The 144,179-nt window shown below is 43.2% G+C and overlaps 1 protein-coding gene and 1 pseudogene across 2 annotated transcripts; one reads left to right on the top strand and one right to left on the bottom strand.

The window, feature by feature from the left end:
* Nucleotides 1–8,216: 8,216 nt before the first annotated feature.
* LOC148019920 (Beta-ketoacyl synthase) lies at nt 8,217–120,217 on the bottom strand. 2 transcript variants are annotated; one of them, XM_087700130.1, is made up of 14 exons: nt 119,899–120,217; nt 69,348–69,577; nt 37,868–37,975; nt 37,715–37,786; nt 37,265–37,354; nt 37,017–37,168; nt 35,526–35,606; nt 35,397–35,430; nt 35,204–35,270; nt 34,783–34,859; nt 9,912–9,972; nt 9,751–9,833; nt 9,587–9,658; nt 8,217–8,448 (listed from the first exon to the last, which is right to left on the bottom strand). In XM_087700130.1, the coding sequence occupies exons 1-14, from the start codon at nt 120,023–120,025 to the stop codon at nt 8,287–8,289; spliced, it is 1,416 nt and encodes a 471-aa protein (XP_087556256.1). In that variant the 5' UTR covers nt 120,026–120,217; the 3' UTR covers nt 8,217–8,286. The 2 variants fall into 2 exon arrangements, with proteins under 2 accessions (XP_087556256.1, XP_087556258.1); XM_087700132.1 differs by having other exon boundaries at nt 37,265–37,351; nt 119,899–120,216.
* On the top strand, nt 61,931–62,613 carry LOC148019921 (uncharacterized; annotated as a pseudogene).
* Nucleotides 120,218–144,179: the final 23,962 nt, after the last annotated feature.

Consider the following 144,179-nt stretch of genomic DNA (forward strand, 5'->3'; position numbering starts at 1 on the left):
CTCTTCTTCTCAATTGCAAGAAAGGTTTATAAAAATCAACCCAAATTTTTCTATTTCCTCTAAAATCAATCTCAAACTCTACTAATATCCACCTAGCTTTTTCACTCCCTTTCCCATTTGTGTAGAACCTTTGTCAAGTTTACTCTAAACAATGGCTTGTAAGTGATATCCTAAATGAATTTAGAAGTGGGTTTTGATATGGTCATTTGAGAAAGCCATACTAATCAAAAAAATTCCAAATCATACCGAAGCTCAACAAGTGCATCCAACTCAAATGGCCGGCATGGAAGCTTGCAAAGATAAGCAACTATGTTTGTAAACAAGTTTGGGTCTTCAAGTCAGCTTGCCACATGAAGTCCTTTCAGCAGGACTTTATTCAATAAAGAACATTGCTCTAGTTTAGAGGAATATAATACACTATGAGCAATGGGAAATGTACAAAGTGAAATTCTACTACAATGAGTTGGATCATGCTACAAGGACTTTATGGTGTGTCACTATTCTACATTGGTCATCAATCAACTACTGCAAGTGGTAGCAATCTATGGGTGATGCATGCCATGTAATGATGCGCATCATGTATGCCATATACAGCATGGATGAAGAGGTGGCAAACCTGGAAAAAGTATAGCGACACGGTAGACACAATAATAGAATTTAGAGTTCCCTAAGAATATCAAAGACTTCATTACAAAAAGTCATGACAAAACCATCGAAGGCATCTCAAAGAACTGTGTTGCTAAAATATATTTAGAGATGGGTTGTTGCAACCCATATACCATTGCATAGTATTGCATACATGTTAGATCCTCAATATTGGAGCCTAGATTTGTGGAGCAATATTAAGATAGTGACAAATTTTCACATTATAAGCAACAAGTTCTATACAAACGATGAGACAACACAAAAAATGTGACGATGAGATTTCTAGATTCAAGCTAAGAGAAGGATCGTTTTCTAATAACTTTTTACAAGAGATGGCCAAGGAGCAACCGACATGGAAGTGTTAGACCATGACATACTTATCTACATTTGAAACTCCTCACACTGCATGTACTACTACAATGTGCTATCAACTCTAACTATGTGTGAAATTAAAGCATATATAACTATATGCATAACATTGTTCAAAATAAATTATTGGCAAATAGGAACGTGAAGGTGTGCATGTATTGCAATGATAAAATCTTACAACAATCTTTGATTAGATCGAGCATTTTGAGAATAAGAGTCACACCATTGCAACGAACATTGAGATTCATATGAACCTAGAGATAGTGAACGTAAACATTGAAGAGCATCTTGCCTACCAGATGACTCGATCCCAAGCAACATTCATCGAGATGTAACAACATGATGAAACAATGGATTAGCTTTGAAGCTTTGCCACTCTTTTGGTCTTGATGTCAAACTTTAAATATTACAAGTGATTGATCCATACATATTTAAAATTGTTTACATCAATAAGTTTACAATGTCATACTTAAATTGCACAATGAAAGAAATAGTTATTATTTCTACAATTGATAAATTTTGAAAGCTTCTCATATGCAAAGAATAAAAAGTCATATTACTTGTGATTCAATATTTATATGAATAAGATTATATGTAGGTTTTAATCAAACAAGTTGTGGATAGCACCAACGGTACTCTTAGTCGCCCTCTTGTACAAGAACTAGACATTCTAAATATCTTGTACAAGGCTTTGAGAAAAAGAGTGTTGTAGTTGGGACACTTATTGTTGAGAATGATTTACAGAACTAGACAAGCAAGGAGCATGTAATATGATAAAAAGTATGAGCTTGTTTTCATGTCAAATGGCTTGAAGTAGCCCATGCACATATTGCTCAACCACGTGGGGGCATCTATATTATGCATGATGACATGGGATGAAGAATGGCACTCCTGAGATGATCCCATAATAATGCCCTCTAAAAAGCACCCTCCGTGACATGGTGCTAAACATGTTTAGTAGTCTGTGTGAGTGTCTCAAATTTCTCCTCAATACAAGCATGCACTTATGGCAATGTTTAGGATTACAAGACTTGTTGAAAATCCACCTTCCTTTGGGGATGAGCTTGTTTTTCAAGGCATCTTCTCTTACATAAAATCCGACATTATGCCTTGCAATGCCAACTACAAATCATCTCATAATTGTCACACTTTTGTATCCATATATCCTCACTGAAATGGTCCATGATCTCCCTTGATAAGATCAGTCCATCAACTAACCCATCACGAAGTGCATGTATAATATATTCATGAAGTACAAGGGTTATCTATGTTGTAAGAAGGCTTGCCAAGAATTTCGAGAGTTATGTGCTCAATGTTCTCTCTAATACCATCATGGAGATATTGCTCTCTTTCCATCACACCTTCTTTATCTCATATTCAAGCATGGCACACTGTTTTGACCATAAAAGCAATCACCAACTTCTTGATCTCCTTCCACCGTATATAAGCTAGATTATCCCATTGTGAGAGTCAATGGCGAGTGTATTGAACCTCCCATCTAGTGTGACTACCAAACTTTTCAAGCACTGGTAGACCTTCCAAGCATTCTCATTATAAGCTCTCTCTTTATTATTATCATCCTCATTTCTCCCTCCTCAGTGATCTTTACTCTCTACCATGTAGAGTGATTAAGAGATAGAGATATTGTGTCACGGTTTTCCAACAAGGCAAGAAGATACCTAATGACTATAAGTAGCTACATCCACAACACAATGAGAGAAGATAGCACAATGAGAGACAAGTCCACAACACAAGAGACAAGTTAGCACAATGAGAGAAAAGTTCATAGAGATAAAAAACTTACAAACTTTCAATGAATTTGTAATTTCTCTCATTTGAGCATGCCACCTCTCTCCACTTTGTATTCGAGAGCACTAGCTTCTTCTTCAATATAGAGAATGTTGCTAACTCCCTCATATCTTCAAGCATCTTGAATGCATTTTCAAGTCGAGTAGCAAAAATGTAAGTTTTTCTTAAGATCCCATAGCACATCAATGACTAAGTGTGAAAGCCTTCACTTCTACAGCATGATACACATGGCTACACATGCTTGATTGCAAAAGTTAAAAATGACAATGTTCTTGTTGATAAGGCATCTAATTTTATATACTACATGTTATAACCTCTATCAAAGCAAATACAAAGTGTTGTGGTAACGTTGGACACCATCTTCACACAAATCACAAACTCTCTACAATAAAGGCAAATAAGCATATAAGCATGGTGATACATTGACTTTAAAAACGAGAGAGAGAGAGAGAGAGAGAGAGAGAGAGAGAGAGAGAGAGAGAGAGAGAGAGAGAGAGAGAGAGAGAGAGAGAGCCATATTTCTATTTTCAATTACTATTCACAATCATAATTTACAATAAAAAAAAACACAAAAAACAAATTTTTGTAAACTTCAATTAAAAAACACATAATTATCTCTTGTTAAAGCTCACAACCACGATTCACAATCAAGAAACAAACATATATGATGATAAATTATTATAATTTTCAATGAAAATGTGCGATTGCACAATATAACAGATGTTGGATATATAAAATAAATTGCATTAAGTCATGACACATTGAGTTTAAAAACACGATTAAGAGATTGGGAGCGAGAGAAATATACACATTGAAAAAAAAATGAATAATGGATTATGATGTTGAATATTGGAAATTCATGAGATCGTCCTCATTAATGAAGACTATTCAAGTAGTTGCATATTGGACCTTATCTCCGCATAGATGAAGACGATTCAAGTAGTTGCATATTGACAATTCATGAGTCCATCTTTATCTCCTCATTGATGAAGTATTTAAGTAGTTACAAATAGAAAACACTATACAAGAACATTGTACCTTTTTCTTCTATCTCTTCTCCCTTAAAAAGGTGCTTTTGTCAAGGCAATTTCTAGATGCTAATTGAAATCACAAGTTTCAAGGAAAATTTGCTAGCCTCATAAATATAAATGGCTTACCTAGAGGACTCTCTTTACACACTCTATAAGATGGATCTCATCATAGCTTATGTTGCATGCAATAGTTCATCAATGTATGAATCTTTACAACTTAAACCAAATTGATAGAGGCATTTGTTAGAGCAACCAAAGGCAACAAAGCTTAGAGATCTAAATATGCACTCAAGTCGTAGGAAGCATAGGGAGTTGAACTAGCATGAGACACAATATACTAGACACCAACAACCATGCATGGTTTGATTTAGCTCTATTTTTTTAACAACAATACATGTCTCTCCTCTAGCAAGGCTTCTTCACCAACTATCCAATCACTTCTCATCATCAACACTCACTACAAAGACCCACCTTCGACATGAGTGCCATAAGACTTAAACTCATCTAGGAGAAATAATGTTAACTGCAAAGCACATTTCTCCATAAATTTTTGAAACAAAATTTTGAAACTATTCTACTAGTTATCTTCAATATTTTATATTAATAATTGGGAGCCATACAAATTATACCCAATTTTGATTAGTACCATAAAGTTAAAGTGTGCACCAATTAATTCTCACATTAGAAGTAAGACTTAGGTATATACAAGTATGGAAAGATCAATCATATAGCCATGAAATTGGATTAGTTGCCTAAGAAAAAAGTGAAAATTTCAATCCTAAAAAGTTCCATATAAAGAATGAAAAAAAAATAACTCAAACGAAGCCTCATAGGTAGAAGATGACCACACAAGATACACATGACTACCAACCTTCCTCTCAAATCTTGGATGTGGTGGAAGGCCAAAGGAGATGCAAATCCAAGGGTGGCAGAAGAGTGCCAATGCCAATGAAGTCCATCGATGAAGAAAGCCAACCAAGGAGCAAGACCCCCTCTCCAAATAAAAATCTAATCAAGCAAAAGGCCACCAAAGGGCAATGGAAACGGAGAGACCTCCAAAGGATCACTCCTAAAACTCGAACCAAAGATGGGTGGCCCAAGCCTCTAACCCAGCTATGAGACGATAGCGAGAAACTATCGAGGGCACCGTAAGTTGCGTAGAAACAATGGAGACCAAGGGCCAAGCAACAAGGGGATGATGAAGAAAAGAGGTTGCCGCATAAAACAAAGGCCCATAGTAGACTGAAAATCCTAAATAAATTCCTCACGATCCCAGAAATCCCCCTCCGAAATACAAAGGGCCAAGAAAACCACAATCGCATCACCAATATCGTCCTCCTCTGAAAGGGATGAGAGTTACGAGGATGGGATGGAACCTGTAGGATAAATGGTGCACAATCGAGCATAGGTGTGCCAATAGAAAGCTACCTCAGAGAGCCCTACACAATGGAAGGGGGATGGAGCATAGATAGCCCCCTCTCCTACCAACCTATCACAAAAGTGGCTCCTGTAGAAGAATCCTCAACAAAGACAGCCGAAGAAACACAGGTCCCGAGTCAAGGAACGCCATAAATTGAGAGAAGAGGAAAGCCCAAGTTCATAACATATAAAGCCTCAGACATAGAGCTCGATGGACGAATAAATAATAGAGGTAAGGTACCAACACCACTAATAGGCACCGAAGAGATATCACCAACAGTGACGATACGCTCTAACGAACAAAGATCCAGCAACAAATCACCTCGGGGAGTCATACGACTCGATGATCACTATCAAGGAGCCAAAGCTACTCAAAAGACTAAACAATCGAAGAAGGCTCTTCCACCTAATAAATGTGTAGAAACATGGACTCTATGGTAAGGGCGGGTGACGAAATAGAGGTAGACAAAGGCTCCGATGTAGATCTACACTTCACTCCGAGATGAAGGAGAGAGTATCTCCTCCAACACTTCTCGGGGTGTGAGGTCTTTCCACAATGAGGACATGTGGGATATCCTCTACGCTTCCCCACAAAATCTATATTAGATTCAAAAGATGACTCCAACTTCTTCCTCTTCCCTTTCTTCTACTTGGCATGTCATGTACCTGAAGATAAAGCTGCATAAGCATGGCCATGTGCACGAGCTCCACAAGAATCGACCTCACTGTGACATGCATCCCGCTCAAGCACCAATGGGGCTAGCTCCTTCCAAGTGAGTCTCTCGACTACGAGAGATGAAAAGACTGGTGTAGAACACAACATATGTCGATGACAAAATATGTGAGAGAAGTATCACAACTAGGTCCTTCAAAGAAATGTCTGTACCAAGGGGTGCAAGTTCATCCCGAAGCTCCTCCATCCTGTGGATGTGATCCCTCATTGTGAGGGAATCTACAACAGAAAGCTATCATAGCTTCAACTCAAGAGATAATCAATGCCCAAATATTTGGATTCGGAAGAGAGATGTCAATCTCCTCCAAACCTCTGCAATGGTGCAAATACATCTAACATGCACGAGCACAAAATCTATACAACTCAAAAAGAGAGGAGCGGACTATGACATTCAACTAATCCCAAAAAGCTGTGGAGTCCATGGTTACACCATGAGAATCCCCAATAGGTCAAAGTATAGGGACAGTAACAAAATCCCAAAGGTCATAGTTGTCGAGGATGCACTCCATGCGGCACAACCATAGAGGGTAGTTCGTCCCATCCAACTTGTTGGATGCAAGTAGAGAGGGTAGGACTAGCACCTACACAAGAGATGTCATCAATGCCAATCGAGGACTAGAAGCCCCAAAAGAATATAGTGGGAAAGAGGGATAGGGTGGTGGTTGGTCCGAATCATCCCGAACCACACAATCCCCCAAAGCATACACATTGGCCATAGATGTCCTTCAATAAAGTACCTGCAAGAAAACAAAGAAGATGTTGCCATTATGAAAAATGACCAATAAGAGGTGTCCTCGGGGGTAATCGGAGTCTGTTGAGCCGTGGTACAAAAGAAGACTGACTTAGGCAAGGTATAGCAGGGAGTATCCAATGTCGAAGGGAACACACAATGCCAGCCAAAAAGAGGGAGAAGTAAATGCAGAGGAAAACAGATCTTCAGCCTGTAATTGCAGCCACTGGTAAAGGACCAAGAATGCTCAAAAAGGGTGAGCCTGCAATAAACGCAAATCTTCCCTGCTGCTTGCCTGAAAAAGAGGCCACCTAGGTCTCAATGGTCACCCATGTCAGTAGCATGCTGCCCAGGTTTGTATGATGCTGCCCAAGTCTGTATCTGCCGCCCAGGTCAGCTGAAGGTCACAGCACAGAAAACAGGGCTTTTGATTGATACGCAGCCTCCCCTGGACAACACGCAGCAGGAGAAGGGCTGACATTAGCCCTGAAGCAAAAATGAAGAGGCAGATGAGCTGCCTGCATGAAAAGGCAGGTAATGAAAGGGTGTGTTCCTGCAGAAATTGTGCCGTCCAGTCCAGCAGACCCAAAACAGAGCAGACAGAGGGTGTTTCTTCCAAAACACAAGCCTGAATGAGCAGTAAACAGGCCGCCCAGCCTAGTAGAAGCTGCCCAGGTGCATAACACAGCCTGTTATGGGCTGAAAACAGGCCGCCCTGCACAGATTGATGCCAAAAGCAAGGTCTACAACGTGTGTGGATGGTGCCCAACTGGGATTTTTGCGGACAGCATGCTCCTCTTCGAGATCTCTGGCTTCCACGTGAGGCTTTGATACCATGTGAGAGTGCACAATGGATAGACTCTAGAGGAATGTGAACAAGGAGAGGAGGAGACAAATAGAGAATGCAAGTGAGAGAAGGAACAATGTGACTGCCATGGCTGAAGGTACAAGGCTGCAATGGTCAGCCCCAACATGCAGCTTTACCCAGTAGTGTGGGTGCCAGACGGTAGCAAGGGGATGAGAGAATGAGAAGGGTTAGCTGATCACGAAGGATCAATGATGGATAATGAGAGTGGGGGGGCTGGCTGATCATGAATGAAGAGGGCTAGGTGATCACAAAGGATCAAAGATGGATAATGAGAGTGGGAGGGCAGGCCGCCTATATACAAACAAACTAGGGCTACAATTGGTAATAAAGTGGCCACAAGACAACCAAAAGTGCCAAAAAGAAATGCACTAATATGCCCTCCATGCAAAGTGCCTAAAACACATAAAATGATAGACGAATAAAATGACTGAGCTCCTAATGTCCTCATCTGACTCAAACTAAGGCTCACAGGTAGGAGATGACCACACAAGACTACTAACAACAGCTTCAAAGGTATGCAAAAGTTTAGGACTCTAATTGCTTCAAATAAGAGTGTGAGCATCACAAACAAACACACACACACACACACACATAGAGAGAGAAGTGGTCGTATTAAGTCTTAGCATCTTCTAAGAGACCTTAAACATGCATAGGACAAGATGACAAAGTATTGTAACTTGACTTAAAGTGCAGTAAATACAAGTGATGCATTAGTACCCCCAAAACCAAATGAGTTCGTCAATACTGCATATACAGGCCTTTCTGTTGCTCTGGTCAATGGTGTGAACTCCCTTTCAAAGACCGGATCCGGGCTTTCCACATTTAAAGTTGGAGGAATAACACCCTGGATGGACAGTCACATTAGATGGCAAATCAAGAACTTCCACTTTTTAAGCATTATACATTTTACCACAGCACAAGTTGCTTAAAATGCAGTTTCCAGCCTCTTTAAATTACATCTCTATGAACTTAAACCAAGATTTTTGCACCCCTTGTGGGTGTCTATGTGCTGTATCTCACTTTTTGAAGAAAGAATTTTAAAAAGTAATTTTCCCAAAGCTTCATAAAAACAGTATCCCTGACTTTAACTCTTAAAGGTATAGTTGAATGCCAATGGCAATTCCTTAAGATGCTAGTTGCTATGCAAAAGCATGTACCAACCCATTGTTAATGATAGGAAAGAGGCTCCAATCAACCCTGATGTGAATCAGTAGGGATTAAGTATGCCACCACTCTAGGAGGGCTGGAGTATCTCCTATAAATGGCCTGTGTGCAACTGTGGGCTTCCAATGACTGTATCACCTAAGGCTCTGTCATATGGTTGTAATTTTCTGAACATTGGAATTCATATGCAAGAAATGGATGCATGCCCACAGTACTTGAAGTATATCACCTACGGCTCTGTCATATGGTTGTAATTTTCTGGATGTTGGAATTCATATGCAAGAAGTGGATCCATGATTCCTGAAGGGTTCAGAATTGAACCATTCAGGATGCTCAGACTACTACCAGGGTCTTGGGAAGAACTAGGCAGTTCTAGAACTCATTCCAATCATACAGTTTGGCATGTACATAGAGCTAGATGTGCAGCGTCCTACAGATGGGGCCCTTGCACCCAATCCATTTGTGTTATCTGGCAAACCATTGGCATGGCTACATGGACCAACATATGGGGACCATAAAAAGAGACACAGTTTACCAAAAATTCAATAAGGGACAGGACATGTTTACTTCTTAATGCCAACATCTAGACCACAATGGAATCATCACACCCTGTATTTAGTGTGGACTACTAACAAATTTGACTTACGTTAAAGGAATTCTTTCCAATTTAAGGGCTTTCTCCTTCTATGTCCAGCCACTGTCTGTATGATTGTGAATTCGCTCTCTTAACTGGGAGTCTCTTATTTAGAACACGGGAATGTAGTAAAATCAATATTTGCTACATTGCCAATATAGAAAGCACAGAACATTATTCTTACATGATGAACAGTTAGCACTGAAAAGATAGCCTCAACAGCTCCCGCTGCTCCCAGTAAATGACCTGTTGCGCCCTGGTTTCCCAAACATAAAGAATTGAAAGGCAGGAAAAGAAATATTCTTAAGGTTGTAGCTGCTAAGTTATTTCTTTAAAGAGAAATTGTACCTTAGTCGATGATAAAAGCAAGTTTCCAGAGAGTGCATGCTCAGCAAATAATGCTTTTATTGCTCTACCTTCCACAGCATCCCCTAAAGATATCATTGGGTTTGAGCTTTGACCAGCACAATGAGAAGTGAAAAAAGTTTAGAATTGTAACTTAGTTATACCCAGGGGTGTGGATGTTGCATGTGCATTGACATAGTCCACTTGTTCTGGCCTCAACCCTGCCTGCAAAAAGAAACAGCAAAAATTAGACATCTAAAGGAAAGAAACATAATTACAAAAGGTGCAACAACCAGGCAGTCACGGCACTAACTCCCCTCCCCAAACTCAGCTTTATATGAATTGAGTTAGCAAAATAGTCATTCCCTTGAAGTCCCAAGAGCAAGGACTTGAAGCCTAAAAAATTTGTAAGGACCCACCCCTTAGCAGTTTCTTCTCTTGCCAATTGTGAATACCCACCAATTCTATGATCACAAGGAGTTTTGTGACAAGATCCTTGATGTGTAAGGATAGCTTTTAGACAGCATTCAGCCAGTGGATCAATCGTTTGCTATGACTTAGCCCTGGAAGGCAACAGTCACTGAACCAACTTGTTCTCCTCCAGCACCATGACCGACATTTGCAACGCCATTGACTGTAGCAAATAAACAATGGCTCCATCCACACTAAGGCTAGCTGTAGTGAACCAAGAGGCTGTTTCTCTGCCACTATCAACTGTCTTTAGGGATTTAGGGGCTTCTCTTTTTTTCATAATGAGTGTTTATATTATATCATATCAAATCACAAAAGAATTACAATCCGGCGCCTTCACATGTTATCCTCATAAACACGGTACCAGCACAGTAGACTATGTTCTTGCCCCACCGACGTTGGTATCTTACATCTAGGACCTCTCACTATCCCCACGCCTTCTCGGAGTTGCAGTGGATCATGCCTACCTATCATTCACCATCGACCTCCAATTCACTGACACGCAGACCCATCATGCAGCTCACTGACACCCGAGATACCTCTTTTCCAGAGAGACAAAGGATACCTATGAGGCGGAGATCCTTAGATTGTTACATGATCCAGACCCCGACATTCCATTACAGGAGCTGACTCAGCAATTCAGTGAGACCCTTACACATCGCTGCAGATGTAGCCTTCCCACACTCATGACCCACACAAAGAGCCTCCACCGGGGGGACACCTCGGAACAGCTGGTATGATGAAGAGTGCCGAGAGACCAGAGCATGGTTACAGAGAGAGATAGCACTGGGGTCCACTACCCACAAACAGGCACAGATACTCTTTAGACACCTCACACAATGGAAGAAGAGAACATTCTTGGCCAAGCTAGAGCGAGACCTATATTAGTTATTCTTGAGCTAGGACTCTAGAGAGGCTTCGAGGCTTTTTAGAGAGCATTGCCCGACCACACCTATTACGTCCACCGCTATATGGGAAGAGTATGCAACTAGTCTCTATATTGTGGAGGGTCAGTCACCTCTTCCTGACCCACTTGAGCCTTGTCCAGAGACCACCACTTTCTTTACAGAAAGTAGGATCCGAGAGGCCATTGACAGACTTAGCAGAGGAAAGGCACAAGATCATGATGGACTAGTAGCCGAGCACTTGATCCATACTAGAGATTTGGTGGCAGGATTCCTAGCTTACATGTTTAACAGAGCCATGTGTGAAGGCCTACCAGAAAACTGGAGCACGAACACTATTGTGCCTATCCTCAAGTCAGGGGACCCTACTCTACCCAGTAACTATTGGACTATCATGGTTGGGCATACATTGGCTAAGTTATATGCTTCCATCCTTGAGCATGAGTTAAGCAGGTGGGCAGAGATGTGGGGTCTTAGAGCACAGGGACAGGCTGGCTTTAGGAGAGGCTTCTCCACATTGGATCACATCCTCACACTCAGGGCGATCATTGAGGAGGGAAGGACCCATGGCCGACAGACCTAGTGCTGCTTTGTGGACTTCCACAAAGCCTTTGACACAGTACCGAGAGACAGGCTGATACATAGATTGCATGCCATGGGAGTACCGAAAGAGCTCAGTTGGGGTATTTTGGCACTATATGAGAGAGTTGTGGGCAGATGCACAGATGTCGGCCTAGTTTGAGCTGCATGGCTTTAGCATGGACAAGTTACCCCCCTTCCAGTACTCCCTTGATGCACCATCTCTTGATCTGGGTAGGTTAGAGATTCGCAAGATCATCATAATGGATCTTACCCAGTTGGATATCAGACGAACATGGTTGAAGCCAGGGCAAGAGCTAGGGACAAAGATGGCTTTCTACCGCGAGCATTTCCTTCATACTACAGATGATGGATTTATTGCTCGCCCGAGATACATGGATACCCACCTTTCCCATGGGATCAGATGTACTATTGGCCAGTTGCGCACCTCCTCACATCAGCTAGAGATTGAGACTGGCACATATAGATCATCCCATCAGAGGAGCGCGTATGCCAGATATGCCAGTTAGAGCCAAAGACAGAGGAGCACTAATAAATCACACAGAAAGGACAGTAGGAGTAGAGTAAACAATAGCCAACCAGGGAGCAGTAATATCTGGAAGAACCAAGTCAGTTGACATCATAGAAGAGATTTGCCATAACACTAAACCACGCACAGGGGCCACATGCCCATGGATGCCCAATGCTGAATCAAAAATAAAGGCATTCCGAGTACCCCATATATGCCACAGGGCTGTCCATCTAAGGAAATGAAAAAGGCAAGAATAATCTAAATGCAAAGAAGACATAGAGGACATATTTCCCATAATCCATGAATGGGCTGGTATGTGGTGCTAAGTCGCCGAGAATCACACTTGGGAAATGAAACTCCAGATCTGTCGAGCAACAAGGCAAGAGACAAAGAGGTGAAACAATGTCTCATCACATGTAGTGCAGAAAACACGACCTACAGAGATCTTTCGAGCATGGAGCACATCTCCCGTTGGAAGACCCCCAATAAGTAGCCTCCACATGAACACTTTACCCTGATACGGAACCTTAGACTTCCAAAGCTGGATAAATCTTTCTCACCGCTTCTTTTTGCTATCCTGAAGATGCCATTATTTATTAACTTTCCCAGTGACCCATCTCTTGGCTTCCACCATCTGATAATATATCTAATTAGCTGACCTTTTCTCAAAATCATCAAGAAGCACAAACATCCAGCCACGCCATGGATACAATGGCTGTAATGCAGGCAAAGGAGAGAACCTCAAAAGACTGTCCCGTATGGATGACCAAATGTCACTATATGCACGGGGCACCCTAAAGTACTCGCAAATACGCCTGAAAGAATAAATAAGGGACTGCCCAAGAATAACACCGTCAAGGACTGTCTTCAACCCCAACCAAGCCATCCGATTAAACTTGTCTCATTGCAAATCTTTATGCGGCCAATCCAACAACCTTGAAGAAGCTTGCGCAAATTTTTTTCCTTACGAATATCAAGAGGGCGTTAAACTGCAAACCATAGCATCTCTGCCAGGATGCAATCAAATGAGAAAGGAGAAAAAACTGGGAAACCTTAATAGGCCTCGTGGAATTAAGCACATGCCACCAGGAAGCATGAATAACTGTGCTACTATGAGAAATGCATGTCTTTTCTATGAAGAATTTGACAATATCTAACCAAGGATGACTCTATATACATAGAGCCTGCAAAAGGGATAGCCTCCTCAAAGCGGTCATATGCAAATTAGCATCCAACAAAGCTGCACCCCCCATTCTTTTCGGAGTAGTCACATGCTGCCAATAAATCCATACCTCACCCAAACGATTGCCTTTCTTTTTCCACATCATGAATTTGATAGGCTAAACCAATTTCAAAAGGGACTTCTTAGTCCAAGGAAGCAATGGCAAAAAAAACGAAATCATATTGATCATAATGCATTGAGCAACTTTTAGTCTGACAAGTAGAGGCCAGCTCTGAGATTTCCAATACATGAACCTATCATGAATCCACGAGGCCATCCAATCTAGCAAGGCACGGGGGGCTACCTCCACACCAATAGGATATCCCAAGTGTCTAGTTATATTGCCGCTTGGGATCGCAATTCCATTCCAGCCCAAGGCCTACAGATCATTCTCCTTATAGGAGAGAAGGGTAGATTTCTAAGTATTAATATGAAGCCCCAATGCCAAAGCAAAAAGATTCCACCCCACCATTGCCCGATTAACATTAGTGTGATCAACCTTGAGGAACATAAAAGAATCATCTGCCAAAGATTGACCCACAAGCTGGGCACCGTAGGAAAGAGATATGCCAACTATCTCACTTTGAGCTGCCAACTTATCCAATAATGAGAGCATCGGGTGAGTTACCAAAGCAAACAACAAAGGGCTGAGAGGACAGCCTTGCCGAAGAGACCGAGATAAGGCAATTTTCTCTGTAATCCCTCCATTAAGAGTAATACGAACGACAGCACCCTCACTAATGATATCAACCAAAGAAATCATACGGGGAGCAAAACCCATTGTAGACATTAATTACTGCAAAAAAGACCAGCTAGCATGATCAAATGCCTTCTCAATATCGAGCTGAAGCATAACAACCTGCTGGCCAGAAGCTTTGACATAGTCAATTGCCAGTTGAACATTCAAAATGTTATGCATTATATTCTGACCTTTAATGAAACCGTATTGATGTGGATGAACTAGGTGCGGAAATACTTTCTCCAATCTGTTGGCAATAATTTTGGAAAAGATTTTATATAAAGATCCCATGATAGAAATGGGTCTCCATTGTTTCAAAGAGGTTGGAGAGGGAACCTTGGGCAACAACCTAATGACAGTAGTCTTCCAATCTGAAGGCATCATACCAGAATTCCACACTTGCTGGCATAGGCAAGTTAATGCGTCCTTAAGCAATTCCACATGGGCTGAAAACAGCTCATTAGGAAGCCCATCCCAGCCAGGACTTTTCCTTCTCGAGGCAAGTGGGACAGCACTTCTTCCACTTCATCTTTTGAAATATCAGCCTCCATTTAGTTCACCCATTCTGGTTTGACTTGATTACTAACCAGGTCACAAATATATCTTCGAGTAGAGAACATCGGAAAGAATCTCTTGGGGACCCAACAAGGACCTATAAAAGTCTACACTCATCCGAATGATGGAGGCAGGATCAGTCACCATAACACCTTGCCCATCCTTTAAGCGCACAATATTTTCCCGGGCATATTCTGATGCAGATGAGCAAAAATTTGATGAGTTTGACAGTTATTATCGTGTAAAGCTTTGGCTCTGGCCAGCAATTTGTATTTTGCATATTCCTCTTCCTGAAGAGATCGAACCCTACCTTTCAACCATTCAATGAATGTGAGCAAGTCATCATTGGAATGAGATTGGAATCCCCAGACTGACACACAGACAAGGAATGGGCCAATAAAGATTGGGCATGCTACAATTCAGCTCGAAAAGAGGAAGCATGCTGAATACCATATTTTCGGGATAACACTCACGCATTATCCCTAAAAACCGCCCATGCTTCCATCCCTCCAAATAGGACCCTCGAGCTAAAAGAAGCTATCAGTTGCTAAACACCATCCAAAAACTGGTTTTGCTGCAGGAAATATTGATTAAAGCAAAGAGGCAGACGAGCAAGGAGAGCCTTAAATGCATGAACAAGTCTGTGGCTCATTTCCAAGACCAAAGGATAATGATCTAACAAAACATGCTATCTTTCCACCCACATATCAATGACTGCAGGAAGAAAAGAATCACTCTAGCAAATGCAAGGACCACATGTCCTGTTTCAAAGACACCGCTACAAGAGCATCCCAAGGCTGTCTCTCAGGACCATCCATAACTGAATGCAGAGAAGTCGCCTGATCCCCAAATACACATGCATTAAAATCACCCATGACAAAGCCTTGACGGGCCATGGCAATGCAATGCAGGTCATCCCAAAGCTGACGGCGTTCCCTTGCAGTAGGAGCATACACGCCTACAAGCCACAAAACCTCTCCCTCATAAATTATTTCTAGAATCACAAACTGTCCCCAAGGATCCTGAGAAACCAACAATGGTTGCAAGGAGGATTTGACGGCCAACATAACTCCCGATTTAAGCAGAGCTTCAACACTAAAAAAGACCGCATAATCCTTGTATACATAAGAAGATCCAGCCAAACCATGCTTTTTCTACTCCACAACACAAAAAACATCTCAATTTCCAGCTAACACAACTTTCCACAACCGATATTTCTTGTTGCCCGAAGAAATACCTTTCACATTCCACAAAGCAATTTTCATGATCAATATCACAAATGAGAAAAACTACTGAACCACCGCTTTCCTCTTCCCTTTTACATCAATAGCCTTGGCATCTTGGAATCTCTCCATTTCACTTCGGATAACATCTACAAGATTTGCCCTCTGCAAACCTGCAATCGAAGCACGAGAAGGAAACTGCAGTTGCTGGGAACGGAAAACATCCGGAGGAGGCACAAGCCTCCCACATGCATCGAAGCGCAAAGCAGAACAATAAGTCCTTTTATCTTCCACTGCCGAATCATGCGAAGATTGAGGTTTCATATAAAACCCCCTATCTCTGCATTGAAAGGTCTGAGTGATTGGGGGCGGTGGCCGAGCAAGAATCCTATCTAGCATTACAATGAACCATAGTGATCCAAGAATCCTCCTGAGGAGACAAATTCCGCACAACCGCAAGCGAAGCATGCTCCCCACTAATGTGGGAAACATCCTTCTTACCTTCATCACGACCATGTTGGAAGAGCTGCTCTGGATCAGCTACTGGCTGCTGAATCATCTGATGAGGGTGGTGGTCTTGCATTTCCATGTCTGGATCCATAGGGCGCTGCACTACCTCCGTATTTTTGTCGCATTCCGAAATGAAATGGCCCAACTAGTCACATCTGAAACAATGTCTTGCAAAAGTATCCCATTTCAACACATACACCAACGTTTGTAACCCTGGGATCTCAAAACGAAATTTTGTCAAGTGAGGTTTCCCTGTATCCCAAAGCATACATGCCCTATTTCTATTGCGGGAAGCCAGCCGAGGTTCCACCAAAAACTCCCCAAGGGTTCTCAAAACCAAAGGGAGGAGTCTCCAGAGATGTGCAGGAAAATCGACCACCTCTACCCAAATTGGGCATGCCTGTCTCAGCACCTCCTAAAGCTCAGCCATGGGCCTCCAAGGGACCACACGAACTAGCTACCCATCCACAAACAAAGGAATGCATTGCATAATAAGAGCCTATACTTCCACCTCAAAGAACCCCTTCGGACCATCATAAATCTCTTCAACCAGGGGGACCTGCATGCGCCCTGAAGCATCATCTGAGCACTATTCAAAATTGACAAGCATGGACTGCAGCCAAGAACGAATTCTAGAGATCAAAGGAGTCCTTCCAGTAAAATAGAATATGAATGCCCTCTCATGGAAAGCAGCAATCTGCTATAAGACCAGGTCGGTTCCCATGACTACAACTACTTGACCCCCATCCGGTAATGAGTTAGCTTTACCCTAATTAACATGGACATAATCCGACATAAGATGATTGGCAGTGGCTAGAATGAACTGAAGATACCCATCACGCTGTGAGCACAAAACATGCACCTCTCGCTGAGGCCGGCTGAGGCCAAATTGGGGGGCCTAAAACCAGTTCTTCAACCGACATCCTATGACGTTTGCCCATCTCATCACCGTCCAGCAATGACCCGAGTTCTTCAGCCAACGAATCACCATCCGAGTCTGCCAAGTCTTTGTCATTCCCTTGCCCAATCTATTGATCAAGAAAGGCTATATTGATACCATTAGATTCCTGCAGATTTTCCATAGCAGAACCAGATGCCAATCACAAATGCCTTTCTGAACCCTAACTAGAGAAGTCCAAGCTGAGCTAGGACTACCTCCTTCTGGCACTGCGTGGAAACTGTCTGCGTAGGTGCAGAAACAGTGGACAGTCTATAGCTGTCTTTTAGTCTAGCGCTGACTGGAAACCACAGTTTGATTCAAGGGAGGGGAATGCTTACGATCGTCGAATTCGATGAAACGCCCCCTGGTGATGATGATCTCCCGACTGATCAGGAGTAAGCCATCAGTACCACACGAGATCGTGAGGGCAGAATTGGGAGCACCACCTATAGTGGCAAAGGCCCTATCCCAGACGACGGTGACTTTCCTACATAGGCTTTGGAACCTACCGCGACACAAGTACTCCTGTCTCGCACTAGAATCATCCAAACAACTTGCATCGCAAGGGGACACTAAATGCTGGTATGCCCATACTCAGGCCTAGCTACAGTTGCATGGGCTATACATGGACCACCTCCCGCCCCTACAATATAGTCTGACTCCCCCCACCTGCCGAGAGGAGCTGAACCGCGTCATCAAGGCGGATATTATTCAACTACACATAGCCAGGACATGGGTGTTATAGGCCGAGGATCTGGGGAAGAAGATGGCCTTCTACCGAGAGCACCTCCTACACCTCACACCTGACGGCTTCATTATACGCCCGAGATACATGGATGTATACTTGTCCCATTAGGTCTGAAGTGCCATCGGGCAACTCCGTACGTCATCACACCAGCTATGGATCGAGACACGCAGATACGGAGCGGACTCTCTCCCCCCAAAGGACAAGATCTGCCAACTCTATCAACTAGAGCCAGAGACAGAAGAACATAGATACCCAATGTACTATGAGATCAGAGGCCACTTCCATTGTCTCTTCAAGGAGGGATTTGGGCCACTCTCCCAAACACTAGACTTCCCCAACCAGAAATGCCTTGGGCTGACATAGAGACCACCTTCTACAGGTCTAGGACCAAACAGTGGGGAACACACAACAATGCACCCTCCAAGATTTCTACAGACCCTCGGCCACCCCCTCTACAACAAGGACTGTTGTCAACCGACCAACGGCCCCACCCCGAGGAGTCACCTTGGATAGAGCTACAGAGAGAGGCAGAGCTCGCTGCCCACACCCAACAGGCCCACACCCCTGCAGGAGACATCACCTACAAATATAGTGGATACTCCAACGCCATTGGGGAGCCATACCCTACCGCTTCAGCCTCTCCATGCTAGACAGGCCCATGCAGGACATCTTAAGATGACCACACTCCATGAGCAATTCCACACTGCACTTGAAGTGCATCTAGATTGTATCGAGTCTATATACCATTTTGTACCTACTCATCTAGTTCACAATAACACTAGATAGTAGCTTTACTGGGACTTGGAAAACTTCCCACACATTTTGTATGTAACCTTTTGGTCTCATAGGCCAACTTCACTCTCATACACACAAAGGAACTTTGAGATCTCAAGGAGACCAATTAGGATAGTAGTGGGTCATGCCATCTTGACCCTTACAATCTCTTGCAGGCACATGAGAGACACAATACCATATCTTCCCAAGCACCCTAGATACCACTTTGCAAAAGGGGACTTCAAATATATACAGTAGCTCTTTGCATGATAGATTACAAATCCTAGATTTGAGCAGATTGCTAGAGGAATGAATGAAGGATTTGGTAGAGACCTTACATATTTCAACTATGTACACATTCCCACACACCTTGCCCCCATGCAATGCAACCCCTCAAAATGATTGGATGATGATGAGTGCACGGACACTCGCACAGGCCTACAAAAAGAGATTGCTTTGGGCATTTTGACACATTGCCAAGTAAGGATGCTCTTAAGATGCCTTGTGCGGAAGAAGTAAGACTACTTGGCAAAAGTTGAGATAGAGATACTAATTATTTTTGGGACGGGATACCAAAAGAGCATGGAGTATGTTTTATGAGAGATAACCCCCCGTACATATTACATCTCTTGATGCTTGGTCCCATTATGGGAGATAATTGTACAGTGTACTGAGACAAACACCCATGTAGCCTCCAAAAGTGCATAGGCCAACACAATGCTTCTTCTTCAATAGTAAGATAGCCAGAGAGGCGATCGACATACAACAAAATGGGAGAGCATATCTAGTGTTAAAGCACTTTTTACATGCATGTGACATAGTGGCAGCCATATTGGCATATATGTCCAATAGAGCAATAAGTGAGGGGTTCCCTAGAATCTGGTAAACCATACTATGGTCCTACTCTTTAATTAAAAAGCAGCGACCCTTTGGTTCCCAGTAACTACATGACCATCACGATCAGCCACACACCAGTCAAGATATACAGATCTCTATTGGAGCATGCTCTCAATGCATGCGTGACGATGCAAGTAGGAGAGCATAGGGGCAGGCCGGTTTTAGACATGGATACACCACATTGGTTGGACCATACCCTCACACTCAAGGAAATGATTATGGAGGGCCAAGCTCGAGATAGGAGGATTTTTTGTTGCTTTGTGGATTTTTGTAAGGCATTTGACACAATACCTCAAGCACGTTTCATGCAAAGATGGCAAGAGATTGGAGTGCAAAGGATATGCGGCGGAGCATCATTATACAAGAGAATGACATGACATATACACACACCTAGAGGGGTGTCTAAGAGGATTGACAACACCATAGAAGTAAACCAAGGATGCCCACTTTCACCCATAGTATTTGGACTATACATAGACAAGGTACCTAACTACATCGATAAGAGAGGTGGAGTTGGAGCTAGCCTAGCTAGAGTGTTAATATCGACATTATTATATGTTGATGATATTGCACGCATTTCAAGCTCAACAGAGGGCTTGCAGTGTCAGATAGATGCACTACATGCCTTTTGTAGTTATAGAGATCTCACAGTGAATCTTGGAAAAACCAAGGTCCTAGTGTTCAACACTTCGGCACTATGGTTGACTATATCTATATATCTATTCACATTCTGTGGAGATGCAGTGGAGCATGTGAGACAGTATGTATTTTTGGAAGTCACATTCTCACGCCCAATATTTTCACTGAGGGGAGCTGAGGGCCGGTTGGCAAGAGGCTATGTAGCAGTAGGGGCCCCTGAGAGTCAGATTCAGGGACCTTGCACCAAACTATGGTTGTTTGAAACTCTAGTCATGCTTGCTCTTCTATATGGAGCTGAGGTTTGGATTGCAGCCTATACCACAGACGACCCACTGATTAGATTGGCCCAAAGAGAGACAATTATGATGGCTCAGATGTCACATAAGGGCCATTGACAATGATAATATCACACATGATCAAGAGTAAGCCCTCCACCCCACACCCTATCATCATCTTACTGCAGTGACTTTCTTATATAGATTATGGGAGCTCTCACACCCAAGATATCTAGCATTGACCTCCTCCAAATAGCCAGTAGCGACGGGTGAGAGGAAATGTTGGGGTACTCATAGATGGCCACTTGGATGAGCTTACATGGGCAGCTGGCTCCTATCTTTTGACTATAGCATGGATTGTCCTATACATCCTCTCAACCAATTTGAGTTGGATTCCGTCATTAGGGCTGACATTCTCAAAGTTGATACTAGGAGGACCTAGATCTAGCCGCCTCTCTACGACCAAAGATGGGGTTTTACCGCGGCCACCTCCCACATCTCTCTAAGGATGGATTTATTGTCTAACCACAATGTATGGACATGCACTTCTCCCATGGTTTGCAAACTGCTATTGGTCAGATGTGCACCTCCTCCCAATGGCCGAGGATAGAGATAGGTAGATGGACAGATATTCCAACAAAGGATAGAATATATTAGCTTTGTAGCCGACAGCCCGGATGACGGAGCACTGCATATACAAATGTGTGGTCTACTATGACATATGGGGAGGGTATCATTGCCTCTTCTGTGCGAGCTTTGGACCTCTCCATTGATCAATCCATTCTTGGAGGGAGGGAAGCTGATGAAAGCCTGTCAATAATTTTATTTGTATATTTTGATAGTAAATATCTGAAAAGGCTTTTTGTTGATTTTGGGCCGGGGGCCGTTTGAGGGGGGGGGGGGGGGGGGGGGGGAGGGGTGGTGGTGGTGGTGGTGGTGGTGGTGGTGGGGCAGGAAGATACAAGGCTGATGGAATACCATCAGGACCAAATGCTTGTATTGTCTTCTATATTTGATCATTCTATGAAAATTGAGACTTTTATGAAGTGTTAAGTTGATAATAGTGTTCATTTAAGGGTACTACAAGCCATGTTGCACCCTGCTTGCAACAAAAATAAAGATGAGCAGCCCTGTTGTATCCATAGATGAGTTGAGGGTATGATTTTTATAGGTTGATTCAAGTAACATAAGCATGCCCTCTAGGGTAAGGATTTCAAGCTGTGAGTGATAAGCATATTGCTGAAAATATATAAGCATTGTTTTTGTATTTCCACGATAAACTCTCATATTGAGCTGGCTAGTTATAATATGCAAGGCACATGTAAGGATCTATGTCAGAATGTAAAAAAAACCAAAATTTAGTTTCTTGCACACTGTCGAGAATACACTAGAAATTTCTGACGGGAACGTACACCTCATGGTGTCAAATCATCAATCCTCTCAAAATCCCCACGAGAGAACGCTCAACCCCGTCACGTCGCGCAAGCTACCCCACCCGCTCCATCTGATCGTTGCATCCTGCCGGATCAGCGCCATCGCTAGCGCCACCCCCCCCCCCCCTTGCCATCGCCAAGACCATCGCCACCCCCCCCCCCCTCGTCAGCGCCTGCGCCCCATCCCCCTCGCCTTCGCCAGCTCCCTGCGCCACCGCCTGCGTCTTCCGCACCGCCTGCGCCCACCCTGCCCCCTCCGCCTACGCCCACCTGCCACCACCACCCCACCCCCCCCGGCACCTGTCCCGCCCGTCCCAGCCCCGTTGTTTCTCCCCTGGCCGCCGCCCCCGCCCCCGCCCCCGCCTATCTTTTCCTCCCTCCAAAACCCCCCCGCCCCCGCATGCTATCCTGCCTGGAGGCCTGGCCCTTTGTCAAACTATCACACCACCGCCATCGAAAACAAAAATCCCCGCCCCCCCCCCCCATCTCCTGTTGCTCCCTCCCCCTGCAGCAATTCCCCCTCCAGTAGCACAGCAGCGTGATAAGTAGGTTCTCCCAGAAGGAACGCGCAATGAAAACCTATGGTCAGACGCCGGCGCACTCAACGAGTGCCCCCCAGTAAAACACCTTGCACGTAGTCCTCTTTGAGGAGCAGCTCTTAGCCGTCCGAGATAAGGAGCTGGAGCTAATGGAAACAGCGATTTATCGTTAGGTAGTAGGACATTCCCCAGCCAGGGCCCAGCTTCGAGACTGGCTTCACTCCGCGCTGCGCATCGGCACAGCGCAGATCATGGAGGCGGTCTTATTGGGCCAAGGGATCTTCATGGTCCGGCTCAGCTCGACAGACGCAGCTCGCGAGCTACTCACCAGTTCACCATATGCATCCACGAAGGGGGTCATATACATGGTCCCTTGGTATAGTGGCTTTACTGTGGAGGCATTTGCACTCCACAACAGGTTTCTTCGGCACACACCCGGTCACCCTTCTTTTCCCCGGCCTGGCGACTGAGTATCGCTAGTTGGTGGAAGACTTTGGACGGCTCTTCGGCACTGTCCTTCCTGCACCTTTCGCGGATGCAGTGACAGCACAGCAGGAGTCCCAAAGGTACGGGTGGCAGTGAAAGAGGTCAAGAATATCCCACAGTTCCTAGAGATTGAGACAGGCGGGCACTCCTTTAGGCAGCAAGTCATTGTGACTGGGCAAGTAGGGCAGTGCCTGCGCTGCCATGACTTTGGGCATCAAGCAACAGTTTGTACGCGTTTCGGAGCCAAGGTGGCTCCGCCCACACGTCCGCAGGTGGACGCTGACAGTTTCACACGGGTCTAGAGACGACAAAGAGGGAGACGGCAAGGAGGGGCGAAGCCAGCTCCTCAAACCTAGCCTCGTCAGCAGGGTGTTGGCGAGCGAGCGACCCCCTCTCGGCAGAACACTCCACAGCCCCCCCCTATCCGTCCCACCCGATAGGACCGCAACCCCCCACATTCTCCACCCGTGCCACAAACTGTCTCGCCTAAGTTCCCACAGCCAGCCCCCCCCCCCCACATCCCATGTCCCCCTCCCCCCACATCCGCCATGCATCTCCATCCATCCCTTGATCCCTCGATCCTCTTCCCCCCCATCACCCCCCCTACCGAGCACCCCCCCTGATTCGCACCCAGGTCAGGTGAACCCCCCCAGACCCACCCCCCCTCCTCCCACAGGAGGTGATGAGCCACACACACCTACCCCCTCCGCGCACCAGAAGTTTTCCCCCTCCCACACAGCCACCAGCTCATCCACCCCTGCCACTCACTACACTTTCCCGAGACAGGCACAGCTGTTGCCACAAGAGTTCTTCCACAGTGGCCCATGGTCCTACCTGCGAGTTGCAGAGCGCGGAGAGTTCCCACTACCTCTAGAGGTGGGGATCTTCATGGTTCGTAAGTCAAGGAGGGGCAAGGTCCACCTACTAGCACCACCAGATGGACCAAACTACACCTTTTTCTTCAGTCCTCTTACTCAGAGGAGTGGACGACTACATAGATTGAGGAGTTGAAGAGTCAGGTGGCGGATCACATCTCCCAGTGGATGGGAGATGAAGGATTAGCACTGTTTGCACAACAGTGGCCAGATTGCATGATGGACATTAACTAGTGGGCTGGTGCCGAGGTCCCACACTTGAGCATTATCTTTCGAGCCCCTCCACAGTGGAGAGCTCCGAGGGACGTAATCAAGTGGCCCCCGGCACAAGCGGCCTGTTTCTACCACTGTACAGAGTCGCAATTTTCAGCATGGCTGATAGATACATTGATAATACCACCTGGAGCATCTATCACCCCTATGGTCCAGCCAAGGGCCACCATGGGGGACTGGAGTTCACCATCTAGACCGGCGGCAAAGCGCACTTGCATGCCTCGCAGTCTCTCCTCCTCATCAACAGCATCCACACTGAACAGATGCATGTTTGGTCAGTCACAGGTTTCCCCATGAGCTTACATCTTGCATCCTGGAATGTGAACAGTCTCCACTACAGTGGGGCATGTGGTTCCAGGAAGTTGATTGTTCGGTAGGAGTTGCAGCCTGCCCTTGCTAGACGAATCGACATCTTCCTTCTGCAGGAGCACAAGCTCACCCTCACCCAGGCTCAGCGGGTTGGGGAGGTACTTTTGGGCAGCTCGCACACTTACTGGGAGCACACCATAGGTGTCCACCGCAGGAATGGAGGCATATGCACCTCTATTGGCCCGAGTCTCACCACTTGTGTACGAGACCACGGGACAATAGTGGCAGGAAGGGTCCTATGGATCAGACTGGATATTGGGGACTCATGTATTGGAGTCCTCAATGTCTATGCCCCTATGGAGGTTAGGGCACGCAGCAAGTTCTGGGTGGAGATTGCAGCTGGACTCCCAGAGGTGGACTCCTGGATTGTTGGAGGAGACTTCAACAACCTGGAGGCTTTGGAGGACCAGCAGGGCAGAGGAAGAAACTACCAGGGCATGGCTGAGGAGGAGCAGGAGGCATGGCTTGCAGTCGGAGCACGTGATGCTTGGAAAGACCCTGCCTTCCACAAGAGGGAGAGGTCGTTAGACTTCTCCTGGGGATACAGGCGGCTAGGTGGAGTCCTGCTAGAGCGGTTGGACAAGTGTTATGTGGGAGAGTGGGGAGGCTCTCGTGGAGGCCAAACTGAGCAGTTGGCAGGCACCACGTTATCCGATCATTGCCCGGTTCTCCTAACACTTGACCCCCCAGCATCCGCCCTAGATACACGATCCTATCGGATCCTTGACTCGATCTATAGGAGGGAGGAGGTGACGAGACAGATAGAGCAGATTTGGACCAGAGAGTGGGACAGGAGGGACCGGATAGGACAGGAGGGACCAGATAGCAGAGGAGGTTGCAGAGGTCCTAGCCGAGTCAAGCAGAATTTGCCAAGAGGCAGCCATACAGGCCAGGCAGTAGTGTTGGGAGGAGAGAGCACTCAGGCAGGACCTTACAGCCACGCAGAGATTATTGCAGGAGGCACCAGGGGATCCCACCCTCCGCGCACAAGAGGTGCGCGCACGTGCAGCCATTGCTGGCCTAAGGACAGGCGCTCGGAGCTCTCTTTCCGCACCTCAGCAGCCTTTTGGGCGCGGAAGGGGGACATGATGTGCAGGGAGTTCTTCCAAGTGTACCAGCCCCGCATCGCGGGAAAGCAGATACGCAACCTTCGGGATCAATATGGGAGGACCCGTTCTAGCCCAGATGAGGTGATGGAGATTGCCATCGACTATTACACGTGCCTTTTCCAGCAGGAGACAGCTTCAGCTAGAGGACAGAGATGTAGACAGCAGGTATGGGATCACATCCCGTCCCTCGTCACAGAGGAGATGGGACACTCTCTCCTAGCCCCCTTCACAGAGAAGGAACTAGAGGAGGCTTTCCATACACAGGATGGGCAGAAATGCCCGGGGAGGATGGCCTCTCTAAGGCCTTCTTCACTACCTACTAGGAAGTGGTGAAGGACTCCCTACTGAGGGCTTTCCATACACAGGGTGGGCAGAAATGCCCGGGGAGGATGACCTCTCTAAGGCCTTCTTCACTACCTACTAGGAAGTGGTGAAGGACTCCCTACTGAGCGCTTTCCAGGAGATCTTCACCTTAGGACAGATGCCAAGGAATCTCTCGGCAGGCCTTATCAGTCTTCTCCCCAAAGAGGGAGACCGGTTGGAGCTCTCCCAGTGGAGACCGATCACCTTATTGTCAGTAGCCTATAAGGCACTGGCAAAGATGATTGGTAGGCGATTACGCCCCGTGCTTCAAGATATCATTCATGACACACAAACAGGCTTTGTCCAGGATAGGAGCATCCTAGACAGTGTATTTACCTTCTTTGAGGTGACAGAGTAGGCTCAGCACAGTGGGCAAAGACTGGCAGTACCACTCTTGGATTTCAAGAAAGCTTATGACAAGGTGGACTGGGATTTCCTAGAGGGCACCATGGTGAAGTTGGGATTCCCCCACGCTTGGATTCGTGGGGTCTCTGGCCTGTACAAATCGGCCACCAGCAGGGTTCTCATAGGCAGAAGGCGAGGGGAGGAGTTTCGGCTGGAGAGATCAGTTAGACAGGGCTGCCCACTGGCCCCATACCTGTTCCTACTCTTAGGAGAGGCGATGTCTCACTTCCTCAGGTCATGTGTGAGCGGATTACGCGGCCTTTGACTTCCAGTGAGAGAGGAGATTGAGTTGTTAGACTCAGAGTACGCAGATGACACAGGCCTCTACGTAGAGGACGATGAGTTGATGCTGGAGAGGATGAGGCTGGCTCTTGACGTGTTCTGCGTTGCAGCGGGAGTAAAAATCAACTCGCGAAAGTCGGTTGGTTTCCTCACAGACCCGGACTCTAGCACAGAGTGGGGCGTCCACCTGGGATTTAGATGGGTGAGCAGAGGGCAGATCATCCGATACCTAGGGTTCCAGGTGGGACTCGACATCACTCCTGCCCAACAATTTCTTCTTGTCCTTGATTCTATTCGGAAGAAACTGACCTATTGGAGCATGGTTCGCCTCTCACTAGTTGGTTGAGCCTTGGTGGTTAACCAGGTCCTCCTAGCGACGGCCTGGTACATCGCCTCGTGTCGGTGCTTCTCCTCATCGTGCATAGTGCATCTTCACCGCCTAGTGCGGAATTTCCTTTGGTCTAGGTCTGATGGCTCCAGGGATTCCAGGGCCAAGGTGGCATGGGCGACCATCATACGACATAGGTCAGAGGGAGGGCTTGGGATCATAGACCCAGAGTATCAGAGTATGGCCCTCTTGGGAAAGCTAGTTGTCCGCGGTCTCACACTAGGCGGGCAGACCTGGAAGGTCTTATTGTAGGAGGGCCTTCAGGATTGCAAACCGAGGCTTGGCGGTGAGTGGAGGCCATCCCTGAGATGGATCTTCACGTCAGCCCAGATCACCTTTCCTCCACAGCCTACTCCGCGTGTGGCAGGGCCTCCATAAAGCCCTAATCCAAAGCCCCCCAGGTTGCCAGGACGAAATAGACCGTCAGCCGGTGATCTGGAGCCTCCAGGTCAAAGATCGAGAAGGGGAACACATAGGTGAGCGCCCCCACATACAATGGGCTGGGTGGGAGGCTGGCCCGGCTCGTACCATCAAGACATGGCGGGAGGTGTACAGGATGGCGGACGAGGAGGTGTTGCAGCGAGTATCAAGCTGCGAGAGAGAGGAGTTGAGGAGAAGAGAGATAGACGCAGCAATACCTCCAGAATGGCTTGCTCCCCCAATACGAGAGCGATAGAGCCCGGGGAGGCATGGGCAGCTAGGTTTTCACCAGCACGCATCCCCCTTCAGATGGCAGGTAGAGTGGGTGGCGCCCCGTAGGGGACTTTCTTCACCATTCAGGAGGGGGGACGTCTGGCCCTTGACAGAGGGCAGCAAGATGAGGGGATTGCCACCCTTTTGTGGAGGAGGATTCGGGTGGTGGGTCTTCAGGAGAAGACATGGCCACTAGACCCCTATGTTTTTTGGCAAGTGCTCAAGGAGTGGCGCCTTTGGATCTGGGAGGGCAGACCACTTGATGAGCTGGAGTGGGATCCAGAAGAGTGGCTATGGCCGGCCTCTGCGGTCGCCAAAAAGACACCCAGGTTCCTAGAGTACACTGCCAAGATTGGCAAACATGTACTGACGTAGGAGGATATGGACTGGGCGCTATCACGTAGCAGGCACTGGGCAGAGCACAGCATCACGGAGCCCTTTCGACGGACCTTCTGGCGCCACCTATGGGATAGCTGGAGGCCGAGGAGGGTGTCGTACTTCTTATGGCTCGTGGCACATGGAGGTTTGGCGCTGGGAAGTTGGCTTGCCCAGATGCAGAAGGAGGAAGGCTGTAAGCGCTGCACCCAGCAGCCTTTGGAAACCCCAAAGCACTGCCTTTGGTCATGTGAGGAGGCCCAACTCGGGTGGAGAGGAGCATGCCGTATCCTTCGACGTATAGCACCCAGCCTTGGGTGTATCTCATGGGGAGCTTTTTGTTGGCAAGTAGTCAGCCAAGGCCGTCACCTTTTGTATGAGATCGGGATGCAGGACAGGATATTCATGATCGAGGCAAGGTCGTGCGCAGTGGTCGGTCTGGAGGCTCTACCCATCCGCTAGGTAATGGAGCCCACAGCAGACCGCTCAGAGGTATGGGAGATCATAGGGAGTCTTACTGGATGGCATATATGGAAGGCATGGTGCCAGGAGGCTTTCAGCGCAGAGAGAGACTTTCAGCACATGCGACCTTAGCAGAGCTCTGGACCTCCATCATCCACTCCCTCCACGGCTGATGGGATTAGGTGCAGGGCGGGTCCAGGGCTCGACAGGAGCTCCGTGGTCACTTCATGCGTACTTGGGGCGGCCAGGGTCTGCTCTTTGTGATGCAGGCAGGCAGCCCCATTTGGCAATATAAACACCCCCCCCCCCCCCCCCCCATGGCTTCTTGCCCCCATCCCTCCTAGACCGCCCTGAGAGGCTTGTATCATGATGTATTGGTGACTTTGCATCAGCTCCAGCTAGTCTGTTGAGCATGAGCACTCTGTTGTAATCAGTTTTTTTTTTAGTAATATAATCAGCCACATTTCACTTGCAAAAAAAAAAACATCAATCCTCTCCCATTCATTAAGGGTTCATCTGATGTTAAGAATTTTGAAACATTCACAAAAAAGCTTGAGCTGCAAATGAGCATGCATTAAAGGAGTCGAACTATAGTGCTGGTTTTGAACTCCAATAAATTGTAGTGGTGGAGCTCTAGATCTAGGAATGCCTTTGATATTGCATGCCATCATCCTTCAATGAGCTGTATAAGCTGAATCTTCTCTACTTACACTTTTTAGGACCAAGTTTCTGTTATTTCCTTGTGTGGTTGTACAGCTAAGGAAAGCCTTTATTAGTTCTATGCCATCTCAAGAATGTGGCTTGCATAGTGGCAGGACTATCTAGCTAATCACACGAGTGTAGACACAAGGTTAGTCACATAAGCTGGGGTTTTACTTTGAGTCTAGGTGCTCACTACCTCAATTTAGACTTTGATTATGATGTTCTCACCATGTCCATGGTAGGCAAGAGAGATGATGAGGCCTTGTTAGTGTTTGTGTGTGCCTTGATAACCTTATTCAATGGGACGTGTGTAACCAAAGATGTATCAAAGACCTCTTTAGCTTGCTTTAAACTCATAGGTGTGAAGTAACGAGGGAAGCTTAAGTCCTATACCATCTGGTGGCTATGTCCAAGCCACAACAATCCAATGGTTCCAAGGCAGTCATCATGAGGCGATTCACCTTAGTCTACAAGTGGTGGGCATAGTCCCTTGGGATGGGGGATTGGGATAGGGATAGGGGCAATGATAGGGGATGGCCAAGAATTGCTGTTCCCTATGATTATTAAGTGACATGAATGGGGACAGGGATGAAAAAAGGTGCCGCTTCTGATGTTCCTAAGCCCCAAACGTAGCCTTCCATGTGATGCATGGTAATGGAATTTCATGCTTTAAAACTCAAAAGTTGAATCAACCTAAGTTGACCCTAGAATAGAAGGTAAGGCATATTGAGAGTTTCTATGTCCAAGAAGAATGATATTAGTACCAAAAAGACTGTTTGTGCTATTATTGCTATTGGTGGTCATGGGAAAGTGCAATGTCTCTAGCATGCGGCATAAAAAACATACTAGTTTGAGGTGAAAGCTTTAAATACCCATCCAATAGTCTCTGAAGCTAAGTAGGAGAGGGTGTAGGAGGGTATCTGAGGTGTTTCATTCATAGTTAAGGGAACTAGGAAATGGAAACGGGCATAGAAACGCAAATGCAAACAATAAGAACAATGTTTGAGACGTGGTAAATGATGGCTCTGATCATACTCCAGTATGGGCCCATAGTTGTGGACTAGGACATTGAGATCATTGTGCTTGGAAAGCGCAATGGCTCCATCTAGTGTGATACCATGGTGTGGGGTAGATACAGTTTGGTGGGATAAAATTTGTGTCTGTTGAATTTGTAGTGACTGTAGAGTTTGATCTATGGAAGAAATTACTCATTGCTCTCTACCTGGGTCCCTCTAGGCAACCTAGTCTCTTGTCTCATAGTAGTGTTGTGTGGTGCCTTTGGAGCTCGAGGAGGAAAATCCCTAGACATCTTTGGTCCTTATATTCCATGACAGCTCTTTCCCTCTAGCTCCATCCTGTCACATTCCTGTCCAATACCTGTTGAATGCCTTGGGTCAGCAGTTCCAAGGCAAGTAAAGAAAAACGTCACAAGAATGAAGAAGCTTACCTTCGCAAGATCCTTCAGTCTGATTGTCCTGTTGATGAACTTTGTGACACAAAGAATCCCACCAAATATGTATAGCAGTAGAAAAATAATACCAGGGAGTTGGAATTGGCTAGGAGCAGCAGTTGAGCAAAATCGATGATCTTTACAACAGAAATAAAAAGAGATCACTCAACTTCTCAGCACTTCATGCCCATTGCTCTATCTCTTGGCCTTTGAACCATATGTACAAAGAGATGAGCTTCCTCACTACATAGCCATAAGAAAAGGCCATCAAAAGAGTTGAGGACAAAGGAAATTAGCATCAAAAAGGTTTTCTTTGGGGTCTGCTACAGGAATAGAAACACTAATCTCAGATTCCCTTCCTTCTACTTGTACTTAAAAGTTAGCCTTCAGCTCCTTCAACTGAGACATTATCTGTAATGAGAATTTCATGCCACAGCAAAAGTCCACTGTAGCATTGTTGGTTGCTCATACAACATGCCATGTCTAAACTAGATTGACATAACAGGTCCACCTGCCAAAAAGAAAAAATTGGCATAAGAAACGATACTATGATAGGTTTGGCACATGCATTGCTGCATTGGAGAAGCATGCCACCACATGACAAAGCATTGTCAATTTAGTAAATTGTATTTCATAGACTCTTCATGCGGCACTAAATTCTCTTCCTATCCCAAGTCTTTCTAGGAAATAGAAACAAGGCCTCAAATGAAGGCTAACTTCAGGTACAATAGGAAGGAAGCAGCTCAAATGGCCTAAAAAGATGGTTTCATTTTCTCTTCATGTCTACAGTTCATAGTTGGTGAAGCCAGTCTTCCTTGCGGAGAAGGGTGGTAAATCCTTGATTTACAAGTAATTACAGCAAGCAGTAGATAAATCAATAATTAAAATTCAGTATTTTACCGAGCAAATGAGACAAGCCGACACATATTGACCCCAAAATGTGGCACCCCTTGCAACAATTATCAAGGCACAATCTCTACCAATTCTGGAACCATTGACCATCCACATCAACTAGCAACCCTATTCCTTAAGTTGTCCCTTGAATTTGATAGCTTAAGGAGCCAAATTGAGTCTCTAGCAGTTGCATGCAACCCAATCTTGTTGTAGGCAGTCAAATCTCTTCAAATCTACGGAGAGTCCTCTGATTTACAGCAACAGTCCTTCATCCTAAGATGGCCATAAACCCTAATTCTCCCTGTTTGGACACGAGTAGTCAGCAATTTCAATGGTGAAACACCTCAGGTCCACTATAGAGACTTCAATTGGCTTGGAAGAGAGAGGAAAATAGTAGAGAAGAAAGAGTTTTATAGTTTTTATCGTAGGGTTATCAATTTCTAACTTAATGCTCTTTGGATACTTAAGTTATGCGCATGTAGCATGCACATGTGAGATTAAGTTGGGATACTTGAGTTATGCACATGTAGCCTGCACATGTGACATTAAGTTGAATGTTAGACACAGTAACAAATAACCCTAGCTTGAACGATTGGGAACTTTGGCAGAAGTGTGAACAGATGCCAGTGGAGTGCTTGGTGACAGCTCTTGGTCAAGGACTCCGAATAGCCCCTTGAAATGACTTTTGGTGTCATGGGGGTTAGGGCTTTACAATGAATGTGCACATGATTTAAGAAAAAATTAGGCTTTGCATGGTTGTTCTAAAATGTGCCAAATATATGAGCCATGCATCAAGGATTGTTGTTGCAAAATGGAAGATTAACAACAGATTTGAAGAGATTTGGTCATCTACAGCAAGGCTGACCTGTATGCAACTTTTAAGGACACAATTTGGCTCCCCAAGCGTTGAGAAACAAGGGGCAAATTAAGGATAACTGATGCTGTTCGTCATTTTACGCTTGAAGTTAACGCTGGTCACTGTTTTAGGGCTGAAAATCAGAGAATTCCCTCTCCTGTTTTTTCTCTCTCCTCTATGAATATGCATGTGCAATTTGGAGAGAGAATTCAAGATTTGAGCCTCAAGTTTGGACCTGATGTGTTGCTAATTGGGAATTGCTAATCCCAAGTCTGAAGCCAACAAGGCTTAGGGTATGCATGGCTGCATTAGAGTGCATATATCCATACCTCAGTATTCTATGAAAGTTGTGGTGCAAATTTAAATAGTGCACAATATACTCCGTGAGTTTTTTGGAGGTCAACAGCAAGGCTGATTTGCATGCAACTAGAGTAGATTCAATTTGGGCTTCCCTAGTTATGGAATAAAGGGGCAAATTGGATTTAAAGATTAAAGGTGAAAGAGAATAGCAAGATATTCTGAATTTTGTAAGAGATTAACTCAATCAATAGAGGAAGTGGAGACTTGAAGGGGGTGTATCTCTTGAGTTTGTGGTAGGATCTTCCATCTTTCTGGGGATCCAATCATTCTCTTCATTGTATATATGATCTTAGAATAATAATGTGAAAAGAAATACTGCAAAGGGTGCCAATGCTTTTGGGCCAAATCAGGTGTCAATTTGTCTCAATTTCTTGAGGGCATTCTAGCCCAAAGCAGTGAACTGTTGAATTTTGAAGTTATCTTTTATTTTATGAATTTGTTGCTAGCTGTAACCAGTGCTAAATCAGGGTTCCACCACCCTTCTATAAGAAGAAAGGCTGGCTGCAGTTTCAGCCTCAAAACAAAGAGCTGCGAGCCCCTGGAGATGCCTGAAATCAAGTTGCCTGCTTCCCAGGACGCCTGCTGTCCCAGGTGATTCAGCTTCTGTCCAAACATTCAGATCTGCTGTCGCCTGCTGTAAATTAGGATTTTCCTGCTGTCTAATGCTCCAGATTCACCATCAGAACAGGTTGCCTGCTGCCCACAGTGGTTCAGCAGCTGTCTCTGACCCAGAAAGGCCTCTCCCCAGCCTTGCATGGCTCTAAACATGGTTGCATGCCAAGTGGCAAACCTCCAGATGCAAACCCAGCCTCTAGACTAAATTTGGTCACTACCCAGCCCCAATTTTAAATTCCTGAGCTGTATGAACCTGACAATGTTGAAACTTCCATGTGTCTTAGTTCACGCATTAAATGTTTTAATTCTCTAACCCCCGTAGCACAAAAAGTCATTCCCAAAGGCATTATCAATGTCTTGACCAAGACCTCTCACCAAGCATCTGTCCACAACTTTTGCCAATGTCTCCCACTGCCCAAGCAAGGGTTTTCCTATCACAATGACACATTCAACTTAATCTCAAATGTGCACCACACATGTGCACAACTTAATTATTCCAAGAGCATTAAGTTAAAAAGTCACGATCCCATGACAGTTAGTTTTACGTAGATCCTTATGCATACAACCCATAGGTTTGGTTACTAAAAAATCTGTTTTTTGCCCATCACTTATGGAAAAAGGTCTATTGAAAATGATGTTTTGTCCAAAGAAAATAAAATTCTATAAATAACCTCACAGGAAATCCGCTAAGTTAAAATAGGTCTAGAGTGAATGATTATAACCTTGATTGGGTTATCACACACAAATTTCTTTTGCCTGGTCCATCAAAGGGTTTTAAGTTGATGTTCCACCTCCCACATTGCGTTTATATATTCAAGTTATTGTATATCGACTAAATCCTCTCATATTAACAAGATTTAGCATAACTGCTCACAAACTCTAGGTCAGTGATTTTTATTGCCGTACACTCGCAATAGTAGAAGCTTGGGATATGATGTTTTTCTTTCTTAAGCCCAACAACCATTCTAGCAAGTTTACATGATCCTCTTTAGTTGACAACTTTGCACATCTTCAGACTTAGTAACATAAAGAGCACAGCACAAAAGTTGACCATTCAACTTTACGCCACTTTTGGACCAGACCTGAAACTGACAAACCTGTTTTAGAGCTCGCTGCATAGCCAATAGGGCTCCCTGACCATCCTCAGCAGGCTGGGTAATATGATATGCATCACCTGAACAGAATTATGTATTTGGACATGAAATCATTGACCATATTAGCTTTATCAATGTTATCAGGTCACCACCTTCGTAGAGCACTTAATAGGATAACATATTCGACACTGCTGGAGAACTCTTGTTTACATGGTATCAATGATATATCTAGTACCATTTAAATATGCACCTAGGAATTGTGTCTTTCTCATTCATTCAGCATGAATCCTTTTACTAAAGATTTAGATTCCAAGAAGTTCAGTAAGTGTGAGTTTGCTGCTGGAGTCATCTGCAAGCAGGATGCTTGCATTAACATGCAACTGCCATGTCATTGTGCTTTAATCAGCACCTATCCAGAACTTACCTGACATGCCATAGCCTCTCACTTCAGCATACACTTTTGCGCCACGTTTTTTTGCATGTTCCAACTCCTGATTGAGACAGCAGATATTACATTTTTCATGGCAAAGATTCAACAAAGATGCTGATCTCAACTTTCCAGCAAAATAATAATGATGACAAATTCAGGATTGAGACTAATTAGCATATAAACCCACCTCTAAAACCATTATGCCTGCACCCTCACCTATGCTGAAAAAGGAGCAAAACTATTGAAATTATGAGAACTTCAGAAACAAAACACGTCTTTTATTTCAGGATCAGAATAAAGAGAGTTTTACACGTACACAAATCCATCACGCTGAGAGTCAAATGGCCTTGAAGCATGTTCTGGATCATCGTTAAATCTTGTGCTTAATGCTTTAGCCCTGCATGTATAAAGCCACCTTAACATGAAGAGATCCACAAAGAAGATTATAGCAAATGTATCCTACAATCAGTCCAATCCCTGTTGTGATGTCAAAACAAGAAGCACCACATTTTGGAAACAGATTTATTAAGTGGATTGATAGCTAATAATCGGCATTTAAGGAGTAAACTGATCTGTTGGGACAAAAATAAAAACAGAATACGATGGATCTTTTTTATTGCATTGAAAATTCAAAAAGATTTAATAACTGAGCTTGTCTACAGCATGAAGAGGCAATTGACCAAGCTCTTAATAGTCAACTAAAAGGGAATGATTTTACAAAGCATTTTTTAATCCAAGAAAACCTTAGCACCAGACTGCAACATGGGACCCCCACTTAGAAAGCATACAATTGTTTTGCTTGCATGCAAAGGAGACCGTAAGTCCCAATCCCTGTTGTGATGTCAAAACAAGAAGCATTGCATTTTGGAAACAGATTTATTAAGTGGGTTGATAGCTAATAATTGGCATTTAAGGAGCAAACTGATCTGTTGGGACAAAAATAAAAACAGAATGTGATGGGTCTTTTTTATTGCATTGAAAATTCAAAAAGATTTCAGTAACTGAGCTTGTCTACAGCATGAAGAGGCAATTAACCCAGCCCTTAATAGTCGACTAAAAGGGAATGATTTTACAAAGCATTTTTAAGTCCAAGAAAACCTTAGCACCAGACTGCAACATGGGAACCCACCTAGAAAGCATACAATTGTTTTGCTTGCATGCAAAGGAGACCATAAGTCCCAATCCCTGTTGCAATGTCAAAACAAGAAGCACCGCATTTTGGAAACAGATTTATTAAGTGGATTGATAGCTAATAATTGGCATTTAAGGAGTAAACTGATCTGTTGGGACAAAAACAAAAGCAGAATGCAATGGATCTTTTTTATTGCATTGAAAATTTAAAAAGATTTCAATAACTGAGCTTGTCTACAGCATGAAGAGGCAATTAACCCAGCCCTTAATAGTCGACTAAAAGGGAATGATTTTACAAAGCATTTTTAAATCCAAGAAAACCTTAGCACCAGACTGCAACATAGGACCCCCACCTAGAAAGCATACAAATGTCTTTTGAAGCTCCAGCCTAAATGACATCACAGAATTAGCAATAAGAAGAACCGGCAACACCCCGAGGGCGATCATGTAAGAAAAATGCCAGTTACTAAATCCTATCTAAATTTGCATTAAGGCCAACATATACACACCTGGCAATAACGAGGAGACAACGCAGAAAAGAGAAGCAGAAATTAAGAGAAGAAATAACTGTGTAAAAACCCAGACTGAGATCCATCTACTTGTTCATTTGAAGATCATGTTTCTCAAGCATCTTGAGAGATGAAAGGCATTCAAGAAGAGAAGATGGGAGTTATACCGTGCAAATCCTGCAATTGAAAGGGCATCAATGCTGCACTCTGTTCCCCCAGCAACCATGACATCTGCATCACCAAAACTAACCATTCGGTAGGCATCCCCTATTGAATGTGCACCAGTTGCACAGGCAGTTACTACCGCATGATTTGGACCCTGTTGAAACCAACAAACATCACCCTCCAGAGTTCAAATGTGGATCTTGGCATTGCAGGCTTGAGAAACAAAAATATGATTCATAACTCGACTGACCTGAAATCCATACTTCATACTCACATGTCCAGCTGCCATGTTGATTAAAATGCGGGGAACAAAAAAGGGGCTTAGACGTCTCATACGCTGCTTTTGGAGAAAATGAAAAGCATCAAATTTCCTAATTGCTTAACTTTGAAATTGTCACAAAAATAGCAGAAATTTTGTTTGTTTTGCATCTAGAATTGTAAACAAGACAAGTACTTTTATGATATATGCATCGACAGTTGTTCAACATCTATATAATTGTGGCACGCACATATCTTTTGCATCTTTAAATAAAGATTGTGTTTTTCTTGCATCTATAGCTGTACATTTGTTTTCAGATTGAACATATTGCAAACTAACTGAATTGATTTATATGTAAGTTTATAGAAGAACCATCTTCTGTGTCTATAATGGATATTGTCAATTTACATCTATAATGACAAATAAGACTTAGTTTTGGACCTGCTGCAAAATAAGGCCTGAGGCTTCCATTATTTCATTTATGCAGCCTATTCCACCTCCAATCGACACTCCCTGTGGTTAAGAACAGGCAAATGCTGAAGATTAGAAATGTATAGAAAACATTTCGACCATAGATAAATAAAGCTTGCATACTGTATTTTCAAGTTCTTGTGAGTCTTGAGGAGGCCAGTTTGCATCTTCAAGAGCTTCATTAGCAGCACATAAGGCATATGTTATGAATGGTGCGAGGGATTTGGAATCCTGATTTTGTTACACAATATCACAAGAAGACAATAAATTGCCAATCAGTAAACTTACAAAGCAGTCTCAAACATGACCTACAGTGCACCATGCAACATAAAGGCTTGTTATATATCAGAAACCTTCCCAAAGAAACTACAAAATTTTGTAGAATCATAAAAGAAGTCAGTTTAGTGCCAACAGAATACCTTTGAAACATAGTAACTTCAGAGCATATCATGCATCACAACTTTATATCCTGGTACATTAATGGAAGTGGCATAGCATGGTTTTAAGACAATCTTTCCCAAAAGAAACGACAATATAGACAACTCAATTCAGACTTGTTGAATCATCAAAAACAAACGGCCAAGAGAACTCCTACAAAACATTGTAAATTAGGAACATATCATGCAAGACAACTTAGTACAAAGGCATAGGTCAAAACCAGAACGTATGACACAACTCACATTCCCCATCTTTAAAAAAACTATTAAGAGTAGTGCCAATAGCTTTAAATCCTAGCCTCGTAACATATAAATGAATAAATGAAACAAGACAACATTACATGGCCAATCAGATTTTCTCTCCTCACAAACCTCCTAAGACACTTTTACAGTTGTATGTTATAGCTACTAGAAGGCTCGTGACACCAACTCCAATACTGCTCATGGTTACCTTCTTTTTTTCCCTCTTAGGGGATTGCGAGGGGCTTTGCATGCCTATGGATCCGTACCTGGGAAGTTCTACCTTGCTAGAAGCAAACCCTCTTAGGGGATTGCAAGGGGCTTTGCATGCCTATGGATCCCTTTCAAGGGGTGGGTTGTGCTTTGTGAGGCCCTCTTGAACCTAGACATGTTTAGGGCTTGCTAGTGGTCCTTGCTTTTGCACTAATTCGAGAGACCTCAAAAGTTCATTCGAGACACCTACAAAACAAACAGCACTCAAGAGATATATTAAAAATGTACTTTCTGGTTATTTTTCCCACTTTTCATAATATTACTCAAGACAAGTCACAATATCTTTAAAAAGAAGCACAGGCTGTTGTTGTGCAGGAAGTTCTACCTTGCTACAAGCAAACCCTCTTAGGACCTTCTTGAGAGAATTGGGAGGGGTTTTGCATGTCTATGGATCCCTTTCAAGGGGTGGGTGTGCTTTGTGAGGCCCTCTTGAACCTAGACATGTTTAGGGCTTGCTAGTGATCCTTGCTTATGCACTAATTCGAGAGACCTCAAAAGTTCATTCGAGACACCTACAAAACAAACGGCACTTAAGAGATATATTAAAAATGTACTTTCTGGTTATTTTGCCCACTTTTCATAATGTTACTCAAGAAAGTCACAATATCTTTAAAAACAACATTTAAACTATGAGCCATGATTGTAATTCACACTGCTAACATTCATTGTTCAAAGAACATTGAAATTATGACCATAAATGAAAAACAAGCATGTACCGTGAAGATCAAGAGTCAAGACTGAAGACTGAAGTAAATGGCATTATACGACACATACAACTCGCATGTCATATATGATATATAGGTTGTACTATATGAAAAAAATGGTTATGATCTGAAAAACAAAGCTAAATGATACACTATAGAAGCTAAAGCCTACACTGTTGATTTTGTAGTAGAAGGCTCAAGGCTCACGGGCATCTCAGATATGTCAAGACTCAAGACTGAGGACTCAAACTGAGTGATCACATCATTGCTCAGAGGAAAAATGTACTGCAGCTACTTTGGAAATGTTGGCTGCATGATCATGAGTGTCAATGGGCGATCCTCCATTTGAACATCATTTTGATCATCCTCCTCTTCTTGCATCTTCCATCTCTTCCAAAGGATCAACCTTTGCAGTTACACTTGTACATAACATACAAAGACAAAGAAAAGGTTGTTGGTCCTCACCATGCCAAGGTGGTTCCACTTCTTGGAGGGGATGTGAGAAGAAGTACTCCACAATTGCTCCACACAAGAGGAACTAAAAACCTGGCTAAGAATACAAATTTGTCAACGGCTAAAACTTGGACCATCAAAACCAAAGTTTTCCCACCACAAAGCAGCTCCAACCTTGTAATGATCTTCAATGCTTCATGTGCATCAAAACATCCATATGAGCCACGAACGGGATCAATAAGTAAAAAGCTGGTCTTTGATTTTGCATCCAGCATTTCTATCAAGCACTAGATGATCCAAAACAAGTCTCCAAGATGCACCCACATCTGTGTCACACCCTTGACCCAAGCCTTGGAATATGGGATCTCAAACATAAGCTGCAGCATGCAATGGAGTCGAGACAGCTATACAAGTTTCCCCTCGTCACATACAAATTATGAATCTCCTCTTATGCATCAGATCAAGCACCCAATCCTCTAGCTTCTCTATCACTCTATTCATATAACAATACATGACCACATTGCATTCACAAGCCTCAACGAATGCACTTGCATCTATGTGTCACACACAGTTACATGGAATAGGAAATGGGGACAGGGAATGGAAATGGCTATGAATTGCCATTTCCTATGACTATATAGTCACATAGAGTAGGCATGGGAATGGAAAATGGGGACAAGGAAAAAGAATGGGGACCCAAAAATGGTTGTTCCCTATAACTATGATTTTGCATCCAAGGCGTCTCTGCTATCCATCTTTTCCATGCATTGCATCGCTATGTTGAGGGTCACTATGCTTATCCCCCTACATTTACTTTGTACACAATCCCCATACACTTGTACACTATAGGTGGCAACCGCCCATCACTGTCACTTTATTCTTTATTCTTTCTATGACATAGAATAAGGGAAGGCAGGTCACATATTGTGACTGTTGGAGTTCCCACACACCGTCTTGCTCTCTCTTACTTGAACTTCTATAGCTCTTGCATCCTCTTACTTCCACTAGTGCTCTCACTCTTGCTCCACCTTTCAACAAGTATTAGAGCAGGAATTCCACGAGCTTCACTGACATGTACTTCAACTCAAGAAGAGAGCTTCATTATCAGCTTTCATAGCAGCCACTCATTGAGGTATGCATTACTTCCAATATCACAATTTCATATTGTATGGCTCATTGCTTGAACAACCTACTAAAGGATATTGGTAACTTGTCATGGATTGCACCTGTCATAGAGCAAGGAGCTCAAATGGGTAGCTTTGTTTTGAATCACCAATTTCTTCGCCATCACTTCTCTTTGTGGTCGAAGAATACACTTTTAAAATACTATGATACCAGATTTGCATTTAACTTCTTGATGCTAGGCAGGTTAAGAGAATGCAGTGGTGCCTTGAGGCAGTTCTTTCTTAGTGATGAGTTTACCTCATCAACATTGGCAGATACTCCTACAGGTATCTTATGCTTGGAGAAAGCAAATAACTCCACTTTTTGGGATGATGTAAAGCATATAGATGCTATGGTATCACCTATTGTACATTTATTGAGGGTTATGGATGCTATGAAACCTTGCATTGACAAGGTATATGAGGCTATGGATAGGCTGAATGAAAAGTTGCAAGAGTTGGCACCAAATGATGAGGCATATGAGGAGATAGGCCATTTAGTTGTGACAAGGTGGAACTCCTATAGCTCACCCATGCATGCAGCTGCATTTGTTGTGGATCCTGAGTTCTAGGGCAAGGGTCAGGAGAATGACATTGAGGTTATGGATGCATGGAGACTTATATTGTCTCGTCTAGTGCTGCCTAATCATGGACTAGACGAAAGATCAGAGATCAGCTTTCATGTTATAGGACCTTTCGGGGTTCTTTTGCTTGTGGGGATGCACAAGAGGATCACTGTAAGATTGGGGCAGCTTTGTGGTGGGAGGACTATGGTTCGGATGGTCCTGAGTTGCAGCAACTAGCCAACCGTATTTTGAGTCAGTCAGTTAGCTCCTCTTGTTTGGAGCAATTGTGGAGTACATATGCTCACATTGCTTCAAAGAAGAGGAACCGTCTTGTTGTGGAGAGGGCAAACGATCTAGTATTCGTTAGTGCTAATTTGAGAATGTTATGTAACAGTATGACAACAAAGCCCGATCCATTCACAGACTGGGAGATGCAACAAGAAGAGGAGACACATGCTAATGTTGAGGGAGATGCAGCAATACATGATACACATGATGATGAGGCTGGCAGTTCAAGAGTAGCTAGAGCAGCCTCAGATCATAATCATGATCTTTGATTTAGTTTACTTATCATGAGTCTCATGATACATGACGCATTTACATTGTATATGATATTATGATCATTGATAACAGTGTGACACTTGGGCTGTTGACAGTTGTGCCATGCCGAACTTGGGTCATGGAACCATCTTCAAGCCTTCAAGCTTTCAAATGACAATGCGGGAACGTAAGATAAGTTAGTTCACTACACCTCAAAGCTAGTTGTCCGTTCTTACTTTCTTGGTTTGGAGAGAAGGATACTTTGTAAGTTAGAGCAAAGTGTTGAGAGACAAGGTGAGAGATTGTTGATAGACATACAAGAAATACATGGAGCAAATACATGTTGTTGCATTGTGATGGAAGCAAAGACTCTAAAGGTTGAAGCAATCCGATACCTTGTCTGAAAAGTACTAGTGAGCACACAAACACTCAACCATAGCTTTGTGAGATGGACTAATGAATCTCTCAATCATGTGTGCGTGTGCATAGAGTAAGAGAGAGAGGGAGGGAGAGAGGGGGAGGGAGGGAGGGAGGACATGGCTTGCATTATAAATATCAATTTTACGTGTCATTTTTTTGGCTAGGACCATGTCAAGATGTAATTTTATCATTTCCTTGGTATCAATTTTCTAATGAGTAGTTTTAGAATGATGCATGATATCTTAAAGTTAAAACTTAAAATGATTTGTCCTTGTGGATTATATACCTTGGTTTTAAGTTTGAACACTCCAGAGTCCACATGGATTATGAGTGAAATATTAATTTTTTTTCATGGATTTTAATTTTTTAAATGTTGTTCCCGTTCCCACGTCCCCGGTCCCTAGGTTTGGCGTTCCCGTCCCCGTCCCCGTCCCCATCCCCATTCCCCATTCCTATTCCCCGTTTCATGTTTCTATGGCAACTATCCTCCTATTATACTTATATGTACGATTATACTTGGTCACTTTTTTCATGTTTTCTCCATGCTTGAGCACATTCACCTTAAGTGAAAGGTTGTTAGGGATTAAAGGCCACTTGTGCCTAACTGCCTACATTTACTTTGTACACTACCCGCACACTTATATACTGCAGGTGGCAACCACCCATCACTGTCACTTTATTCTTTATTCCTTCTATGACAATAGAATAAGCAAAGACAAGTCACACATTGTGACTGTTCGAGCTCCCACATACCATCTTTCTCTCCTTTGCTTGAATCTCCATAGCTTTTGCATCCTTTTGCTTTTGCTTGTGCTCTCATTGTTACTCCACCTTTCATGCTCTAGGTGGAGTCAAAGCTCGCGTAAGTAAACTAATCATTAATAAACAATAGGTGTAGAAGTCAAAGCTGATATAAGTGAACTAATCGTTAATAAACAATTGCCTCAATGCACCACTCATTCCTTCAATCAACCCAATTTCAAAAGGTTGTATACAAATATAGTGTCAAAGTATTTCAGCAACACTTCTTTGAATTATTGAAAAACATAGGTCTAAGGAATGGGTGATTCAAAATAAATGTTATGGTTTGAGCTGCATGCTCAATAATAGGCTCAATCCATGATAATTTGCCAATGTCTTGTAGCAAAATTACCCAAGCAATGTGCCAAGCAATACAAGACAGGAATGTGAGGAATCGACCCTAGTTCACTGTGAAGGAGGAAAGCATAGGTGCATCTACAGCAATTCATCACAAAGAAGCTAAGCAAGATTGAGATAAGGGGAAGATTTTTTCATCAAAACACATAGATTATTAATTTTTTACCTACAATTTACTTCACAAGTCAAACTTATCCTCTTTTTTGTTTGCAAGACAAGACATTTGTGACCAGCATGATTAGCATTGCAAGCAAACTTTCACAATTTAGCTGACTTGTGATTTTTAACCGAGCAACTTAAGGGATTATGTCATTTGAATTACGACACTTACATGATCACTATGGTTTATGTGACTTAGTAAGTTTTGGAGGTGATGTATTGGTTTCTTCCACATCCATTTGGCCCAATTTGTCCTCTTTTGCCTCCATTTCTTTTGTTTTTGGTCCCGTATGCCAAGGAGACTTTGTTTACAGCAAGGTGCTTGCCTAGGTTGCAATAGAACTACAACAACTAGGTTGCAACAACTAAAACTCTGGCAACCGATTCATAGCCATTGTAGCCATTATTGTGGTCCTAATTTCAAAGGCTCTACAAATTGAGCCCATAATAGTCTTTGAGGCTATATCTAGTTTTAAGCCTGTTGTGTTTCTTTATTGAAGAGGAGATGCTTGCTTCCTTTCACAAACAATACATCATGCAACATGCACATTGTGGAACATTTGATATGTCTATCTCTTCACTTTTTTTGAGACTCTATGGCCTAAGTTCATTTATTCCAAACCCATTGATCTTATAATTAGTGATGAGATTATTTCTATAGGGAATATCACCTTCATGTGCACCTACAAATGAAAATATGGATTTCTCCTATGGATCCCTTCGATTCCTTTTTTGTTTTTGTTCAAATGTCTATGGTCACTCACAGTCCTAAAGTTGATGTTATTGCTTCATGTTCCTTGGTTGTTTCTATTCAATAGGCTCCACCAATTCCTTTATTTGGCAAGACTATTCCGTGGTGAGCTTCCATCATCCATGACACTTTTTTGTCTGAGAATGGTGATATTAAGCTTTCTTCATTTTCTATGGTTCCTCTTATTAGTGAAATGTTGCGTCAACTAATTTCACTTACTCATAGGATATTATTGAGGAGTTTCTTGGCCCTCTTAAGGAGGATACTTATCTAATGTTTGATGATTATTTGGAGGATTCATCCATCCCAAGTTTTTTTTTCAGAGGGGGGATCATATGTTCAAATGGCATTTCCTTTCTACATGATCCTTTTCAAGAGCTTGTAGAATAATCATATCTTGTTAAGCATCGAAGACTCGATGTCGTTTCAAAGGAGGACACTTTCGTCTCACAAGGAGACACTCAAACTTGAGAGGGTGTCATTTTTGTCCCAAAGGGGTGGGGAAATATGCTAGAGTTTGCACTAAGAAAAGACAAAACATGCAAATACAACTAAAACACTAACCCAAACAAAGATGCAAATGCAAAAAGGAAAGAATTAAGATAAAACCAAATGAATAATATATGCAAATAAATGAATGTATATGCACAATGCTAAAAGGCTGAGCAGCCCAACAATTGATGACTCATGGAAACCAGGCTGAGGGAGGTGTAGGAGAGTATTGTCCACTAAAGGTGAAACTTGAGGGCATCAACTACCAATCAAAGCAGAGAAAGGTACAGAAGACTCAAAAACGCAGCAGCTGGCAGCTGGTTTGATGACGTGGCAGTCAGGGTGTCCTAATTTGGAGCCTCCAGCTCCAAGACTCAACCAACCATTGGACAATGGAGTGTTGAAACTGTAAAATTGTAGCTTGTTTGACTGATGGTGAGAGGCAAAGGGATGGTTAGACCCAACAAATCAAAATACGAACAAGCTATCTCAACCACCCATAGGAGTTGATGAAGAAGGAAGCTATGGGGAATATATGGCAATGAAGGAAAGTAAGAAATCTGCAATGGAAGCCGCCACAACTATGGTGGATCCAAAATTGACCACTCTTTAACTGAAAAGAAATAAATGTGCACAAGTGCATGTTTATAAGAACAAAATGCCAATGCATAGGGTTATACAAAGGGCAAGACATCATGCTCATGCAAAATGCTATGCAATGGTTCCACTTGGACAATGCCCTTGTAGGGGAATTTGTTCATTTGCCCAAGCGCCCTTTTACAATCATGATATTACTTAAATACCACTATAGGAACTTGCGAATCTTGATGATAACGAATGATGATAGAATAATATAAGAAGCAATCTGTAATCAAAATCCTATTACCACCACAAGAATAAGGCTGCCCCCTTTCAAAGTGGAATGGAAAGCCCGAGGGAATCCCCCTCTCCCCATCAATCTAACGTAGAAAGGGAGGGGATACCCACGTTGACCCATGGTAGAAGATACTGAAGAATCGGCTGGCTTGATCAAGATAACTGTAAAGTTATTTGATGATGGAATAAACCCTATGCGGATGGTACCTAGCTCAACTTGCTCTTTGGTGAAGCAGTAATGCACGTCAACATGCCTCGTTGACTGATATGGAGTTACCAACTAGTGTGATAGCACTCTAGTTGTCGCAGAAAACAACCATTGGTGTCGCACATGGAAAATGAAGTGTCGTTAGTAAGCTCCTCAAGTACACCACCTTTGGGGTGCCCTACCCAAAAAGTAGATATAGCTCCTATGGGAACACTGATGTCAAGTTCTCTTGGCCATCCGGAATTAGTATAATTCTGCAAATCCAAACAATAACTATAAATGAGACAATAAGAAAAGATGCACCAAAAATATCTCAACCTACACAAAAAAGCAATCCAATGTGGCCTTTTAGGTGCATTGAAATACTGACTAAGCAAAGACACTGAGTAAGCTAAGTTTGGCCTACTGTGAATCAACAAAGTAATTTTCCTACAACAGATCTACATGTGTACTCACCAAAGGGCTGACCATGGGAGTCCTTACTGCTCTTGACAGTGCGATCTAAAGGCATGGCCACAAGCCATGTATGATCAATGCAAAACCGTTCAACTACTTGAACTGCATACTTCTACTGAGAGATAAAAATGGAACCCCCAACTCTAAAGATCTCCATCCCTAAAAAATAGGACATCTAACTAACATTAGTCATCTCAAAGGTCAAACTACGCTAGGTCTCAATATCTACAATGATAGCAGAATTTGAGCCTGTAATGAGTAAATCATCAACATACAGTGACATATAGTCAACTCCTTTCAAGTAGATTGTGTAAATAAATTTTGGTCATAAGAAGTAGAATGGAATCCATGAGTCCAAAGGAACTCATCCATCCTATGGAACCATCATTGTGGTGCTTGCTTCAGCCCATAAAGAGCTTTCTGCAAACAAACAACCTTATCTTTGCCGTCCATAAGAGAAAATCTAGGAGGTTGCTCCACATAGACTTCCTTCTCCAAATAACCGCTCAGAAAGGCACCTTTGATGTCCATCTAATAGATCAACCAACCCTGATGAGGAGCTACTGCAACTAATAGGCGGAATGATGCCAACCGTGTTGTGGATGCAAAGGTCTCATCATAATCTATGCCATGCTTCTGTCAAAAACCTTGCACTACAAGGGGCCTTACATTTATCTGAAGTTCCTTTAGCTTTTGTTTTGGTCCTAAAGATCCACTTAGTCCCAATGACCTTCTTGCGGCCTAGACGATCCAACAAAATCCAAGTTCCATTCTAATCAATGCCCTCAAGCATCTTTTCCATGGCCTCACACCACTGGGGGATGCTTTAGGGCCTCCTGCCAACTCTTCGGTTCAAAATGGGCTACATAATCTACTAAGACAAAACTTTGGCAATGGATGCAAGCTAAACATATCTTCACAATCCCTCTAGGATCGAATCTAGTGGAAGGATCCCCAAATCCCACATAGTGTGCTAGTACTAGCAAGGTAATGGGTCCTTAGGGAAGGCTTGGGTGTTGAAGTCTCTGCAGGTGGGTCAGGAGAGCAGATAGTACACTGAGCATAAATGGCACTATCTCTGATGTTGTAGGCTAAGGAATCAAATCGAAAGATAGTACAGTGGACTAAACAATAGCAATGGTCTCACATATGGTAGTATACACCACTTGATGCTCTGCCTCTATAAGAGTAAGAGAAAGGGTGACCATGGGTTGCTTCTTGCTACTCCATGAAACAACACGACCCTATTAAACTAAAAAATGTGTATTACACATTAAACCTTCATTGGCTCATTAAACAGCACCAAAACTCACATGCACTAAGTGTGTTTTCATGTCCCATAAGCAAACTCCCCCACATTTGGTTGGCTCCATCTCTATAAACAGAGTGTGCACTAGGTCACTTACATCCCTTGTATCCTTAGTCTTCCCCCTTCAATGGCTGCCATCTTCTTCAACTAGCCACCCTCCATCTTCAGCTTGCTTCCTTCGACATCCTACAGCTACCCTTCATCATCCAATGGACTCTATTCATTCCTAGCTTGCTGATGCTATCTATTTGTTGTTGTTGGAGCTGCCCATTTATTGTCGGGTTGATCTAATGGAGTTCTTGTCATGTTTGTACATGGGTTTTCTACACCATCTCCTCTAGCAACTACCATCCAATTTACCTTGGTGTCACCGGCTCCTCCAACCCCTGTCACCATCAACACTAACTTATGTTTTTGCAATTCCAGGTGACGCTTGACTTTTGGTCATTTGTGGCAAATCATTTTTTAGTTTTCAGCCCTTTTCTATATCATCCTCTCGTCCAACTAGTGGTTACTGAACTTGGGATTCATCTTCGATGGATGACACACATCCACATCTCTCTTAGCCTTTTCTCACAAGAGTCATCAATTGTTGGATTCCTCTGCCCTTGAGCGTTCTGTACATTCACACATTTACATTGAGCATTCATTCATCCATTAGATTCTACTCTTTTATATATTTTTGTGTTTTATGTTGTGTGTTTTTGTCTGCCTTTTTTTTAAGTTATGCTCATACATTCTATATTTTCTTAGTGCAAACCCTAGCATATCTCCACATGGTATCAAAGCCAATGCTCTTCTAAAGAGTTACCTAAGGCTATCATGGAGTGCTTGGTTTGTTCTTGACAACACTAGAGGTCATGTACTGACTCAAGATGGCTCAAACTGCTCCATCGTGGGATCCTTTAATGTTCTCTTAAGTCACTCCTTCAATGGAAGCTCTATTAAGGCACTATGGTCTTGATTTGGAGGACAATGCTCCATCATCTTCATCTTACTCTTTCTTTTAGGGATCACTCATCCAAGCCTAGCTCCTCTTCATCTCATATTCCTTCACAAGGTGCATCTCAGTTGGGGCACTCTACTAAAAAACTAATTACCTCTCAATTGAGGAAAGACTATCCACTCGAGACACAATCAAAAGTCCAAAGTCTTCATAATCAAGCCTAGTGGCAAGTTTATGCAATCCATTTTTGTGTGGTCTTGATTATGCCTATATTACTCCTTTAGTCATGCGAGAACCAACTATAAATCACCATTGAGATCCATATCCATACTAGTATAGATATGAAGGAGCTCTATGATCAAAGAAGCCCCAAAAGATAATCATGTATCTTCTATATCACTCGAGTATACACTCATGCTTCTTGCCTTTCCTCCCACTTTCAATGCACGGTTAGATTCAACTACATTAAATTTAGGACACTACTTCAAGCCAACTATAGGATATCCAATCTTAGCACATGTTTTTGATGCACATTTAGGCTTTAGACATCCTTAGATACTCAGAGGTGTACCGCTTTGCACCTTGGTGCTTTGTTGCCAAGAATGCCACTCGTGCACTATGCACCTCCCATATACCCGCAAGTGAGTCTCACACTCCTGTGGTCCAATTGTGTGTGAACCCCGCCACCTTCCCCCTCTCTCTTCCCCCCTAGCCGCTTCCAACACACTGTATCACCCTCCTTGGTTGCTAAAAAGTACAGATTCACCTCTTGTGCTGATGAGTCACATCCTTCCTTGACAAACACAGGTAGTGACAAGGAATCACCTAGGTACCCAAGCTCTTCTAGCATTACTTGCCTAAAAAGAATAAATTTTGTACATCTTGCCAGGAATCTGGCCATATCGATGACCATTGTCACGCACAAACCTAGGATATGAGACCCACACCTCAAGACACGCCATCCCCAGCTAAGGGTATTCTACCCACACCAAAGCTAAACCCAGAAACAACCTCAACCCCTTTTAGCAATGTTAGTGCCACTCCAAGGAGTTTGAGAAGGGATCTCTCCCATGGAGGCAACGCAACTTCTCCACCCCTAGTATCCATGTTCATCAATGGCCAACCATTGGTACAATAGATTTGGATTTTCTCCTCAATCAATGCCTTATGGCCAATTTGACCGGTTCAATTATTACCCCTCATTCGCCTAGAGTCTCTTGCCTAGAGTCTCTTGCCTAGAGTCTTAGAATTCATAGGTTACGCATAGGATCCTTAAGCTAGTCAAGCTACATATCTTTTAGAATACCTTAGGCTAGTTTTTCCTTGGGCAATCTGACTAGACCTTAAGGCTACCAAAGGCTTAGTTGTACTTTCACACACTTCTTTTTAGTCTTCTGCCGCTCACACACACTCAAATTCGTTTTTTACATTAGAAAAGTATCAAAAGCATCTCAATATGAAATAACTAGTATGTTGATTCTACTTATGTTGGGTTTTGTATTTCAGTTTAGGACTCACATTGCAGGTATTTACTAGTCCTAACTAGGCTAAAGGCATTTTTGTGGTTCTTGCCTTGGTGAGTATTGCCTCCATCAGCATGGAGATGGAGATAGTATCCTCTCTCCCAAGATCAAGTCTTTGGCATCTTTTCCCTTATCATGGCATCTGTCTTTCTTTACTTTCGACTAAGTTACCTTTTATCGTTTAACATCATTAGTACTTCACTAGTTTGTTTGTTTTCATGTCAAGTGAACCACTACCTTGGTGGTTGTGCATTCACATTCTTGATTGGCATAGGAGCCATCTCTCGAGTTTCAACTTTCAAGCATGCCTACAACACTTAGTCAGCTTTGGAGCCATCTCGTAAGATTGAGTGTGGGCACATATTGACTACCCAGGTGGTTGCTTCCCCCCCCACCTTAACAGGTGGGTAGTTTTAAGCCTTCCTTCTTCATCCACTAGATCCATTTGTGTGGTATAATGTTACCTTAGTGATTCTTGATTAGCATTGCAGCCCTCTCCTGAGGTTGAGGTTTAAGCTTACCTACGTCACTTGGTTAGCATAGAAGCCCTCTCCCAAGATCAAGTATAGGTATGTTCTACCTTTATCATCAAACTCCATCATCTCATCTTGGTTCTCGGCACCACACAAAGTTTGGTATGAGATCCTCCTCCTTCAACATACGTTAGCATCCATGGTTGAGAGGGGGTTTCTACACTTCATTGGTATTTTTCCAAGTGGCATCTTGTTGCACAAACATTCTTCTTTGCATTGTATAGCACTACTCTACACATCTCATTAAGCAGAGCATCCATAATCACCTTGCTCCCATCGGATCCCGATCAATCTCCACCTACAGTTTTGTCACGTACCCTTGCAGGTGACTTTGCACATACACTTTGTTTTGTTTTTTGTGAGCCAACAATGGGCACTCTTTCTTTAATTTTGTTAATAACCAAAAAAAAGAGAGAATAGTTCAATGTGGTTAATACATCACCTTTGCATATCTTGGTAGGCTACTGGACAACCAATGAGCACCATTTGTCTAATGCCTTCACCTCTTTGGGAAGAACCTTTGGATTCCCATGGAAAGATAATCATTGCCTCTGTAGTCTTAGTATATCCTTGGGCAGCCAACAAGCACCCATTGACTGATATCCTAGCTACTTTTTTGGAGTGGAACCTCTTAGGGAAAAATGGCGTGAGTTTTGCTTGGCAATCCCTCCTAGTTTCACTTTTAGGCCTTCTGCCCAATTTGCCTTGGCGTCGTGAGTTCCTCCAAAGTCTAGCCCCTGTCACCATCAATACCAGCTTGTGCTTTTGTTGTTCCAGCTGACGCTTGACTGTTGGTCATCATCTGCAATAGGTCATTTTTTTAGTTTTCAGCACTTTTATAGATCATTCTTTGCTCTGGGATCCATCTCTGATGGATGGCATATCAACATCTCCCTCAGCCCAGTCCCATGGGAATCATAGGCTATTGGGCTGCTCTGCCCTTAAGCATTGTGTATATCCACTCATTTACATTTGTCATTTATTCATTCATCAAATTCTACTCTCTTGCATTTTTGGCATTTTGCATTTTTTGTTTGAGTCATTGTGTTTTAGTCATGTTCATTCTCTGTTTTCTCAGTGCAAACCTTAGCATATCTCCACAAAACCCAACATGAACAATAGCCCATAACTGACCTCCAATAGTCGACATCTCTTGCACAATTAGAATCAGTCCATCCACGCAACACAATGTTTGGATCACGTGTACCTACTCTAAAGAACAAATCACAATCCAGTATGCTCATGAGAAACCAAAAAATCCTCGTAGTTGCTTCCAAGTGAGTTTTCCTAGGCTGGCTTGCAAAGCCTACCAACCAAAAAGCATAGATTTAGCCTCATGTTAAGAAGCCAAATCACAAAACCCACTAGCCTACAGTAACTAGAAGCATCCACAATCTTTGAATCTCCAAAAGGATCCATCTCGGAGAAGAAACTAATCGATAGGATGTCATCCCAAAAGCTATCAGAAACTCTTGAACATATCATTGTCTGGAGGCTGCTCAACATAGATCTCCTCCTTCAAAGCTCCATTGAGTCCAATTGATAAACCGGCCCGCCTATGGCTACTTGGAGCAAGAATGACCCTAATGGTTGCCATTCATACAATAGGGGCAAAGGTATCATCAAAATCCACTCCAAGTTTCTGGGAAAACCCCTTGGCCACAAATGTGGCCTGGTACTTGTCCAAACGGCCATCATTGTGATATTGTCTTGAACACCCACTCCACTCTGATAACTTTGTTGAAACTAGCTATGGAGCAGAGAGAAACGAGAGATAGTAGACAATAATAGTGAGAGCAAAAGAGAGTATATTTACTACAATTGAGACAATTGAATCAGTGTACAACTAAGGTCTAAGGTTGACCTAACCAACCTTCCACACACCAACTAGAGTTAATTTAACTAACTCTAGAGCCTAGTATCACCACCCTTTGACACTTAAATAGCTATCCACACACCACATGAATTACATCATGCACTACCTAGAATCAGCAAATCTAACACCCCCTTACAATGCCAATGTTATGAAGTACAAAAATCATCAATCACCAAAGCGTAATAAGTTTAAGGATTTACATAAAGCCTTAAACTTCTCACGTGGTAAAGCCTTGGTGAAAATGTCTGCAACATTTTCCTATGTAGGAACATACATCAAGCTAATCTTTCTTGCATAAGATCTCTCTCTAACATAATGGTAATGAATCTCAATTTGTTTCATGCGAGAATGAAACACAAAATTTTGTGCTATTGCAATAGCACTTTGACTATACAAGAGAATGGGTATAGGACCCTCCAATAAAATATATAGATCAGCTAACAATCTGCATAGCCATATACATTCTACTATTGCCATGAAAGCTGCCTTGTACTTACAAGATGAGATAGCCACTATAGCTTCTTTCTTCCTGAGCCATGAAATACATGAATGGCCCAAAAAGAAACAATATTTACTAGTAGACTATCAAGTATTTGAGTCTCCAACCCAATCCAAATCGTTGTAAGCATGTAACTGCAATTCTCCCCCTAGAAAATATGAAGGCATATATCTGAGTACCTTGCAAGTAATGGAAGATCGGCATAGCAACTTGCCAATGAATTGTAGGAGGGTTATGCATAAACCTGCTCACTTGAGATACTCCAAACTAAATATCATGGCATGTGTGCCAACTAGTCAGCATTGAATTTGGGGCTGATTTATTTTCCAAGGAGCATGGATGAAGACCACTCCCCTAGCAAATCAAGGGGAAATTTGATTTGAAGGCTTACTAGTCATTTATGACAACAAGAAGCACTTGGATTAGTGGAGGAGGTTAAAGAAGCTTAGTTATACCCCACCCATTTACATTAAAAGAAAAGGAAAAACCAAAAGGGGCAGCAATTTTGGAGCCAACAATTTGTCCATTATCCAAGAATTAGGAGATAAAGTGTACGTTTTAATTTATATGAATTAGTTATTTGCTGTAATTGTTGTTAAATCAGGTTATTACCACCCTATCTAAGGAGGATGGTTGGTTTCACTTTCCATTCATAATGGGCAACCATAGCAGTAACACATCTAATTGTAGTCATGCAAAATGTATCCATGGTCTCTCACTACTACCACACTGCAATCAATGAAGAATTTACACAAATCTCAATTCCAAACCAATCCGATCGAATGAGACCTCAACCCCTAATTGTTCATCCAGCAATCTTAGAGCTTTACTCCAACCTCTTTCATGGCTTGCAACTGATGTATATCCTACCGTGCTTCATCAAATGAAATAGGCTCATCCTCATCCAAAAGTAAGCTCATGAATGCATGCTCATCAAGAAGAGCATTTACTTCCAAATTTTCCACAAAATTTGTCCCCCTGCATTCTATGCGGCCTGTTTAGCAGCCCTTCTAGTAGGTGAGGCAAAGGAGCATCAATCTTACTCTCTTGGAGAGTCTGTAACAACCATCTCAGGACTCATGAATGCATGCTCATCAAGAAGAGCATTTACTTCCAAATTTTCCACAAAATTTGTCCCCCTGCATTCTATGCGGCCTGTAGAGTCTGTAACAACCATCTCAGGACTGTTTTTTCTGGCATTTACAGCAGCCCTTTCTTGCTCAATTGCTTGGTGCACTGCCCACAAGCAAAACATGATCAACCAAGGGCCAATCTAGGGCAGAGGTGGAGCAACAACAACTGCAGTAATACATCTGTTTCCACATTTAGAATAGGCTCCAATCCCAATGCAATTGGCAAAAGACCCTCAAAGACATCACTCAGCTCATAGGTGGTTGGCATCTCAAACTGATCCTAACAATAGGCTGCATTTTTAGCAAAAATGACATCTCTATTGAATAAAAGCTTTCAAGTGCAAGGATCGTAGAAATGGTGGCCTTTGCTCTCTGAAATATATCCAACAAACATACGTTTAAGTGCTTTATTATCTAGCTTCCCATGAAGCTCTTTAGGAACATGAGCAAATGCTATACATCCAAACACATGAAAGAAATCAACCTTTGGCTTTCTATCATGCCATGCCTCATAAGGAGTGATCATTTTGAGCGCTTTGGTCAGAGCATGATTAAGTACATGATTTGCACATTGAAGGCCCTCAAGCCAAAACCTATGTGGCAACCCTTTGCTTTTAAATATACATGTGGTCATTTCCATGAGTGTGATTTTTCCTTTCAGTCACTCCATTCTATTGAAATGTCATCCTCACAGTGGCCTGTGCTAGGCTAAAAATTCATTACCCACTGATTAGCTCTTTAAAACAGCCCCAAAACAGTAAATTACCAAAAGTATCATTAAGGGGGGAGCAATTCTAGAGAGTTTTTGTGTCCCACATGCAAAACCCGAATTGGGAAGGATCCTTCACATCTATAAATACACAGGCTACCGACCATTCAGCCCCATCCCCAAGTGCATGTTTCTTGCATCTATGTGCAGATTTCAGCCATCAGCTCCTATCTACCATCTGTCCAGCCCTTGCCGACTGCAGCCCTTCCTTCTCTAGAACCTAGTGACTTGTCTACAATTGCCGCCCTACTGTCCGGAGCCTTCAGCCTGCTGCGTTTGCTATCTAGCTGAGCCGCCAACAGTCCACATCATCGTCCTAGTTGCTTGCCTTGCATGTTCACCCCTGGAGCCAACAAGTTGCTGCCCCCCTGCTGCAATTGCTGCAGCCTTGCATTTTGCTGTCCACTAGGCCGCTTGCATCATTCTCCACCTCCTCTATTGTCACTTGGCTGTTTACAATCTCTGGTGATCAGCATTCATCACTTTTCAGCACTCCGTCATCTCCAACTAGTGGTGTCAGCACTCAAGATCTATCTCCGATGGACGTCACACTCCAACAATCACTGCTCTGCCCTTGATCGTTTTGTACACTCTTACATTCATTTACTGCATTGATTCATTCACTTCAAAGTTCTCCTCTCTCTGTCTGTACTTGTGTTTTTGTATTTTTGTGTTTTTGTGTTTTGAGTTTTGAGTTTGCATTTAGGGTTTGTGTTTCGCATGGCATTGTCTAAGTCTTTGTGTCTCAATCACGGTCATATAGTATACTTTCTATGTTTCCTTGGTGCAAACCCTAACATATCTTCGCATGGTATCAGAGCCGATGCTTTTGTAAAGAGTATCCTACGGATATTGCGGAGGCTTGGTTTTGTGTGAGGTACAGGAATGATGTGTAATTGATTCATAATGTCTCAGACACCTTCTTGGAATCCCTGACTTATTAGGTTTCTCCATCACTAGAGGCCCTAAGGAGGCATTATGGACTCAGCGAGAAAGATGACGCCCCACATTCACCTTCAACTTCCTTTTCTTCTCCTATTCAAAATTTCAATCACTTGACAATTGAAGTTTGAATAGTACTTATGCATAATGTATAGTCCAGCTTACACCCCTCCTACTAGCTTTGCTACTACATCCGGAACAATTGGTAAGATTAATCACCTCTCCAATCATGGAGGACTGGCAGCCCATCTTCTTCATCTCAGACAAGCCTAGTGTAAAGTTTGTACAACCCCTTTGAGTCATATGAATCAAAATCCTCTCCTATTTGTCCTTTTGATGTGCAAGATCCGCATGATTTTTAGTATACAAACTTCAATAGAGGGGGCTCTTGAAGCAGGCATCATGGTAGACACTCTACAATTAATTCCCAAGTCACTCCCCTATCCTCCTCATACGGCCACCATGCCCATGCCTAGTCAGTCCATTCCCATCTTTGGATCCACTATGCACACTTCCCACATGCATGATTGGCACTCTATAGGATTAATTCCCAAGTCACTCCCCCACCCTACACATTGTTGAGCTAAAATTACATTAGCCTGACTTGAACAACTTTAAAACACACTTAATTAAGGAAGAAACCATCTTATTTTAAAAGAAATGCAATCCTAGAGAGTTACTGTGTCCCATATACACAACCCTAATTTGGGTGTCCCAAACTTTCTATAAATAGGTATGCAACCCACCACTCTCCCTCAATCTCGTTTTTGCAGTTTTTAAGAGCCATATCTCTACTGCCCACACCTGTTCATGAAGGACATCACAATTACAACTTCCCCCAATCATCTGCTATCTTCTGGTGTCTAATTCCAATCATTGCCTTCATTTTTCTATTGTCCTCTAGTACCCTAGAGTTGTGGCCTACAATCAGATTGCTGCATTTGGAGCTGGTGTCATCATCTTGTATTGTCGCCATCAATTTGGTTCTACTGGCCTAATCTTCTCTCTTCTCCACAAGCTATGTTTACAATTTTTTTGCTTTCTCTCTCCTACATTGCTATTTGCATCAAATCGAGCCTTCATTGGCTTCATTTGCTGGTGTTCAACACTCGAACGCTGCCTTACTGCGATTCAAGATTCATTGGAGCATGACACACTCTCCAACTCATAACCTCTATCTTGATCCCAAAGAAGAGTTCGAGGTTCAGTATTCATTGCATAGTGCATTTGCTGCATGAGCATTGTATATTCAATAGTCATTCACTTCATTATTCATTGTATTCACTGTCTCTGAGCTACCCTAACCCTAACCCTAACTGTATTTTGTGTTTATCAATTTGTGCTTTGTCATACGATTGGTTTTGAGTTTTCTATATTTAGAGCATTTCTTCACATACACCCCATTCCCCTTACCCACATTATCCTTCTTACATCACTACTACTCCTATTGCTATAGCCAAAAATACCTTCACACATAAGACTCATTTCAACAAGTCAAATTTCACTATTTAGTCAAACTTCATGCAATAAGTGCTTGAATCTCAAGGACTTTGGGACTTGGTAGCTGGTCTTGAGCCTATGTATGTGACTGGCTCACCCTCAGCACATCTCTCAATGGAGAGCCCACAATGCCACAGCCAATGATGAGTTAATGCAGAGGTTGCTTCCTAAGTTCCACTCTCAGTTACACCATTTCCCCTTGCATCTAAGCATTGAAGTCATCTCATTGACTGCTATACGGCATGAGATTGCACTCGGTGTATCAATCTCAATTTTGAGATTCATGAGTTTTCCATTAAGGAAGGGGGTGATCTAAAAGTCAAGTTGGCTGAATATAGGCAATTACTCGCTAAGTTTGCCACCCTGAAGTTAGATGATGATCAAGTTACGTTCTTCTTAAACAAGCTACCTAAAAAAGTATTTCCACTTCATTCAGTACATTATCTTGTTGCCCCGATTCCCAACCTTCTATGAGTTCGAGTATCAATTCTTGCGCTATGCAAGGCTACACAATTAATTCTACAAGAAATCCTCCACATATTCTTATTCAGAGAGGGGTTTGGTTGCCTCTTACTCGCAAGGGAAAATTGTAGGTGACGAGAACCCATAAGATGCGAAGGCAAGCCAAAACAAGGGTGACACCTCTTCCTCTAACAAAAACAAAGACACTAAACCCATCTAGCAACAGGTCTCTAAAAAGAATAGATTTTGTACACATTATCAGAGATCGGGCCATGTGGACGAGGAGTCTCATACTAAGGCTTCTAAGAAACCGTAGTAAACCATTGCGACTGCCTCCAGGTCTATTGGATAGGGCTACACCTCCCGCTACTGCCCCATCTTCTCCTTCTACCCCAGTGACCATTGGACATGTGCTACGCAAACAACCTCAACAACCTATATCTTTCAATACTCCTCAAGGATTAGCTAATTGGTCTACTAGCTCCTCACCCATTGCACTCTTTACATCCGTTCTAGGGTCTCCTCTTGCACCCCATCCTAGACACACTTCTCTAGCTCATCAAGTGTTTCATTGATAGATACCTACTGATAGACATATGCAATGGTCACCACATCCTTAATCTTTCCTTCTTCAATCTTCTGTTGCATTCACTCAGCAGATACACTCATTGCACATCTTTCATTTAGCTTTACTTTTTATAGTTTTGCTTTGGAGCATCTCACTACTGACCATTGTTTTGCAAATTCTAGCCTTTTTTGTAAGGTATTTCAATGCAAGACTAACATGCAGATTTGCACCAGTCCTTCCTAGGCAAGAGGCTTGGGATGTGCACCTTTCTAGGAGATTTGCTATTCTACCATCATGGAGGCGTCTCCTCCCAAGGTAGATCGCGGAAAATCTCTTTTGATGCTATCATTGCACTGACTTCTACCTTGCTCTTTAAGTTGGGGTGCTTCGCCCTCATCTTCCTCTATCAACATGGTTCTCGGCACTACACGAAGACTGACATCAAGCTTCTCTTTCTCCTTTTGCATTGACATCCAAGCATAGTCACCAAAAAATGTGTTTCGTCCCTACGAAACATAAGACCCCCGAAACACCGAAACGTTTCATTTCGTTTCGCCAAACGGGGTCATGAAATGAAACTTTTGAGCTTTAATTTTTTAATTGAAAAAAAGGCTATCCTGCAGTAAGAAACATCTTAAGGTTATACAGAACGTTGAAACATTACTTTTTCTTCGTTTTTTCTCCAAATTTGCAAGTCTCTTTGCTTTGTTTCATCTCACGACAGGTCGCCAACCCATTCAAAGTGCAGACGCCTTCTTCTCCATCACTTTCTCCTTCTCATCCTTCATCCTTTGATACTCCTCTATCTACTCTTCTTTCTTCTTTATCCCCTCATTTATCTACTCTGCTCCTCTTTCTTCGCGTTCTCCTCCATCTCTCTCTCCTCGCCCATTTGCCTTAAGGCTTGAGCCTTGAACTTGGATCTCCATGGCTCCTCACAAATATTATTCTTGAGATGTTTGGGAAGATACCTTGTTTGTCCATTGCTATGAAACATCTGAAACCAAAATTGTAGTTTACAAGTTTTGTGGAGACATTGTGAGGGAGTTCCACCGGAACAAGAGCACATTTCACATGGACCGTGAGCAAGGGTGGCCATGGCTGTAGGAGAGTACCTGAGGGTATTTTCTTGGCACATAATGGTACACAAGAAAAACATTAAGATGCAATCACTCCTAAGAAGGCCACTAACCTCACAACAAATTGAAGAAGAATGGGAACAAGCAAAGAGAAATCACACGAGTGGAGGTGGAAACTCAAGTCAAGCAACGTGAAATGATGAGAAGGACGATCCAAGTATTTCCAATGTGCCAACAAGTACACAAGCATCACGGCCATCGGATAGTGTAGTTGGTGCACCTTCACCAACCGACAGATTCCACTGTGATAGATCACGAGGTAACATTTACACATGGTACTAGTTATTCTCTTGTTGGTGAGGGCACTTCTCTTATTAGTGAGGGCACATCTCTACTCACTACACCCTCACAAGGCTTGGCAAGCGAATCAAGAAAGGGAGATAGAAAAGGCAACCAAAGCACATTGCTAGCGTACTTTGCTCCAAGACTTGAGCAACAGGCTCAGGTCATGGAGCATAGATTCTTCTATCAATACAACCTGGCATTCAACATTACTCAAGTACCGACTTATATCAAGTTCTACAATGCATTGGTTGCCGCAGCTGCAGCATGAGCTACTGGCTTACATCCGGTTAGCTTAGAGTCTCTAAGGATTGTTCACTTAGATGCTCAAGTGACTTACATTCAAAACGAGTAGATTGGATTAAAGTCATGTTGGTGTCGATATGGCTGCAGTATTGTATCTGATGGATGCAGTGATAGAGTAAGTTGAAAATTATACTTACTCAATGTTTTTTTCTAATAATTTACATAATATTACATAATACATCATACATGTTACTTTTTCTATTTTTAATTCTTAAGCACATTAAACTTGATAACTAGCCGTTAGTAGTTACTGATGACAATTATTACCTCTTAACACTTGCAAAGACACCAGCACACGATTAATATATTGGTTTTATGTTGTGATTGTTACATGTGGTGGATGCTTCAGCCCCTGGCTTAAGCATTACTAGGGAGTGGATTTACTCCCATATCAAGAGAGCCATAGATGAGATTGAGGCACAACATGTGGTCCAAGTCACGACAGATAATGGCTCAAATTATACTAAGATGGGTAAGTATGTTGAGAGCAACTACCCTCCTATTGTGTGGACTCCATGGGTCTCATACTCACTTGATCTCATGATGAAAGATAAAGTAGCACTTCCTTGGGTAGGGCTAACCTTGGAGAAAGCCTTGCGCAGAATCAATTTCATCACTTGCAAGTCTTTAGCTTTGGCTTTATTTAGAAGTGCTTGCCATTACGACCTTGTGAAGTCGGCAAAGACACATTTCGACTACTTATTTCTTGTGCTTCATCGGTAAGTAATCATCTATGATTTTCATTATAAATTATAATTATGTTGCACAATGCATGTACCATCAACATACCATTGAAATTCCGCATAAAATAAATATTCCAACTTTCCAAGTATTTTGAGCCTTTTTTTTTTTTAAATATGTTTAGGATGATGCAAACAAAAGACTCTCTTCGTCGACTCATATGTAGTGAGGAGTGGAATGCATGGAGTGGGAGTCAAACAATCAAAGCACGAGAAGTACATCTTAAGTAATGGGTTTTGGGATGAGATAGAGGCTATCAAAGAAGCCATTGCACCCCTCTATTTTATCTTGTGGCTCTTTAATCATGAGAGATATACCATAAGTTTACTTTATCATTATATGCACGAGCTTTATTATGCCATGTCATCCTATCGTGCTTTATCTATGGAGAGGTAAATACTAAACATTAATTTATACATTCATTTTGTAATAAGAGTTTTCATGCAGCTTATAGAGTTGGTGATCTCACCCATGTATGGAATAAGAGATGGGATTGGTTTCATAAACCAATTCACATTGTTTCATATCTCCTCCATCCTTTGTATAAGGATATGAACCATTGAAGTGATAGAAAGCTTATATCAGGATGGACTCGGTACCTTTATCAAGTCTTTGAGTTGAAGAAAAGAGACCAGTAAGTTCTCTCTCTAACTTCTAATTTTTTGCTATGTGTGTAACTTTGATCATTAGTAAATACCTAATGGTGACTATCGATACGTAATATACTATATGTATAAACTAATTTTTTATTACTATTAGACTATGAATAGAATTGAGGATGAGGTGATTCTTTTCGTGCATGATCGTGATCGCTTTGTATGAGAGGTCGCCTTTAGGCAATAGAGAAGATGTCTTGCAATGTCTTGGTGTGAAATAAATGGTCATCTTTACACCCAAGGTGCAGCCCTTAGCTCTTTGTGTGCTCTCCCAAGAGTGCACCAGTGATCTAGTAGAGCGTATTTGGAGCATATATACAAATATTCATACTAAGAAAAGAAACAATTTTTAAAAAAATCAATCTCGTATATGTGCATTGGTAAATTCAAATGCATTGCGAATTTGTGCTTCAATCGTATAGATATTTATTTCTAAAATCTCACAAATATCAAATCCTCTTTTACAGGTTGAGCATATGCCAATTAGAGAAGTTTGTCTATGTGAATGTCAATTTGCGCTTATTGGAAAAGCTATAAGGCCAAGATCTTAAGGGAGGAGGAGTGCTTCAATGGAAGGTTGAAAAGGTTGATAACAAGGTCATTGCCAAGCTGGAGGTGAACTTACAATAAGGAGAGGCAATTGATCTTGCTTTCATCCAGAGGCACACTGATGAGGATATTACCTAAGATTTTCTTCAAGAGGATGAGCTACGCTTCCAATGTGTGACCCGTGTCCAGACACATGCCATAGCTGCCATGACAAGAGGAATCGCTCCTCTCCTTGTGTAGCAGATGATATACTAGCCTCCACTAGCACTCCTATAGAGACAAGGAGGCTCCTAGACCTAGTGGCAATGGTCGGGGCCATGACCATAGCCATAGTCACGTCTGTGGCGCTTCACATATAGAGCAAGAGATGTTACCATTATCACAATCCTCAGATGAGATGGGTCGAGCTACTTCATCTACTAGTTCTTTTGATATTGGCAATGGTTCTTTTGATAGCCAGAAGTAGTAGCTAGTTGCTACATACATGATACTTACGACTTTATGATTGATGTATTTTGTGATTTGTCGCTGGATTTTTGCTTTAGTTTGTATTAGGATTCAATCAAGAGCTTTAACTCTTAAGTCTTTGACTCCTGAGTTTTTGCTCACATTTTCTAAGCTTAAAATTTATGTTATGTTCTACCATCTATCATCTATGTAAAAATGTAATCATACATGTGGATATTATCATGAGTCATGACTCATTAACCGTAGTTGGATATTTTTTAATTTTATTTTGAAGTTTGTATTATATTAAATGGATTATACATGTGTGATCGTATAAAAATTATAATGATTTTTTTCGAAAGGATGTGTTATTTGTGATTTGTGATTCCTAAATCATGAATGCTAATCTCTAAATAAGCATAATCTAGAATCTTAATGAAAGTTGAAATGGATATTCATAGTCTTTGATCTTTTAACTCTATAGTCTAAGATGTAGGACTTAGATTATAGATACTTATAATTTATATATATAGTTAATAATTTTAATATTATAGCTAATATTTTTCGAAAACCTCGAAACACGAAACAAGACCAAACATTTCTAGTGACTATGCATCCAAGTTTGAGAGGAGATTTCTACCCTTTTCATGGTATTCTACAACATTCAGCATTTGTCTTCAATATCGACCTTCCCTCCCTGTTGTACCTTCCCCCTTTGCATTACATGATTCCATCATCTTTGTAAAGGCTACTTGGGGAAGTAAACAATTTTTCCATAAGGACCTTGTCCAAGTGGCACTTGCTACATGCGCATTCTCATCATGTAGTACACTACGCTATGCATCTCATTGTATAGAACGCACTTGGGTGGATCCTAAGCTGTCTCCACCGACAATTCTTCACCACCTCACCATCCTCCTTAATGTGTTGGATCTAACCATCCCTTTTCATTCTCCCCACGGACCACAATTACTTGAAAGGCCACACAGCATATCTATCAACAAAAAAAAAAGCAAACAAACAAACAAACAAAAAATATTCAATGTGGTTCCTCCACCTTTGCAGGATTTGGTAGACCATTGGGCAGCCAACGATTACCATGTTTCTAATACCCTGCCCTCCCTTGGTGACTACTTGGACTCCCTTGATAAGATAACCATTGCCTCCATAGTCCTGGTAGGCCATTGGGTTGTTGGTGGGCACCCTTTGTCCAATGCCTTGGTTGCTTTGGGTGAGACACCTTGGGGTAAAACTAAGCTTAAGCTTTTCTTACAGTCTCTTTCTGGTTCTAGCTTTGGGCCTGAGGGGGTGTTGAGCTAAAGATTCATTGACTACCAATTAGCTCTTTAAAGCACCCCTAAAACAATAAATTACCAAAAGTTTCATTAAGCGGGGAGCAGTTTTAGAGAGTTCCTGTATCCCACATGCAAAACCCTAATTTGGGAGGATCCTTCCACATCTATAAATACATTGGCTGCCCACCATTCAACATCCCTATGTGCATGTTTCTCACACCTACATGTAGATTTCAACCATCAGCTCCCATCTACCGGCTTCCAATCCCTGCCGACCGCAGCCCTTCCTCCTACAACACCTCTGACCTATCTACAGCTGCCACCCTACTGTCTAGAACCTTCAACCTGATGCATTTGCTGTCTACCTGCAGCTATCAATAGTCCACGCCATCGTTCCAACTGCATGCCCTGTGTTTTTACCTCTAAATCCACGCGATAGGTTGCTGCCCCCTTCCTACGATTGTTGCCGCCTTGCATTTTGCTATCTAGTAGGCTACCTACATCATCCTCCTCCTCTACTGTCACCTGGATGTTTACAGTCTTTGGTGATCAACATTCATCACTTTTCAACACTCCAACATCTCTGACTGGTGATTTGAGTACTCGAGATCCGTTTTCAATGGACGTCACACTCCGACACTCATTCCTCTGCCCTTGAGCACTCTGCGCACTCTTACATTAATTTACTACACTGATTCATTCACTTTAAATTTCTCCTCTCTCTTTGTTTGTGTTTATGTTATTGTGTTTTGAGTTTTGAGTTTTGCGTTTCGCATTTAAGGTTTTGAGTTTTGAACATCACTGTCTGAGTCTTTGTGTTTTAGTGGTGGTTGTACTTTCTATGTTTCCTTCGTGCAAACCCTAGCATATCTTCACAGCCTAATGTGTAATCCCATGCTCAAGCAAAAATGTCTCAAATGCATGAGACATGTACTCCCCCCCTCCATCCAAGTGTAGTGTTTGCACCTTCAAACATGTTGCTACTTCTAATTTTACAACCAAATGTTTTAAGTGCATAAATACATTTGACTTTGCCCTTGGGCCATACACCCATGTGTAACAAGAGTAGTCATCTATAAAAGTGAAAAAATACAAATGACCATTAAGAGCTCTAATCTGCATAGGACCACACACATCAATGTATTAGCTGCATTTTTCAAAGAGCATGCACTACACCATCCTTCTTAAAAGCAAAGCAAAGCATTTTTCCAAGTATACACCCCTCACATGCATGGGGAGATGGAGTATCAACTAGAGAGAAAGCATCCACCACGTGACAACGTTGAAGTGTCGTCAGACTACCAAAGCTCATATGACCATATCAAGCATGCCAAAGCTCTGCATTCGGCATAGCGGGAGTAAGTGTACTAACCGTCAAAGCATGATGAAATCTCCTCTAATAAGTATCCAACAAGAAGAGACCTTTGTACAAAATACCTAACAAATGGAGAGCATAATCAAGCTCTCTATCTCTAACAATACATTTGTCATCTTCAAAGATGACCTGAAAGCTGAAGTGTGAACTGTACTCCCACGAGTACCGAAATCCCAACACGGGAGAAAGAATGCAATCTCAAAATTGTCCCAAACTGTCAGAAAACAAATTTTGCCAGAAATGCCTCGTGATGCATGCCAAATCTGTACATAATAACAATCCATTGCTATACCTTATGTACGCCCAAAAATTGAATTTCAGCAAATTAATGCTGTAAATCCCCAAATTTTTGTAAATTTCCATGCCCAAACTGTAACAACCAGCAATTAAATGCTGTACATATATCTGTTTTCTGCCTTGGGATGCATGAAACACAAAAGCCCCAAACTTTAGGTGAAAATATCGAAGAAATTGAGAAATCTCTTCAAATCAGTTGCCAATTCGAACTCCTTGGGGTGGAAATTGACAAAAGCCCCAAATCTCGAGTGGCAAGGGCCGAAGAGTAGCAACATAATGCGAAAGGCGGGCAGAGTAGCAAGCATTGAACAAGGTGGCAAGTTGCATAGAAGGGCACATGGCAGCAGGATGTCCTGGGTAACCAAGCGCAGGCGGCAAGAGGTCCACAAGCCTGGCATAGTACAGGCGGCGGCGGCACTAGAGGTAGCAACCACTAGTGGGCAGCAGGTGGAAGCTGCTGGCAAGCTTCGTGCAGGTCTAGCAGGCCTCATATGAGAGCTGAGACAGCTGACAGTCTTCCTACATCTCCTCCCACTCAGCTCCTCCCTCTCCTTCTCTTCCTTGGCAGCTTAACAGCGGTGCTCCTCCTATCAAGCGGAGCCGGCAACGGCAAGGTGGCTCAAGGCTATGATAGGATCTCACGTGGCTAGCAACATTGATGGTCACAATCGAGTAGCTCTAATACCAAATGTTGGAACTGGCTATGGAGGAGAGAGAAACAAGACTTAAGAGACAATAGACAATAACAGTGAGAGCAAAAAAGAGTGTATTCACTACTTTGGGGACTATTGAATGAGTGTACAACAAAGGTCTAAGGTAACCAACCGTCCACACACTAACTAGAGTTAATTTAACCGACTCTAGGGCCTAGTGTCACCACATTAAAGTCCTAAGACACAAGGTTTCCACACCACACTTTGACACTTAAATAAGTGTTCACACACCACACAAACTACATTGAGCACTGCCTAGAATTGGCAAACTCTAGCAAACTTTGCAATTTGTAGGTACCAAATGAAGGGTGGAAACCCCTCTCAACTATGGATGTTGATGCCGAAGGGGGATCCTAATATCGAATCTTTGTATAGTGTGAGGAACCATGTAAAGATGGATGAAGCACCCCCCCAAGTGGAAGAGCTAGGGAGAAGCAGCCAGCATGGTAGCAACAAGAGGCACCTAAAGGTCCGCCTTAACAAATGAAGCCTCCACACTGGTAGAAGAACAAGGCTCAAAGAAAGATGAAACCCAAAGGAAATGGCTAACAACTCATGTCTTCAGCTCAAGGAAGAGCGCTGAAAACCTGCCATGTTAGTTCTTAGTTGAAATACAAAACCCAGTATGGAAATACCAAAACAGAATATAACGTGCATATCAGTGCTTCATATTGAGATGCTTTGGTGCTGAGCAAAGGAAAAAAAGCAACACTAATGTAAACATAAGAGGCAGCACAGCAGAAGATTAAACATGGAGTAACAATGTAATGTGTACAATGGAAGTTAAATAAAAATCCTAAAGGTAAGTAGCCTAAAGGACAAGTTAACCTATGGACCCAACTCAATACCCTCAAAAGCTAAGAGTAGAGCCCTTTAGCTTTGATGGTCCCATATATATAAAAGCTCGACGAAATTGGATGCTCAGATTTTATGTGATTCTTGTATGTCTGAGAGATTTGGGCACTAAAAAAATGCAATCAGCTCATCACCTTCAATTGACAAATAGAATGGACAGAACTTTTGTTCTCTAGGCACATCTTCAATTCACCCAGGTTCAGTCAACAATTGATTTATTTGAGCTTAATCATGCTGATGAAATCATTGTCCTTTCCATCTCAAAGGGTGACAAAAGTCTCCTTGTACATAGACCAACATAGAATTAACTTCATGTCTATAGAATTCCATGACAGCTTGAGTATGACCATCAATCACCACCCCCATTGGCAAGTGATCCACATCCACACCTACCATCGGTATGCTCACTAAGTAAGTTTCTTGAACGTCAAGTCTGCATGGCATGATGAGGTAGTTGTATGTCATCTAGCCTTCTCACTCGAACAAACTAGTCATGAATTGGCACGGCACCTCTCCTTCAACTAGCAACATCCAAGTTTCAGCCAACACCATTGCAAATGGCATTGAGCCTTAACCCAAATTCATTGAAAGATCTCTTTTGTGCCTTTTTAATGTATCTCATATCTTCCCTAATAAACATGTACCCAAGCTGTGGATCTAAGTAGCAGACCTATCTCTACTAACATCTAATACATGAAGCACTATCAATAAGGGCGTTGAGGACATTGGGCCATAGGTGGTTCTGTGAGGATCCAGAAAATACAAAGGACACATAACATGGAGATACCTATGAATATATGAGACAAGACAAATACGGTGGACTCAAAATGGTAGACAATAACTGTTCAAAATGCTAAGTAACCGAAAAGTCTGTCAATAGAGCTTACAAGCAAGAGATGGCTACGCTGCTAACAAAGCCACCAATTGAGTATTCAAGTATAGAGATGAGGACAAAGGGCACAAGTCTGATCGTGCAAGAGTAGATGATGAAGGGGATGGACCAAAGACCCAGCATAAATCACACAGAATGCAGTTCTTACACCAACAAAACCACACAAATATTTATACATGGAAGTACATATACCCAAAGGTTTGAACAATAAGCACTTTTCAACAACTTTGAAGTGCACGATTTTAAGCCATTGCTCAAATACATCAGTAATCATCATTATTCTAAAAATCCTTTGAAATGAAACCATGCAATAAGGCAACACACAAGTTCCATATGCCCATTGTCCACTTGTATCCCCAGCCAATGTTTGTATTCCTTACATATGCAACATAGCATCAAGGAGAGAATAGGATTCATTGAACTGAATAAGATTGTGAATTTAAGCATTCTTTGTTGACCAATAAGCACTTTTCAACAACTTTGAAGTGCACGATTTTAAGCCATTGCTCAAATACATCAGTAAACATCATTATTCTAAAAATCCTTTGAAATGAAACCATGCAATAAGGCAACACACAAGTTCCATATGCCCATTGTCCACTTGTATCCCCAGCCAACGTTTGTATTCCTTACATATGCAACATAGCATCAAGGAGAGAATAGGATTCATTGAACTGAATAAGATTGTGAATTTAAGCATTCTTTGTTGACCATAATATTAGCCATGCTTATGAAGACTGTAAGTAAAACTGATGCTTTTACGAATGAGGATAGAAATTTTAAAGAATCAGAAAAAGCACCAAAAAACATTGAATTGAAAGAATTTAAGCATTCCTTCTTGACTATAATGTTAGCCATGCTTATGAAGACTGTAAGTGAAACTGATGGTTTTACGAGTGAGGATAGAATTTTAGAAAAATCATCAAAAAACTTTTGGCACCTAATCCAACGAATTTAATTGATTGCAAATGATATGAATGTCCTACATGACCCTTTATCTTCTGACAGCTGGAAAGTATGCTTTTCTTTTCTACATTCATAAATCATATGCACCAGTGATGTAGACAGTAGAACCTTTTCTGTCAACTTATATAAAATACCTTTCCTTGCATCCACTTGGCAGCATCAAACTCATTATTTCCAGTTCCTTTTGGAACAGCTGCAACAACTCGTGAGGGCATTTGCTCTAATAGCTGCAGTATGCCATCATTTTGCATACCATTGACTTTCAGGTCCTCTGCACACAAAGACCTTATTCCAGACTTCTTTGCAAGTAAGCGTTCCCAGGATGCTTCAACACCACTTGCAAGAGGACTGACCATGCCTAGACCTGTGAAACATAGAACACATAATGGGAAATTCAAATTTAATTTATGAAGTCTTGCACTTCCCACATCATTGTGAGCATCTCATCTACCAGCATATTTCTCTACTTAAGTGGACAGACCCTAGTTAAATCACAATGCGTGGTGGATCTTGTTGTTTCCAAGAATATTAACGACTTTAAAAATATTAAAATGTATAAGGGCCTTCTGGCCAACCAATAAAGAAAAAGAGACGGCCAGGAAACAACCTAAGAAGCCAGGAGGCTACTATCAGAAGAAGACACTTCAGAAGAAGGCACTATTGGAGTGGAACAGATGATCTCCATCCACAAAGGGGCTACCTCACGATGGACAATACCATGAGAAACCATAAAACCCACTTGCCACAATAACAATCTCTGGACACAACCAACACGACCATGGATACCAATGGCTGATTGAATTAAAAAGCATTTCCTGTGCTCCAAATATGCCAATACTCATGGAGGCAAAGATCCGAAATTCACCTCAATTTTTGGACTGCCTTATTTGAAGTTGTAGGCATTGAATGGACATTTAGCACAACCTATCACCCTCTCAACTATGGTCGAACTAAGTGAGCAAATCAAATCATTAAGAATATCTTGAGCTCCTAAGTGCCCATGAATCAACAGATTTGCCAAATTATTTTCCCTTAGTCAAACTTGCCTATAACTTTGCTTACCAGCAATCTATCCAAATGTCACAGTTAAACAGCCTCATGTTCAGGATGCAGTGCACTCATATGTCATAGAAGACCACATGTGCAAAATAAAACCCCACACCTACCTAGCCATTGGACAGTAAATAAAAAGATGAGGAGTCTCATCATATGTGGTGCAAAAAGCATATTTATCATGTGAGATCTTGCAACATCACAACATGTCACATGTAGGGAGACCGCCTAGTATAACCCTCCTGACAAATCTTTAACCTTGTAGAGAATTTTCAATTCTTAAAATTAAATCAATTTGCCCCATTACTTGGCTTTACTATCCCAGCATGAAGAGACTTTGTGTGCTTTTTCAGTCACCCATCTCTTATGCTCCACCATTTTGTGATGGGCATCACTGGTGGAGCATTTCACGAAGTACTCACAATGCACAAAACTGCAATCCAACCATGGAGATGAATCCTTTAATCTAAGCAATAGACAGTGTGTGGAGATATGCTAGGGTTTACAAAAGAAAACACTAAGTGTACAACCACAATTGAAACACTAAGAATTCAAACACAAATGTAAAAACACAAATAGAGAAGAAAGAGAACTCTCAAGTGAATGAATGAATGTTCTAGATGAAGGAAAGAGCGTACAAGTTGCTCAAGGGGAGAGCTGTCCAACAACTGGTGGCCCTCGTGGGAGTGGGCTGAGGAAGGTATCAATGTGTGTAGGTCCACCGAAGACGGATCAAGAGTGCAATAACCACTAGCTGGAGCAGAGGCTGATTAAAGGAAAGTGCTGAAAACACAAAAACAACCTGCTGTAGATGATGATGGCATCAACAAGCTGGGGCAAAACGCAATCTATAGGAGTTGCTAGGTTGAAGACGATAGCAGGAGTTGACCATGGCAACAAGTGGAATGAGGCTCCTAATGGATGGAGGCTAGGAAGAACTAGGGTAACTTTGCAAAAGAAGGAATGGGGAGAGTGGCTGGGCAGCCTCCTATTTATAGATGTGGATCCTCTCAAAGTTTGGGTGTATGCTTATGGGACACAAAAAATTTGGTAAAATTTGCGTTTTGGGACTATTTTAATGAGTTACTGAAGATTTAATGTGTAATGTATATTTTTCGGCTTAAACACCCCCTCTTGGGCCCAAACTAAAACCAAAAAGGGACTACAAGCATAGATCGGCTTAAAATACCCCTAAGCATCCCACCCAAAGCAGTAGGGGCATTTGTTAGCACTTGGGTGTCATGCAGAGTCATCTCCTGCTATGAACCTCTGTCTGAGTCAAGCAAGGACATTAGAAGCTCTAACACTTAGTCTATCATGTGTTTCGACGGAGGAGGTAGCTCTTTCTAGAGCATTCATTTCTTTTTCAATCAAATTTAGAAGTATTCACACTGGCTGGTTATTTTCCAACTCAATGCATTTCTTTTTTAGTGGGTTTGAACCACATTCACATTGGCCAAGATGGGGTGACCAGTTTCTTTAGGCATCTAAGGCCATTTCAAGTCTCGTTTTAGAGCCGCAAGGTTGCGAGCAATAGTTTCAAGGTATACTGCGATTTCAACTGTATTGACCGAAAGTGGGTGCACAAGTTGCAGGGGACATGTAATACATCTGTCAAACTCTTTGTTTGGCCGTCATGCAAGGATAAGAGAACCTTTTTAATGAATGAAATTGGGTGGCATGAATCATCACCCATCTGCATATAACGTGAATTTTGTAAGTCGTGCATCTCTCCTTTCAACATAACTGGTCACATGATTAGATGTACTTGAATTGATATACCATACATTATCATATATCCCCTTTCCTGTAACTGCATTCATCATATGCTGTATAACAAACAGACGCTCATTTTTGTCTTCATTCTGTCGTGAAGATGATGTATAGTTTCCCTGCTGCAATTTACCATTGCGAATATCATCTCTCTTAGCATAACAATGGGCTGCAATATGACTTATTTTTCCACAATAATGACAAACAATAGTAGAATTTCCAAAACCTTTGTTCTGTCATTCACCTCTTTCTCTAGAGCTCCCCCCGCCTCTAAAGTTTCCTTGGCCTTCTGAAACTTATATTTCACCAAGTTGTTGATTTAACTTGTTTTATTGGTTATCACCAATACGTCCCATACCACGGTCTCTTAAAGAGGATTTGCCACGTCTCCTTCGTGAACTTAAGTAGAATGCTTGGACTTGTTTACCATTTCTTTCAGATGAGTCACCTTGCATATTAATCACTTCGGTAATCATGAGAGTGACCAACTTATCAAAATTTGAAACTTCCGTACATATATAGAAGTGACAAATGATTTCCAAGCCTTCTCATTATTAAGGCCATCCAAAGTAGATAAAACCAAATCATCATCAACAGGCATTGCATCGATCGCTGCTAAAGCATCTGCAATGCTCCTCGCCTTCAAAACATACTCATTAACAAACATTTTTCCTTTCTTCAGTGTATTCAACTCTTGCTTGAGTTGAGTCTTTCGAGTCCTTATATTTACTGAAAACATGTTCTTAAAAATTGTCCAACCTGCATGTGAAGGTTTTACATATCCCAATATAGTATTATCAATGACTGCAGACAGCCAATACATCACATTTTTGTCTTTTGCATTCCATTCTTTTCATGCCTTTAGTTCATCTGTAGCCAGAGGGATACTCAGCTCTGGCTCCTTTTCTTCACCTGAAACAAACTCATAAAGGCTCTTTTCAATGAGGAAGTTCGTTACACGGAACTTCCATGAAAAATAGTTGTTGTTGTTGAGCTTCTCAATAATAGGATTTTCACTGTTCTTTGCCATTATCACAAAAATGATACAAAACAGCAAGTAAGTCTTCTGCAACCTTTCAACAAGTGTACAGCAATACGCTAAGCTATTTTTTTCACTGATTGCTCAACAATACATGTAATCTGCAACCTACTTGCAAATAAAACTTATGTGTTCATCTTAGCAAACACCTCAATCACAAAGAATTTAGTGTCTGTTGGCCAAATGGTAGAGCAAGGGATGCAGGTTCAATTCAATGCAAAAGGTTGTTTTGTAGAAGACTTTAATGATAAGTGTAGATTAGTCGCAAAAGAAAGTAGAGTTGGCCACATGTTCACTTTAGATGCTGAAATTCTTGCAATGGATACTGCTATGTATGCTAAAGGAAAAGGAGTGGTTGCAGACATTGAAATATGGCATAGACCTATTGGACATGTAAATGTGCAAAGGCTGAAATTAAAGCACTCCAAAGGATTGGTTACAGAGTTTCCTTCTTTTAGAGTTGCAAAATTTCATAAAGTATATGAAGCATGTCAGTTTGGTAAGCAAGCAAGATAACTCTTTTCATATGATAGAGAAGTGAGCAAAAATATACTTGATATTGTGCATACAGATGTTTGGGACCTACACAGAATGTATCTCTTGGTAGCAGCAAATATTGTCACATTTATTGATGGCTATTCAAGGAAGCTATGGGTATATTTCATGAAAGAAAAGAGTGATGTATTTGAGCACTTCAAATCTTTCAAGGCAACTGTTGAAACAGAAACAGGCTTGAAAGTGAAGTGCTTGAGATCAAATAGAGGGGGAGAATACCTCTCTAATGAGTTTAATGGCTTTTTGAGGTCTCATGGAATAAAGAGACAATTTACTTACAGGTATACCCCACAACAAAATGGGGTTGTAGAAAGAAAAAATAGACATATTGCAAAAGTTGCACGTGCATTGATGGCTGAAAAGAATATGCCAAAACATTTTTGGTATAAAGCTGTTCATACTAATGTCTATATTATGAACAGAACTCCCACAGCTGCAATTCATGGGATGATCCTTGAAGAATACTTTACAAACAAGAAGCTTGATGTGTCACACTTAAAAGTGTTTGGTTGTATTGCATATGTTCATGTGCCAAATGAGCTGCAAAAGAAGCTTGATCCGAAGGCTGAAAAATGTATTTTTATTAGATGCTCTTTAAAGCTCAAAGGATATCATTGTTGTAACCCTATCACAGGTGAGTTCAGAGTGAGCAGGGTGTTATCTTTCATGAGATGGGTAGTTTGTATGCACTTGCTGGTGATATATTAGATGATGATAATGATCATGATAGCTATGTGCAGAAAGAAAAGTAAGAATCACGAAGTCTTAGTGGACCAGAAACATCATCTAGTACTACACCTACAATGAGCCCTTGGTCTGAGAGACTCAAGAGTAGCCCCACATCTTCAGGTGGATCTACAAGTATTGCAGGTAAAAACAAAGGAAAAAAGAAAGTGTTGGATATTAATGATACATCTACTAATCATTTGGAATTTGATGTAGATTTTAGTGGTTCAAAGAGTTTAGATGATGAACTTGGTATTCCTTCTATTAGGACACTAGACAGCACATAGTAATGTCAAGGCTCCACTGAGTGATCCAATGGTACGTAGGTCTAGCAGGGTTAGATACCCTATTAAAACATTTCGTTTTGAAGGTTATTCAGCTCACCATTATGCTTATATGGTGAAGATAGTTAAGGATATTGAGCCCACTTGTTTTAAGGATGTTGGCAACAGTCAAAGGTTGGAGTTTGCAGCAAATTGATGTTAAGAATGCCTTCTTGCATGGTGAATTGTAAGAAGAGGTGTATATGGCACAACCATCAAGTTATGAGAATTTAGAGCATCTCACATATGTGTGCAGGTTAAAGAATGCGCTCTATGGACTGAAGCAAGCACCTAGAGCATGGTCTGACAAGATCGGAGAGTATCTTGTTAATATTGGCTTTTATATTTCCGATGTTGATCACTCACTTTATGTGAGAAGGGGAGATGCATGTTTGGTCATCATAGTCATCTATGTGGATGACTTGATTATTACAGGTAACAATGACAATGAGATTCTTGAAGTTAAGGACTTGAAGAAGAAGTTTGAGATGAAGGATTTGGGTGAGCTGAGATACTTTCTTGGTATTGAGGTGATCAGATGTGATGATGGTATATAGCTATCCCAAAGACAGTATGGCTTAGATATATTATCCAAGTATGATATGACAGTGTATAAGTGTCTTTCAGTACCATTGGAGCAAAATGTAAAGTTGAGTACTGACATTGGGGATGAGATAGAAGACCCTACTATGTTCACGAGGATAGTAGGGAGTCTGATTTGCATGACTATCACAAGGCCAGACTTGAGCTATGTTGTTGGCCTTGTTAGTCAATTTATGCAGATACCTAGAAAGCCTCATTCAGATACAGTAAGATGCATATTGAGATATGTGAAGTCCACTTTACATTATAGACTTTTTTTATAAGGCAAGTAAGGATATACAGGTGTTTGGATATACAGATGCAAATTGGGCTGGTAGCATGTCAGACAGAAGATCTACCAGTGGATTCATATTTTCCCTTGGTAGTGCAGCAGTTACATGGAGCAGCAAAAAGCAACCTACAATTGCTTTATCGAGTACAAAGACTGAGTATAGAGATGCTGATATGGCAGTATGTGAGGTGGTAAGGCTGCAAAACTTATTAGGTGATTTGGATGTGCAGGGAGATGGTCCAATTGTCATTCATTGTGACAACATGGGCAGCATATAGCTAGTTAGGAACCCAGTGTTCCATGCTAGGACAAAACACATTGAGGTGCACTACCACTTTGTGAGAGAGAAGGTACTTGCAAGAGAGATTGACTTGGTATACATCAACACAAGCTGAGATTTTCACAAAGGCATTGTTGAGAAACCCTTCACCCGCAATTTGCATTTTTTGCGTTTCTGCCTTTTTCATTTAGGGTTTGCAGCCCCAAAAAGGAGCGCCATCCTAGACTGACTGTGCCTATCTATAGGCCACTCTCTCATTCATTCCTCACAGTTGATTCATTCAGTCCGTCACCTCTTCTCTCCAACCTCTCCACTACCCTCACACCCTTTCAGGAGGACATTGCGGTTCGTGGTTCGTGGTTCTTGGTTCGTAGTTCGTGGTTGTCTTCATCATCTTCCTTGTGCTATGGCACCCTTGTTCTCTTGTATCACTTTCACTCCATGATTCAGAACTTCATCATTCCATTCATCAAAGTTTCTTCTCTCTTCTCTTCTCCATGTTTGCCGAGTTCACTCCGTATTCCTCCCCGTAAACTCTACTGTCTCGCTGGTACGCCATCTTTTGACATGGTATCAGAGCTGGATCTGCTCAAATAGCGACAAAGATCCTCTTCCAATGATGGCAAAGACCGGTGGCGGGTTCGCATCCACTTCTCTTCTTTTTCTGCTGCATCAAGATCTCGTTTTTGCAAGTTTCAGGTGTTTTCAGCTTGCTGCCCACACCCCTTTCGTGGAGGACAACTGCCCCTTGCTGTCATCTACAATCTGGCACCTGTTTACAGCCTTCCACCTGCAGTTTGCAGCTATTTACAGCAAAGCAACTGTTGCCGATCACTCTCCATTCAGAAAACAATCTCATTTGTACAGATTCCATGTATTTCAGCTTGCTACCCACACCCCAGACGCGGAGGACATTGCGGTCCAAGCTGGCCATTGCTGTCTACAACAGTCTGGCGCCCGTCTTCAGTCTATCACACACTGTTCGAAGCTGATTTTAGCATGATGACAGCTATTGCTGGTTTTTTCTTGTGTTTTGTATTTCTCTCTCCTCACCTGCGTTTTTAGTATTTCTCTCTCCTCACCTACATTTTTCTATTGGTTGCAACCTCTTACTACTGGTCGCATCCCCCTCCCACTGGTAGCTCACTTCCAGCCCTTCCATTGCCCTCCTAGCTCGTGAGGCAGACATTGCAGTTCATGGTTCATGGTTAACCTCTTCCTTCTTCAGCAAGGCACATTGGAACCCATGGCTTCTTTACCAACAGATGACCAGACTACTGGGTGCTCCTACTACAACACGAATGGTCATCCCACCAAAGATTGCCGACTTCGACCTTTGCTCCCCACCCCCTCGGAGTATATGCGTCTTCCACCAGGCACTCCTTGTACCACCTCTCCTTTCTGGGCCCCACAAAGATTGTTATACATCGGCTATCAAAGTACTATGCTCAAGGCAATAAGACACATCCGATACGCACTAAGTCCTTTCGAGCACATGGAGGATCAATTGACGCTATGACCTCCTAGAGATCGTCCCAATGCCAGCGGCAATCTTCTCCCACCTATTTTCGGGTATAGTGGCTACCACGGCCTGTGGTTCTGCGGTCCGCTCCATCGAGAGACGATGATTGTTTGATATCGTCTCCTCGTCAATCCGCTCCTTCAAGAGACAGTGGCTGCTCGGCTCCTTCCTCTTCTTCGGCTTTCCGATCCGCTTCATTGAGAAAAAGCGACTATTGCCCACTCATTGCTCAATCTGAGCCGCCCTTCACCCTCGCCTACTCAGGTTCGAGAGGCAACCTCTGGGAGTTCTTCACCACCCCACATACCTTCTTTGGCACGACCAGTGGCACTTCCTTCATCTTCAGACATTTTGGAGTTCGTGATCCATGAGTTTTTGGATTCCCTATCTACCTTAGAGGGGGATTCAAAGGGGAATGCTCTTGCTTTGCCCTTCGAGGGGGCATCTACACCTATTGCAACTTCAAGGGGAGCTCCTATTCCTCCAATTTCACAAGGGATCCCCACCCCCCACTCAATCCTTCGCACACCCTAGCGGAGGCCTTTTATCTTTTTCTTCTACCCTTGGATGGGGTGGCTTCCTTCCAGAGGTCATCTCACCTATTGATTCCCAGGATCTCGAGGATCTACCTAGATGAAGGCCTTGGAGGTTCAACCACAACTTGGTGACAAGGCCTTCGTATTCCTTCTTGCATGGATACATGGAGCTAGTAGCTTTTCTCCCGAGGTTGAGTTTCAGGTTCTCCAATTCACTCTGTCTACTGTTCTTTACTGCAAGTTACCTTTCAGGTTGGAAATCTTGGATCTTAGGGATCCCCTACATCTTCCTCCTCCTCTTCTTCTTGCCTTGGTCACTTGGTCAGCATGGAGCCAACTCCCGAGATCAAGTACGAGCATATCCTTATGGTTCTCGACACCACACAAAGTCCGACATTCCTCCTATGCATTGCATGTTTTCATCATCTTTGTACTAGGGCGCTTGGGCAAGTGAACAATTTTCCCACGAGGGACACTGTCCAAGTGGCACCTACTGCATGAGCATTCTTCAACATTAGCATTCTATCTCCACCTCACTCTTCTCTTCTTCCCCTTTTTGGGCCTCAGAGGGGATGTTGAGAAACCCTTCACCGTTCACCCACAGTTTGCATTTTTTGTGTTTCTGTGTTCTGCATTTGGGGTTTGCATTTAGGGTTTGCAGCCCCAGGGGCGCCATCCTAGACTGACTATGCATATTTATAGGCCACTCTCATTCATTCCTCACAGCTAATTCATTCAGTCCGTCACCTCTTCTCTCCAACCTCTCCGCTACCCTCACACCCCTTCAAGAGGACATTGCGGTTCATGGTTCGTAGCTGTCTTCATCCTCTTCCTTGTGCTGCGGCACCCTTGTTCCCTTGTATCACTTTCACTCCATGATTCAAAACTTCATCATTCCATTCATCAGAGTTTACCCTTCACCCGTAGTTTGCATTTTTTTGTGTTTCTGCGTTTTGTATTTAGGGTTTGCAACCCCAAAAAGGGGCGCTATCCTAGATTGACTGTGCCTATTTATAGGCCACTCTCTCATTCATTTCTCACAGCTGATTCATTCAGTCCGTCACCTCTTCTCTCTAGCCACTCCACTATCCTCATACCCCTTCAGGAGGACATTACGGTTCGTGGTTCGTAGCTGTCTTCATCCTCTTCCTTGTGCTACGGCACCCTTGTTCCCTTGTATCACTTGCACGCCATGATTCAGAACTTCATCATTCCATTCATCAGAGTTTACCCTTCACCCGCAGTTTGCGTTTTTTTGTATTTCTGCGTTTTGTATTTAGGGTTTACAGCCCCAAAAAGAGGCGCCATCCTAGACTGACTATGCCTATTTATAGGTCACTCTCTCATTCATTCCTCCTCATGGCTAATTCATTCAGTCCATCATCTCTTCTCTTCAACCTCTCCACTACCCTCACACCCCTTCAGGAGGACATTGCCGTTCGTGGTTCATGGCTGTCTTTATCATCTTCCTTGTCCTACGGCACCCTTATTCCCTTATATCACTTTAACTCCATAATTCATAACTTCATCATTCCATTCATCAAAGTTTCTTCTCTCTTCTCCTCTTCTCCATGTTTGCCGAGTTCACTCCGTGTTCCTCCCCATAAACCCTACTGTCTCACTGGTATGTCATCTTTTGACAGGCATTGGGTGTAGAGAAGCTTCAAAAGTTCCGAAGCTTACTTGGAGTTGCAGAGATCGAGTTGAGCTTGAGGGGGAGTGTTGAGATAGCAAGCTCAACAAATGCAGACATTGATGATGGACCGCCTGGCTAGATGGGTCCACATGTCTACACTTAGCACGTCGGTGATCATTATGATACTCACATGGCTACTAACTTATCACTTATTATATTTAGTTTATTACACCTACCTACAACTGGCACAAATATAGCACCAGTCGACTAGTGTAGTCAGTTATACACTGTTTGACTTAGTAAGCCACTTCCCTTTATGTTGTATCTTATCTATACTTTGTGTAGATTATATTGTGTGTGGAAGAAGAAAAAGAAACCAGCAAGAAAACATTTTGGACTTCGTCTCTCTTCTTATATTCTTGAGTGAGCTTCCTCTTGTGTATGCATTGTGTGTTTGGCGCAGTAGCTCAAGCAAGTCCCCCCACCACACGATTCTTGACAATTTGCAAATCTGATACAATACAAAAACCACCAATACAATACAATGATAATGACTCATCATAGTCCATATAACAAAGGCCACCAAAATAGGACCATGGATACCCAAGCAATGAGTGATCAAGCCACCACCAAGGTGCCTCGGAGAGAACCTAATGTCAATGTTGATCATACCAAAACCTAAAACATAAAGTAGATTCATAACATATCTCCGTATTTGTCAACAATGTCTTGCAAGAGCATACAAGACCATCTTGTCAAAAATGCCGTTGAATATATGTGACCATGGATTCCCCGCCTTTGGCCAAGACTGCCAAAGTGTCCCCTCATGTGAGCTCGGACTAGAAGCCAATCCCACTCTCTATCAAGTAACAATCCATCATGAACCTGGATACCAATCCCAACTCCAGGATTTGAGCCTACCAGACTTCAATCAATGTGTCAAGGAAATCCCTCTCTGGAACTTGTGCACCTATATACTTGTATAGATAAGGCTCACCAACCCCACCTCACCATCCTCTCACACTCCCCCTCTCGTACTAGAGAGTTGTGAGGGATGACCGAATCACCTGTGCTAGAAAGCAACAGAGGAAGGAGCAACCAACCCTTCCCTCAATCTGAAGAAGTAAATCCCTGACACTAGAGAGTCTTGAGGGATGACCACATCACCTGTACTAGAAAGTAGCAGAGGAAGGAGTAACCAACCCTCCCCTCAATCTGAAGAAGCAAATCCCTTCTGCGCCTTGGACTTTGCCTTGGAGTCTGAGGAAGAGGATGACTTAGTGGAGGAGTCCGAATCTTGCTTCTTCTTCTTCTTCTTCCTTGAAGCCGCTATCTATTTGCAACCTTGCACAAATTCTTACCACAATGACAATATTGGGCCTTCGACTTCTTCTTCCTATCACCCCTCTCTGAAGTTGTAAAGGCCTCACTAGAACCACTAGTTTGAGATGGAAGTCTCCCTTGTGACCGCAAAGATGTCTCATGCTCAAGCAACATCGAGGACATCTGGAGAAAACTAATGGGTATCGATGACATCTGAGTCCACAAAGCATTGGCCACTCCATCAAACTCTGAAGGGAGCTTGTAGAGCACAATCCCCAGAAGATGAGCCTCTGGAAGGGCAGACTACGTGTCGAAGCTAGTCTTGTACATGTGTGACATGTAGTAAAAAAGATTGAATAGTGTCCTTAGGCTCGAACTTCATCTACTGGAGCTGTCCATAAAAAGTGACGGCACTCGTAGGCGAAGAAGCCTCATACAACATCTGAAGGTTTGCCCAAATCGTGGGAAAAGTCCTGTTGGCGGTGACTGCCGAAAGAACTTCTTTGCATGCAGCAAAGAAGGTTAGAATATGCACGGGCATCATCAGTATCCCATGTGAGCATAGCTTCTTCAAAGTTGTCCTTCTCAAAATCTGCTAGAAGAGAAGTAGGACGAACGGGACACTCACAAGCTCCAAATACAACATACCGTAACTGCTTCTTCACAGACGAAGCTTTCATAACAGCACTCCATGTGAGATAATCAAGGCCATGAAATGTGTCATGAATGGAACAACAAGGGGAGCCATCTAGAGAGGATAAGAATAGAAAATAAAGGAAACAACAGGAGAGAGAGAGAGAGAGAGAGAGAGAGTACAGCCAACCAACAGCACCAAATGGGCAAAACAGTGTTCAAACGCAGTGTAAACCATCTGATCACAAAAACCAATTGCAAGGAGAGAGATTACAGCTGAAAGACACTAGCAAATAGCAAAAGATACTATCGCCCAGACGTGAGAAGCATTAACTGCTGTACACACAGCAGCTGTCCATAAAAACGCAGAGTAATCAGCAAGAAAATAATAAATTTTTTGGGAAACACAAACAGTTGAGACCAAAACACAACCTCCAGAAGGTGACCAACAGGGCATTGACAGCAGACAGCACTTGCCAGATCAACAAAGGGCTGATGAAGACCTGAAATCAGCGGAAAAATACAGCAGGAGCATAGATCCTGAAATCCAATACTATGTCAGAAGTGGATGCAGCAATGGAAGCATAAACCAATCCTGTATTAAACTGCTGAACACAAGGACAGAAGAGAGAAACACAAAAGAACACTACAAAGAAGATAACTCAGAAGAATGCTCCGGATATGGAATCCATATACCAAACACGAGACACTCACGTACAACAATGAGTCATTGGCTGCATAGGCACTGGCACCGGCTTTCTCTCTCCAACAAAACCTCAAGTGATGAATGACTGACTAAGGATGGATCCCAGAATAAATAGGACAAACAAATCTATCCCCACAGGTTCCATTGCATCCCCCACCATATACTCTGGTGGTTCCCTTGCAACCCCCATCCCTTTTAGAGAGGGACAATATCAGTAATGCAGCTGTGGATTCCCTTGATGCTCACCCCTCGTGTTTTAGAGGGGTATTCCGGGATCATAAGGAGCTTCTTCATTGACAAACTTCATCAGCAAACTTCTTCAGCCTTGGCACTTCTTCTTCCACCCTTGGATCCATTTTGTCTTCTTTGGCTTTTTGCCATATCTAGGATCTAAAAGCCGATGTTAGCAATCATGTATGCCAGGCAAAGTCATCTCCTACCTGTGAACCTTAATCTAAGTTAGACGGGGATATTAGGAACTCTGACACTCAGTCTATCGTACATTTTGATAGAGGAGGCAGCTCTTTGTAGAGCATGTATTTCCTTTTCAGTCAAATTTAGGTGTTCACACTAGCTAGCTATTTTCCAACTCAGTGCTTTTCTTTTTTAGTGGGTCTGAACTGCGTTCGCACTGAACGAGATGGGGCGACCAGCATTTTGTTTATTATTTTATTGAACCTGATCAGTCGGCCAGCAATTTTGGCCTCTACATGCAGGAATTTTGGCACATTTCAGCTATTTGTAGTCATCCTCCATACTCGGTTGGGCATTCACAATTTTATCTATATAGGTTTTCAGCACACTCTAATGTAGAAGGACTCTTCTCCACCTTCCGGTGCTGCCTTTGTCATCAGCCTAATCTAGTGCCCTCATTGACACCTAGGGCCACGTGCACAAACTAATCAGCCCTTTTCGTATTCAGCATTCTTTTGGAGTTTAGTGCAAATTTTCTCCTTTCATTTTCTTATTTCATTGCAGTTTTTCTCTTCTCTTCGCTCTCTGTGTTCGTGTTTCTCTTCCGTTTTGCACAGCATCAGCCCAAGTGTGCATGACAGTTGCCCTAGGACCTACCAAGACTACACATGCAATGATAACCTTATCTTGAGAGCCCAAAGGATCACCCCCTAGAGGCCAAGGCATTAGGCAAAGGGAGGCAATGAAACCACTTTGAGCTTCAATCTTTTTTTTTTGGGTGTAATTGTAACCATGGGGGGAAATGTAAGGATATTTAGATTCAACATCACAAAACAAAAGACTATCCCAACCACCCATCTAGGGTATTGGCAATGAAGTAAAGGAGTAAAGAAATATGTATGTGTGGTGGTAATAGAACCACAAATGGAAACAGCTCAAGATCGGCTTAGGGATGCTCTGCACAATGAGATACATGGATGAGGCATGTTCTTGACTCACAGAACTTTTGGAATCTTGTCCAGACACTAGAACCCCAGCCAAACCCACGACTTGTTACACCAAAGGTTGTTCGCTCATGAAACGTCAGAAATGTCTTCCTTGCCATCAAGCTGATTCAAGGTCTTTTACCTGAATTCCACTCATAGCTAGAGCACTTTGACCTAGCATCAAAGGGGTGGAAACACTTGACTAACCACTATGCAACTCAAGATAAAACCCATCGAATTAATCTTGACCATGAGCTCCAAAATTTCAAAATTGCTGACCAAGATGACCTTAAGGTCAAGTTGGCTGAGTATCGTCTCGCAAAATTCTACACTACAACGGCTCCTAAGTCCCCTAATGACCAGGCCACGTTGTTTCTAAACAAGCTAATTAGAAAATACTTCCATTTCATGCAACACGTAATCTCACAATCCAACATGTCTATGTTTTATGAATTTGAGTATCAGCTACTTTTTTACACTAGGTTGTTCAATCAATTTCATAGTGCTTTCTCCACAAAAGGGGCTCTTGTTGTTTTCTCTCAGAGGGGGCAGCAAGGACAAAGCAAGAAAAATCAAAATCAAAACCGAAGACAATCAAATTCAAAACTCAAATCAAACTCAAAATCAAACCAAGCTAGAAAGACCCAAGGAAACTTCCAATCATCCTTAGAAACCAAGTGGCAGAATTTACCAAAGAAAAACTTGTATTGCCAAAATTATCAAAAGACAAGCCATTTTGACGAGAAGTATCAATCAAAGGGTGGAGACATGCAGCCCAAAAAGACTCGAACTCCCACCCCTCAGTCGGGTAAACCCCAATAGGGAAGGCAAGGTGGTGGCAACCAAAATTAGGGGCGATGGTGAGGCCAAACCTACACTACCACTGATCAGCTATCACAATCAGTATTGTTCTTAACTCCAAGAGGCATGTCTAACTGGTCTCTCGTAACAAGATGGCTATAGAGGCCCGCTCTACCTGACCAAGCACATCATCTCCCATTTGAATCGTGGATAGTGGAGCCACCCATTAGTTGACCCCCATTCAAGAAATTTTTCTCTCTCAAGCCTCTGCAATCAGGAACATCCATTGTGGGAACAGCTTAGTCAAGTTCAATGGTCTAAGTCACATCAAGTTTAATATTGACGAGGACCGAGATCTCACTTCATTGGGTGTACTTATTATCCATTCAGCAACTTCGCCGATGGCGTCGAGCAGTCTTCTTTACATTAACCACAATCGAGGTCATAGACTCTCAAACCGGTTTAGTGATTGCTCACGGCAAGAGGCACAACCTAGTGTACCTCTACATGATGACCCAATTTCTTTCCCAGCCGATAGCCAAGGACTGAAGATTTCCACCACTTCGAAGCTTTGTTCACCACACGGGAGCCTATGAACAATGAGCACCTTTGGCACTATTGCTTACGATACCTTGGGTATGACTTGCTCTATGAATTGCCATGTGCCAATAGATGGTTAAGGGCCTTCCACACCTTAAATTGTCCAAGGATGTCTATCCAGCTTGTAACCTCAAGAAGCAGCATCGCACTCCATTTCCTCAACAAACCACACATCGACTTAAGGCCATAGAAACAGGGAACGCCCATTCCAGCACATAGGAACGGATTAACGCATTCCGAGAGGTCCGAGCCCAAGAAACGCTGGCGGAACATTCCAACCTGTTCCCTCGTCACTCTCTGTTTGAAACAGCCGTTCCAGCAGTTGACTTTTTTTAAAAAGAAAATAGTCGATTGACGCCTGTTTAGGTCGCAATTCACTAGCCCAACGTCCCTTGTCAGTAGCCCCAACTCTCCCGCCTCTCTCGCCTGTCTTACCTGGCTGCCCTACCTCTGTCGCTTGTCCCGCCTGCCTCACCTGCTCCCGCCTCTCCTACCTGCCTGGCCTGCAACCCACCTCTACTGCCTGCCTTGCTTGACTCTCCTCCCTCCCTCCCTCCCTCCCTCTCTCTCTCTCTCTCTCTCTCTCTCTCTCTCTCTCTCTCTCTCTCTCTATCCATCTATATATATATATATATATATATATATATATATATATATATATATATATATATATATATATATATATATGTGTGTGTGTGTGTGTGTGTGTGTGTGTGTGTGTGTGTGTGTGTCATTCCCTCCGTTCCCGTTTCCTAATTTTGGGTGTTCTCCCTGTTCCGAGGAGTCCCGTTCCCGTTCCCCGTTCCTGATAACTATGCCTGAGGCGCCTCTTAGATTGATCCATGTTAATCTTTGTCGGATGACATCCACTGCCACCCTTAATGGTGAACTATACTTCTTTTAATAATGGATGATTTCTCTAGAGACAAATGGGTATATTTTCTAAAGCATAAATTTGATGCATTCATCTACTTCTCTTCATGAGTGTTGCTTATACATAATCAACAATCATCAAGTAGGATGTATAAGGAGTGATTCTAGAAGAGAGTTTATCTCCCACTAGTTCACCAAGTTTCTACAGGAGCACAGCATCTCACACTAGCTCACCTCCACCAAGTCTCCTCTTAGAATGGAGTTATAGAGCATAGAAATGGGACTATGATGAACATGGCATACTCCATGGAGAGCTTTCTAAGCACCTTTGGATTGAGGATGTTAACACTTTGATGTGCATCTTCAACCGATGCCCAACTGTAGTGATTCCTCAAAGGACTCCCTTCGAGGCATTTTTGACATTCGGCCTATCATTTTCCATTGTAGAGTCTTCGGATATCATGCATACACGTACACTCTTAATGATAAGATAGGAAAGCTCACTCCTTGAGCTAATCTCCTAATTTTTATAGGTTACTCTTCTAAGGTAAAAGCCTATCATTTGAATCGATCCTCAGATAAACAAGATGATTGTCTGGAGAGATGTCAACACTTGCCTCTAAGCTGATCCCTCCTTCCACATCAAAGATAGTGTTGTCTGAGGAAGGTTTGCTATCCACTCCTAATCTACCTATAGAGTCTTCAATACCTAGGCCTCCTCCTTGAGACCCGTTACCTTGTTGATATCAGCAAACCATGCAAGATTCAAGGATTCTTCCATTGGATTCTACTCTGTAGGGCCCTAGATGATCCGGCTTGCTTGCACATAGTGTTTCATTCGTGTCTATCTTTACGACAGATTATATAGCACATTCTGAGCTAGAGAGTTGGCAAGAGACTCTAAAGCATTCACAATGGCAAGAGACCATGGAAAAGAAACTTGCAAACATTAACAAAAATGAGACTTTGACCTTGGTGGATTGTTCAAGCCACAAGAAAGTCATCGGGACCGAGTGGATCTATAGGACCAAATTGAAAGCTGATGGAACTTTAGATTACCTTGTAGTATAAGGTTTTCTACAAAAACATGGCATAGATTATGAGGGGACCTTTACACCTATTGTGCAGCTGACATCCATTTGTTGCTTGCACTAGCTGCTCATCACAGTTGGCCAATCTATCATATGGATCAAAATTGCCTTCTTGAACGGTTATTTGGAGAGGGAGATCTATGTGCAGCGATCTCCTGAATTTTCTTCTACTGACCATAAAGATAAGATCTTTCATTTGCAGAAAGCTCTTTATGGGCTGAAGCAAGCCCCACATTCCTAGTTTCATGGGATGGACAAGTTCCTTAGATTTCGTGGATTTCATTCTACCGCTTATGACCCGAACGTATATGTAAAATTCACTTCAAAGGGGGTCAACTATATTCTTTACATAGATGATTTACTTATTATAGGCTTAGATTCTACCACCATCGCAGATATTAAGGCTCAGCTTGGTTCCACATTAGAGATAAATGGTCTTGGTTAGTTATCTTATTTTTTGGAAATGAAGGTAGTTCGATCTAGGGATAGTACTTTTGTGTCATAGCAAAAGTACGGCTTTCAGTTAGTGAAACAGTATTGTACCAATCAGACATGTCCTATGGCCACAACACTTGAGCCCACTATCCACTCACCTAAGGATTCCCTAGGTCAGTCCCCCTCTGATAAGCATACCTATAGATCTATAGTAGAAAAACTTCTCTAGTTGATTCATACTAGGCCTCATCTTGCATACTCTATTTCTTTACTTGGTCAATATTTCAAAGGACCTAAAATGTCACATTGGATTGCTTGCATACGTATGTTGAGATATGTTATGGTCATGGTTTGCTTTTGCAAGCGTACACTGATTCGAAATGCGTTGGAGATCCCTATACTTCATGGTCTCATAGCAACTACATGATTTCTTTGGGTATGGCTCCCATTTCTTGGTCCAAGAGTAAGCAAGAGACGATGGCTACTTCCACAGCAATTGAGGCCAAAAATAGAGCCTCTTAAATGGCACCATAGAGGAAGTCTACTTAAGGGGAATTTTGACTTTTCTTTATTTTCTATTCAACTCTCTAATTATCATCTACTGCAACAACCAAAGTGGCATCGCACTTGCTGGTTGTAAAGAAATACCCTAACGTAGAAACATAAATGAAAGCATACGACAAAGCATAAATTCAAAAAAAACTCAATTTAGGGTTAGGGTAACGTAAAGACAATGAACAAAGCGGTCAAATAAAGGATCGAATACTTATTATACAATGCTCATGCAACAAACAAACTGTGCAGGAATGAAAATTGTACCCCAAACTCTCGTATCTTGAGGACTAAGGCAGAGGTGCTGAGTGGGAGAGTGTGTCGTACTCTTGACGGATCCTAAAACAGAAAAAGGCAGCCTCAAGATGTCGGACAACAACAAATGTAGCAATGTATAGTAGACGTCAGAGAAGAGAAAAAACTACAAACACAACAAGCTAATGATAACATAGCAAACTGACGGCGGCAAAAACACAAGTATGATGACATGGCACGCTGACGGTAGTAAAAGCATAAGTATGAAAATATGGCAGTCCAAACAACAGCCGCAAATCACAAATGCAACAATTCAACATGTCGCCATCTATAGACAATGTGGCTAATCAACAAATACAACAAAAATCGATGTAGACTACGTAATGGACTTGAAGCGGGTGCCTGATAGATATAGACAGCAATGAGCAACTTCGGCTAAGATGTCTTCTGCGAACAAAGTGGAGCAACGAAGTTAGAGGCCCTAAAACCTACAAAAACGAGATTGGGCTCAATGGAGGATAGTTTACCTATTTATAGAGAGTTTTAGAACCTCAAACCACACATTGTTTTAAAACTCTCTCGAACCACGTACCATTTTAGGGTTTTGATTAATTAACCATTTTTTGGATTGTTTAAGTGGCTAATGCAACATGTAATGCTTATTTTAGCTTAACACCCCCTCTTAGACCCAAAAATTGAGCAAGAATGCAACCCAAAGTTTTGAGTGTATTTGTTTTTATGTGTTTTTACCCCAAGGTGTCCCATTTCAAAGTAGCCAAAGCATCGAACAAAGGATGCACAGTGGCTGCCCTAGTGGCCTACCAAGACTACAAAGGCGATGGTTACCTTACCAAGAGAGTCCAAGTGGTCACCCCAAAGAGGCTAGGACATCAAACAACGGGTACACGTCGGCTGCCCAGTGGCCTACCAAGGCCTACAAAGGTAGATGAAACAACAATGAACTTTTTTGTTGTTGCTTTTTTTTTAAATTGCGGGGGAATGGGGATTAAGAGTTTGATAATGATTGTTTCAAAAAGTAGAGATAGCGATCTATTAAGTAACGGATAGGATACTAGTAGCCAAAACCAAAGGCTTTCACAAAATAAACAGACTATCCCACCCACTACTAGATATCAATGACGAAGGGAAAGGCTAGTGGTATGTAAAGAAAATATGGTGGGTATGTGGAGAGGTAAACTAGATGTGTGAAAAGCAAGCTAGCGAAGCTAAGCAAGCAAGGGAGACTGCCAAGTACAATGCCACAAATATGGTGGATCCAGAGTCGACCACTCAGAAAGACCGAAAGGGATAAATGCACACAAATGTATGTTTACAAGAACAAAATTGGAGTTATGCAAGAGGCAATGTAGGTGTGATCATGCTCATGCAAAATGCTATACGGTGCCACTTAGACAATGCCCTTGCAAGGCAATTGTTCACTTAAAACATCCTTTTACAATTACATCATCATGATGATGCAGATAAAGATACAATGTACAATATACAAAATGTTTGAAAAAGAGGCAATGTAGGTGTGATCATGCTCATGCAAAATGCTATACGGTGCCACTTAGACAATGCCCTTGCAAGGCAATTGTTCACTTAAAGCATCCTTTTACAATTACATCATCACGATGATGCAGATAAAGATACAATGTACAATATACAAAAAGTTTGAAAAAGAAACTATAAACCACATCCTATCACCACCAAGAAAAGAAAGCCACCCTGTCTCAAACTGGAAGGAAAAGCTAGACGAAACCATCCTCTCCCTATCAATCTGAAGAAGTAGAAAAGGGTGTACCCAAACCCATCATGGGTAGAATACGTCTACAAAGTTATCAAAGAAAGGCACAAACTCTGGGCGTATGGTGCCTAGCAACCTGCTCTCTGGTAAAGTGAAAGTGGATTCCCACATGCTACGTCCATGGTGTGTGATCGGATTGCCCTCAAGGGCAATAGCACTCTGGTTGTCACAATAGACGACGATTGGAAAGTTGCATGAAAAATAAAATGCCGCCAATAAGCTCCTCAAATAGATAGCCTCTATGAAATCACCAAAAGAGCCTAATGCTCAACCTTGTCCATGGAAGCTACCACCGTCTCCTACTTACGGTTGGACCAAGAGATAGATGTCGTGCCCAAGGTAAAGAGGTAGCTGCCATGGGAAAGTCGGGTGTCAAGATCTCCTGCCCAATCAGAGTCAGTGTATCTTTGTAAACATAAACCAAATCCATAAGTTAGGCCATAAGAATAGGTACACCACAAATATCTCAAAATATGGAGACATGCAATCATAGTCTGTAAATACCATCTAGGCATTTGTCTAGCCTCCTGACTGTGTACAAACTCTTGCTGAATTTCAGATTCAACGCCTTGCTGAATATTCAGATCAATCATGGGCTGACTTACTGCATTATCCAATGGAGCAGCTGGCTGAACATTAAGTTTACTTGTTGAAACTCCAGCTGTATCACCAAATGAAATGGGCAGCAGCCCTTCAAATACATCACTAGTTTTTAGAGACCGGATCATATAATCTATATCCTTTGCTCTCACTGCTATACCCCACAAAAATGCATTTGACAGCCTTGTTATCCAACTTTTTTCTGAGTACCTTGGGCTTGTTTGAATTTGGTTCCAAACTCTCCAACTTCTCAATCATGCGATCCATACCTTCATAGATCTTCCCAATGCATGGATCCATGCCATCTACAAGCCTCAACATGTGCATAATAGGATCAACCATTTGGTTGGTGCCATTCACCTCATCCCAAAAATCTCTATCAAAGATATATGCATTACATAACACAGCAGTAGTAGTGGCAGCCCTAGTCCAATTTTCGTACTCATCACTAGCAAATAGCTCCCTAATTGCACCTTTGCAATAGTGCAATCAACCAAGCATAAGAAAGTTATATGCAAATAATGTATCCGAGTATTTGAGAAATTCTGTGTCACTTCTCTTACGAGACTCGGCATGCAAATACTGATGATTACATATAAATGTGATAATCTTGTTGCCTTTCACAACAAGAGATGCAATCCATGGAAAGTCCCCAATATCCTTCAACAAGTTATTCAAGCGATGCGCCATGCATGGATGGACTAAAGGTGATATGTGGATACATTTTCATTAAAATGTTTCCTACTGCCATGTCTGTAGGTTCACTATCTGCCACAAACTACACTACATTTTCTACCCCAACAGCCTGCACTGCCTCGCACGACTTGGATGCCAATACGTCTGCACTCTTTCTAGTCTCTGAAGCATCATGACTACCAATGAAGTATGCATCCCCACAAGAATGTGCAACAACACCACGTATGGACCTATGGCGTGTGTCACTCCATCCATCTGCTATCAATATCACTCCATTTCTTGCCCAATGATTGCGAATATTTGCTATTGCAATCTCTATGGCTGCTTTCTCCTTCTGAAGCGATGTAGTCTTGATAGTTTCTGATGAAGGGGGCTTATATGTGGGTCTAAACTCTACAATCTTTGTCACCATATTTAAAAAATAAGGTGACCTGCTTGATTTAAATACAATATGGTCATGGTGAAAAAAGCGTGCCACTGCTGCATTTGTTTCCTCTTTTTTCTTTGGTTCTCATGAAGTGTGCAATGAACTCTGTCTAACACCATGACCTACTGCCATTGATGGCCCACGAGAAGGATGCGTAGCCACTAATCCTGGTGGTCTTCTACATGAAGCACCATGCCCTACTGGCGTTGGAGTCCATGTTGTTGGATCCACTGCTATATTTGGCGTCCTCCTGGCATGTGAATTCCCCATTGAAGTGGCTATGCGGTCAAGTAACTCTTGCCTTTTCTCAATTGATACATTGATGCAAAAATGCACCTCTTTCCCCTCCTCATGTAGAAGATGGGCTCTCACTTTATCAGCCCCACTAGTGCGGGCATAAGAGCAAAGTTTGCATTTCCAAGGGCAAGCCCCTCCACCTCTCAATGGCACCCCTACATCTACCTCATCCCACCATGACCAAGTAGTGCTTCAACTTCGTCCAGTTGTTGATATAGTACCTGCTGAGGATGATGAAGATCCCATAGATATCAAAACTGCCATCTATATAAAACTGACAAATAATCAGTAAAGTTCAATGAAATTGCAGAAATTTGCAGCCAAAGTTTCAACATGCATGTGTTAAATGTTTACTAAAAATGCCCGAACTTTGGTGCTACTTCAGCCTACATTCCTTTTACTGAAAATGCCACAAATTTGGGGCATTCCAGCCTACATTCTCTTGCTGAAAATGCCCCAAAATTTGGCGCATTTTCAGCTCCCAAATTTGGGGCAATGACGGATTCGAAATGCCACAAATTTGAGGCATTCCAGCCTGCATTCCCTTGCTGAAAATGCCCCAAAATTTGGCGCATTTTCAGCTCCCAAATTTGGGGCGATGACTGATTCAAAATGCCCCAAATTTAGGGGCTCTTTCAGATCCCGAGATGATGGATCCCAATGCCCCAAATTTGGGGACATTGCAGCCAAATTTGGGCCCCAATCCTTGAGAAAGCCCCAAATTTTGGGGCAACTGCCAACAACTGATCCAAAATGCCCCAAATTTGGGGGAGATAATGATCCCACTGAACAAAAATCAGTACTGAGTAGACAAATACTTTGGTGCTTTACACAAGAGTCCTCACCTGATCGCGGGCGGGAGTCAAGCCAGGCAAATAGGAGAGGGGGGCCAAGCAAGTGGGAGAGGCAGGTGGGAGAGGCGAGAGTCGGGAGAGGCAAGAGGCAAGCCTGGCAATCGGGCGGCCAAGCAGTCGGGCCAGGCAATCGAGAGAGGCACAAGAGGCGGGAGGCGAGTCAGGCAAGCAAGAGAGGTGGGAGAGGTGGGAGTCGAGGCCAACTGGCGTGAGGCAGGGGACAAGACAAGATCGACGTTTTGTGTTTTTTTTTTTAAATAATGCCTCGCTACTAGAACGGCCGTTCCAAACAGGGAATGGCTCGGAACGAGCGGGAACGGGACAGGGAACGGGCTGGAATGTTCCGCCAACATTTCCTGGGCTCGGACCTCCCGAAACGCATTAATCTATTCCTAAGTATCAGAACAAGCGTTCCCTATCTCTATGCATCATACACTTCTGACTTTTTCACTAAAGAGTAGACCCAACAGAAGCAAGTAAAGTTATCAATAAATGTGACGAAACAATAACAATCACCCAATGACTTTGTCTGCATAGAGCCACATACATCTGAGTGCACAATCTATAACCTAGCAGTGGCTCTAAAAGCAACATCACAAGGAAACGAAAACCGATGCATTTTCCCCAAAATACATCCCTCGCATAAGTGCTCAAGAGGTCTCTCCAAGAGAGGTAATCCATCAAGCATCTATGTACGCTGCAAAAGCATCAAGCTACCATAGTTTACATGCCCCATGCGAGCACGGCATAACTCCGCCTGTAACATAGCAAGAGTAAGAGTGGATGCTAAATAGGCCAACTGATCAACTGAAAGAGCATCCAACTCATACAACCCATGACATAGAGTGCCAGTCAAAACCAAAGTTATGCGTTCCTTATCTCTCACCATGCATTTGTCATCATCAAAGGTGACCTACAAACCACACTACCAAAGAAGAAAACGATAACAATTTCTTTTTTATACCTGGCACAAACAAGGCATCCTATAGGCAGAGAATAGAGCCATCAATGGCTATGAGCACAATCTCCCCAATACCTCTAATAGGGTATGATGCATTGTTGGCACACTGTACAGACTTGCCAACCGGGGCTGCAATAACAGACACAAACAAATCTCTGTGACATGTGATGTGCCTAGATGCACCACTGTCAAAAAACCACGTGCATGCATCCTCAGTAGAGCTAAATGCTCTATCAGCCCAAGAAGAGTCATAATTGCATGTATAAAACAATAGTCCATCTGCAACAAAGGACGCTGACTCAGTAGCAATGAAAGGTGCATCAGAAACAAACATCCCTGACTCCTTGGCTATATGCTTTCTACATTCAGTGATGTAGGTAGTAGCATGGCTTCTTGCAATAGTGGCACTTACCCTTCTTGGTTTGCGTGTCCCCCTTGTTTCTTATTGCCCTGTGAAGTGTCTGAAGTCCCAGAGCTCTGTGGAGCATTTTTTGCTTGGCTGCCCTTACCCTTCGATCATGCCATAAAAGCCTACTCAGAGGCTATAACATCCACACCACTATTCTTTCGGGTCTGCTCCTCCTCTAAGAGCAAATTGACCAGCTGAAGGAAAGTAAGTGGCTATGGGGCAATCCTCATGGTGAGGTTCAAGGCCGTATGAAAGGCCAAGTACGAGGGCGGCAATGAATTCAAGGTGAAAGAGATCAACTGTGCATCTGAGTAATACTCATCGACATTCATAAGCTACTCGCGCAAGTCCTAAATTCTATTTAGGTGATCCTACATAGAATCACCCTCATCCATCTTCACTGTGTCAAGCTCTTTCTTCAAGAAAGAGATGCAGGTCTCATTCTTTCCAGCAAGCATATGCTCCGGGGTCAGCCAAGCTTCTCATGAAGAAGCTACAAACCGAATGTGAGGGATAATAGACCATTGAACTGCCAATGCAATCAGCGACAAAGCTTGTGAATCCCATGTATCCCATGCCTTTTGTATTGTTGATCTCCGAGGAAGTGGCTGAGCTCAAGCAAGTTAAAGCTGAGTTGCACATTGTCCACGTCCTCCCGGAGGAGGATGTTAAGAAGACTGCTAGGGTTTGCACTAAGGACACACAGAGTGTATGACCACAACAAAAACACAAAGACACAGACACAGACACAGAGGGCAAAACTCAAACCCTAAACGCAAAACTCAAAACTCAAACACAAACAGAAGAAGGGAGAGAGAGAACACAACTCTGAAGTGAATGAATGTTGTAAATGAATGTAAGAGTGTACAGTGTGCTCAAGGGCAGGGCAATGTCGGAGTGTGACTTCCACCAAAGACGGATCCCAAGTCTGTGACCACCAATCGGAGTGTAGGAGTGCTGAATAGTAAATGGCAGCAGGCTGGTCACCAAAACGTAGCAGTCTGGAGGCTGGAAACTGGTAAACGCAGCAGTGTACCACCGATCGGGGCTGGAAACTGTGCACAGTCTGCTGTAAACAGCAAGCTGAAACAGTGTCTGAGAGTGTCAGGGCCTGCAATGCTGAAAACACAAGCTGGCTGACCCTGGAGATGATGGACAGCAGGCTGAACAGCAGTCTCGGACAGAGGCTGGAAACTGGTAAACGCAGCAGTGTACCACCGATCAAGGGCTGGAAATTGTGCACAGTCTGCTGTAAACAGCAGGCTGAAATAGTGTCTGAGAGTGTCAAGGCCTGCAATGCTGAAAACGCAGGCTGGCTAACCCTGGAGATGATAGACAGCAGGCTAAACAGCAGTCTGGGACAATTTGGAGCAATCGCCGGCAGCTGAGAGCTATTGCCTACAGCAATGGACAAGCTAAAGATGATGTGGCTACAGTCGATGATGGCTGGACAGCAGATGGAGGCGGGCTGCAGGCTGGAAATTGGGCACCAACAGCAGCAGAGGGTGTGTGGACTGGTGTAACCTACAAAACAAGGATAATTGCTGAATGGGGGCAGCCTGTCTATTTATAGATGTGGAAGGGCGCCCCAAAAATTAGGGTTTCCACTGAACTCTTTTGAACCGCTCCCCGTTTTAGGGTTTCCACTAAACTCTATCGAACCGCTCCTTGTTTTAGGGTTTTACTCTAAAAGAGCATTTTTAGTGTATTTTGGGGCTGTTTAAGAGGCTAATCAGCAAGTAATGCATATTTTAGCTCAATACTCCCTCTCACGCCCAAAACTGAGCCGAAAGGTTAGGCCAGCCATTGTGATGGTTACTTATCCCAAGGCGTCCCACCCCAAAGCAGCCAGGGCATTGGACAAAGGGTACACATCGGCTGCCCAGTGGCCTACCAAGACTACAGAGGCGATGGTTATCTTACCAAGGGAATCCAAGTAGTCACCCCAAAGAGGACAGGGCATCGGACAAAGGGTGCACGTTAGCTGCCCAGTGGCCTACCAAGCCCTACAAAGGCAGATGGAACTACATGGAACTTTTGTGTTTTTTTTTTTTAATAAGTATGGTAAATTTTATGGGATGGAGCCAATTGAGGAATAGTGACCCAAAAGACAGAGTAGAAAGGGTACACCCAACACATCACAAAACAGTACAAGCTAACCCATCCACTCAGGGTGTCGATGACGAGGAAAAGTAGATAATGAGGTATCCATGTGATGAAGAAGGATGGTGGTGTGGTAAAAACAGCCGCTGGTGGAAAACTCAAGTGGTGCTCTGCACAATGAGATGCAAAGTATGCTACATGCTGAAGAATGCTCATGCAGCAGGTGCCACTTGGACAGTGTCCCTCATGGAAAAATTATTCACTTGCCCAAGCGCCCTAGTACAAAGATGATGAAATCATACAATGCAAAGGGTAAGGTACAACAGGGGAAAGAAGCCGATGTCGAAGACAAAGTGTTGAAGCCTGTAGAATACCAAGAAGGATAGGAACCTCCTCTCAACCTGGATGTAGATGCCGAAGAAGGAAGAGGAGCTTGATGTCGGTCTTCGTGTGGTGCCGAGAACCATAAGGAATGAAGAGGAGGAAGCATCCCAGCTGGAAGAGCTAGGTAGAAGGCACCGCCATGATAGCATCAACAGAGATGCTGCACAATCCGCCTCGAGAGGGAAAGCCTCCGTATTGGTAGAAGAGTAAAACTCCAAGGATGATGAAACCATGAAGGAACGGCACACATCCCAAGTCTCCAACCCAGGTAGGACTAGGCAAACCTGCATATTAGCCCTACACAGAAAACAAAACCTGCAAAGGAGATCAAAGCCTGCAATCACAAAGGTCAGTAGTGAGATGCTCCAAAAACAAAACTAAACTAAAATGAAAAGCTAACTGAAGGAACAAGTGCAAAGATGCAAATGTGTATGTGTGTGCGAGTAAATGCAACGGAAGACTTAAAATGTAGAGACAAAAATCCTATGGTCCCGACTCTAAGAGTGCGAAAAATGAATGGTAGACTGACCTAGGGTATCCGAAAGGACCTAGAGACATGCTAGTCTAAGAAGGTGGCCACCATCGCGTACGTCCAGTAGCAGGTCTCTACCAAGGGAATGCCTGACGAGGTGGAAAGCAAGGTGAGATAGATGCATGAAGTGCAACGGGATCGGAACCTGCAGACCAATCAACCAGTCCCTCAGGGGTAGTGAAAGAGATGGGTTGCTGAGGCTGTACTCGAGCCACATGTCCAGCAACAACAACGAGTGCTGAAGGAGTAGATGAAGCAGGAGCGGAAGGCGTAGCCCCACTGGACTGTGGAGTCGCAGCGGTCTGTTGAGGCTTTTTAGGTGGAAGACCTTGGGCCTTGGAGCGACACTCCTCGTCCACATGGCCTGTTCTGTGGCAGTATGTGCAAAACTGGTTTTTCTTAGGGAGTTGCTGCCAGATAGGTCGTGATTCTTTGGTTCCATCTGAGGAAGAGGAGTCACCCTTTGATTGGCTTGCCTTCGCATCTAGCGAGTTCTTGCCACTGGTGGTTTTCCCTCCCGAAGAAGAGGCAGCCAACCCCCTCTGCTCTAAATAAGGCTGTGATGAGGATTTCTTGTGGACTTGATCATGCAACCTTGCGTAACACAAGAACTGGCACTCAAACTTGTAGAAGGTTGGCAATCGAGGTTGGGAGATTATGTGTTGAATGAAATCGAAGTATTTTACGGGCAGCTTATTCAAGAAGAATATAACCTAAACATCATCTGACTTTGGAGAGCCAGTAGTGGCAAACTCGGCAAGTAACCGTCTATAGTCAGCCAGCTTGACTTTCAAATCATCCCCTTCCTTAAGAGAGAACTCTTGAAGCTCAAAGTCGAGATTGATGCGCCGAGTACGATCACGAGCCGCATAGCAATCGAGAAGGTGACTCCAATGCTCTGACGCGAGCAGAAAGTGCTGCAATTGAGAGTGAAACTCAGGAAGCGATCCCTGTATTAGCTCAACATTGATTGTAGCATTGCGGACTCTCCATTGACGAATGTAGTCAGGGTGAGCTAGTCGAGGGTCCCGCATAGGCTCTAGACCAATTATGAGGTCCCAAAGACCCTGAGACTCAAGCACTTGTTGCATGAAATCCGACCAAGTAGTGAAATTTAACCCGTTAAAACGTGTCTTATCCGTGATGGCATTCTTGGCCGTTGCAACAGGAGTGGTAGTGCTCGGAGATGGATAGTGTGAAAAAGTGTAGTGGGGGTAGGATGGGGGAGTAGAGTACACTTGGGAATGGGCCCCCAGAGTGCCCACCACCCATACAGGTAGTATGCAAGATGGATCCATAGGTAGGGATGGGCTGACTACGCATGGGCATGGTAGCCACATGAGGAACCCAAGGAGGTGGGATGGAAACACGGGGAGCAGAAGATAGAAATCCTTGCGTAGATGTAACCCAAGGAGAGTGTGAAGACGCACCATAAGCTGAGGATGGAAACCCCTGCATATGAGTGGTCATGGGAGATGTGAAGCTGGGGATAGTGAGGGGGATGCCCATCACAGTCGACCCAGGAGTGATGGGTGTGCTCATTTGCTGAAAGGTGAGAGGCACTATGTTAAAGGGTGGCATTCCCCCTAAGGAAGTACCATGGTACAAAGAGGTAGAGAATGGGGTAGAGAAGGAAAAGGTACTAGAAGCGGAGATGGAAGATCCAACCCCTAGGGTGTGTGAAGCAGATGTGGAGTATAATCCAAGATTTTGGAAAGATGATGAAAGATAATCAAGGTGTGATATAGAAGAGGGTGGGATGGGAGGGAAGTGAGAAGTGTGTGTAATATGCTCAAATGAAACAGAAGCTATAGATGTACCTGAATTTCGTCTACTTCGTGAGCCCCCTCTATTGAAGTTCACATACGCAAAGCCATCCGGATCCTATACCTCAAGAGAAGAAACAGGCGAGGGTTTTATCCACATGATACTCTTTACAAGAGCACCGGCTCCGATACCATGTTAAGAAGACTACTAGGGTTTGCACTGAGGACACTATTAGCCTGCTCTTTATCATTCTCAGTCTGTCATCTCCTGGTTGTGAGCTCCTGTCAGAGTCTGACAGGAGACAGAGGAGCTCTGTCAGTTCATTTAGTAGCTGTCCTTGTCAGTCTGCAGCCTCTGGGTGTCATACAGCCCATTCTGGGCTGTTATTCTGCAGTCGGCCCATTTTCTGGGCAGGTCGGCCAGATCTGGCCAAAGTCGGCCAGATCTGGCTGGTCGGCCAAATCTGGCCAGGTCGGCCAGATTTGGCAGGTCGGCCAGTTTTCTGGCCTGGGGGCTATATATAGCAGCCCCCCCAGTCATTCCAGCATAGTACTCTGCAGGTTCAGCACTGTCTCCGTCATCTCCGTCTCCGGCATTGGTGCTGCCATTGCTTCCAGTCTGTTCTGGCGCCCTCACTGACGCTCCGGGCTGCGTGCAGGGACTGCTCTGTCCATTTCAGTGTATTCAGCATTCATCTCAGTTCAGTGCAGACTTTCTTCCTTCATTCTCTACTTTCTCTCTCCTCTCCTCTGTGTTCGTGTTCTTCTTCCGTTGCGCACTCTCACATGGTATCATCGCCTGATTGAGAGCACGGAGGACATACCCTCAGGAGTGAGATACCTTACTGCTGCTGCCATCTGATCAACAACTGCCAGGAGACTTCTTCAGGAGGCCTTTCAGCCTGCGTTTTCCTGTCCACGCTGTCTACAGAGGCTGCCACGTCATCCAGCGACGCAACAACCCTGCGTTTTCCACCAGGCTGTCCCTCCTTCTGCTGGGCGACTGATCTACAGGCTGCGTTTTGCTGTTCTGCTGGTGGCTACCACTCCAAGCGGCACATTTCCTGCTGGCGACTTCTTTCCGGGCTGTTTCCTGGTGCTGGTGGTCTCTTTTCTGGTGATCGTCATCAGTTATCTTTGCATTTTGCAGATCCAGGTGTTTGTAGGCATTCTCAGCCTGCGTCTTGGTGGTTGGTGACCACATTGCTAGTCATATTTCGACATCGGCACAACTTTCTTTGGTATTTTGCAGATTGGAAGATGTCTTACCAGTTTTCAGGCTTTGATGACTCAGAGGATGAACTTCTTTCTCATCATTCCTCTGAGCGGAGGCGGGATTATCGTGAGGTTCGATGTCGGGAAGAACCTCCTCGCACTCGTCCTTCTTCAGTCCATGCATCTCAGAGGGTTCCATCTACCGCGAAGGTTTCTTCAGTGAAGACTGCTTCAAATGTGCGGATGCCTTCCTTGATTCCCTCTATTCAGGTGTCAATTCTCCCTTCCTTTCCGAAGGAAGATAAGTTGGATGGTTCCAACTACTCCCTCTGGTCATGCAAGGTGGCCTGCATCCTCGATACATTTGACCTTTGGGAGCTTGTTTCTTCACCCATCGACCGTCCCCCCGTGGATTCGTCCGATGGCACCTCTATGGACCGTGCAGCCTTATGGGATAGGCTCAACTCTCGAGCCCGTTCCTTTCTTTTTATGAGTCTCCATGATTCCGTTCTTGTCCATGTTCACAGGTTACAAACTGCGGCGGAAGTGTGGAAGAAGCTTGCGTCTTTGTATCAACACAAGACATTTGCCCACAAGATTTCCTTGGAGAAGAAGTTGCGGATGCTCAATCTTGATGATTCTCCTTCCATGAAGGAGCACATCACGAAGATGGAGGACATGCGAGGCGAGCTAGCCTCTCTTGGTCGTCTGATATCGTCTGAGGATATGGCGATGATTCTGTTGACTCAGCTGCCATCACCCCGTTATGATGTCTTCTATACCAGCCTCATCACCTCGAGGACCCGTGAGACACTCCTATGGGAGGAGCTTTCCCCGCTTGTCTTGGAGCATGACGAGCGACTCAAAGAGGTGGGAGCCAGTGGCTCCACCAAGGCATTTACGGCCGGCACAGGTGGCGGCAAGAAGAAGAAACAAAAGAAGGAGAAGGCCAAGGACAAGAAGGAGGAGGACAAGAAGGATGCGAAGGAGAAGAAGCCCAAGTGTCCCCATTGTGGAAAGGGCACTCATCCCGAGAAGTGTTGGCAGAAGTATCCCCATTTGAAGCCTAAGGAGAAGGACTCCAAGGCGGCCCCAGCCACAATAGAATCTGCATTTGTGCATGTCTTTGTTGAGGAGGATACAGCCCTAGCTTCTACCACACAGGAGAAGCCTTGGCTCGTCGACAGTGGAGCATCTTCACATATGACCTTCCGTCAGGATTGGCTTCAGGATCTTCGTTCCAGAGGGGGTACAGTCACCATTGGTGACAATTCTACAGTCCCTGTTCTAGGCGTGGGGACTTTACCTATGTTTTCTGACAGGCGGTCTTCCTCCGCCAAAGTTCTCTATGTCCCTGATTTGGGTTTTAACCTATTATCTGTGCATGGCCTTACTCAGTTAGGTACCCGAGTCATTTTTACACAGGATGCAGTCACAGTGGAGGATGCTTCTACAGGTGATGCTCTTTGGACAGGTACACAGGAGGGTGGGCTTTATACGCTCACAGCCTTGGCTGCGCGGACTTCCCATGAGCTTGGGCTGCTTTGGCATGCTCGGTATGGTCATTTGAACCTCGATTCTCTTCGCCGGGCTTCTAGGAGGAAGATGGTGGAGGGACTTCCTGATTTCCCTCCTCTTCACACTTTGTGCCCTAGCTGCTTAAGGGGCAAGCACCACCAGCAGCCTCACCCGCAGGTTGCTTCTAGGAGGGCTACTTCTCCGCTTGAGTTGGTTCACACCGACCTTTGCGGACCTATGGGCAAGGCCTCCCTTGGGAAGGCCGGGTATTTGATGCTGATTGTGGACGACTTTAGTCGTTATATGTGGCCTTATTTCTTGGAGTACAAGAGCGAGGCGTACTCCCGTTTCTGTGAGTGGCAGGTGTTTGTGGAGACCCAAACAACTTCCAAGGTTCGTGGCATTCGAGCTGATCACGGTGGCGAGTTCACTTCTCACCTTTTCTCTCAGTTTTGCAGGGATCATGGTATTCGGGTGGAGTATTCCCATCCGAACACACCATCAGAGAATGGTGTGGTGGAGTGTGCGAATCGGACCATGGTGGAGATGGCCCGATCTATGCTGGAGCATAGGAGTCTTCCTCATTTCCTTTGGGGTGAGGCGGTGGCTACAGCGGTGCATATTCGCAACCGCTCTCTGACTTTGGCTTTACAGGACATGACTCCTTATGAGGCTTTCTTTGGCAAGAAGCCTTCCGTGTCCCATTTTCGCATCTTTGGGTGTGATGCTTTTGTCCATGTGGACAAGAAGAAGAGGAAGACGAAGTTTGACTCTAAGTCGAGAAAGCTTATCTTCGTTGGTTATAGCACGACCACAAAGGGCTATCGGCTCTACGACCCGACGACGCGGAAGGTTGAGGTGAGCAGGGATGTGATCTTTGATGAGGCTTTGGCCTCTGAGGATCCGATTGATGGTTCCATTACAGATGTTTCTTCGTCATCGACGGACCCCCCCACCTTCTCTTCCTTCCAGGATACCCCTTAGCACCCCTCCTATTCCTCCTCCTTCGGCTTCCCTTTCCCCTTTGATGGATGTGACTCCGTCTTCTACGAGCTCTTCCACTGCCACTTCGGGATCTTCACGGGATACACAGCCTTCTGATGATGCGGAGGATCTACCTTCACTCGGTGAGGGGGAGTCCCTCTCCGATTTGGGTGCTTTGAAGGTTCCGGAGAACCCCCGGTCTCCCTCACAGCAGCAGGAGTCTCTCAGGATTCCTTTATGGTATCGCCGGCTCATGCAGGATTCAGGTGTTACTCACTTTCCTGCTTCTTCTACAGGTCCACGTCGATCAGCACGTTTACAGGCCCAGCGGGATAGTTCACTATGTGTGAACTATGCTCTTATGTCACAGATTCTTCAGGATTCCGAGCCTTCCACTATGGAGGAGGCTCTTGCACAGGATATTTGGAGACAGGCTATGCAGGCCGAGCTCGATTCCATCGAGCGAAACCATACGTGGGAGCTTGTTCCGCGTCCCGCGAAACGGAAGGTGATAGGTGTAAAATGGGTCTTTAAGACCAAGTATCTTGCAGATGGCTCCTTGGACAAGCATAAGGCTAGGCTTGTTGCCAAGGGTTTTGCACAGCGCGCAGGCTTGAACTACTTCGAGACTTTTGCTCCTACAGCCAGGATGTCCACCATTCGAGTTCTTTTGGCTCTTGCTCCTCACCACCGTTGGCCTGTTTATCAGATGGACGTCAAGTCTGCTTTTCTGAATGGCATTCTTGAGGAGGAGATTTATGTTTCACAGCCTCCTGGTTTTCTTGTGCAGGGGAAGGAGGATCATGTCTATAGGCTGCGGAAGGCTCTTTATGGCTTGAAGCAGGCTCCTCGTGCTTGGTACCAGCGGATTGACCGCTTCTTTCTACAGAGTGGCTTTGCGCGCTCCGCTTATGATCCCAACCTCTACTTACGGGTTGTGGATTCTCTTTCAGTGTTCCTTATCTTGTATGTGGATGATCTTATCATTACAGGGAGCGACACTCAGCAGGTGGAGCATACACGGTCCATTCTTCAGCAGGAGTTTGACATGACGGATCTAGGGATCCTTCACTTCTTTCTAGGCCTAGAAATCTATCAGATGGCACAGGGCATTTTTATCTCGCAGCACAGGTACATCTCCGAGCTTCTTTCGGAGTTTGATATGGCTAAGTGTCGGCCTATCTCATGCCCCATGGACCCCGAGTCCAAGCTTTTGATAGCTGGAGTTCCCCTTCCAGATCCCACCCGTTACAGGTGCCTTGTCGGCTCTCTTATCTGGCTGCTTCACACTCGGCCGGATATCTCTTTTGTGGTGGCTTTATTGTCTTCTTTTATGCAGACTCCTACCCAGGATCACTAGCAGGCGGCCTTGCGGGTTCTTCGCTATTTACAGGGGACTCGATCCTTCGGGATCATGTCTGGAGATGGGATTACCCTTTCTGGATGGAGTGATTCTGATTGGGCAGGTGATGTGGATTCGAGACGATCCACTACAGGTTATGCTTTCACCCTTGGATCCGGTGCTGTCTCTTGGAGCAGCAAGAAGCAGCCTACTGTGGCACTTTCTTCTACAGAGGCTGAGTATCGGGCCCTATGTTCGACCGCTATGGAGGCAGTTTGGTTCCGTCGCTTTACTGGCGGAGATTGGCTTTTCCCAGACCGGACCTACGGAGCTGCGCGTGGATAACCAGAGTGCTCTTGCTCTGGCCAAGAACCCGGTGTTTCATGCTCGCACAAAGCACATTGAGGTTCAGTATCACTATGTTCGAGAGCGGATCGTGGATTCGGAGCTGGTGGTGGTCTATTGTCCTACGGCGGCCAATGCAGCTGACCTCTTTACGAAGCCTTTGCCTCAGGCTTCTTTGCTTCATCACATGCGGTTCTTGGGTCTTCAGACTCTCCCAGGATCTGAGAGGGGGTGTTAGCCTGCTCTTTATCATTCTCAGTCTGTCATCTCCTGGTTGTGAGCTCCTGTCAGAGCCTGACAGGAGACAGAGGAGCTCTGTCAATTCATTTAGTGGCTGTCCTTGTCAGTCTGCAGCCTCTGGGTGTCATACAGCCCATTCTGGGCTGTTATTCTGCAGTCGGCCCATTTTCTGGGCAGGTCGGCCAGATCTGGCCAAAGTCGGCCAGATTTGGCAGGTCGGCCAGTTTTCTGGCCTGGGGGCTATATATAGCAGCCCCCCCAGTCATTCCAGCATAGTACTCTGCAGGTTCAGCAGTCTCCGTCATCTCCGTCTCCGGCATTGGTGCTGCCATTGCTTCCAGTCTGTTCTGGTGCCCTCACTGACGCTCCGGGCTGCGTGCAGGGACTGCTCTGTCCATTTCAGTGTATTCAGCATTCATCTCAGTCAGTGCAGACTTTCTTCCTTCATTCTCTGCTTTCTCTCTCCTCTCCTCTATGTTCGTGTTCTTCTTCCGTTGCGCACTCTCACAGACACACAGTGTACGACCACGATAGAAACACAAAGACACAGACACAAATACAGAGGGCAAAACTCAAAACCTAAACGCAAAACTCAAAACTCAAACACAAACAGAAGAAGGGAGAGAGAGAACACAACTCTGAAGTGAATGAATGTTGTAAATGAATGTAAGAGTGTACAGTGTGCTCAAGGTCAGAGCAATGTCGGAGTGTGACGTCCACCGAAGATGGATCCCAAGTCTGTGACCACCAATCAGAGTGTAGGAGTGCTGAATAGTGAATGGCAGCAGGCTGGTCACCAAAACGCAGCAGTTTGAAGGCTGGAAACTGGTAAACGCAGCAGTGTACCACCAATCGGGGGCTGGAAACTATGCACAGCCTGCTATAAACAGCAGGCTGAAACAATGTCTAAGATTGTCAAGGCCTGCAATGCTGAAAACCCAGGCTGGCTAACCCTGGAGATGATGGACAACAGGCTGAACAACAGTCTGGGACAGTTTGGAGTAGTCGCCAGCAGCTGAGAGCTATTGCCTACAGCAATGGTCAAGCTGAAGATGTGGCTGCAGTCGATGATGGCTGGACAGCAGATGGAGGCGGGCTGCAGGCTGGAAACTGGGCGCCAACAGCAGCAGAGGGTGTGTGGGCTGGTGTAACCTGCAAAACAAGGATGATTGTTGAATGGGGGCAGCCTCTCTATTTATAGATGTGGAAGGCCGCCCCAAAAATTAGGGTTTCCACTAAACTTTCTCGAACCGCTCCCCGTTTTAGGGTTTCCACTGAACTCTCTCAAACTGCTCCCCGTTTTAGGATTTTACTCTAAAAGAGCATTTTTAGTGTATTTTGGGGCTGTTTAAGAGGCTAATCAACAAGTAATGCATATTTTAGCTCAACAAAGGAGAAGCTGGAGCCACAACTCTAGGCCTAACTTCTTCACCGCTGACATAATCCCAAAGATTCTTCACTATCAGCACATTTTTCATCATGAAGGACCAGAGTGAATAGTTGTTACCATCCAACCTATCCTCCTTGGATATGTAAGTAAATACATCACCTTCCTGATTTGCCATGATAAACAATGCTGATCAAAGAGCAAAAGAGCAATGTCCCAAGCCGGACTAACCTGAAAATCTCACAATTTCCAAAAATTACAGCAAGTAATTTACTGTAATTAACGAATTGAAGCACACTGTCAAAACTGTCTAAAAAGCACACAGACCAAGGTGCAATAAATGCCCAGAATGCATAAGTGGCTTATTAATCTTCCTCTAGGGATCTTGTGGAGCTTATCAAGTACCATATTATTGGTGATCATTGCCACATAGACTAGCAATTGTTCAATGAGAACTCTAAAATTTTCCTTAAGATCGAATTTTTAAGCTTGGAATATTAACAAGGAGAAGACCTAGGTAAGTTCATTTCTCACATGAAGGGGCTCATGGCATAGCTATCCTCAGTTCAAGCTCCAATTCATGATGAAGATGCCATTGCAATTCTCTTGAAATTTGTAAAGAATGTATTCCCAACCCTTGTAACTACTCTTCCAAATATCCCTAATCCAACCTTGGAAAGCACCATCCAATCTTATTTCGATGAGGAGAAAAGAAATAAAAAAGAAGGTATCACCAAAGTTAGGCATCTACCTCAATAGCCCGTGAGAAACATTTTGTGATATCTTGACTTTAATTTAAAAAAATTCCAACTTCTCACAAAATGGACTTTAAGAACTCTAAAATCATTAAATAGAGAAGATCTCGAGCAAAAAGACCCGAGAATCGTAACCTCGCATTTTCTGGATTGACCAAACTATAGCCACCCATCACGGAAGTTACCACGTGAATGAAACTTATGAGCCATATTAGTCATTAGTGTCAATGTGTATAATATGGATGGTCCAAAAATATTCGATTTTTGGACAAGACTAGCATATTTGAGATATTATCTATTTTAAATATCCTAAAAAGATATGAAAATTTCTAGATGTACCAATGTCTGCTCAATACCCAAAATCCCCAAAATTCCTAACTGATTTACTAAGAAATCTCTGCAATAATCGTGTCCCGGATACGTACTGAAGCTGATAATGCCTGCCCGAACAAAAGCCCCTTTCCCAAAAGTGAATATAAATTTAAAAATAATTTAAAAAGCTGTACCTCCAATTCTGTGCAACTGGAGGTCAATGTGGAGGCCTGTGGCGGTGGTGACTGCCTGTTTTGGAGGGGACGACCTGTGTAGGAGGTGACGGCCTATACTGAAGGCTAGTGGTGTGCATGCAGGAGACACACGGCATTGGTGGCTCGCTGGAGACTAGAGATGCAGCCTACAAGAGACAGGCGATGCTGGTGGTGGGAACTGACCTAGCACGCGGGCGCAAGAGTTGCTAACAAGGCGCAAGGCATAGGGACAAGGCGGAGTGGCGTAGCTGGTGGAGTTGCGCTGGTGGGTTTCGGGTGGGCACTGATACCTGACGCCTGTGGAGGCGGCGCTAGCTAGGGCGGCGTTTCTAGTGCAGGCGGGAGTCTATTACAGGAGGCTACAGGTCGTTGATGAGGGCAGAGCAGCTAACGGACTCCTGGAGGTTAAGGCCAGGAGCAGAGCTGGACCCTGCTGCTGGTTGCAAAGCAAAGGGAGAGAAGACTGAGCTGAACACAACTTTAATACCAACCGTGAGAACAAGAGTGGATCGAAGCTCAGTTGAGAGTGGAGTAGACAGTGTAGAGTGTGAAAGCACAACACCCAATGCAATAATCTTGAAATGAAGGTTGCCTCTTCACTGGAAATTACACAAAGACTAACAAGAAATGCTAAACAACAAGAAATGCTGAGAACCATAGCTTGCCATTTCAATATTCAAGATGTGTTACAAACAAGAATTACAAGAGATGTTGAAGCCATGGTAGCTTGAGAATCAATTGATGACAGCTACTGCAAGAAACTCACCCCTTACAATGGTGAGGAAAGAATTACCTTCAAGCTCCAAGAAGTGGAGATGTGAAAATGATTAATAAAAGATGATTTACATTGGCACCCTCTTGCCTTTTATACTCCAATTTAAAATAGGCTAATTATCTAACTAAGGTAACATGAAAAATTACTTTATTACAATCCATCCCTGCCCAAAAGTCTTGTCCTCAAAACTTTGAAGATTGAAAGGACAAGTGGATGCTAAATGTGAAGAAATGAGAGACCAATGCTGAATATCCTTGTTGAAGTTGTCCATTGAAGAAGATAATCTTCCATTGAAAAGAATCTCCAAAATTAGCTCAAAACAGTGGAAATCTGGAATGCTGTCCTAAATAGGGTAGTGATAGTAAATGACCCATAACTTTGGATAGAAATGTCGGAATGACACATATGAGATGTAGAAATGAAGTATACTTCATAAGGTATCCATCCATATCATCAAAATCCAATTTTGATGTCGATAAGTCAATTATTTTCATGACAGAAAGTGTGGGATAGGCAAAGGCTGAAGTAGACCACTAGGCAATAAATTTGAATCTTTATTATGCTGGCATAGTAAGCACTCCATCACATACTCCTTGACATCTTTCCAAAGTCCCTTCCAATAGAAACATTTATGGATCTTGTCAAAGGTTTTAAACAATCTAATATGTCCTACCAAAGGAGAAGAATGCATCTCCTGTAAAATTCGAAAATGATGACTGAGAGGTCAAGTATACTCTCCCTTTAAACCAAAGAAGTCCATTTTGCCATTTAAAATTGGGAAATTCAGATCCATCGTCTTGCTGTAATTTCTTCATAATATTGGCAGTGTGCTCATCTAAAAGATATTCTTCTTGAATGTCCTAGATCCAATCCTTATGTATGGTAGAGATGGTAGAAACGGAACATGCCCACATCCTGGATAAGGCATCTGCCACTACATTATCCTTGCCTGCCATATAAGAAATCTCAAAATCATATCCCTAAAGTATAGCTAACCATCGTCTTTGTTTGAGAGAGAGATTTGGCTAAGAGAGGAAATACTTTAGCACACGATGGTCGCTCTTCATCTTAAAATGGCTGCCATAGATATAGTGGTGCCACTTCTTGATTGCATGAAGAATAGCTAACATTTCCTGCTCATAGACGTAGAGTTCTCTTTCTTTATCATCCAACTTCTTGCTTTCATAAGCAATAACACCATGGTCTTGGCGGTCTTGGCGGTCTTGGCATAAAATAGCCCCAATACCTCTACCACTAGCATCAGCAAATATAGTGAACTCCTTGGAAAAGTCTGGGCACACTAAGATAGGTGCTGAGATGAGAAGACCGTTCAGCTCGTTGAAACTCATAGTGGCTGTCACATCCCAAAAGAAAGCTTCCTTTTTCAATCTGTCAGTGAGAGAAGCTACTACATGGACATAATTCTTAATAAATCTCCTATAGAAAGAAGATAATCTAAGAAATCCTCGCAATGAAGTAGAATTATGTGGTATGGGCCAATCCTTGATCCACTGGACCTTCTTTGGATCAACCATAATTACTTTCTCACCAACTATATGACCCAAGTATTCTATCTCATCAGCCATAAAAGTACACTTGCTGTCCTTTGCAAAAAGCTTGTGTCTTCTCAAGGTAAAAAGGACTTCTCTAAGATGCTTCAAATGTTCCTCTCTATTCTTGCTATAGATGAAAATATCATCAAAGAATACCAAGACTGATTTATACAAGAATGGCTGCAAAATCTTGTTTTTAAGAGCCTGGAAAGTTGTAAGTGTATTTGAAAGTCCAAATGGCATAACTAGAAAATGGTAAAGACCTCTTTCTGTCCTAAAAGCTATCTTGTACTCATCCCCTGCTTTCATCCTGATTTGGCGATACCCTGACCTTAAGTCAATCTTAGTGAAAACTCTTGCATCCTTGAGTTCATCCAACAAATCATCAATGTGGAGGATTGGGTACCTGTTCTTTATGGTGCTCTTGTTTAAGTCTATATAGTCAATACACATCCTAAATGACCCATCTTTCTTCTTGACAAGTAATACGGGTGAAGCAAAAGGTGACTGACTAGACTAAATAAACCCCATTTCTAGCAAGTCTTTAACCTGTTTCTCTACTTCTCTCTCATACTTGGATAACCTGTAAGGAGGTTTGTTGATGGGTTTAGTGTCAAGCATTAAATCAATAGGATGATCCACTTCTCGCTAAGGAGGCAATGATATAGGTGGTTGGAATATGTTCTTAAACTCTTCCAAAAGTTTACATAGACATGGATCTTGCTCCTTAGGTGAAGTAGATTGCTGATTTTCATCTGCATTTGATAGAAGAAGTGTGAAAATTCAAGACATAGCATTAATTTCCTTCTTCATCTTCTTCTTGCTAATTATTTTCACTTACTTTCTCTCTATGCCATTAAGTTTTACTTACTGCCCATTCCAAGTAAACTCCATGAACATCTAATCTAAATCCGAAGGAAATTTTCCAAGCTATTTAAGCCAATCACAGCCAATGATAATGTCAATAGAACCCATATCTAGGACAATCAAGTCCGTCATAACAGTGCAAGACTATGATAATAGGAGTCTGCTGGCATATCTCTTTACTCAACTCGAGCACCATTAGCCACTTGTACCTTCAATGGGGCATCTATTTCTTGAAGTAGTAACTTCAGCTCAATGATTTGGCATTGACAAAACTATGTATATTGCTCGTATCAATGAGAATATGAGCAACCTTTGAATTTATAGTACCCTTGAGCCGAAGTGTATTTTCACCTTTACAACCATCCATGCATCCTAAGATGTGGAACATTACATGGACTGACAAGAAACCATAGAAGAATCATCAATCTCTGATCCACCAGGATCAAATGGACCACCTGGATCATAAGGGAAACTATTAACTGGCTCTAATTCCTCCTATGTGTCCTAATCATCATACTCATGCATCTCATCACAAGTAGGAACTGCCTCTACTTGCAAAAGATTTCCATCTTGTGTCTTCTCTTCATCAGTCTTCAATATTCAGCATGTTAGACTTTGCCATATATCCTTTGCACTTCTGATTGCGCTCAGGAGACCATTTCTCTCCACATTTATAGCATAGATCCTTGGATTTGTCATTGGAAAGTGCCTTGTTGCTATTGTTATTGGGATATTGCTTAACTGCACCTTCAGCCCTCTTGAATTCTCCTCTTGAATCAGCATTATATCTGAAATTATTGCCCTGTTTTGAAGCATATGCTGTAGGGTAAGTTGAAACCTTGCTGAAATTATTTTTAAACCTATTTTCAGCTCTAAATCCCTCTCTTTGTTGGCTGAACTCCTGTCCAAATCTCATAGACTAATTTGATTGATAATTCATTCCTATTTCTTCTATATTTTTGGCTGTACCTTTCAACATATTGAATGGCTGCATGGACATTTGTAAGCTTGGCTGCCACAACTTCAGCTGAAAGGTTTGGATCAAGACCAAAAATATATTTGTTCAGTTTGGTTGAATCGAAAATGCCTTCAACATACATGGAAAGGTTTAAAAACTAGCTAGAATACTCCCTCACGATAAAATCCCTTTGCCTAAGATCATACCATTTCCTTTCAAGCCTTTCCTTCTCCATCGGTGACACGAACACTTGAGTCATGGCTGATTTGAAGTCCTCCCACAACTGAAAATTCTCCCCAATCTTGCTCATGTATCTCCACCACGTATACGCATATCCCTCTAGGCGTAGGGCTGCATAACAAATCTTTGCTTGATCATTGTGTGGGTACAGAGTGAAATACATTTCCAATTTGTTGATCCATTCCTCAAGTTCGGTCAGTGAAGGGTTATCTCCTTTGAAATTGGATATGCTGATCTTGCCCTTGTATTCCTTGTCATAATGATAGTGCTGCCCATTATGATTGGTATATCCAAAAGACTGCTACCTATTAAAATGATCACTCATTGCTTGCTGTCCATGATTAGGAGTAAATGAATACTGCCCATTTCAATTATTTCCAAAAGATTAACCACCAAACAATAAGTTCCCATGTGATTATTGGTTATAAGTGGATATCCCATGTGGCAACCTATCATCATGATCTTCAGCATGCTAGAATTCCTTGCTTTATCATGTGCATATTGCCCTTGATCATCTCTTACATTATAAACTTGAGTATGTTGAGAACCGAACTCTTTATAGAAGGGATGGCATCCATGTACAAACTCATTTCTGTCGTCATGCAAGAAATAATCTTGCTCTCTATTATCTCTTGAATTAGTGAAGTTTGGCCTGTTTCTATTCCAAGAGTTGGTATGAGACTGAATTGTTTCATTCACCTTAGAAGGTCTTCCATGTTCAAAAAAGGATGGTATATGCTGGTGGATTGTTGTGAACCTCACGTTGCCATGAGTAATAGGTACATCTTCAACATGGAAAGGTGGATTGCTTTGCAATTTGTTACCCAAGTTGCTGAATATTGTAACCAGCTATTCAAATTTGGCATCCAACCTATGGTTTTGCTGCTCCATATGTGTAATCATCTTGCCAAACTTATCATCCATTGAATGGGTAAGTTGGATTAGACCTTCATTCATATTACCAACTTGCTTTGATAGTTGTTGGAAATCATTGGAGTCATGAGAAACATTTACTTCAGTTCTAGGATCATTGTCATGAGGAACCCTTAGCCATTGGATCTCTTCATTAGTTGTACTATTATTCATAAATTCTTGTCCCTGATTTGTGGCCCCTATGGTAGGATTTGCTTCAACATTGTAATCTTCTAAGCCCTCACTAATATGCGCTCCAATACCTGCTCCTTACTCCTTGCCATCATGGAAACTGTAGTAACTCAGGACTGTCTGTCAAAGAATGGTCAATAACTAGAGCTATACTCCTCCAATCTAAGTGCTTGATAGCTCGAAACGAAGCTAATAATATATAGATATACAAGATTTACTAAGGTTACAAGTTTGGAAGAGGTATATGGTTACTTCAGATCAAAACAGTGTACCCTGTCAACCTATCCAAGTGCTGTCTACAGTGACCACTGGTCACTAAAATGACCGTAACTTTTGAACTATAGGTCCAAATGAGGTGCTCTATAGCTAGGATCAAAGCTAACTTCATCCTCTACGCATAGAGTATAAGAACCAATTTTTTCAGAATAAAATATTCCACTCCCGTAACTGATTCTTTATGACTGTCCAGGATGAGACATAACCTGTAACCACCTGTAAACTCACTATTTAGACCTTGTTTCAACCCATTTGGTCATAGATCATTAAGAATCCCCTAAGGGCACTGAAGTACAACCTGTAGGCTCTGTCACCAACCTGTGATCACCTGTAAAGTAACTGTAGACCTGTATCTCTGTTCAAAACTGTCACCTACTACCCTGTTTTGCCCTGTATGGTACCAAAAGTCAAGTCTTTGTGCACTCTTTCCCAAGTGGTCTTCCGTGGTCCACCACCTATGGCAAGGGATAAAACAATAGTCAGGCACCTAAATGGGCTCTAAAACTCCGGAAGGTGTGCAAAGTTCCTTTCGGGCCAAGTCGTACACCCCTACGGAGTCATAAATAGCAAGGAAGGGTCACCTCACTATCATCTTGGTATCTCGTCCGGCTTCGACCTTTTCCTCAATCAAAATATACATAGCAGAGCTAGTGTTCAAAAAACCAAGGCATGATATGCATGGTTGAATCAAGATTTTGATATTTCCATGATATATAGGAATTGAAAGGTAAAATGTATGTAAATGAGGATAAGAAAGGTTTACCTATAGTAATCAGTGACTCATTGATTTACTATGCTCACCTTTTACAAATTTCTTGGGTATTCTCAATAGATTAAATCAGTAAAGAACCCCAAAGTTAGAGGTTAAGCAATCCATTAGCAAAATTGAAAGGAAATTGTATGGTTAATGCTATGGACTGATAAATCAAACAATGCAAAGAGTAATGATAGACCTCAATTTCAACGGACTGATTTAAATGGACTAATTCATCAATCAATTCATGCTTGGGATCAAGATTCAAAATACTTGAGTATTATGGTTCATTCAATCAATGCTGAGATTGAAGCTCAATGCAAGAGTACTCTACTTAACCTCTCCTTCAGTAATAGGAAATGCAACAACAATTGGATGAGGAATTGGAGAGATTAAAGAAGAGTAATAGAAGTACCTCTTTCAATGATTGAAGAAGAAGATGTTGCTTGAGTCAAACTTCAGCCATAAAGGTTGATAGACCATCTTCTTGAATCCAACAAATAATCAAGAGGAAAACAGACTCCATAATCCCACACATTTGCTCTAAATATGATCCAAGAATAATGTCTAGATCAAGTCTTTAGCTCCAATGAATAGTATAGATGAAAATCCCTTGAATTTGAAGCCTCTTTGATGGAGATTTCAAAGAAATTCTTCAATCCCTGTTATACTTGTAGTTCAAGAGAAATTTGGCCTTCAATCTTGAATGCATTGCTTGGATTCTTCAAGATCTTGAATGCTTGAAGTAGAAAAGAGGTCCCTGGAGTGATTTAGAGCAAAATCCCCATGAAATGGAAGAGAATAATCCAAGAATTTGATGCCTAAATCTTGTTGCCCTGTTATGACTCCATAGCCAACTATCCTTGAAGCTTGGAGTCCAAGAATGGTTCAATGTCGGTCCCTTGAGTATTGAGAAAGCTCCAGGAAGCTTAATAGAGTAAAAGCCCTTTGATCTCTTCAGAAAATTTCACCGCTGTCATAAAGTCTGTCATAGCTAGGGTTTGGGAGATCAAGAATGATCATGAAAGTGAGAAGTATCTGTGTGCTTGTTGTGAAGCTTGAGGAGTTAATGTAGAAGCTTGCTTAAGCCATAGCCAAAGTTTATATAGCCTAATTTTTCGTCTTCATAAGGGAGTGTGTTTTCAGCGCAAACAGCGCAAAAACATACTCCCCTACTTCAAAATGAGAAGTAGTCAAAGCAAGCTTAAGACTACTCTATGGAGAGCTTATACCTCAAAGATTTCAACCATGGAAGTTACTTAAACCAATGAGAGGCCTAGAAGAAAGGAGAAGCCAAGATCTACCATGAAAGCTTGAGGAAAGCTTGAGAGAAAGAGAAAAGAGAAGCTTGCTCCAAAAAATAACCAAGATTTAACTCCTGTAATCCTTGTTTAGACTCCAGTTAGGGTCAAGAACCTTCAAAATGGGCCTCCATTTGACCAGGACCTGCTATTTTGGCCAAGAACCTCCATCTTCCTCAAGATCTCCTTCAAGAAACCTCCAAAATTAATCCCGACTTGTTACAGAGAATCCTGACTAGTCACGGTTTGAACTATACCAAACCTTGTGACCAAATCTTGGTACTCCAATTACCTACTACCTGTCCCTGTAACTAAATTCTCCATGAAAGTGACTCTTTCCATGGATCAAAGTCCATGCTCTGATACCAATGAAATGAAGGTTGCCTCTTCAATAAAAATTACACAAAGACTAACAAGAAATGCTAAACAATAAGAAATGCTGAGAACCATAGCTTGCCACTTCTTTATTCAAGATGTCTTACAACCAAGAATTACAAGAGATGTTGAAGCCATGGTAGCTTGAGAATCAATTGATAACAGCTGCTGCAAGGAACTCACCCCTTACAATGGTGGGGAAGGAATTACCTTCAAGCTCCAAGAAGTGGAGATGTGAAAATGATTAATAAAAGATGATTTACATTGGCACCCTCTTGTCTTTTATACTCCAGTTTAAAATAGACTAATTACCTAACTAAGGTAGCATGAAAAATTGCTTTATTACAAATCTGAAGTATAAGGTGCAAGTACAAAGTACGATCCTTAAACCTTAGGGTTGTAAGAGGGTGGGTGTTCACACCCGAAGTGTGTGAAACACGATAAGTGCCCAAAACTATGTAACATAGGCACATAAAATCAAGGGAATAAATTTGGGAAAAAAAAACCTCTTGTACGGAGAGTAAAAAGTGCCCCAATGTCCTATTCACAATCACCAACACTCCTCTATGAGCGTAGACGTGAAACCCAACAAACAAATGATGCCTATCCTATATGCAAAGTATCTAAAAACTCTCAAAAGAGCAAGAAAAAATGATTTTTTTTCCAATTTAAAAATGTGGCTTCAATCAACCATTTCACTCAAGGCATTTCGCATTTCACTGAAAAGTTTCAAGCATTTTACATTTCAGTGTGCCAAGGAAGCGCATTTCACAGTTACCATGACTAACACTCCCCAATGCTGTGTTTTACCGGTTGCAACCATTGCCAGCTGCCATGTCATCATTTGTGTTGCGTTTTTTGTCTTCTGTCCATCCTCTGCCCATTTGTCACTAATCCACCATTCTGCTGCTGTGTTTGCTGCTGCCAAACACATATGAGGGTTGCCTCGCTACATTTCGAGATCCATCAAAGTATGATACACTCTCCAACTCATACTCTCTACCCTAGTCCTCCAGACACAGGAGTTCATGGTGTCAATATTCTTCACTACATAGTGTGTTTACTGTATTGAGCATTGTATTCCATTCAATATTCATTCTTTATTATTCATTGTATTCATTATCTCTGCAGTGTGTGTTTACTACATTAAGCATTGTATTCCATTCAATATTCATTCTTTATTATTCATTGTATTCATTATCTCTGCATTACCCAAACCCTAATTGTGTTTCTTTATCAATTTGTGCATTTATCATACAATTATTTTTGTGTTTTCTGTGGTAGATCATTTCTTTACAGATACATAGTGCATGGGTGGCATTCTGAACAACTACACCTCCTCGGGACTGAATTTGGCTAAGATCTTCAGTGAATATGTGAATTGGCTGAGAGAACAGAGAGGAAGCTGGAGAGAGAGAAATTTCAGAGTTCCATTGCCAAATTGACTGAAATTTAACGTTGTCCTACTGTGAATGGCTATTTGACTGCAGGCCACCATCAATAGGAGCCCCACATGCAATCACCTACCCTTGTGGGACCCAAACTTGCTGTCATCTACCTGTAGACAGACTACAAGGGTTGTCACTTGCCTCCAATGGCCTCCTGATCAGCTAGGGGCAGCCCTTTGACAATCTCCAATGGCTGGGTTGATCACTAATTGTTGGAAAATTACACCAACTGTTCTCTCTCTTCCTCTCCCAACCTCCACCATGTTAGAAAATGCAGATCTGCAAGCAGAGAAAACTAGCAAACTACAGGGACTTTGTAGGAATGGATAGTTAGCAATGACTAGAGGATACTCCAAATAGGCTAACAACAGCTGATGATGATGACCAGCTGGCAGCACCTCCGATGAGGGGGCAGCAACACCAAAAGGCATGGCAGGAGAGCTGAGATGACTAGGCGAAAGCCTCTAATGAAGGAAGAATAGCTTGATGATGAAGGTATGATGATGCCAGCTGAAGGGATACAAGGGTTGAATGGTGGTGTGCACACTGAGACCTTTTAGAGAACATGTTGGAGCCAGAAGAATCTCTAGAGTGTTGTACAGCTGTCTAGAGTGTCAAAATGGCCCTTTTGCGGGTTGTTTTAATGAGCAAAAAATTACCAATAAAATATGATAATTAAGAGGTAAGTTTTGGTAGCTCAACACCCTTTGACTTCGAGGGGTAAAAGCTGCAATTTCCTTTTGAAGGAGGTGGAGAGCTGCCAACTTGGGCAAGTTCTTTTGGACAATGATAGCACTCGTGAAAACATGAACTCAATTCGACAACTTCTAAAGGATACACGACATAATCATTGTCACCACAGCCTTAGCCAATTAACCCATAAGGTGAATCAATTGTCACACTTGCTCATTGAGGTTTGCACCCTCCAACTTTAGCTTAACAAACTTCTCTTCAACTGATAATGAGATGAAGATTGTCTGTAACAGCAAATCAGTCAGCAAGATAACACCATATAGTTTGAGCAATTTTGTGCTTACCACATGTGGCAAACACCTTAATGATGAGGGAATGAGGGCAGCCAAAGCCCCTTGATCACCAACTATAAACTTGTCAATCTCCTCAATGCAAGCCATATTAAGTGGTAATGGAACACTTCCTTTGAGATAATCCCAATGAGAATGCATAATCGATATCAGCTTGATGAAGCACTTCCAAATCCAGATTGATTGTTTGGCAACCCTTCATTTCCTTGGACTTGGGTCTCCATCAGCTTGATGTTGGGGAGAAACACGGATGCCATCTCACCAGCAACAAACATAGACCTTTAAAAAAAGGAAAATCAAGAAAAGAGCTTGCAAAAGCAAGGTGAATCAGCAAATTGCAAGTACCGAGGAAGAAACTATTGTCAATACTACAAAACGTAGGGGTCTAAAGAAGCCTAAGATTCCATGTTGAACATAACACAGCAAGGTAGGTTTGCGAGAGGGAAAGAGATACAAATGAGAAGTATGGTAGAGACAAGAAGGATACAAAAGGAGATAAGAAAACCACACCAAATGCAAGGAAAAGAATAATGTCACCTGCTACTACCACACCAAACATGACAGTCCTCTATCTTCAACTGTGCAAACACCATGTGCTGGGATGGTTGTCAAATGCTTTGGAATGGAATGTTTTGGATGAACACAGGCCTATGTGTTGTTGTCCAACCTCCCATGTACCAAACTACAAGCAAGGTAACAAACATCTAGGTGACATGGTAGTGCAGGTTATCCTGATGCATGATGAAGGCAACCATGCGAGTGGCTCCTAGGTGTATAGTAAAACCTATGAGTCTTGGGTGGGGACACAATACAAAATGCACCACACACTAGGGTGGGTCCGCAAGCACTAATCAGCCATGTCACCTTTGTGTCGCAAAAGGAAATGTAGGTCTGGGCTGCAAACACCATTTAGTCATGTCATCTTTCTGTCACAAGCAAGTGCACTACTCCTACAAACAGATGGTTGCATCTTCCATCATGAGTCTTCAATGGTCAAGGATGAGATACCATGATGAAAGAAGAGGTGTAGTAGAAAAAGACTAGACAGCAAAGGAGAAAATGATGAAGGCAGAAAGAATGATAATGAACAAAACCAATAGATCCACACTAGACACTAAATGGAATGGGTGTGTGTAAAAAGCGTGAGATACTAAATCAAACATATGTGTGTACAAATGTGGAGCCGATACATAGTCAAAGCATGAAAAAGCTGGTCAAAAACTGACCAACCTATGCGTAAATTGGTCTGACCTAACATGAACCATGGCTATCATGTAGCAAAAACCATATACTCTCAACAGTCCCTTGTTTTTTTAGCAAAAATTTCCATTTTGCAATTTGAATTGTCATTGCAGATTATAAGGATGAAGATTGAGAAAACTTTGTACAAATTTGCAACTAGACTCACTATGTGACAAGTATTCAAATCACATTATCATTACAAATTATAAGGATGAAAATTTAGAAAATTTTGTATGAATTTGGAACTAGACTACCTATGTCAAAAAGAGATTGGAGGTTTTAAATCTTCAAGAAATAAGCTCAAGAATAAGTAGTCAGCTTGTTGTAAGAACAGACCGTGCTCAACAAAATCTGCCATAACTTTTGATAGAAGTATCCAAATGAAGTGTGCAACATTTCAAAACGTAGTTATTGAAAAGTACTTTGAGCTTATGTAATACCTGTGATAAGTAGTATGTACTATCATTGCAGATTATAAGGATGAAAATGTAAAGATTTTTTTACAACTGGACTAACAATGTGATAAGTAATACCTGTGATAAGTAATAAGTAGTAGTATCATTGCAGATTATTGTATGAATTTGCAATTGGACGTACTATGTAATAAACAATACCTGTGACAACGACTCTACGCTGGGGAAGGCGAGGAGGTTCACCGAAGCTTTTGGCTGCGAATCTCCGAGAGAATTGCTTCTTGACAGCCAAGCATAGCCTGTGGAGGGACAATAGACGGCCTCTCATTTCTCTTTACCAGCAGGGGTTGCAAGGCGAATACACTGCTTGATCGTGGAAAACAAGGCCTCATGTAGTTTCCTGATCAGTTCGCTTCTTCTCGAAGCTCGAGATATGGACGCTGATTAAACCCTCGCTGTAGCCCTCACCACCTTGCTGTCACGGCATTGCATTCCTAAATCTCAACTGCACTCGACGTTCGCGAGGTTTAGTATCAAAGTGGGTTTTTAAATTTGAAAACCGAAAAAATGAAATAAAAATAAAAAATGACATCGTTTGAGAGAAGAATTATTAATTTTCTAATCCGATGTCATTTTACTTATAATTGGCAGACAACTGGCCCCACTGACCTGCTGTAAGGCTGGTTACAAGTTTATGGGCATTGGGCATAGAAAAACTTGACTTGGGTAGACGTTTATTTGCCACTCGGTTAAACATTGGGCGGCCAACCACTTTTTCTATGTAGCAGTTGTCCTTGTCTGATGTTGTCCATGAGTGTTTACACACTGCTCACCATTTGGCCGTCTCTCACTTCCCACCTTAACATAAAAAATCAATGTTAATCCATTTAACACCGAGATTTACACTAGTCAATCTCTAATTATTGACACATCAATCAACATTGATCAATTGTTGACACAGATGTTAAAGATACAAATACCATTTTAATACAATTAACACCATTAAAAATAAGATTTAAGATAATTAAATTAAAAATGATGTTAAATTTACAAAATTAACATTGATATTTAATAATCTAAATTGACACCGGCTAATCTATTGAAGGCACCAACTCCATCGAATAATAGAGAGTAGGGGAGTTGAGCCCCTTCACCATGCTATTGAAGCATGGATCTACCTAGCTCTTTGCAGGAAGGTGGAGAGAGGGAAATTTTATTGATACACCATCTCTCTTTCCACCTTCCCACCTCCAATGCAATAGATGCTCTCCATTTAGTCGACACTATCTTTGTTGTCAATCTCTTATGCCGAATCGATATCTCTAAATATCATTCTCACAGTTGCATTCTCTCTCTCTCAAAACATTTGCATTCTCTAAATATTATTCTCACATTTGCATTCTCTCTCTCTCAAAACATGGTTCAAGCAACATTGTCCCTTCGAGTTGCTCCTCCAAATTGGCTAAATCCAGGTGCTGACTCTACTAATTGAGCTCGATGAACTACTCATGTGGTATTTGTGATAGTTAATGCAGCAACCTCTGCTAATCCATTCCTCAAACTATTTTGTTGGTCCATATCTTGTTGATGTGTATTAGTTTCTCTCTCCAATTTCCTGTGGCTTCACATATATACGCATCATCAAAACTATCTCCTTGCACAATGCACATATTGTGTAAAACAAGACATGTAACCGCCATCTTTGGGACATTTTGTATCAACATATCACATCTCTTCAACAATATGCAAAATCGAGCTTTAAGGATTCCAAAGGCTCTTTCAATTGACATTCGATTGCTTGATTGTATGTAGTTCCAATAATAACATTCTGAAAATAGTCCATCCTTGTTATCCTTGAATGGAGGCAACATTTAGAAGTGTGCAAGATGAGCACAATTACTTAGAAGGCAATATTGACCTAATGCTATGTTCGTGCATCACTTTCCCAAATTTGTGTGGTGAAAAACATTCCAATCATATATTGAACCTGCCCAACCAATATCACAATCCCAAACAATACAATTGGCTGCTATGATGATTTGAAGAATCATTAAGTGGAAACCCTTTCTATTAAATAATCTTCATGGTTTTGTCTTGGGGCAATGATTAGCATATGACGACCATCTATAGCACCAAACACAAACAATATGCATTAAAGGGCCTAAAATGCATCCATAAAATTTATCATCTATTGTGTAATTGGCCACTTTATGTATGTGTCGTGCAATCCAAAACATTACAAAAATCCAAAACATCCATTTATGTAAATAATATTGAGACCCCATATAAATAAGCTATAAGTCATAAATTTGAGACACTTGCAAGTCGATGTAAGGCCACACAAACCCATTTATCAACAGGTATTGCTCTTCGATATTTCATATTCTTGTGTTACATTTGTGGTGTTAGCTTCACAACAAGGTACTCAAATGTGCTTCAACTAAAACTTTATATCCTGCTCTTAAACATTTGACCTGAATAATTACCTAACAACCCTTGCTTCATAAAAGTTAGTGGTCTAGGATAAACCTAATATCTTTGACGATGACAGACATGCCTTTGTTGTGCTATCTTGGAGTGAAGAGAGGTTTTGGACGAGTAGCAAAACCTCAAGCCATGCCCCCCATTAGAAAATGCAAATACATAGTGCCCTCATCGCCATCATCTAAATCACTTAACAATAACTTGAACATTGCCATAACAACAATTACAACACCAATGACACATACTACTAGCACATTTTCATCATCCATTCACCTGCCATATGAAACAATAGAACTTTATGAGAACCCTACATTGACTCCATGTGATTATACATTAACGTTTCAAAACTAACAAGGACTTAAGAATCCATGGTCAAGCCATTGATTAATCCTTCTTAAAACTCTTGACTACATCTAGCAAACTAGCAAGACACTAAGGAAGCAAGTGTATCCATAATTACAAGCCTTTGCTCTTCTAATGCTTTCTTCTCCTCTAAGTTTTCTTTTTGGTTGGCTAATGTTAATCGAGCGATGCTAGCCATGTCACTAAGTAACTCCTCTATCTTTTTGTCTTTGTTCTGTCGCACTCTTTTGGGTACTCACTTGATCTAGCACAACCTTTGGAGGTTCATTTGAGGCACTGTCTTTTGAAACATTGGAGCTTGGATCACTAGGGATACTTGTAGTGTTGTCTTTAGACAAAGACACACTAATTATAACTAAAGCATGTGCATCAGTAACAACATTCATACAATTCCATATGTATTCATCCACAAGATCATTCCATAGGCAAGTGATCTTATGATCATTGCCTAATATAGAATTGTGTGCCTTGTCCTTTTGGTAGGCCACCTTATAGATGCATCCCCAACATTTCCTACATGCCTTGCCATCTTTGTCAAACTTTGGAAACAATGATGCTAGTTGTGTAGCCATCTTGGACGAGATGTCCACTCCTTGCTTTGGTGGTTTGGAAAACTATATACTCATCAATCCTTGGATGTGAATGAGTTGTACTATCCAAGAATCCTTCCATTGAGAAAACTATTTTTTTTACTGTTGTTTGATTTTGTGTTTGGAATGAAGTTTCTTGATTATTGCCTTTCTAAGCTCCCTTTGGCTTAGGAGGTTTTGGTGCATTAAACTCAAATGAGGCTTGTCATGTGCACTACTTACTAGTATTTTCAGGTTGTGGCACTGTGAACACCTAGGTCTCAATCACCTCAACCTCAACATGCATCTTGGGTTTCACCAAAGGAGCTTACTATTTTCAATCCTTGTGGAGAAGATGCCCGTTGCATCTTTGAAGGACTAGGTCGAGGTTTATGTGGTATTGGCCACACAAGTGCATTGTTGTGCGCAATTATGACTGCCTCTATGTCTAGTTGTCTCAAACACTGAAATGGTGTGAATTGAGGAGGATGAGTGTTAATCAAAGGAGGGCAACTTGGAAAGGTGCTCACAAGAATGCCTATCTGCACTTTGGCTTGGAATATGGGGAGTTTGGGGTGCCACATGGAAATACATTGGAACATTGGTTATCATGGGGTTGTGACTCATTTGGAACATAAATTGCTAATACTCTTCCATAGGATTGGTATTTTGGGATTCCATTCTACAACAACCATACCTATGAAAAGCATTATAGAATGTTTTACAAACTTGTTTCTTAGCAAACATGATCGATTAAAAAAGGTTTAGCATCTTTCTTGATTATAAGTGAATGCATCTAACAGTTATCTTGCGACCAGTGAGGACGTGATAAATTTACCTTTCATGACCATTAATGATTTGTGAACTTATGATGATGATTTTGCATCAATACATGAAACTTATGATTATGATGCAACGCATAAATGATTTCAACCCTATACCATACAATACCATAAATGCATTACAAACTTATGATGATTTTGCATCAATACATGATTCTTATGATGATGCAAACACATAAAAGATAGGTAGAACATAATTGCAAATACATGATGCTTATGACATATGAACTTTCATAGCTAGAACAATTAGCCTCATAGTTTAGAGTCGAGAATATAAAATATTTTTACATCCATACATAATAGTTATCATGATGATGCAATGCATAAATGATAATTTATAACAAATGCATGAGGCCACAAAAAATTCTTATCGATTCATATCTTGAATCTACCATAAAGCTGTAACGTGTCCCCTAGTATCATCCAGGACACGTCTTAGCAGTCCATCGGAAAGGATGTCTAGAAAGCTCCGCCCGGCACTCCCATGGAATGTTACGGGTTTTGCGATCTAGCTCTTCCCGCGTCTGCCACATAGCGGAAGTATCCTGGCCGTTCCCACTTAGGATCGACCGGAATTAGGGTTTTCCTAATGGGTCACTAGCTAACAGCAACTAGCGTCAGACCCGAGCGAACTACTTTACGCAGAAACGCTAGGTCCGAAGCGAATTCACGCTGCACTTGGTTCAAGGAGATTGGGAAACGAGAGGGATGCAAAGCTCAACCTCTCTGCCATAAGGCATAATCCCATTCCGTTCCCCTAAAACAATGTAAATCGGGTAAGACGTAACTCTAGGTCATCGTTCTCGTTATTCTTTTTGATGATGATGATTATTCCGATGTTCTTCGAGATTTTTGAGAAAAGTTCCCGGCTAACCGAGACCACCCAACCGTAGGACGGACCCATGGCCCATCCTCCGCACTTTCCTCGATTTGTTTTAGTTATGTAATTATCTAACACATTAATTTGACATATAACAATCAGCTTCTTTAATTAATCTTGTTAAGCACGGGTTCCTTCACGTAATCTTATCAGGTGACATATAAAAACATTATCAAGCAAGTTCTTTTAACTTCTCATCATTTTATCTTTGAATTACAAGAAGTTCCGCCCTTAGGCTTGTCCATAATCTGCCCGAAGGCTAACTAGTAATCTCCAGGGATCATTATTCCAAGCTTCCGCCCGTCAACTAGTATGCGGGCCTCGAGATCCAATCCCGAGTCACGTTAGCCTCTTGTGCAGGACCCGGAAGGCGAGGGATTTACGGCCAGAGCCCCCCCTGGCACCCAAGCGTCCTCCTGCTCCAAGTAGAACTCAACGGAGAGACCTCTCGCGGCGGGTTCGGTCCACGTTCCCGGCGCGGTCAACAACCCCCTTGGTTAGGGTCAGGCAGGCAGTCGGGGGTAACTGAGGCTGCCTCTCCCTTCAGGCCTTTAACCTGAAGTATAGGTACTTGTTTAATTTGTAATTCATAATTCAAACAGAGCCTTCAAATCTCTAGTAAGCACAAACATTTCCATTAATCAACCCAGTTGTATGGTAAACTGCTAAGGAAGTGTTCTTTCCTTTTTGAGTGTATCAGCAGTCGTTCTCAAGATGTCTTGTAAACTTGGCAAGATCCCTTATATTCGGGTGTAGGGTATACCCAACTTGGTTAACCCTAAGGTACCTTAGATATGCTAGTTTCTGGTTTACAACTTTCCTTATTTAGAAGGATATCCAAAAAAAAATACGTCTTTTTGCAAGATAACTTGTGTAAGGATCTGCCGTCCTTGATAAGGGTTTTTCCCTTTTTCTCCTTGTGCATTGATCACAAAAATGATTTCATACATGTTGCGCAAGTCCGGCGATGGAATAATCTGTTTAGATTCCTTAAGCTGACGTATGTCAGGCCTAGGGTTTCTTCATTTAAGAACCTTAGGGACAAACCCTAGTTTCTTATCTTTATGAATTTATTGTCCCTACGGTAAGGAAAGTAGTCAAGTGTTTAGGGTATGAATGTTTCTATGTTTAGATTGGTTCGGTTACCTTTTGGAATGTAATCTTACTCATCTTGTTACGGTTTTACTATTTTAGTGACAATTAACCTTCCTAATCAATACAATTTAATTTGGCATATAGCATAATGCCAAGATGATACAAAGACGACAATACTCCTTGGGACAAATAGGCCTAGTTGAGAAATTGGTATATACACAATTTATTAGTTCCAAGTTGTCAAATAGCAGGGAAAAAAAAGTGTTAATAGAGTGTTATCCAAAAATTCCCCATTACATTTTCTTACCAAATGAGTTCGTATATTTAATTTTTATACTTATTAATTCCTAACATTTAACTTCCGTTTTCTTTAAAGACGAACTCATGCCAAATAACAACAGTTGCCTTGCTAAGATGTGCAACTAGCAAAGATAACTCCCTAGTAATTTGAGCATCGAAGAAACCTTCCATGAGTTTAGCCATTTTACCATGATTCGTTGCGAAAGGAATAAGACTAATGGTGCAAGGTATAATTTCTACACTTTAGGAATATATTACTATAGTAAATGGTTAATCTTGCCTATAATTTTATAATACTTGATGCAATTTGAAGAAAGCTAATTTGTATACATTGTTATTCATAAGCTAAATCCTTCGTTAAAAATAACTCCAACAAATATATCTTTTCTTAACAAATTTCCTTTGCATGATTGACTTAAAACCGAATTAACACCAAGAAAAAAAACCTGGCTTTGAGGTGAGATATCCACATGGATACCGGGAGATGACCCTCCTGTAGCTACACCTTGGACTTTCTTCGGCGGCATCGTAGTTCGAACGTGAGATAGCCTTTTCCTTTTTCTTCTTGGAATTCCACCGTCTTCTCCTTCCTTTTCTTTTTCCTTTTTCTCACTCTTCCTCTGTCACTCCCTCTTTTCACTCCCTCTACTTCCCTCCCTATCTTTTATCTCACGGCTATATTATTCCTTACGGGGTACATACGAGGCCGTGATGATGACTTGAATAGTTTAAAGAAAAATCCGGAGGGAAAAAGGGCAAGGGCTTAGGGGGAAAATTAAAACCGGAAGGGGAAACAAGGGGCTTAGGGGGGAAATTTAAACCCGGGGGGGGGGGGGGGGGGGGGGGGGTAATAAGGACTTTTAGGGGATTAAAATCCGGAGGGGAAAAGAACAAGGCTTAGGAGGGGATTATACTAGGAGGGGGGAAAACAAGGCCTTACGGGGGTTTAAAACCCCGGGAGGGGGGAAAAATAAGGCCCCTGGGGGGATTTAAAACACCGGGAGGGGGGGGGGGGAAGAATAAGGGCTTAGGGGGGGATTTAGAATCCCGGGAGGGGGGGAAATAAGGACTTAGGGGGGAATTTAGAATCTCGGAGGGAAATAAATAAAGGTGTGGGAAAGGGCTCAAGAAGGCCCCTTGGAAGCTTCCAAGGGCCTTCTAGAGGTTTTACTAAGGTACGTGGGGGGAAATAAAGGACGAATCGTTGTCTGGTGGCTGTCGGCCCAGCTTGGCGTCTACTTAGATAGGCGGCGAATGACGAGACTGAAGATGGCGGCGACTTTCCTGGACCCACAGCAGCCGCCAGGAAATTGGCGTCTCCTCCCTCCACTCTTGGTGCACGACGTGGCCTTACGCCATGCTTCCCCTCTCTCTTGATCTCCCCGGCAACCAACAGAGCTCGTCCCCTTCTCGACTCCTGGTTTCAACAGAGCGAAGGCTGACCGTCTCTCTCTCTTTCTCCCTAATCCTTCCCTTCCTCCCACAGGGTTTATATGGGAGGGGGAGAGGTACCTCCCCTCCCCCATGCGGCTCGTGCATGGGCTTATCCCCTCTACGACCCCCAGCAAGGATGCTTAGTCATCCTTGCTATTCCCCTCCCCTCCAGCATGACAGTCGCTGGGGGGGGGGGGGGGGGAAGGGGGAAATAATAATTAAATTTTTTTTCCATTATTCTAAAGGTTATCCTTTTGGCTTTCTAGGAGGAGGTTCCCACGTAAATTCTTTTAACTCGTTTATGCAAGTGGAGATCAAGATACGTAGTATGTAATTCGAAAATCACACCATCAGCGTATTTTTGGATGTTGGAATTCCCTTGCATGACTATCACGTGGGTTTAGAAATATTCTCATAATGGAAATATTACAAAAGCTTACTTAAATCAACTTACACATGACACTTGAACCAACTTACACAAATAAATGTAGATGCTTCTTAACAACAAATAATTATCAACAACATATTTCATTTGTATAATCCATTTAGATACATTTTAATTTATAAATTAAAACTATATATAATTACCTTATAATTTCATTCGCACCTACCATTTGATCATTGATCATACTTCATTTCCATCCCAATGATCATACTTCATAATCCATTTTATTTGAGGCAGTAGTATAAAACATAAAGCATGAACCATGGAGTCCAATTGCATTATCATCCAACACACACACACACACACACACACACACACACACACACACACGCACGCACGCACGCACGCACGCACGCACGCACACGCAAACAGGGCACCTATCTTATGGCCTAGACAGAATTTGAACTTTGTGGCGATATGAACTCTTAAAAAACTGATTATATGGGAGAGTACCTATCATGAAAAATAGAGAGCAAATGAGAATCAATTTTTTCTTAGTATGAGTCCTTTTTTTGTAGAGAGAGAGAGAGAGAGAGAGAGAGAGAGAGAGAGAGAGAGAGAGAGAGAGAGAGAACCAATTTTTTATTAGTATGAGTCCTTCTAGTCAGAGGTCCACAAAGGCCCTATATTCCTCCCAATATAATTAGAGGACTTGTCATCAACATTGTGATTAAAATTGTGATATGAATTGTAACTCATAGAGATTGAGAGAAAGGGAAATGATGCATGCGCATGACAAAATGTCAACATTGCATGAAGGCCACCCCATCATTGCCTTGATTTGACATGATAATCATATTGATTACTATTCTAGCCAAGTAGTTTCAACAAAGATTGCCATTTGTAGCCATACAATACTGCAATTAGAATGATCATTGAAATTCAAGCTTGCAGGAAAAGATAGCATCATTGAACATTGTCCTGGCAAGATTGATCATTCTACAATCCCTAATCATCACCCTCATAATATTGCCTCGATCTGTGAGCTTCTTTAAAGGTAGAGATTCAATGAGATAGAGAGGGATGCAAGCAGTGCAGAACCATTGATTTAGCACTTACGTAGTTGCATGGTAAAAGCACCCTTTTCATGTTCCAAATAATCTATTGCATCACTTGTAAACTTTCCACAAAAAAAAAGGTAATGTTCATGCAAGGGGGTGCATGTTCACAAACGTGAATAGGCATCGCATCCCCTTCAAGTCAAAGCCTAATCAACCACCAATGGCATGACTAGAAAATGGAGATCATGTACCACTTCAATCCAAATCCTCAAATTGAGATCATGTAGGGGGGGAGAGATCATAAAATCAAATGGACTTCATGCACCACAAGCCTGATCATCAAATCAACATCATGCACCAAAGGCTTGATCAGATCATGGAGAGAGAGAGAGAGAGAGAGAGAGAGAGAGAGAGAGAGAGAGAGAGAGAGGGAGAGAGAGAGGGAACCTTCCAATCCAAATGCTAAAATATTTATGTGCTTAAAGAAACATGGAAAGAGATGAAAGGTGAGAAGGATTGAAGCTTTCTTGGAAGTGAGCTATGGCAGCGAGCAAGAGCAAGAGCAAGAAGAGAGAGAGACACAAATGGGAACTCCAACAGTCACAATGAGTGACTGAACCTTCCTTTATTCAAACTGTCACTAAAAGAATAAAGAATAAAGTGACGGTGATGGGCGTCCACCACCTGAGTTTGTAGTGGTGGGTATTGTCAGTGTAGTAATACACGGGCGGCTAGGCAGAGGCACCTTTACCCCCAACAACCTCCCACTTAAAGGCAAATTTGCCCCAGTGAGGAGGGAAAAGAAAAAGAAAAGCTAGTACAATGTACACATGTACAATAGGATGAGGAAAAACGTCATCTCATCCAACGCCCATCAATCTCCTGAGGAAGGCAAAGTGCTCAATACTGAGGCTTTTCGTGAGCAGATCTATAGGATTTTTGTCAGTGGAGATCTTAACAAGATCAACAGACTTGTCCTCCATGACCCCACGTATGAAGTGATACCTCACCTCAATGTGTTTCGTCTTCGCATGGAAGACCGGATTCTTGGCCATTCTTGGCCAGCTGAATAGCACTCATAGAATCCAAATGCAGTGTAGGGATAGTATCAATCCCAAGGTCATGAACCAAATGGCCCAACCATATAGCCTCCTTGCAAGCCTCAATGGTCGCAACATACTCGACCTCAATGGTAGAGAGAGCTGTATATTTCTGAACCCTAGACATCCAAGAAACAACACCTCCAGCATAGGTAAAGACATAGCCGAAAGTAGAGTCTGTGTAGCCCACAACTCCTATATCCTAGCTACCATAGCAAATACACATATCTGTTGTGCCCTTCAGGTATCTCATGATGCCCTTTACGGCATCCCAATGCTTTTTGCCAGGTGTAGCTGTGCTACAATACCAACTGCAAAGGCAATATCTGCACGAGTGGCTATCATGGCATACATCAAACTGCCCACAGCTGATGCATAAGGGATCTTGACCATCTCGGCCCTTTGCTCATTTGTCTACGGACAATTGACTTGTGAAACCTTTACATAAGAAGGTAGTGGACAGCCAATAGGCTTTACGTCTTGCATGCGGAAACGCTCAAGGACTTTATGAATGTACTCCCTCTGTGAGAGGTAGAGTAGTCCCTGATGCCTGTCACACTTAATGCACATACCAAGAATGTGAGAGGCCTGTCCCAAATCCTTCATCTCAAAGCTTTTCTTCAGTTGAGATTTATGATGCCAGGAGGCATATTACATGGTGGATTCCGTGAGGTTTTACGGTGGATTCCGTAAACTTTTATTATCGGGGCTCATACACAAAGTGGATTCTTTGTGCGAGAAGTTGATGGGGACGCCTATCCTTTTCGGGTGTTTCGTTAATTTAGTGTGTACATGGGTGATTCCATAGCGGGTGATTCCGCAAAATACATATTAAATTAATAAACGTTTATGAGTTTAGAGTGCGCACTCGTGATAAATTAAGGTTAGAATTGATTTCTAGCCAATCGATTTATTTATGTAGCTGAAGACTGCTAGGTATTCACTTTTGTCGGTTTAATTGTATTATTTTACTAATGATTGTGAATGCTTCAATTGATGTGTAGAGATAGTAGTAGTGGGGCGGTGGAAAGCATTGGAGGATAGTGTGTATTCGAGTTATCATCTATATTTTGATGGGCGCATACCATGGCGCCTATATTTTGTCGCGCCTATTTATCAAGGCGTTGGATATTTATTTATTATTTTTGTATGCGCATGGACGCACGATTTAGATATTTTTATTTGGACATTGTATTTGGGTATGCTTGACTTCTTGGGCGCCCGGCCATTAGCTTTATTTCTATTTGGCACTAAAGCAAACTCAAAAGCCAAAAGCGTGCTATTTTGTAATTTGGGCTATTATTTGAGCTTGAAGATGATTAATACATAAAATATATGCTTTGTGGAGCGCTCACACAAGGCATGGGGGGGATTGCACCCAATTGGTCTCTTGTTCATGTCGTGCATGCTTTCTACATTGATTTGTGTGCAAAAAGTAGAGTTCTTTTGTTCTTGGGGACCTTCTAACGCTCACTACGCACGCTTACGGCATCCGATCTGTGCACCAATTTAAGAGCATCCAGCTCATCATGAGCTTTCCTTGCTATCAGCATGTCATCCACATAAAGTACCAAAATAAGCAATGAGCCATCATGGGCTTTCTTCATGTAAAGACACGGATCCATAGCACTTCTATTGTAGCCCTGTGACTGCATAAAGGCATCAAACTTATGATACCACTCCCTAGGTGCCTACTTCAAGCCATAAAGACTTTTCTTCAACTTGCACACTAGGTGCTCCCTGCCGCCATATTCTGCAAAGCCCTTAGGCTGCTCCATGTATATCTCATCATGCAAATCCCCATGCAAGAATGCAGTCTTGACATCCATCTGGTACAAGTCCAAGTCAAGCTGCGTGACTAAGGCCAAAACCAATCGTAGGGTGGTCATCTTGACCACAGGAGAAAAGACTTCATCAAAATCAACTCCATGCCCCTGTTTAAAACCCTTAGCGACAAGTCTTGCCTTGTAATCCGGCTTGGGGTTTCCAGGGGTACTTTTCAGCTTGTACATCCATTTGCATGGCAAAGCCTTCTTGCCCTGAGGCAGTGCAACCAAATCCCAAGTCATATTCTTGTGCAGGGAGTCTATCTCACATTGCATAGCCCTCTCCCAGGAGTGACTGTCACCCCTGCATATAGCCTCATCATAGGTGAGAGGCTCTTCTACATCTGTAACCAAGACATGATGCATCAAGGGCTCAAATCTATTAGGTGGACGTCTATCTCTAGTAGACCGTTGCATGGCAGGCTCTACGTCCAGTTCAACACCATGGTCATGTGTACCAACTGCTATTGCAAGCTATCCAACTGGCTGTGCAGAAGCACGTGGCTCCTCCTGGAATATAACCTTGCGTATCTCTACCACCTTCTCAGGCTGCCTATGCATCTTGTCTTCATGGAAGACTACATCATGGTTGCAGATGACTTTCCACACTTCTGGATCCTAGAGGTGCTAACGCATCTCGCATGGATCCCCATAGCCAAGGAAAATGCATTTGACACTCTTAGGATCCAACTTAGTATGCTTGTCTTTGGGCACATGGCAGAATGGCTCACATCCAAAGACACGTAGATGCGCATAAGATGGAGGTTTCTCAGTCCATACCTCCTCTGCAACCTGGAAATCCAAACCACTAGAAGGTGATCTATTTATGATATGCACAGCTGTACTGACTGCCTCAGCCCAAAAGCTTTGTGGTAAGCCTGTACGGCTAAGCATACTACGTACACGTTTCTGGATGGTTCTATTCATCTTCTCAGCCAAACCATTCTGGGTTGGGGTATAGGGGGCAGTCAAGTGATTCTTAATACCCCTCTCGTCACATAGTTGCTCAAAAGCACGCGACACATATTCTCCCCTATTGTTAGTCCTAAGGCATTTCAGCCTATGCCCAGTCTGATTTTCAACAAATGCAAGCCATCTCTAAAATACAACCAAGACTTCGGACTTAAGCTTAATGGGATAAGCCCAGACTTTACGCAAAAAATTGTCAATGAATGTCACAAAATACTTTGCATCACCCATAGACTAATAGGGCACGGGGCCATAGACATCTGAATGTACTAATGCTAGGGGCTCACTCATGGGTGTCCTACCAGACTTCTTGTGTGTATTCTTGGTCTGTCTGCCATAAAGACAATGCTCACATGAATCAAAACATGTGTAGTCAAGGGGCGGTAAGTATTGCAAACCAGAAAGCATTTTCATTCCCTTCAAGGACATATGGCCCAAACGGGCATATGCCAAAGAGATACATGGGGAATGGAACCCACTGACAAAACATGGGGAATGGAACCCACTGACAAAACATGGTCAACAGAGGACCCATCAACTACAAGGGGATAGAGGCTGCCAGCTTTGGTACCTCTAGCAAGCACAAGTCTGCCCCACGGGTGATCTTCCAGGCAGAATCCCCAAAAGAAACATGAAACCCAGTATCATCAAGCTACCCTGTAGACATAATACTATGTGTAAGCGTAGGTACATGACATACATCCTATAACAGAAAAGTACTGCCAGTAGAGAACTGCAGTCGTACATCCTCAATGCCAACAATAGCAAGTGACATGTCATCACCCAAGTGAATTGAACCAGAGACAGTGCGGTAGGAGTGGAACCACTCATGGCATGGTGTAATATAAAATGAAGCACCATAATCCAAAAGCCAGCATTGCGCATACATAGAGTGAACATTGGTCAATGATGTAGCATCACAAGAACTAGCTACAAGTATGTACTCCTCATCGGAGTCATCAGTCTGCATGACATTTATCTCCTCGATTTTCATACCGGATTGCGCAGGCATAATGCTACAATCAAAGGACTTTTCATGTACTTTGTCTTTCCCCTTCTCTTTGCGCTTCTCATTGCGCAACTCATGACACTGTGGGCATAAATATGACCCTTCTTACCACAATGATGACATGTCACATTAGCATTTCTCGCACGAGACTTGCTGCAAAACTTACCACGTGACTTAGACCTAGACTTCTACGAGTCTTTGCCACGGCCATTCCCACGGTCATTCTTGCCATTACCATCTTTGCCTCTAACAATCAAAGCATGCAACACATGAGAGGCATCCAAGTTCTTACGGTTGATCTCTTCCTGCAGAAGAGCACTCTCTACATTAGTCAAGTTCAAAATATCAAAGTCAAGTTCTTGAGAATAGCATGGAACTGGCTCAAATGAGTAGACATTGTCATATTCTCCTTCATGCACAGGTCCATAAGCTACTTCAGCCAATACATCTGACTTGCTGGACTTTTCTTGTCATAGAGGTTCTTAATTTTATCCCAAAGCTGCCAATCACTCTGTACTTCCTCAACCACATTGTAATGCGCCTATTTAGTGAGACACAAGATGAGGGTGGACTTGTATAACTCATCAAGCTCATCCCATTCGTCATCAATCATAGTTTCAGGCTGCTCATATGCATCCTTAGTGGCTTTATCTACGATTTTTGCACCAATACCTGCCAAACTTGACTCTTCCAATATGCATAATTCGTACCATCAAGCTTAGTGATGTTGAAAATAGCATTGTCAGTGGAAGAAGAACCCATAATGCAGTCCAAAATAGTGCAGACAGTTTAAAACTGCTTACTGTTTTCTACTATAAATAGCCAAAAATACCGCCAAAACCAAGGCAAAATGATCATGAACTGATAGCTAATGATGCTTCCCACCAAGTACCGTTAAAAGTACATAAAATCAGGATGATTCAGTATGAAAATTCCACATCACTCCATACATAACTGCTTGCTGTAATAAATTATAGCCAGGTACAATGAGAGCAAACTGTAGCAAAATCAATGCACCAAGTCAACCATTGACTGTCAAAGCATAACCGGCATCAAGCGGGCATAAATTAGCATATGACAGTCATATGAACATCCAGCAATACTTCAACAACAAGCAAGAGATTGATTAATAGAAGAGAGACTTACATATGAAGAGAAGGGAAAAATGGTCAGCTCAATGGGAGGAAGATGGAGAGGGCCTATCAAAACTTTTTGATTCGAGCCTAGTGATGGTGGACACAACACGGCAGAGGGAGCATTGTGGGAGCTTTTGCTCAACCGCCAAGATCCACGGAACGCTTATTGTTTAAAGCATTCCAAGCGAGCTCTAATGGCTATCTCTCACCTAGCCGACACGCCGTCGATCCTACGAGTGTAGTGAGCTTACCTTAGTGCCGATATGAGTTGCCTCCTTTCTTCTACACACTGGTAGCTCCACGATCCTAGATGCTAGCTCAAGCATCCTCAAGCCTCCTCCACCTCCAAGCTCCATCCTCCATAGCTGGGCATGCAAGAAGAGACAAGGGAAGAGAAGAAGAATAAGAGGAGATGGTGAACAGCTTCACCCTCTTGATCCCTCACTCTCACACACACTCACTCCCTCACACTCTCACATTCCCTCTCTCAAGAGCACACACAAGCAAGAAGGTGAGAAGGAGAAGAAGACTCCTTTTGCCACACACCAAAGAATGATCTCTTATTCACTTTTTGAACTTTATATATACAAACCCTAAAATCCCATGGGCACCCATCCCTTTTTTACATGACCGGCCATTGTGGCAAGGTCCTTATTCCATTTTCCTCTTTTAGCCCCGTGCCTCTAGCCTACACCCGTCTAATATTTTACAATGGGTACAGGAGGGAGCCTGGCGCTCTTTTACAAGGATTCTCTAAGTTTTTTGAGGCGCCTTTTCTTTTAAGGTTGCGCTTTTTGCCCCGGTTCATCTTTAGAGGCCGCTTGCATGTATTTGCTCTTTCTTCATCTTCCTTTGCTTTTTCTCCATCTTTCGCCATCTTGACTTCGCCATCTTGACTTGGGGTTAACATTACCCCCCTCCTCGACGGGTGCCAGTCCCATGGCACTTTTGGCGTGGGTGTAAGGGTGAGGGCCACATGTAGACTCAGGAGTTTGTGGAAGCTCAAGAACGAGGTTCGTTGGAGCAGCTCAGTGGATTGCATGGGTGGACGAGGGCCTCCAATGTTGGTGGTTGGGTGTTTGTGGTGTACCTGAAGAAGAAGGTGCAGTGCTCTACCTAGGGGGGGTGCGGTCCTCAACGTGTTGGTGCAATGTGCTCATGCTAGTGAAATGGGGAAGTGGGTCTTAACTGCAGGCGAACCTGGGTGATGTCCCACACTTGAGGACCCCATTTGTGCTAAGGAGGGGTGGTGCCAATGGCTTAAGGTGACAGGTCGAAACCATAGGTGAGTGTTACCTCCCTAGGTGTGTTCTGCCATTGATGTGCCCTAAGCGTGACGTGGGGGATCAAAAAGGGCTAAGGGGTTAGGAGTGGAGCCAACCAACCAAGATCACTGGACACGCCTAACTTAAGGACCCCTAGGTGCAGTGATCGTGCATTTTTTTTTGATACATTTCGGGATAGTATTACATGAGGAGCAGGACAGCCAAGTCTAGTTCTTGTCGTCAGAATGAGGGGGGAGGGCGGGCGGATGGATTTGCGTAAAAATTGATGGCTCTGCATGTACCCTTTCAGGTTCATGCAGACATGGAGAGAGGTGGTGGATAGGAAGGGGTGATTGCACCTAGTGAATTGGCTGTCGCTCATATCCTCTAGGAGCGGTAGGCAAAATGAAGATAGTAGGCTAGCCCTCGTCATTAAGCGGGTCATAGCGCAACTATCGATAGCATTAGGATCAAAAAAGAGGGGAGGCAAGCTACTTTCTTGAGGTGCTGGATCTTGCTTAAGTAGGAGTTTAAGGAGCCTAAGGTAATTACAGGTGGTTATGAATGCGGGATCTGGGCAGGAGGAGAACTCAGCAAGGAAACGCGTCATGGAGGCGGGCAGGCTTCCTAGATCAAAAAGTAGAGTGTTCTCAAAGGAAGTGGCATTGGCATTGGCATTGTATATGACGGGGAAGTCATGCCTCCCATGGAGGGTGGCGACAAAATCCATGCCTACCCTATGGGGATACGCCATAAACGTGGGGTTGTTCCGCTTGTAGGGTAGGGTGTTACAAAAAGCCATCCAGGTGAGCATGTTGGTATTACATATTCGCCTCCTCCAGAGGGGTTGGCAGTCATAGTCCCTTGCCGTGTGTGGCACCTCGTATATTTTGTCTTGCCAGAATTCGGCCTCTTCCGTGCCCCACAAGGTGGGGGTCCTTGCCTTGTCCTCCAGCTATCTTTTGCCTAGTTGGCTACCAGCCGCGATCACCTTCTCCATCGCCTTGATCGGCAGGACCCTTCTCAAGCTATCAGGCATAAGGAAACTTAAGGAGAAAGGGTCATTTTCCAGTTTTGGTCGTTCCTAGACTACTAGTTCTGAGTGGAATTGCATTGGTAGGTCTTTCGGGGCATGGTGGGAGGGGAGTGGATGGCTACACGACTGGCTTGGCTTGCAGCCGTTTTTTGGCCTCTTCCACCAGCTTTTTCTGCCACTCTTTAAGGATGGCCTATCTGTCCAGGGGTGGGTCGGGTTGTTGCTGATCTTGTTCGTGCGGCGAGGGGGGTTGCAGGATTACATCTTCTCTGAATCTGTTCATGTCAATTTCGAATTCGACTTCCTCCCCCTGTCGGTTTTCTTGTAGTGCTCTTTCTTCAAAACCGAGGGCATCTGCCCTCTGGGGGGTTAGGCCGGCCAGTAGTAGATACTTTTGCTGCTCCTCTAGGCCTGGCCTTACCTCTGCAGGTTGGGGTGGCATCTGCAGCCCTGCGTGCAGAGCTTTGCATGCGATGCTTAATTTCTTCTTTACCACCTCCAACAGCTCCGTTCCCTCTGGTTGAGTTGTATCCAGCAGCATATTGAGGAAGGCTTGTTGTTGGGCAGTGAAGGATGTTTGGATGGCGTCCGCTTTGCTTTCTGCCAAGATTTTTTCCTTCTCCACCAAGGCGAGGCACCGCGCCAAAGCCTTCACTTGTGCCTCGTTCTGCGTAGCCCATTCCTCGGTCCTTTTGCTCATTCCTTCCATGCTCTCCCCCTGCTTTTGAGCTAGGGTTACGAGCTTCTGCTCCTGGGCCCTAAGATCTTTGCTCATGTTGTCTTGTTCTTTCTTCCCAAGACATAGCTCATCGGTCATAGACTCGTCGATCTTCTTTCGTTGTTGCTCCCTCTCTTGGCTCCTCTCCTCTTCCTTGGCATTCAGCTCCTCCATCATCTGCTCAATGGTGGCGGTCTTTGACGCCAGTTCCTTATATTGCATCAGGAGGAGCTTGTACTCCTGCTGCATCTGCACGAGTTCCTGATTCTCGTCCTCGAGCCGCCCGCCGCCGCTTGTAACTTTCTTACTTATCCTCTTTGGCTTTCAACTCTTGCTTGAGTTCGAATATTTGGCGTTGCTGCATGGCGATGATGCAGGTTTTTTCCAATTGGAAAGCCGCCACTGACTCTTTTTCTGTCATCAACTCAGCCACAGCCATCCTTTTCTCCTCCTTCGCTCTCTCCAGTTGGGAGAGCAGCTCAGTGATGTATTCGTCATAACTGGCTAGTGGCGTCATTGTTGTGTGGGTGGGGGTGGTTGAGGCCTCCATGCGCGGGCGCTTTTGATCCTGCCTTGATTTAGCATCTGCAGCTAGCCTTTTTGGTCCTGTGGTCATAGTTTCCATGCTTTTCCCTTGGGCCATTTCCTTGATGATGAAGTATTGCATCTAGGCCACTAGGTTGGACACTTCCAAGCTAGTGGGGATGCTAGGGGTGGGCGTAGTGGATTCAGCGGCGGCGGGGGGTGCCATGAGGGTGGGGATGGGATGCAGGGGTGCTTTGCCTTTTCCTTTTGGAAGAACTGCGGGGGGTGCGGGTTCTGGGGCCTGCATGCTGGAGCTAGGCCTCTCTTCCCTGGGCCGATTCCAGGCTTCTGGGTCATCTGCCCTGCACTGCTGCTCAATGGACCGGCGTGTAGCTTCAGCCAGGTCCTCCTCCTCTTTTCTTCTTAACTCCTCGTCCTCCTCCAAGACTCTTCTTTTCCTTTCCTCCTCGGCCTTTTTGCATTCTTCCTCTAGTTTTTCTTTTTCCTCCTGCTCTTCTTTTCTTCTCCTTTTAGCCTCTCGCTTGGACGCCTTTTTAGCCTGCCTGACTTGTTCCGTTGTCTCTTCTTCTTCCTGCTTCCTCTTCCTTTCTCTCTCCTCTGCCTCCCTAAGGGATTGTTGTTTCACTTTCTCCAAGTCCTCCCTCTCCTTTCTATGACCTTCATCCTGTTTCTTCTTCTTCTGCATTGCTTTTTTCTTAGTCTCCTTAACCTGCTTTTTGCTCTTCTGCTCTTTCCCTTTTTCCTCTGTCTCCGTCCTATTCGCTAGACCTCTCTTGGTATTGATGGGGAGGTGATCGGTCGGGCGTTTCTCCCTCCCCCTCTTCTGCTTCCTTCACGGCCTCCTGGATAAGCGCCGTTAAAATGCCCCCGTATGCGATGAACGAGGCTTTGGAGGAAGCCCTTTTTCTTTTTGCGGCCTTCGACATCGGTGATTCTTCTCTTGCTGGGTGGCAGGCTTCCTAAGGCTAGTGCTCGATCTACCTGGTCGATAGTTTTGCGCATGTAGTCGTTCCAGTTGACTTCGTGTAGGGTCTGGGCTGCTACATTTTTCAGTATTGGTACGCTGATCCGATGCTTCAACGCATTATAGTGCGGGCTGGAAAAGAGCGCATGTATGAGCTTCGCTTATAGCTTGGCCTCTGCATTGGGGATGTCCTGGATACTGATGCCATCGTTCGTCAGCACATCCTCCTTTCTCATCCCCAGCATGGGATGTACGTCTCTCTTTTGCTTCTTTTCCACCTTCGATTCCAACCCCAGTGCCTTCTTCACCAAGGCCGAACCAGTACCTGCTTAGCATTTTGTCCTCTCCCCACTATGACAGTGCTGCACTCTCTGTGGGGATTGTAGGACCTGAGAAATTCCACATAGCTCGTGTGCTCCGGTTCTCGTGCGAAACTTTCCAGGTACTTCTTGAGGTTGCAGCTTTCCACAACGCTCCTGGCCGCCTCTTCCTTGGCCACTAATTCTTCCAAATTGTGGATAGTTTGGAATTTCAACTGATTATAGGCGCGGCTCTCCAGGTTGATGCTGTACCGCGTTCTCTCTTCCTCCGTGAACGGGAGCCGGTGGGCTCGGTCCTGCTGCGACATTTTTTGTTCCTGTCATAACTGTAATTTTCGTTAGTGCTTACGATATAGTAATCGCTGAAATAGAAAAAACTCTATGCTTTTGAATGAATTCATTGAAGTCTAGTGCAGATTCCCTTTTCAGACTTTGACTTCTTGCCTTTTAATTCAAAGTTTTTGTGCCCTTTTTTCTACCCCGTCCGTTTTTCACAATGTATGTCTACGTACTTCACTGACTTTGATTTGCTTTATTGCTTCTGATTTGATTCGCCTTACCCCCTCCCCTTTCAGTTTGAGAAGAATCCTTCCTAGGATAAGGGTTAGAAGATGTAGGGCTTTCGGCATGGAGGTGTAGGTGTTACTTGTAAAGGAGCCAAGTATAGAAATTGGGGTTGTATTCCAAATGGGCTTCGCGGTCCAAGTCGGAGGGTTTAATCCCCACTTGGGTGAAGTATGTGAGAATGTCAGTCAGGAAGTCGCCCGAGTTGGCTCGGCTAGCAATGTGTAACTCTTCTTTGGTCACAGGCGGTCGAGGTAGGGGTGTCCCTTGATGTGGTCTTCTATAGGATGGCCCCGCAATGTGGTTAACACTCGATATGATGTCGGCGCGACGTATGTGGGGTCATACTTTGCCGTTTTAATAGCGTGTCGCTGCTCGGCGTTGGTCATTACTCGGCATCCTTCAACTTCCCATTGCAGTCTAAGATCGTATCAATGCCTTAAGAACTGGGAGTTCGTCTCAGCAAGTTTTGAAAACTCTGCCACTTCTTGGTCAGTGATGGTAGATGTGGTTCGTTGATCATATGATGTGATGAGGCGTTGTTTGATTGCTTGCTCTTTCGAGATCTCACCGCTGAGTAACTTAGCAGCGGAGGTAGGGACTTTTGCAAATGCAAATTCAAACGTTTTCCAAGAACAAGGCATCATTTGAACTTCGGCTGCGAAGGATTCATCCAATAGGCCTAAGTCGAGGCGATCATAGCTCAGAGCTAGTGACACAAAAGTAGCATCTAGCCGCTTAATGCAATCCACCATGTCATCCCTTGTTTCTTCAACTAAATCAGCTGCTAGTGAGAGAAAGGATTTCCTCTCGTAAGAGGGCCTAAGGCTTGTAGGTGGTTGGGGTTTGGTAGGACTTGAGCCTTTGACGATGGAGAGTTGTTGTGGTAGGACTTTAGGAGCTTGCGATTGGGTCACTAGAACGGAGGCTAGGCTAGCAGCGGCCTCCAGTGATGGCCTATTGCTTTCATGATGGATTTGGAAAGCCGGATCGTTTCCTGCTTGTGATGATGCTTGAGCTGGCGGTTGCTGATTGGTCCGACAGGCTTGGGCGATTCACGTAGGTTCGCGTGTGGATGGACTCGATGGTTGCGGGTCGGGGAAGCTCTGCGGCTTGTGGTTTCGAGGTCCTATAGTTTTAGGAATGATCGAGCTTGAGGTTGGCGTACGAGTGGTGCCTCTGGCCGTGTGGGCCTTAGGTATCCATAGCCAAGCATTGCCCTCATAGTAGCCTTGTGCGCGCAAGAGAGCCTTGGGGACCCATCTTTGACTGAGTACACGTCTATTCTTGAGACTGCATTTGGGCCTCCTAGGTTTAGAGTTTCTGGCCTTATGAGGGTAGGAGCGTCGACTCCTAGGCGGCTATTGCGGTTGTTTAGGCACCCATTGAAGGTGAGGCTGTGGGGCCTTAGCTTTGGCTGGTATGGGTTGCAGGCGATGAGACTCAGGGAGTGGCGGCCGCACACTACCCCCTTTCTTAGAATTGCCTACAGGTGTTTCTATCGGTGGCTGGGTGGCCCGTGATGGCATTGCACAACCCTTGCTGAAAGCTGTAATAATGCAAACATTGCCTATTGCTAGGTGAATGCACTGTGATGCGTAGTCGACATTGCAGTGGGTCTGCTTTTTGAAGGTGCACCCCAGCAGTGACTCTGTGCCTGCGTTTTTAGCATTTGGCAGTACGCAAAAAATCATTGGAACAATCTCAGACTCGATAGAAATGGCTGCCTTGCACTTGCCGAGTAGTGCATAGGAATGAGCCCCATATGGGCTTAATTTTACAATGGTGTGGCTGGCCAAGTTGAGTCCAATGATCGTAGGTCAGGACGTTGAAGTCTGCTCCCTCGTCGATCAAGGCGGTGAAAGTACATGTTTGTTTGGCCGTGACCGTGATGCAAAGGTATACAGGTTCCACGGCTTCCTTGTCCTCATCATTGATTTCAGTGATTGTGGCTACTCGTACCTTGACATGCGGTTCTAACATCGGTGGTTCGTGCAAAGGATGCGTAGGAGGGTAGTACTTCTTGACACGATTGCCATTGAAGAAGCCTATTCCTTCACCTTTTAGGGTCTCGAGTTCAACGTTGCCTGTTTGGCTGATTGCACGAACTTTGAAGGGTCCAAGACCTCTAAATTTCATCTTTTGCTTATGCCTTTAACAGAGTAGAGGAGCACTAAGTCACCCTGTTCAAAATCGTGCTGCTTGACGTGGTTGTCAAACCAGCTCTTGCGTCGGGCTTTCTCACAGATCAGTGCATGGGTGGCCAGAAGACGAGTCTCCGAGAGACGTTCGAGCTCAACTAGTCATTGCGTCCATGCCTCCTTCCCTTCCCATCGCTCTTGAAGCGCTATTCTCACGCTAGGAACGAAGAACTCTAATGGTAGGATCGCCTTTGTTCCATACGTCAGCCTAAAGGGGGTCTGACTGACAACCATTTTATAAGCGGTTCGGTAAGCCCACAGAGCTGCCATCAACTTGTTGTCCCAGTCACTGCGTGAAGTAGAGACAACCTTGGTTAGGACATTGATGAGAATCTTATTTGTTGATTCGGCCTGGCCGTTTGTCTGAGGGTAGTATGGCGAGGATTTGCGATGGATGATGAGGAAGGTGGACAGGAGATGCACGATCACTTCATTGATGAAGTGCATGCCTTGGTCATTGACCAGTTCGATGGGGCAACCGAATCATGAGATTACTTGCTCCCATAAGAACTTAGCCCTCGTTTTAGCATCGTTTTTTCATGTGGCTCGCGCTTCTGCCCACTTAGTGAGGTAATCTGTGGCCACAATGATGTACTTAGCCTATGAATACTGTGCTGCAGGACTGATGGGCCCAATGAAATCAATTCCCTGTTTTTTGAAGGGTTGTCGAATCGGGGTTAATTCCATTCGATCTTTGGGAAATTGGGACCTTCGTTTGCTGGCACTCGTCACAGTGCTTGACAAATCGTGGTACGTCGCAAAAAAGTGTGGGCCACCATAGTTGAGACTGCAACACTTTTCGTGCTGTCGTGTCTCCGCTAAAGTGCTCTCTAGAAATGCCGCCGTGCGCTTTTGAGAGCACATCGTGCATCTTATATTCGCACATGCATCTGCGCAACAATCTGTCTTGCCCCAGCCTATAGAGTTGGCATGGAATCAGCTGACAGGGTTGGATCTTAAGGATTAATCGCCTAAGCCGGGCTTTTTCTATTGGTCGATCAGGCAGTCCGTGCTCAAGCACTTGGACTATGTCATCTGCTCAATACGGTGTTAGATCAACCTTAAATAGGTCTCTCTCGCTGGAGAGGTTAAACAGATGGGCGTCGGGCAGTTAATCAATAACACCTTGTCCAACGGCTTCTTCGGTGGGAATGCGCGACATGTGATCGTGGCCATGTAATGCTGCTTTCCCTTCCGTACCACTATGGAGAAGTCGAACTCTAAAAGCAAGAGGAGCCATCGAGCTATGCGTCCTGTAGCACAAGGTTTGTTTACTAGATATAGCAAGGCTTAATGGTCCACAAGGAAGGTGAAGGGCGTGGCCAAAAGGTAATGCCAGAATTTCTTTACTGCGAACACCATGGCTAATCCCCCGCTTTCCGTCGTTGAGTAATTCATTTCCGTCTCATTGAGTT

The sequence above is a fragment of the Lygodium microphyllum genome, chromosome 19 (genome assembly GCF_053477565.2).
Source record: "Lygodium microphyllum isolate KBCC chromosome 19, Lygodium_microphyllum_v1.1.10, whole genome shotgun sequence".
Lineage (NCBI taxonomy): Eukaryota > Viridiplantae > Streptophyta > Polypodiopsida > Schizaeales > Lygodiaceae > Lygodium > Lygodium microphyllum.

Bases quoted from the DNA above. Each gene is read 5' to 3' on its own strand.
- LOC148019920 (XM_087700130.1), bottom strand. From the start codon at position 120,025: ATGAGAGGCCGTCTATTGTCCCTCCACAGGCTATGCTTGGCTGTCAAG. The intron at 37,787-37,867 runs GTATGCAAGCTT...TCTTAACCACAG, and splicing joins CACAAGAACTTGAAAATACA to GGAGTGTCGATTGGAGGTGG. The intron at 35,271-35,396 runs GTGGGTTTATAT...TGTCTCAATCAG, and splicing joins CAGGCATAATGGTTTTAGAG to GAGTTGGAACATGCAAAAAA.